We start from the raw sequence: 144,179 nt of genomic DNA, 5'->3' as shown, positions 1-144,179 counted from the left end.
GGATAAATTGTTGAGTTACCTTCCAGAGGAAAAATGGACTGATCTGAAAGAGTTATTGATATCATATGGGCAAGTTTATGGAGATAAGTTGGGAAGCACTAAAATGGCTATACATGATGTAGATGTGGGAAATGCTGTTCCAATTAAACATCCAAATAGACTTAACCATTTAAAATTGGCACAGGTTAAAAAAAGAGATTGAAAGTATGCTTAAAAATGGCATAATTGAAGTGGGTTGCAGCCAAATGGAGCTCACCCATTGTGATGGTACCTAAACCAGATGGTACCCAACGGTTGTGTGTGGACTATAGAAAGGTTAATGCAGTTACACGAACAGACTTTTATCCTATCCTACGTTTGGAGGATTGCATTGAGAAAGTGGGACAATCAGCTTTTATTTCCAAACTAGATTTACTTAAAGGTTACTGGCAGGTACCTTTATCCGAAAGGGCAAAGGAGATTTCAGCTTTTGTGACTCCAGATGGTATATACCAATTCAAAGTTATGCCATTTGGCATGAAAAACGGCCAGTCACATTTCAACGGGTAACTAACAAAGTTGTTTCAGGATACCCAATTGTGCGGCATACATTGACGATCTGGTAATTTTCAGCTAGACATGGAAAGAACATTTGAAGCATCTGATGGAGTTATTCGATTGACTTCAGGAGGCGGGTTTGGTGGTAAACCTAGCCAAAAGTGCATTTGGAAAAGCCCAATTCACTTTCCTTGGCCATACAATCAGACAGGGTCGAATGGTCCCACGGGATGTGAAAACAAAAGTTATTGGGGAGTTTCCGATACCCTCAACACGATTGGAAATAGTGTGATATCTTGGCATGAGTGGATTCTACCGGAATTTTGTGCCAAATTTTAGCAGTGTGGTTTCTCCACTGATGGACTTGCTAAAGAGGCATAGCAAACTTAAATGGACAGTGGAGTGTCAACAGGCATTTGACTGCCTGAAGGCTGTGTTGACCATTGCTCCTGTGTTAGCCATCCCAAATTATAGCAAACCATTCAAAGTGGCTGTTGATGCGAGTGATGTGGATGTAGGTGCTGTGCTTCTACAAGACGATGATGAAGGACTAGAGCAGCCTATTGGTTATTTTTCAAAGAAATTTAATTCTCACCAGAAAAAGTATTCAACAATTGAGAAGGAGACTTTGAGTCTGGTGCTAGCTTTGCAACATTTTCACATTTATGTGACAAGCAATCCGTCTGACACAATTATATATACTGATCATAATCCATTGACGTTTTTGAAGTAATTCTGGAATAACAATGCAAGTTTGTTTCGCTGGAGTTTATTGTTACAGCCATTGCATTTAAAAATAATACATGTGACAGGACGAGAAAACGTGATAGCCAATGCTTTGTCATGAACGTGATGAACAGAAGCAGGGTTGGTGGAGCAAGAAGAACTATAATGGACTATTTTATTATAAATGTTAGCATGTTTTGTTTTGTTAAAAAAAATGTATATCCACTGTCAATATTTCTTAAAGGAAAGTGAAAAAGGTGAAAAATGAAACCATCTTGAAGTTGATGGTTTTTCTTTTCTTGGGGGAAGGTGTCATGTGAGAGAACCTTTAAGAACTGAGTGTTTAGTAAATAGCTGTAGTGAATGTACCTGTAAGAAATGGCTGTTTATTAATAGCTGCAGTGATGTCAGAGAATGGGTGGACCTAGGCTGTCTGGCTGCTTTACTTTTGCTTTGGGCTGTCTGCTACAGGTTGTATTTAGTTTCATTTTGAGAGCTGGACAGCTGCAGTCACAGCAAGAAGGTGTATTAGTCCTTCTCTCTGCATATAAAGACTGTCTCCAGTTCCTTTGGTGATTTAAAAATAATACCTGTTTCTATAGAGAAGTTAAACCTGATGTATTTCTGTAAAATGATTTTGTTTTGTCTTATGGATGTTGCAAGGAAAGATTAAGAGTTACTTATAGAGTACTGTATTCCTTGGGGGATTTATTGGTGTTGATAGTTATTAAGATGTTTACTGTGGGTTTCTAAAGTGTTAACTGGTTTCATAAATAAACTTTGTTTTAATTTCAAAGTACTGTAGATCTCTGTTGCATTCAAACATTCAAAGTAGTCCCGTGTGCTCCCAATAATCACAATCTATTAAAGGTTGTGGGTCAGGGGAACTCCATGATACACTTTGGGGTTCTCTAAACCCTGGTCCATAACTAGGGTAAGCAGTAAACTAGATGTTGAGGGGTGGTGGAGATTTAGGGCCATTGGACATGGATATCCTGAATTGGTGCAAAGTTTCTGAACTTTCATTGAGTAAAAGTGCAAAGCAGCAGCCAGGTTTCTGGCATTTGGTCTGGCGGGAAGCTTGAGGAAAATGTGTGTCACACGAACATAGAACATAGAACAGTACAGCACAGAACAGGCCCTTCGGCCCTCAATGTTGTTCCGAGCCATGATCACCCTACTCAAACCCACGTATCCACCCTATACCCGTAACCCAACAACCCCCCCATTAACCTTACTTTAGGACACTACGGGCAATTTAGCATGGCCAATCCACCTAACCCGCACATCTTTGGACTGTGGGAGGAAACCGGAGCACCCGGAGGAAACCCACGCACACAGGGGGAGGACGTGCAGACTCCACACAGACAGTGACCCAGCCGGGAATCGAACCTGGGACCCTGGAGCTGTGAAGCATTTATGCTAACCACCATGCTACCCTGCTGCCCTTGGTTACCCTGCTGCCCTAACGAGTGGGATATTAGGAAATTAGGTCCAGAAATGAGATCCCATTGTCGCAGACAATTTGGGGGTTAAACAGACTGAGGGAAAAAACCCTGCTAGCACAGAGTCAGAAGGATATGCCCACACCTGGTTGAGTTACATTGTCCCAGTCAGATGTAAACTTGTTGGTGGGAACACATAAGATGCCCCTGATTCATTGTTCTTCGGGTCATTCCTATCTGACCAGCTATTAGCCCATTACCCTGTCAATGGGAGGTTAGTTGCATATCAATAGTATGACTCTGTTCTTTTGTATAAACGGGAGTGGGCAATCAAACAGCCAATATAACGCTGATGGATTAAAACCTGGAAACCCCAGCAGGGAATCTTTGTTTGAGGGGCACGATGGAGCTTGGAAAGAGAGAAAAATAATACTGTTTTGAACAGTCACGGGGAGAAGGACGAGAAGCTTATGAAAGTTGCCATCGAGGCAGGCTTTGAAAAAACTGTTCAGAATGAATGTCCCTACCAGAAGAAAAACTACTTCATAAATGATAGCCTTTGTCTGACTGTGTAAGTGACACGAGAGCTACATGTTCTGTGACGGTGTTTAATGGGAACTAGTGTGTTAAAGTTCAGAAACTGTATGTAATCTGTTATTGTTACAGTTGAATTTTAAAAGTATAAATATTGTTTTATTTTCTTCAAATAAAGTTTGTTTCTGAAATAATCAAGCCCAATTTCTTACATTATCATTCCTGGAAGGAATTGATCTTACCACACCTTCTAAAATCTTTAAAAAGTTATGGTCCTGGTCCGGTCTCTTAGCCACTGTTAAGAGCTGAGCACACATTCATAACAAATGAGGTTGCCGACCTACCATTGGGGTGCAAGTCTGCAAAGCCTACAGTGCGTTGAGGAAGAGGAGCTGGCCAACGGCCGTTGAGGGGAGCAGGGGGGTGACTCTCAACCTATAGGCCAGGCCAGGTCTTAGGAGGGTGATGGGCAACCACTAACTAAAAAGAACAGAGGCCACCAGGCCAGATAGCCAGCTGCTTCAGCCTTGGCAGCCAGCTGCATGTGCAGTCATCAAGGGCCGAGGCATCAAGGGTCAGGCTGCCAGAGCGAGAGCCGAGAGGCAAGCAGAGCAGCAGTCGGGAGGTGCGAGGAAGGCCAGGCAAGTGCCGGTGCCGTATCTTGGGGAATTGGAAGCAGCGGCCAGCGGGAGTGGGATGACTCAAGGAGACCCACAGGCCAGCCAGGCAGCAGGGATTTGAGTGAGAGGGCTGGGCAGCAACCAGACAGGGCAGCGAGGGCGAGAGAGAGCAGAGAAAGCAAAGAGTGGGGATTAATGGGTGTTTCTCTGGTTGGCAATCAGTAGCTAGTGGTGACCCTCAGGGATCCGTGTTGGGCCCACAATTGTTCACAATTTACATAGTTGGAGTTGGGGACCAAGGGCAATGTGTCCACGTTTGCAGATGACACTAAGATGAGTGGTAAAGCGAAAAGTGCAGAGGATACTGGAAGTCTGCAGAGGGATTTGGATAGGTTAAGTGAATAGGCTAGGGTCTGGCAGATGGAATACAATGTTGACAAATGTGAGGTTATCCATTTTGGTAGGAATAACAGCAAACGGGATTATTATTTAAACGATAAAATATTAAAGTATGACGCTGTGCAGAGAGACCTGGGTGTGCTAGTGCATGAGTCACAGAAAGTTGGTTTACAGGTACAACAGGGGATTAAGAAGGCAAATGGAATTTTGTCCTTCATTGCTAGAGGGATGGAATTTAAGACTAGGGAGGTTATGTTGCAATTGTATAAAGTGTTAGTGAGGCCACACCTGGAGTATTGTGTTCAGTTTTGGTCTCCTTAATTGAGAAAGGACGTACTGGCACTGGAGGGTATGCAGAGGAGATTCACTAGGTTAATCCCAGAGCTGAAGGGGTTGGATTATAAGGAGAGGTTGAGTAGACTGGGACTGTACTCGGAATTTAGAAGGATGAGGGAGGATCTTATAGAAACATTTAAAATTATGAAGGGAATAGATAGGATAGATGCGGGCAGGTTGTTTCCACTGGCGGGTGACAGCAGAACTAGGGGACATAGTCTCAAAATAAGGGGAAGTAGATTTAGGACTGAGTTTAGGAGGAACTTCTTCACCCAAAGGGTTGTGAATATATTGAATTCCTTGCCCAGTGAAGCAGTTGAGGCTCCTTCATTAAATGTTTTTAAGGTAAAGTTAGATAATTTTTTGAAGAATAAAGGGATTAAGGATTTTGGTGTTCGGGCCGGAAAGTGGAGCTGAGTCCACAAAAGATCAGCCATGATCTCATTGCATGGTGGAGCAGGCTCGTGGGGCCAGATGGCCTACTCCTGCTCCTAGTTCTTATAGAACATAGAACATAGAATGATACAGCGCAGTACAGGCCCTTCGGCCCACGATGTTGCACCGACATGGGAAGTCAAAAACTAAAGGCCATCTAACCTACACTATGCCATTATCATCCATATGCTTATCCAATAAACTTTTAAATGCCCTCAATGTTGGTGAGTTCACTACTGTTGCAGGTAGGGCATTCCACGGCCTCACCACTCTTTGCGTAAAAAACCTACCTCTGACGTCTGTCCTATATCTATTACCCCTCAATTTAAGGCTATGTCGCCTCATGCTAGCCACCTCCATCCGCGGGAGAAGGCTCTCACTGTCCACCCTATCTAACCGTCTGATCATTTTGTATGCGTCTATTAAGTCACCTCTTAACCTTCTTCTCTCTAACGAGAACAACCTCAAGTCCATCAGCCTTTCCTCATAAGAATTTCCCTCCATACCAGGCAACATCCTGGTACATCTCCTCTGCACCCGTTCCAAAGCTTCCACGTCCTTCCTATAATGAGGCGACCAGAACTGTACGCAATACTCCAAATGCGGCCGTACCAGAGTTTTGTACAGCTGCAACATGACCTCATGGCTCCGGAACTCAATCCCTCTACCAATAAAGGCCAACACACCATAGGCCTTCTTCACAACCCTATCAACCTGGGTGGCAACTTTCAGGGATCTATGTACATGGACACCGAGATCCCTCTGCTCATCCACACTGCCAAGAATTTTACCATTAGCCAAATATTCCGCATTCCTGTTTTTCTTTCCAAAGTGAATCACCTCACACTTCTCTACATTAAACTCCATTTGCCACCTGTCAGCCCAGCTCTGCAGCTTATCTATGTTCCTCTGTAACCTGCAACATCCTTCCACACTGTCTACAACCCCACCGACTTTAGTGTCGTCTGCAAATTTACTCACCCATCCTTCTGCGCCCTCCTCTAGGTCATTTATAAAAATGACAAACAGCAACGGCCCCAGAACAGATCCTTGTGGTACGCCACTCGTAACTGAACTCCATTCTGAACATTTGCCATCAACCACCACCCTCTGTCGTCTTTCAACTAGCCAATTTCTGATCCACATCTCTAAATCACCCTCAATCCCCAGCCTCTGTATTTTCTGCAATAGCCGACCGTGGGGAACCTTATCAAATGCTTTACTGAAATCCATATACACCACATCAACTGCTCTACCCTCGTCTACCTGTTCAGTCACCTTCTCAAAGAACTCGATAAGGTTTGTGAGGCATGACCTACCCTTCACAAAACCATGCTGACTATCCCTAATCATATTATTCCTATCTAGATGATTATAAATCGTATTTCTTATAATCCTCTCCAAGACTTTCCCCACAACAGACGTGAGGCTCACCGGCCTATAGTTACCGGGGTTATCTCTACTCCCCTTCTTGAACAAAGGGACCACATTTGCTACCCTCCAGTCCTCTGGCACTATTCCTGTAGGCAATGATGACATAAAAATCAAAGCCAAAGGCTCAGCAATCTCTTCCCTGTCTTCCCAGAGAATCCTAGGATAAATCCCATTAGGCCCCGGGGACTTATCTATTTTCACCTTGTCCAGAATTGCCAACACTTCTTCCCTACGCACCTCAATGCCATCTATTCTAATAGCCTGGGTCTCAGCATTCTCCTCCACAACATTATCTTTTTCCTGAGTGAATACTGACGAAAAGTATTCATTTAGTATCTTGCTTATCTCCTCAGCCTCCACACACAACTTCCCACCACTGTCCTTAACTGGCCCTACTCTTACCCTAGTCATTCTTTTATTCCTGACATACCTATAGAAAGCTTTTGGGTTTTCCTTGATCCTACCTGCCAAAGACTTCTCATGTCCCCTCCTTGTTCGTCTTAGCTCTCTCTTTAGATCCTTCCTCGCTTCCTTGTAACTATCAAGCGCCCCAACTGAAACTTCACGCCTCATCTTCACATAGGGCTCCTTCTTCCTCTTAACAAGAGATTCCACTTCTTTGGTAAACCACGGTTCCCTCGCTCTACCCCTTCCTCCCTGCCTGACTGGTACGTACTTATCAAGAACACGCAATAGCTGTTCCTTGAACAAGCTCCACATATCCAGTGTGCCCAACCCTTGCAGCCTACTTCTCCAACCTACAACCTATTATGTTCTTATGTTCTAAGCAGCAAGCCAGGAGCACACGCAGTCATCGGGGGTCAAGGCCCAGCCACCCAAGCGTGGGATGAGAGATGAGCAGAACAGCAGTCGGAAAGTGCAAAGATAGCCAGGCAGGCGCCGCTGTGGTGTTTCGGAGAATCGTGGAGTAGCGGCCAGCAGGAGCGGATGACTTGACCAGAGCCAGAGACCAGCCAGGCAGGGCTGGGAATGACAGGGCTCGACAGCAACCAACATCATCTTTCTTCTTGTTGTTTTTGCATGTTGAATTTTGCATGTCCTTTCTGATGTCAGTCATTTCTCTCTCTGACTGATTGCGGTATCTTTTACAATACCCGACTTGCCTTGACCATCCATCGGCATCACAGCTTTCCCATAAATGATTACCAGCAGCCAGCTTCAGTAGGATTTTAGCAGTGAACCCCTGCTCATCCTCACACCAATTATTTTCACAATTTTCGGAGACTACCCCTCCGACCAACTCATAAGAACATAAGAACATAAGAACTAGGAGCAGGAGTAGGCCATCTGGCCCCTCGAGCCTGCTCCGCCATTCAATTAGATCATGGCTGATCTTTTGTGGACTCAGCTCCACTTTCCGGCCCGAACACCATAACCCTTAATCCCTTTATTCTTCAAAAAACTATCTATCTTTACCTTAAAAACATGTAATGAAGGAGCCTCAACTGCTTCACTGGGCAAGGAATTCCATAGATTCACAACCCTTTGGGTGAAGAAGTTCCTCCTAAACTCAGTCCTAAATCTACTTCCCCTTATTTTGAGGCTATGTCTCCTAGTTCTGCTGTCACCCGCCAGTGGAAACAACCTGCCCGCATCTATCCTATCTATTCCCTTCATAATTTTAAATGTTTCTATAAGATCCCCCCTCATCCTTCTAAATTCCAACGAGTACAGTCCCAGTCTACTCAACCTCTCCTCATAATCCAACCCCTTCAGCTCTGGGATTAACCTAGTGAATCTCCTCTGCACACCCTCCAGCGCCAGTACGTCCTTTCTCAAGTAAGGAGACCAAAACTGAACACAATACTCCAGGTGTGGCCTCACTAACACCTTATACAATTGCAACATAACCTCCCTAGTCTTAAACTCCATCCCTCTAGCAATGAAGGACAAAATTCCATTTGCCTTCTTAATCACCTGTTGCACTTGTAAACCAACCTTCTGTGACTCATGCACTAGCACACCCAAGTCTCTCTGAACAGCGGCATGCTTTAATATTTTATCGTTTAAATAATAATCCCGTTTGCTGTTATTCCTACCAAAATGGATAACCTCACATTTGTCAACATTGCATTCCATCTGCCAGACCCTAGCCCATTCACTTAACCTATCCAAATCCCTCTGCAGACTTCCAGTATCCTCTGCACTTTTCGCTTTACCGCTCATCTTAGTGTCATCTGCAAACTTGGACACATTGCCCTTGGTCCCCAACTCCAAATCATCTATGTAAATTGTGAACAATTGTGGGCCCAACACAGATCCCTGAGGGACACCACTAGCTACTGATTGCCAACCAGAGAAACACCCATTTATCCCAACTCTTTGCTTTCTATTAATTAACCAATCCTCTATCCATGCTACTACTTTACCCTTCATGCCATGCATCTTTATCTTATGCAGCAACCTTTTGTGTGGCACCTTGTCAAAGGCTTTCTGGAAATCCAGATATACCACATCCATCGGCTCCCCGTTATCTACTGCACTGGTAATGTCCTCAAAAAATTCCACTAAATTAGTTAGGCATGACCTGCCCTTTACGAACCCATGCTGCGTCTGCCCAATGGGACAATTTCTATCCAGATGCCTCGCAATTTCTTCCTTGATGATAGATTCCAGCATCCTCCCTACTACCGAAGTTAAGCTCACTAGCCTATAATTTCCTGCTTTCTGCTTACCTCCTTTTTTAAACAATGGCGTCACGTTTGCTAATTTCCAATCCACCGGGACCACCCCAGAGTCTAGTGAATTTCGGTAAATTATCACTAGTGCATCTGCAATTTCCCTAGCCATCTCTTTTAGCACTCTGGGATGCATTCCATCAGGGCCAGGAGACTTGTCTACCTTTAGCCCCATTAGCTTGCCCATCACTCCCTCCTTAGTGATAACAATCCTCTCAAGGTCCTCACCTGTCATAGCCTCATTTCTATCAGTCGCTGGCATTTGTGTCTTCCACTGTGAAGATCGACCCAAAAAACCTGTTCAGTTCCTCAGCCATTTCCTCATTTCCCATTATTAAAACTCCCTTCTCATCCTCTAAAGGACGAATATTTACCTTAGCCACTCCTTTTTGTCTTATATATTTGTAAAAACTTTTACTGTCTGTTTTTATATTCTGAGCAAGTTTACTCTCATACTCTATCTTCCTCTTCTTTATAGCTTTTTTAGTAGCTTTCTGTTGCCCCCTAAAGATTTCCCAGTCCTCCAATCTCCCAGCAATCTTTGCCACTTTATATGCTTTTTCCTTCAATTTGATACTCTCCCTTATTTCCTTAGCTATCCACGTTCGATTTTCCCTCTTTCTTCCGTCCTTCCTTTTTGTTGGTATAAACCTTTGCTGAGCACTGTGAAAAATCGCTTGGAAGGTTCTCCACTGTTCCTCAACTGTTCCTCCATAAAGTCTTAGCTCCCAGTCTACCTTAGCTAGTTCTTCTCTCATCCCCTTGTAATCTCCTTTGTTTAAACACAAAACACTAGTATTTGATTTTACTTTCTCACCCTCCATCTGTATTTTAAATTCCACCATATTGTGATTGCTCCTTCCGAGAGGATCCCTAACTATGAGATCATGAATCAATCCTGTCTCATTACACAGGGCAAGATCTAGGACCGCTTGTTCCCTCGTAGGTTCCATTACACACTGTTCTAGGAAACTATCGCGGATACATTCTATAAACTCCTCCTCAAGGTTGCCTTGACCGACCTGGTTAAACCAATCGACATGTAGATTAAAATCCCCCATGGTAACTGCTGTACCATTTCTACATGCATCAGTTATTTCTTTGTTTATTGCCTGCCCCACCATATCGTTACTATTTGGTGGCCGATAGACTACTCCTATCAGTGACTTTTTCGCCTTACTATTCCTGATTTCCACCCAAATGGATTCAACCTTATCCTCCATAGCACCGATGTCATCCCTTACTATTGCCCGGATGTCATCCTTAAATAACAGCAACACCACCTCCCTTACCATCCACTCTGTCCTTCCGAATAGTTTGATACCCTCGGATATTTAACTCCCAGTCGTGACCATCCTTTAACCATGTTTCAGTATTGGCCACTAAATCATAGTCATTTACGATGATTTGTGCCATCAACTCATTTACTTTATTCCGAATACTACGAGCATTCAGGTAAAGTACACTTATGTTGGTTTTTTTACCTCTGTTTTGAATCTTAACATCTCCAGTTTTATTCCTTTTGTTATTACTGGGCCTATTCACTGAGCTCCCCTCAGTCACTGTACCTTGTACTGTCGCCCTTTTAGATTTTTGACTATGTCTTCTCTGCCTTGCACTTTTCCCCTTACTTCCTTTTGCTTCTGTCCCTGTTTTACTACCTTCCAACTTCCTGCATCGGTTCCCATCCCCCTGCCACATTAGTTTAAACCCTCCCCAACAGCTCTAGAAAACACCCCCCCTAGGACATCAGTTCCAGTCCTGCCCAGGTGCAGACCGTCCGGTTTGTACTGGTCCCACCTCCCCCAGAACCGGTCCCAATGCCCCAGGAATTTGAATCCCTCCCTCTTGCACCATCTCTCGAGCCACGCATTCATCCTATCTATCCTGACATTCCTACTCTGACTAGCTCGTGGCACTGGTAGCAATCCTGAGATTACTACCTTTGAGGTCCTACTTTTTAGTTTAACTCCTAACTCCCTGAATTCCGCTTGTAGGACCTCATCCCGTTTTTTACCTATATCGTTGGTGCCTATGTGCACCACGACAGCTGGCTGTTCACCCACCCCCCCCAGAATGTCCTGCAGCCGCTCCGAGACATCCTTGACCCTTGCACCAGGGAGGCAACATACCATTCTGGAGTCTCGATTGCATCCACAGAACCGCCTGTCTATTCCCCTTACGATCGAGTCCCCTATCACTATAGCCCTGCCATTTTTCTTCCTGCCCTGCTGTGCAGCAGAGCCAGCCCCGGTGCCATGAACCTGGCTGCTGCTGCCTTCCCCTGGTGAGCCATCTCCCTCAACAGTATCCAAAGCGGTATATCTGTTTTGCAGGGAGATGACCGCAGGGGACACCTGCACTGCCTTCCTACTCTTGCTCTTTCTTTTGGTCACCCATTTTCTATCTCCCTCAGTAACCTTCATCTGCGGTGTGACCAACTCACTAAACGTGCTATCCACGACCTCCTCAGCATCGCGGATGCTCCAAAGTGAGTCCATCCGCAGCTCCAGAGCCGTCAAGCGGTCTAACAAGAGCTGCAACTGAACACACTTCTTGCACGTGAAGGAGCCAGGGACAGTGGACGTGTCCCTGAGCTCCCACATCGCACACGAGGAGCATAAGACCATAAGACCATAAGACATAGGAGTGGAAGTAAGGCCATTCGGCCCATCGAGTCCACTCCGCCATTCAATCATGGCTGATGGGCATTTCAACTCCACCTACCAGCATTCTCCCCGTAGCCCTTAATTCCTCGCGACATCAAGAATTTATCTATCTCTGCCTTGAAGCCATTTAGCGTCCCGGCCTCCACTGCACTCCGCGGCAATGAATTCCACAGGCCCACCACTCTCTGGCTGAAGAAATGTCTCCGCATTTCTGTTCTGAATTTACCCCCTCTAATTCTAAGGCTGTGCCATGGGTCCTCGTCTCCTCGCCTAACGGAAACAGTTTCTTTGCGTCCACCCTTTCTAAGCCATGTATTACCTTGTAAGTTTCTATTAGATCTCCCCTTAACCTTCTAAACTCCAATGAATACAATCCCAGGATCCTCAGCCGTTCATCATATGTTAGACCCGCCATTCCAGGGATCATCCGTGTGAATCTCCACTGGACACGCTCCAGTGCCAGTATGTCCTTCCTGTGATGTGGGGCCCAAAACTGGACACAGTACTCCAAATGGGGCCTAACCAGAGCCTTATAAAGGCTCAGTAGCACATCACTGCTTTTATATTCCAACCCTCTTGAGATAAATGACAACATTGCATTCGCTTTCTTAATCACAGATTCAACCTGCATGTTTACCTTTAGGGAATCCTCGACTAGCACTCCCAGATCCCTTTGTACTTTGGCATTCTGAATTTTCTCACCGTTTAGAAAGTAGTCTATGCTTGGATTCTTTTTTCCAAAGTGCAAGACCTCACATTTTCTCACGTTGAATTGCATCAGCCATTTCCTGCACCACTCTCCCAAACTGTCTAGATCCTTCTGCAGCCTCCCCACTTCCTCAGCACTACCTGCCTGACCACCTAACTTCGTATCATCGGCAAACTTCGCTAGAATGCCCCCAGTCCCTTCATCCAGATCATTAATATATATGGTGAACAGCTGCGGCCCCAAAACTGAACCCTGTGGGACACCGCTGGTCACCGGCTGCCATTCCGAAAAAGAACCTTTTATCCCAACTCTCTGCCTTCTGTCAGACAGCCAATCCTCAACCCATGCCAGTAGCTCACCTCGAACACCATGGGCCCTCACCTTACTCAGCAGCCTCCTGTGTGGCACCTTATCAAAGGCCTTTTGGAAATCCAGATAGACCACGTCCACTGGGTTTCCCTGGTCTAACCTACTTGTCACCTCCTCAAAGAATTCTAACCGGTTCGTCAGGCACGACCTCCCCTTACTAAATCCATGTTGACTTGTTCTAATCCGACCCTGCTCTTCCAAGAATTTAGAAATCTCATCCTTAACGATCGATTCTAGAATTTTACCAACAACCGAGGTTAGGCTAATTGGCCTATAATTTTCCATCTTTTGTCTTGATCCTTTCTTGAACAGGGGGGTTACAACAGCGATCTTCCAATCGTCCGGGACTTTCCCTGACTCCAGTGATTTTTGAAAGATCTCAACCAACGCTTCCGCTATTTCTTCAGCCACCTCTCTCAGAACTCTAGGGTGTAGCCCATCGGGGCCAGGAGATTTATCAATTTTAAGACCTTTTAGCTTTTTTAGCACCATCTCTTTTGTAATGGCAACCATACTCAACTCAGCCCCCTGACCCTCTATAATTTTTGGGATATTACTCATGTCTTCCACTGTGAAGACAGACGCAAAGTACTTATTAAGTTCTCCAGCCATTTCCTCGTCTCCCATCACTAGCCTTCCGGAATCAGTTTGAATTGGCCCAATGTCTACTTTGGCCTGTCGTTTGTTTCTTATGTATTGAAAGAAACTTTTACTATCATTTCTTATATTACTGGCTAGCCTGCCTTCATATTTGATCCTCTCCTTCCTTATTTGTCTCTTTGTTAACCTCTGTTTGTTTTTGTAGCCTTCCCAATCTTCTGATTTCCCAGTGCTTTTGGCCACTTTATAGGATCTCTCTTTTTCTTTGATACATTTCCTGACCTCCTTTGTCAGCCATGGCTGTCTAATCCCTCCCCGGATAATCTTTCTTTTCTTGGGGATGAACCTCTGTACAGTGTCCTCAATTATGCATACAAACTCCTGCCATTTTTGCTCTGCTGTCTTCCCCACTAGGGTCTGCTTCCAGTCGATTTTCGCCAGTTCCTCTCTCATGCCCTCGTAATTACCTTTATTTAACTGTAACACCATTACATCCGATTTTGCCTTCTCTCTTTCAAACTGCAGACTGAACTCAACCATATTATGATCGCTGCTTCCTAAGTGTTCCCTTACTTTAAGATCTTTTATAAAGTCTGGTTCATTACATAGCACTAGGTCCAGAATAGCCTGCTCCCTTGTGGGCTCCATACAAGCTGTTCCAAAAAGCCATCTTGTAAACATTCCATGAATTCCTTTTCTTTGGATCCACTGGCTACGTTATTTACCCAATCCACCTGCATATTGAAGTCCCCCATGATCACCGTGACCTTGCCTTTCTGACATGCCTTTTCTATTTCCCGGTACATGTTGCGCCCCTGGTCCTGACCACTGTTAGGAGGTCTGTACATAACTCCCATTATAGTTTTTTTGCCTTTGTGGTTCCTCAATTCTACCCACACAGACTCCACATCATCCGACCCTATGTCGTTTAGTGCCATAGTTTTAATTTTGTTCTTAACTAACAAGGCAACCCCACCCCCTCGGCCCACCTTCCTGTCTTTTCGATAGGTTGTATATCCTTGGATGTTTAACTGCCAGTCCTGAACCCCCTGCAGCCATGTCTCTGTGATGCCTACCACATCATAATCATTCACGATGATCTGTGCCATTAGTTCGTCTACTTTGTTACAAATGCTACGAGCATTCAGGTAAAGTGCCTTAATGCTAACTTTCTTATCATTACAGATATTGGAAGTCCTAAGATGTCCAAAGTTATCCTTCCTTTTTGTTGAATTCCTAGTCTGCCTCAAGCTTAAATCCACCTGCCTGCATGTTATCCTCCTGCGTATCTTGGCATTTAACTCCATGCTCCCTGTCGCTTTCACTTTCCCTTCCCCCCAACTCAGAAGTTTAAAGTCCTACTGACCACCCTATTTATCCTCTTCGCTAGAACACTGGTTCCAGATCGGTTCAGGTGGAGACCGTCCCAACGGTACAGATCCCCCCGGTTCCAAAACTGATGCCAATGTCCCATGAAGTGGAATCCCTCTTTCCCACACCAATCCCTTAGCCACGTGTTTACTTCCCTAATTTTCTTGTCCCTATGCCAATTGGCACGGGTCTGGGATCTCCTGCCATGTCTTAAACCCTTGGTAAACTTAAACAACTTAAACAACTAGAATTTCAAAATAAAAATAAATAAATTAGACAATGAAAAGAAAAAGAGAGACTACTTACCAGTCACTTACCAGGGTTAAAAAGCACCTCCTCACACTCTGCACCGAATTACCTCACTGCACCAAATTACCAAGTTTCATTAGCTCATTAGCTTTTTACCAACTCATTAGCTTTTTAAAATTTGTGACTGCTTTTGAGCAGCTTTGATAATCGGCTGCTTTTGGTGAAGAAGGCTTCACTCGACAGAAGATTCTGAAGACTAATTTATGAATCGTTGAAATCAAGAGAGATCATCCCCATATGAAGAGAAACTATGGATCTGGAAGTCAAAAACGCAGGAGGTTGAAGGCGAGGCAAGAGGACGATGCTCGGCAAAAAGACAGTCTGGCAACTTACTTTAAAAGTTTTGAAGTATTGAGGAGTGCCCAAACTGCACATTCATCCTCAACAACAACATCCAGCAAACGTTTTAGTGACTTGTCTGATGACTTTGACCTGCCGATTTCTGGAGACAGGACATCTCCTGAGAAACTTAAACAAGCAGTGGACTCTGAAATGGGAATGAAACTTCAAGTTAATTGTTCTTCTGCTGCTGAAGTGAAGGAAGAAACCTGCTCTGAAGACATTGCCTATGGACAGAATCTGCTCCACTGGGTGTGATTGCCCATTTTGTAATAAATAGACCAAAGAGCATAGGTAACATGGAAAATTTGAGAAAAGAGTTTGAGGTTCAAAGCTGAAAGCAGTTTAGAAGACTTCATGAGTTCCATTTTCTGAGGGTGAAGAGAAATATCATGCTGGAAAGGAGAAATTGATTGATTTTTTCCAGAAATCTCTAAGGCAGTCCACTGTTTTTGTTTGTGGATTATTCCTTGACCCTGGTAAAGGGAAACAATAATTTGGCAATGGGTATTCGAACTGGAGAAATGTTGGAAGAATGATCACAAAACTTCCAAAAGTCATATTAAGGCATTCATTTAAAGATGTAAATTTTATGGAAGAATTGATATTGCGCTATTAGCTCAGCTTGAAAAGGAGTGTTCTTATCGGAGGTAAGTGCTGAGACCTGTTGTTGCCACAGTCAAACTGCTGTCTTCCTTGGGACCTCCTTTCAGAGGACATGATGAGTCATCAGTGTCAAACCGAAGAGGTAATCTTTTAACCTGCCTTGAATATCTCCGTGAAGGTGGTGAGCTTCTCAAAGTGCATTTGAAAAGATTTCACTATTGTGGGTCAGGGGAGACCAACTTTTTAACGCACACAACCTACAATGACCTCATCGGTATAATGGCAGAATGGCTCAGAAACCAATTCACTAATGAAGTAAAAGGTGCCAAACACTATTCCATAATAATTGATTCTATACCAGATGTAAATCATACACTTATGAGTGTTTAGAGACGGGCAGCACGGTGGCCTAGTGGTTAGCACAGCTGCCTCACGGCGCTGAGGTCCCAGGTTCGAATCCCGGCTCTGGGTCACTGTCCATGTGGAGTTTGCACATTCTCCCCGTATCTGCGTGGGTTTCGCCCCCACAACCCAAAAAATGTGCAGAGTAGGTGGATTGGCTATGTTAAATTGCCCCTTAATTGGAAAAAATAATTGGGTAATTTAAATTTTAAAAAATAAATAAATAAATGAGTGTTTAGAGACAACTTTTTTTGGAAATAATTTCAAATGTAGGTTTGGATATCAAAAATGATCATGGACAGAGCTTCGATAATGCCGCAAATATGATAGGAACATATTCAGGTATACAAGCATAGAAACATTGAAAATGGGAGCAGGCAGCCATTCAGCCCTTCGAGCCTGCTTCGCCATTCATTATGATCATGGCTGATCATCCAACTCAATAGCCTAATCCTGCTTGCCCCATATATCCTTCAATTCCCATCGCCCTAAGTGCTATATCTAACTGCTTCTTGAAAACATACAATGGGCGAGATTCTCCGCACTCCCGACGGTGCGGAGAATAGCGTGGCTCGTAAAATTTTACGGCCACGCTGTTCCGACGCCCTCCCGCTATTCTCACCCCCCCCCCCCCCCACGCCCGACTCCCGATACGAATCGCTGCCGCCGTTTTTTTACGGCCGGCAGCGATTCTCAGCTGATCGATGGGCCGAGTTCCCAGCACTTTACGGCTGTTTTTACGAACGGCAAACACACCTGGTCTGGCCGTTCGTAAAAACGGCCGTAAACTCTCGATTTTTAAAACCATGGCCCCGATTGGCACGGCAATACCACGGCCGTGCCAAGGGTGCCATGGGCCCGCGATCGATGGGCACCGATCGCGGGCAGCGGGCCCGATGCCCACGCACTCTTTGTCCTTCCGCCGCCCCGCAGTATCCATTCGCGGGGCGGCTGAGGGGCATCCCGGTCCGCGCATGCGCGGGTTTCGCACAAATGCGCGATGACGTCATCCGCGTATGCGCAGGTTGGAGTCTTCCAATCCGCGCATGCGCGGCTGACGTCATATGACGCGTCAGCCGGCGCTAACTCTGGCAAGCGGGCTTAACAAAATTCGTTAAGCCCGCGATGCCGGAGTTTACGGCGTCGGGATGCTAGCCCCGACCGGGGACCAGAATCGGTTCCCGGTCGGGAAGGGGGGGGCTGGCGTCAAACCCGCCCGGATTTGATGCCAGCCTTACGATTTCTCCCCATATGGGAGAATCTCACCCAAAGTTTTGGTCTTAATTACTTCTTGGAGTAATGAATTCCACAGGCTCACCACTCTCTGGGTGAAGAAATCTCTCCTCATCTTTGCCCTAAGTGGTCTACCCCATGTCCTCAGACTGTGAACCCTGGTTCTCGACACCCCACACCATCGGGAACATCCTTCCTGTATCTACCCATAAGACCATAAGACATAGGAGGAGAATTAGGCCACTTGGCCCATTGAGTCAGCTCCACCATTCAATCATGGCTGATATTTTTCTCATTCCCATTCTCCTGTCTTCTCCCCATAGCTCTTGATATCCTTATTAATCAAGAATCTATCTATCTCTGTCTTAAAGACACTCAGTAATTTGGCCTCCACAGCCTTCTGCGGCAAAGAGTTCCACAGATTCTTCTCTGGCTGAAGAAATTCCTCCTCATCTCTGTTTTAAAGGTTCGTCCCTTTAGTCTGAGATGGTATCCTCTGGTTCTAGTTTTTCCTACAAGTGGAAACATTCTCTCCACGTCCACTCTATCCAGGCCTCGCAGTATCCTGTAAGTTTCAATAAGATCCCCTCATCCTTCCAAACTCCAACGAGTATAGACCCAGAGTCCTCAACCGTTCCTCATATGACAAGCTCGTCATTCCAGGGGTCATTCTTGTGAACCTCCTCTGGACCCTTTCCAAGGCCAGCACATCCTTCCTTAGATATGGGGCCCAAAACTGCTCACAATACTCCAAATGGGGTCTGACCCGAGACTTAAACAGCCTCAGAAGTACATCCCTGGTCTTGTCCTCTCGACATGAATGCTAACGTCGTATTTGCCTTCCCAACTGCCGACTAAATCTGCACATTAACCTTAAAAGAATCATGAACAAGGACTCCCAAGTCCCTTTGTGCTTCTGATTTCTAAGCATTTCCTCATTTAGAAAATAGTCTCTGCCTCCATTCCTCCGTCAAAAATGCATAACATTACACTTTTCCACATTGTATTTCACCTGCCACATCTTTGCCCACTCTCCTAGCCCATCCAATTCTGCACCCTCCCTACTTCCTCAATACTATCTGTCCTCTGCAGATCTTTGTATCATCTGCAAATTTAGCAACAGTTCCTTCTTCCGAATCATTAATGCATGTTGTGAAAAGTTGCAGTCCCATCACCGACCCTGAGGCACACCACTAGTCACCGGCTGCCATCCTGAAAAAGACCCCTTTATCCCCACATTCTGCCTTCTGCTAGTCAGCTAATCCTCTATCCATGCCAGGATCTTACCCTTAACTTATTTAACAATCTCCTATGCGGCACCTTGTCAAAGGCCTTCTGGAAATCTAAATAAATCAGGTCCACTGGTTCTCCTTTGTCTAACTTCCTTGTTATTTCCTCAAAGAACTTTAAAACGAGTTGTCAAACATGACCTCTCTTTGACAAAGCAATGCTGACTCGGTCCTATTTTATCATGCACTTCCATATACTCCGCAATCTCTTTTTTAATAATGGATTTTTAAATCTTACCAATGACCGAAGTCAGGCTAACCGGCCTATAATTTCCTCTCTCCTGCCTCCCTCCCTTCTTAAGCAGTAGTATTACATTAACCACTTTCCAGTCCTCTGGGACCGTTCCTGCCTCCAGTGATTCCTGAAAGATCACCACCAATGCCTCCACAATCTCCTCAGCTATCTCTTTTAGAACCCTGGGGTGTAGTTCATCCAGTCCAGGTGATATCCACCTTCAGACCTTTCAGTTTCCCCAGAACCTTCTCCTTAGTGATGGCCACTGCACTCATCTCTGCCCCCTGATTCTCCTGGAGCTCTGGCATCCCACTGGTGTCTTCCACCATGAAGACTGATGCAACTATTCAGTTCCTCTGCCATTTCTTTGCTTCCTATTATTACTTCTCCAGCCACATTTTCCAGTGATCCAATGTCTAATTTTGCCTCTCTCTTACCTTTTATATATTGAGAAAAACTCTTTCCATCTTCTTTTATATTACCAGCTAGCTTACACTCATATTGCATCTTCTACCCACCTTATTGCTTTTGTAGTTGTTGTCTGCTCGCTTTTAAAGGCTTCCCAATCCTCTGGCTTCCCACTGATCCTTGCCACTTTGTATGCTTTTTCTTTTGCTTTTATGCTGTCCTTGACTTCCCCCGTGAACCATGGATGCCTCGTCCTCACCTTAGCATGTTTCCTCCTCTTTGGGATGAATTTCTATTGTACCTCTCGAATAACCCCATCTGATTTCAGCTTCTCCCTCTCAAACTGAAGGGTAAATTCTATCATATTAAGGTCAATGCTCCCGAAGGAGCAGTATTTTGTCCGCTGTCTGGTCCTGTTAGAATTTTATAGGTTTCTATGAAATCCCCCCTCATTCTTCAGAACTCCAGCGAATACAATCCTAACCGATTCAATCTCTCTTCATATGTCAGTCCTGCCATCCCAGGAATCAGTCTGGTAAACCTTTGCTACACTCCCTCGATAGCAAGAACATCCTTCCTCAGATAAGGAGACAAAAACTGCACACAATATTCGAGGTGTGGCCACACCAAGGCCCTGTATAATTGCAGCAAGACATCCCTGCTCCTGTACTCGAATCCTCTCGCAATGAAGGCCAGCATACCATTTGCCTTATTTACCGCCTGATGTATCTGCATACTTATCTTCAGTGACTGGTGTATGAGGACCCCCAGGTCTCATTGCACATTCCCCTCTCCTCTTTTATGGTCATTCAGATAATAGTCTGCCTTCTCATCTTTGCTACCAAAGTGGATAACCTCGCATTTCTTCAAATTATACTGCATCTGCCATTCATTTGCCCACTCACTTAACTTGTCCAAATCACAATGAAGTATCTTTGCATCCTCCTCACAGCTGATCCTCCCACCCAATTTGGTGTAATCTGCAAATTTGGGGATATTATATTTTGTTTCCTCATCCAAATCATTAATATATATTGTGAATAGCTGGGGCCCCAGCACCGATCCCTGCGGTACCCCATTAGTCACTGCCTGCCAATTTGAAATCTTGTTAATTCCTACTCTTTGTTTCCTCTCTGCCAAACAGTTTTCTATCTATCCCAATACACTATCCCTAATCCCAAGCGCTTTCATTTTACACGCTAATTTCTTATGTGGAACTTTTGAAAGTCCAAATATACCACATCCACTGGCGCCCCCTCGTCAACTCTACTAGTTACATCTTTAAAGAATTCCATAGATTTGTCAAGCATGATTTTGCTTTTGTAAATCTATGCTGATGATGTCTAATCCTGCCACTGCTTTTTCCAAATTCTATGTAGTACGGTAGCACAGTGGTTAGCACTGTTGCTTCATAGCGCCAGGGTCCCAGGTTCGATTGCAGCTTGGGTCGCTGTCTGTGTGGAGTCTGCACGTTCTCCCCTGTTTGCGTGGGTTTCCTCCCGGTGCTCCGGGTTCCTCCCACAGTCCAAAGACGTGCAGGTTAGATGGATTGGCCATGATAAATTGCCCTTAGTGGCCAATCTCTTCTGCACCCTCTCTATAGCCTCCACGCCCTTCTGGTAGTGTGGCGACCAGAATTGAACACTATACTCCAAGTGTGGCCTAACTAAGGTTCTATACAGCTGCAACATGACTTGCCAATTCTTATACTTTCAGTGACCTGTGGACCTGTACACGTAGATCTCTCTGACTGTCAATACTCTTGAGGGTTCTATATTCACTGTATATTTCCTACCTGCATTAGACCTTCCAAAATGCATTATCTCACATTTGTTCGGATTAAACTCCATCTGCCATCTCTCCGCCCAAGTCTCCAAATGATCTAAATCCTGCTGTATCCTCTGACAGTCCCCATCACTATCCGCAATTCCACCAACCTTTGTGTCGTCCGCAAACTTACTAATCGGACCAGTTGCATTTTCCTCCAAATCAGTTATATATACTACGAACAGCAAAGGTCCCAGCACTGATGCCCGCAGAACACAACTAGTCACAACCCTCCAATCAGAAAAGCACCCTTCCATTGCTATTCTCTGCCTTCTATGACCGAGCCAGTTCTGTATCCATCTTGCCAGCTCACCTCCGATCCCATGTGACTTCACCTTTTGTACCACTATTTTACTTTTGTGCCAGACAGAAATAAACATTTCTTGCGGTTCCGCCATGCGCTCTTTGAATGTTTGCCATTGCCTATCCACTATCAACCCTTTCAGTAATATTCCCCAAGTGATCAAAGCCAACTCATGCCTCATACCATCGGAGGATGGCTCTGTGCGTTATTCATCTCATTTTCCTGCAACTCCTTGAATTTAAGCTGCATTGCAGTAGCTGAATTGTGTGAGGCAGCTGTGTATTTTTTTGACTTTGTTCAAAATTTGAATGCCTTCTTTTCAGTTTCAATACATCGGTGGAATATGCTGGTACCCGTTGTTATATGTTCTACTTGTGACAATAATAAAGATTATAAAATCTTTGATCACAGATTCTAGAATTTTCCCCACTACTGACATTAGGCTCTCTGGCCTATAATTCCCTGTTTTCTCTCTACCTCCCTTTTTAAATAATGGAGTCACACTAGCTACCCTACAATCTGCAGGAACTTTTCCAGAGTCTATAGAATCCTGGAAGATGACCACCAATGCATCCATTATTTCTCGAGCCTCTTCTTAAGTACTCTGGAATGTAGATTATCAGGCCCTGGGAATTTATCCGCCTTCAATCCCATCAATTTCCCAACACCATTTCTCTACTAATATTGATCTCCTTCAGTTCCTCCCTCTCACTAAACCCTGCATTCCCCAACATTTCTGGTATCTGATTTGTGTCCTCATTTGTGAAAACAGAACCAAAGTATGTGTTTAGCCGCTCAACCATTTCTTTCTCCCCTATTACACATTCCCCTGTTTCTGACTGTAAGGGACCTACATTTGTCTTCACCAATCTTTTTCTTTTCACGTACCTATCGTCAGTTTTATAGTCAGTTTTTATATTCCCTGCAAGCTTACTCGAGTGCTCTATTTTCCCCTTCTTAATCAATCCCATGGTCCTTCTTTGCTGAATTCCAAACTGCTCCCAATCCTCAGATCTGTTCTTTCTTGGCCAACTGTTATGCTTCTTTCTTGGACTGAATTATATATCTAATTTCCCTTGTACGGCATTGATTGGCCACTATTTTACTTTTGTGCCAGACAGAAATAAACATTTGTTGCAGTTCCGCCATGCGCTCTTTGAGTGTTTGTCGTTGCCTATCCACAGTCATCCCTTTAAGTAACATTCCCCAAGCGATATAAGCCAACTCATGCCTCATATCATTGGAGGATGGCTCTGTGCATTATTCATCTAATTTTCCTGCCACTCCTTGAATTTAGGGACCCGGGTTCAATTCCAGCCTTGGGTCACTGTCTATGTGGAGTTTGCATTTTCTCCCTGTGTCTGCATGGGTTTCCTCCGGGTGCTCCGGTTTCCTGCCACAGACCACAGATGTGCAGGTTAGGTGGATTGGCCATGCTAAATTGCCCCTGTTTCCAAAGGGTTAGGTGGGGTTACTGGGTTACGGGGATATGGTGAGGGCATGGGCCTAGGTAGGGTGCTCTTTCAGAAGGTCAATGCAGACTTGATGGGCCGAGTGGCTTCCTCCTGCACTGTAATGATTCTATGATTCCATGAATGCTTCACAATTGTCAGCCTCAGTTAGAGGTTTTGTCATGGACGTTCAAAAGGACTATCACCTTAATGGAAGCAGAGACACTAACATTAACAAAGAATACAGCTCCTACTGATGATGAGAAGCATACAAGACACAGGAAGTTATTGTTGTTTAAACTAGAGACAATTAAATCACTTTAAAAGAGAACGAGAAGATCATCATTGCGACTGTCTATGTTATTGTGGCACAATAATGGTGTAATTGCAGAGTATCTCTGAAGAAGACGGTTGAATTATTTTGCATGCATTTTGACAAAAGTTTGGATGAGAATGCTAAGAGGTGCTGCAGTAAGAGATTAATTGAATTCTACTGGGAGAAAATAAACACAAATCTTTTGAAGATGAAATGAGACAATTTCATTCACTTAATTGACAATGATGAGCTCTGTGCTTTGAGATTGTCAGCTGATTTGTACAGACTTGTAGGTGATGGTTTTTAGGCAACCAAATGTGGAAACCATTCTAAAGATCTTTTTTACAACACCCATCACTAATGCTTCCGGTGAACATTCTTTCTCTGTGGTGAAAAGAGTGAAAAACTATCTGCGCAATATGACAGAAACATTTGACAAGTTCAGCAATATTAATGATTACAATGCATCGTTCAACATTTTACCTATGATAATATGATAAATGATTTTGTGAAGAAAAATGTAGAAGAAAGACCATCTAAGTTGCCATGGATTGCAAACAACTGGAGAAGCGAGAAAATCTACAAAATCTGTCTCTCTATCATGTTCTTCAGTCTAAATTCTATTCTTCAGGAGAGAGCATGTGCTTGTCTGATATAATGGCTGTTGGTCACATGAAGACAGTTATAACCAGTGAGTAATCGCCATTCCCCATTGCTCTTTGCTGGCCTTTGGAAAGTCTCTTACTCTCTGGACAATTAAAGAACGGAATCCCGCCAGACGGTTGCCAGCAAAGCCACTGACATTAAACTTGGACTGGACATTTCATTTCATTGGAGTATTTGCTCCAACACTGGGCGGTTTCTGGTCATTCTGTCCTTCCCTGGTCTGTGCTGTGCTGCAGTCTCTTCATTGGCTGATTTTTCCATCCCGGTGCTCATCAGTCAGTTCATGTTTCCTCACCTCAAGATACGGAGATCTCAATATTGACCATCTCTACCGTCATGATGACAACAGGTAGGTTTGGATTTCATTTAGTACAGGCGTGTTGTTGTCATAAGTTAAAGAGTACTACAGCAGTCTGTCAAGCAGTGATTTTGGGTTTCTGTGCCTTGCACGTGTGAGCTGTGGGTGGGCGGGACAGGAGGATATTGATGTCATTGGGGTGAGCTGCCACATCACTGGGGCAGGTGTGACGTGGGGCCCCCACAATGTAGGAGAGCATGGGCCCCCCAAATATGTAGGCCCACCTCTGCTTGATTGGCACCATATCTACCATTCTAAGTATTCCTTCCCACACTTCACCACTGACAAACAGTGGCAGCAGTGTACAGTTCTCAAGATGCACTGCAGCAAGTTGCCGAGGCTCCTTCGACAGCAACTTCCAAACCCACGACCACTTAGAAGGACAAGGACAGCAGATACATGGGAATGCCAACACTTGGAGGTTCCCCTCCAAGTCACTCACCATCCTGATTTGTAAATATATCTCTGTTTCTTTACAGTCGCTGGGTCAAAATACTGGAACTCCCTCCCTAACAACACTGTGGGTGTACCTACACCACGTGGACTGCAGTGGCTCAAGAGAGTGGCTCACCATCATCTCCTTAAGGGCAATTAGGGATGTGCAATAAATGCTGGTCCGAGCCAGCGACGCCCGCATCCTGTGATAACATAAAAACCTCATTCACCACCTTAAACATTCAATCCCTCCATTATACATGCACCATGGCAGCAGGGTACACTGTCTGCAAGATCCATTGCAGCAACTTACCGAGGGTCTCTCAACCGTACCATACAAACCCGCAAGCTCTACCAGAAGGACAATCACAGCAGATGTCTGGGAACACCACCATCGGCAAGTTCCTCTCCAAGTCACACACCATCCAAGTTTCGAACTATATCACCGTTCCTTCATTGTCCCTGCTCAAAATCCTAGAACTTCCTTCACAACAGCAGAATGGGATTTTCCATGCCGCCTATGATATCTTTTTCGATAAAGACACTATTATAACTTAGGAACCATATCACTTCATCTCCAGCGAGATCTCACAAACATCCATGAGATAAAAGAGCAGATAGTCGGTTTAACTGGCAATGATTGAGGGACAGGTTTTAGCCAGTAAAAAAATTGGCATTGTCCCAGATGATCATAGGCTGCTTTCCCCTTTTGAGGGGGAGAGCTGACTGGTGGTGGTTTAACCTGAGGATCACCACACCTCAGGGGAGGAGCAAAGTTGAGAGGCCGAGCCTTCATAAATAACCTCAGTCGGAATCTAACCGGTGCTGCATCACAAACCAGCTATCTAGTCAACTGAGCTAAACTGGCCCCAGAAAGCTGGAGAGAACCTCCCTGCTTTGATTGATTACAAATATTGTTCAACGATGCTCCTGTAAAGCACTGTGTTAAAGGCAGTATCTAAATGCAAGTTATTGTTGTTGATAATGTTGAGTAATTCATGTTTGAATGGAACAGAAATAATCCACTGTCTCCTGTTCACACGTGAAACGTAAAACCCCTCTTGCCTAAAATAAAGCTTTGCTCTTTGTTTACAGTCTACATGTCTTGCCATTCTAGAAATACTGCCCTATGGCTTTCTAATTTTAAAAACGTGCTAAGAATGCACAGACTCTGAAAAGGCAAATGAATTTAAGTGGGAGACTGGCACTAATGCAGCTTTTGTCTCTTTCTCACAGCTGGCACACTTGCTGTGTACTTCCAGCATTTCAAAATAATGCAGATTTTCGACGTTCGCAGCTTCCTTTCCTATTAAATCATCTCCTCCGGTTATTAACCAAACAGGGATTAATTATATATGTTTTCACATTAAAACGAGAAAGCCTCTCCCAAACCCCCCAATCACCATCAAGCTATCCAATCTCTCCTCCCCACCCACCCACCCACCCACCCACCCAGCTGTCTCACTGATGGTCTTTGTGCCTTGGTGATTATTGCTGGCCACCCCCCACCCCACCCCCCCCCCCCCCCCCGCTATATTAAAAAAGACACTGCTTGAATCTAAATGAATATTTAATGAAGGGTGAAGCATTGACATCCAACAAAGACTGCAATGGGCTTGCAGAAATCAGAGCGAAACATGGTTCGTCTCCAAATGGAAGAATGAAGGGGACTGGGTGATGCAATGGGACACAGGTGCTGGAAAAAAAAGTGGCTTAAATATTCTGCAGCATTGATGAGAGGCGAGTGCTCTCCCTATTTGTCTCTCCCAATTGATTAGAAACGATGTTCCTCTGCTCTCTCTTCTCCCTCGCTCTGCAGTGCCTGGTACACACCCTGATTTTCTCATGAATCCTGCTGACATCATCTAGCATGACACAGCTAAGTACAGTAGAGTGCACTGTCAGAAGGGATGCTGGTGCAGCGCACTCTCAGTTTGCAAGCACGCATACAAACACACACGCAGTAAGCACCCAGCACACACGTTCGCTCTCTCCGCCCCCCCCCCCCCCCCAAAAAAAAACCAGCCACTCACCCCCACCCCCCCAATTCGGCAGCATTGGTGAGGATCAGGTGTAGGGAGGGATACCAAACAACACACGCTGGCTGCTTTGCCTAAATGAATCCACAGCATTGATTCCGAGATCCAGCTCGAGAATGCCCGGGGATGCAGCAAAAGATGCAGCGAGTCTACACCAGGAGTTCCAACCTAAGCAAAGAAGCCCAGGTGAGTCGCGGGGCGAGGATTTAATCTGCATTCATTTATATTTTACCTTTTGCAAAGGATTTACCGTTTTAACAGTCTTAATGATGCATCCCCCCCCCCCCATCTTGATGTCGAATATTGTTTTGAAGTGGGGGTGTTTGTGTGTGTGACGGACGTTTCAGACCGGGGAGGGGCAAATCAGGAGAATGTCACGGTTCTCCGAAATCTGCTTTCCGTTCTGAAGGCACCATTAGCAGATATGTTGCTGCAGGACGCAGGGCCTCGCCATCTCCCAAACCCCTTTAAAAAAAAATAACAATTAAAATGAAATCTTTGCTTGCGTTGACCCAGCGCTGTTGGGCGCTGATTACATAATATCACTTGAGCATCCTCAAGGATGCCGCCTTGGAAGCACAAATGCGTTTTCCATTGGAGGTTGAGGCCGAATTACGGTCCTCGGACCTGAAGTAAAAGGAAATGTCGTCTGTGCCACAGCTGACAGGATTGGGAAATAAACGGTACAAGAGTGAGGTGGGAGACAATTTATTTCCAAGCTGTTAACTGAACACATCTAATTGCCTTTTGAGTGACTGAACCGCTTCCCAACCGAGAGAGATTTTTTTTGGGCAGAAATCTTTCAGTGCGTCCTCTTTGCTGTGCCTCACTCTGGACCAGCAAGGTTGTGAGTTCCATGGAACATACAATGCAGAAGGAGGCCATTCGGCCCATCGAGTCTGCACCGACCCACTTAAGCCCACACTTCCACCTGATCTCTGTAACCCAATAATCCCTCCTAAATCACTAAGAGCAATTTATCACGGCCAATCCACCTAACCTGCACGTCTTTGGACTGTGGGAGGAAACTGGAGCACCCGGAGGAAACCCACGCAGCCACGGGGAGAATGTGCAGACTCAACGCACAGTCACCCAGCAGGGATTCGAACCTGGGTGCTGTGAAGCCACAGTGCTAGCCACTTGTGCTACCATGCTGCCCAGTTCCAACCCCCAGATTTGACTTGTTTGTACAGTACTGAGAGAGTGCTGCACTGTCGGAGGCGCCACCTTTTGGATGAAGCGGGAAACCCAGTCTCCATCTCGCCCCTCAGGCAAACAAACTCCTCTGTCGCAGGAGGGCAGGGAATTTTCTTTGGTGTCCTGACCAACATTTTTATCTGGTCCTTCACCACCAAATCGGATACTCTGGTCTTTTTTTTTAATAAACAATTTTATTGAGGTAGTTTTTGGCTTTATAAACAGTAACAGACATCATCAGAAAGAAAGCAAAAAAGGCAAAAATGTGCAAACATCCACGTACTTTCAATACTTCCATCGTAACATATTGCACAAGCCCGCTCCCCTCCCACCGGTACTACCCGCCATATTTTCCCTCCTACTCTACTCCCCCCCCCCCCCCCCCCCCCCTGCTGACGCTCACTCTCCTGCAAAGAAGTCAATAAATGGTTGCCACCTCCGGGTGAACCCCTGCACAGATCCCCTCAAGGCGAACTTAATTTTTTCCATCCCCAGGAAACTCGACATGTCCGCAAGCCACCACTCAGTCTTCGGGGGCTTTGAGTCCCTCCACGCCAATAATGTTCATCGCCGGGCTATCAGGGAAGCAAAGGCCAAAACATCGGCCTCTTTCTCCCCCTGGACGCCCGGGTCTTCCGAAACCCCAAAAATTGCCACCCCTGGACTCATCACCACCCTTGTTTTTAGCACCTGGGACATGACCCCCGCAAATCCCTCCCAGTACCCCCTCAGCTTAGGGCATGCCCAAAACATGTGAACATGGTTCGCTGGTCCTCCCGTGCACCTAGCGCATTTGTCCTCTATCCCGAAAAATTTGCTCATCCGAGCCACCGTCATATGGGCCCGGTGAACGACCTTAAATTGGATCAGCCCGAGCCTAGCACACGTCGCGGTTGAATTTACCCTACTCAGGGCCTCTGCCCACAGCTCATCCTCCATTTCCCCGCCTAGCTCCTCCTCCCATTTAAGTTTCAGTTCCTCTGTCTGGGACCCTTCCTCCCTCATGAGCACCTTATATATACCCGAGACTCTGCCCTCCCCTTCTTCCCTCCTAGAGACTATTCTGTCGAGGATCCCCATTGGCGGGAGGCGTGGGAAAGATGGGACCTGTCTACGAACAAAGTCCCGCAACTGTAGGTATCTAAAATCATTTCCCCTTACCAACCCAAATTTCTCCTCCAAGCTCCTCAAACTCGCGAAGCTCCCTTCCAGGACCATATCACCCACCCTTCCCGCCCCCGCTCGCCGCCATACCCGGAACCCCCCATCCATACTGCCGGGGGCAAACCGATGGTTGTCGCAGATTGGTGCCCAGACAGACGCCCCCATCTCCCCCACATGCCTCCTCCACTGGCCCCCTATCCGCAGGGTCGCCACCACTACCGGGCTGGTGGTGTACTTGGCCGGCGGCATCTGGACTTTTATTTTAATGCCGTTTATTGAATCCTGCTGTGCACTAATTGGCCGATATCTTTCCTACTTTGCAACAATGACCATGCATTTGACAAGGTCTTCGTTGGCTGTAAAACAACTTGGGATGTCATGAAAGGCGCTATGTGAATACACGTTGGGCGAGATTCTCTGGCCTGCCCGCAGCCTGATTCCTGGCAGCAGGAGGTGGCCCATCATTGCGTGGAAGCGGGATCTTGCCTTGTAGCTGTCAATGGGATTTCCCATTGAATCCACCCCATGCCATCGGGAAATCCGTGGCAGGGGTACACCACCGAATTGTCTTGAGCTATTGGGAAAGCAAAATGTGCTGAAAATTTAGCTTAAAAAAAACAATACCCAACTGAGTGAAATGTCAACTTGGCTCATTTGGGTGGAAACTTTGCCTTTGAGTCCAAGGGTGTGAGTTTGAAGTTCACAGTGGATATAATCTAATTCCAGCAGAATCAAGAGAGTGCTACACTGTCAGATGTGCCAGCTTTCAAATAAAACATTAAGGAACATCCCGTGACACTATTAGAACATTCAGCAGGCACTAACAGTACTGAAAAATCTCAAACAGTTTAATTGTCCTTTTTTATTAGAACAACAAACAACATTTTCCCAGTTGTTCTCCTAAAATGTATAGAAATTCATGGTCCAGAAAGAAGTCACACAGCCCATTGGGTTTGTGATAGCTTTAAAAAGAGGTATTTGGTCCAATCACACTTTCCAGCTCTTGTTCCATGGACTTGTAGGTTCTGACATTTCAAGTGCTTTTTAAATGTGATGAGTGTTTCTGCTCCTACCATCCCATCAGGCGGTGAGTTCCAGATCCCGACCAACCTCTGCGTGAAAAAAACTCTTAATTTCCTCTCACAGAACCATCTCTTTAAACTCCAATTTGTGTATTGTTTTTCCCCCACAATGTCTGTCTATATCTCCAGCTCACCTGCATGGCTACTTAAACCCTAGTTGGCACACAGCAAAAAAAAAAACAGGGTCCATCTAGTTTGCTTTTTGGGCAGTGCACAACACAACAATAATGGAGTTATTAATCATAGCAATCAATCTCTATCAACTAGTCTCCAACAGATCCAGACATGATGCGACGAAGGTTCCAGTAGCGGAGAATTTTGAGACCGAGGTTCAAAGTTATCTGATCGTCCCTTGGCACCTGCTATGTCTTCGAGGATTCACTATTTATCTGCTTCCCCCTGTTCCTGGAGGGAGACCGTTCCATAGATTCACCACTAGCTCACTGATATATTAGCCTGATATTTAAAAGGAAGATAGAACATAGAACATAGAACAGTACAGCACAGAACAGGCCCTTCGGCCCTCAATGCTGTGCCGAGCCATGATCACCCCACTCAAACCCACGTATCCACCCTATACCCGTAACCCAACAACCCCCCCCCCCCCCTTAACCTTACTTTTATTAGGACACTACGGGCAATTTAGCATGGCCAATCCACCTAACCCGCACATCTTTGGACTGTGGGAGGAAACCGGAGCACCCGGAGGAAACCCACGCACACAGGGGGAGGACGTGCAGACTCCACACAGACAGTGACCCAGCCGGGAATCGAACCTGGGACCCTGGAGCTGTGAAGCATTTATGCTAACCACCATGCTACCCTGCTGCCCCTAAGATGTTTGGGGAGGTGGGCTTGAAGGATGAGGGGTGGTTGTGGGGGGGGGGGGGGGGGGGGGGGAAAGAGCTGAAAACTACCAGCAAATGTAACAAGGTTGGGATGTGGAAGTCCTGTCAAATATAATAATGTGATCCCTTAACAGTTTATATCTCCTTTGCAACCCTTGGCTGACTGGAACGTCTGGCAGGCAGCCAGGAGGGAATATTGATGGCTGGAGCCATGGACTGTCCTTGGCAATAGGGAGGTCAGAGGAGTCTAGCTATCGGAAGGACAGAAAGGCCATGATTCTTTGTTACTCGTTCATGGGATTTGAGCATTGCTGGCAAGGCCAGCATTTGTTCCCCATCCCTAATCCCCCTTGTGAGAAGTGGTGGAAAGACCCTTTCTTGAAGCATTGTAGTCTACATGGTATGGGGACACCATAGTGCTATTAGGGAGGGAGTTCCAGCAACACTGATGAAAGAGTGATATAGTTCCATTCAGGATAGTGTGTAGCTTGGAGGGAAATCTGCAGGTGGTATTACCATGCATCTGCTGTCCTTCTAGAAGGCAAAGTTGTGCGTTTGGAAGGTGCTGTTGGAAAAAGTAATGGCAGGTTGCTGCAGTGCATCTTGCATATGGTACTCACTGCTGCCACTGTGCATCAGTAGTGGAGGGAGTGAATGTTGGGCAACATTCAGGGTTGAGCTGGTAAATGGCAAGTAATTTGACCACACATTTGACCATCTACAACAAGAGAAGTCTAACCATCGTCCCTTGATAATTCAACAGCACTACCCCTGCTGAATCCCCACCATCAACATCCTGGGGGCTTACCATTGTGCCAGCCACAAATACTGTGACTCCAAGAGCAGGTCAGAGTCTGGGAATTCTGCAGTGAGTAACTCACTCTGACTCCCTGAAGCCTGTGCACTGTCTACAAGGCACAAGTCAGGAGTGTGAAGGAATACTCTTCACTTGCCTGGACGTGTGCAGCTTCAACAACACTCAAGTTTGACATAATCCAGGACAAAGCAGCCCAATTGATTGGTGCTCCATCCAAACTTCAACATTCACTCCCTCCACCATCAATGCACAGGGGCAGCAGAGTACATCATATGCAAAATCAACTGCAGCAACTTGTCATGTCTCTATCAACTGCACCTTCCAAACCAACAACCTTTGCCATCTAGAAGGACAAAGGTAGTCGATGCATGGGAATACAACGACACATTGGTCACATACTACATATGGTCATGATTGCTTTCAGTATCTTGAGGACTTGTGAATTGTACTGTGCAATCATCAGTGAACAACCTTATATTTAGGATGGTGGGAAGGTTACAACATTGAACAATTTAAGCTTGTTATGGACAAAGAAATAGACAAGTTTCAAAAAAATGTTTTGGTTTGGGAGAGTGCAGATTTGAGTAAAATAAGGCCGGATCCAGCCAAGGTAGACTGGGAACAGCTACTTGTGGGGAAATCTACAGAAGAGCAGTGGGAGGTGTTCAAAAAGGAAATGGGGAAGGTACAGGCCTAACATGTTCCCTCAAGGGTGATAGGAAGGAGTAACAAGCCCAGAGAAGCATAGGTCACCGGAGGTATTCGGGATATGATGAGAAGGGAAAGAGGCTTTGAGCAGGTACAAGGGGAGCAAATCAGCGGAGGCAGTTGTGAAGTACAGAAAGTGCAGGATGGAGCTTAAGAAAGCAAGTGGGAGAGAAAAGATATGAAAAAGTCTGGCTGGTAAAGCAGGGAAACTCAAGATATTCTATAAGCATATCGATGGGAAGAGGATAACCAGGGAAAGAGTAGGGCCCACCAGGGACCAAGGGGGAAATCTGTGGTTGGAGCGAGAGGACATTGGTAGGGTGTTGAACGAATACTTCATATCTGTCTTCACCTGAGAGAATGAGGTGGTAGATAAGGAACTATGGAGAGTGATTGTGAGGTTCTTGAGAAAATTGACATAGGAAGTGACAAGATATTGGAGATGTTGGCAAACTTAAAAGTGGACAAATCTCCTGGTCCGGATGAATTGTGTCCCATGCTGCTGTGGAAGGTGAGGCAGGAGTTCTCAGGGGCTCTGACCTAAATTTTTAATTTCTCTCTGACCACGGGGGAGGTGCCAGAGGACTGGCGAACAGCTAATGTGGTTCCACTATCTAAGAAGGGTTGTAAAGATAAGCAAGGGAACTACAGACCAGTGAGTCTCATGCCAATGGTAGGGAAGCTGCTGGAGAAAATTCTGAAGGAGAATCCATCTCCACTTGGAGAGGCAAAGTTTGATCAGGGATAGTCAGCATGGCTTTGTCAGAGGGAGGTCACGTCTAACAAATGTAATTGAATTTTTTGAGGAGGTGACCAGGTGTGTAGATGAGGGTAGTGCAGGTGATGTCGTTTATGTGGATTTCAGCAAAACCTTTGACAAGGTCCCACATGGGAGATTTATATAGAAGGTAAATGCACGTGGGATACAGGGTAATTTCATAAGGTGGATTCAAAATGGGCTTAATTGTAGGCGACAGAGGGTGATGACGGAAAGCACTTTAGTGACTGGAAGCCAGCGTCCAGCAGCGTACCACAGGGTTCCGTGCTGTGCCCCCTATTGTTTGTCATTTATATGAATGACTATATGGGGGGTAGTATCAGTAAGTTTGAGATGACACAAAGATTGGCCGGGTGGTTAACAGTGAGGTTGAGTGTATTGGGTTACAGGAAGATATAGACGGGATGGTCAAATGGGCAGATGAGTGGCAGATGAAATTTAACCCTAAAAGTGTGAGGAGTATTTCAGGAGTGATTTGACCAGGAAGTATTCAGTGAACAGTAGGACACTAGGAAGGTCTGAGGAACAAAGGGACCTTGGTGCGTTTGTACATAGCTACATGAAGGTTGAAGGGCAGGTTAATTGGCTTGTGACAAAGTTATATGGCTTTATCAATAGAGGCATGGATTACCAAAGCAAGGAGGTCATGTCGGAGTTGTTAAGAACTTTGGGGAGGTCACAGCTGGAGTAATGTGTGCTGTTTTGATCGCCACATTATAGGAAGGATTGCACTGGAGGGGGTGCAGAGGAGATTCACCACAATGTTGCCTCGGGTGGAACATTTATGAAGAGAGGTTGGATAGGCTTGGGTTGTTTTCGTTGGAGCAGAGAAGACTGAGGGGTAACCTTACTGAGGTGTACAAGATTGAGGGGCATGGGTAGGGAGAAGCTGCTCCCCTTAGTTTAAGGGTCAATCATGAGGATACAAGTTCAAGGTAAGGGACAGGAAGTTTAGGGGGAATGTAAGGAAAAGCTTTATTACGCAGAGGGGAGTGACTGTCTGGAATGTATTGCCTGGGAGGGTGGTAGAGTCAGGTTGCCTCACACCCTTTTTATAAAGTACTTGGCACAACAGAACATTCAAGGTTATGGGTCAAGAAATGATAAATTCGATTACGTAGGTGTGTCGGTGCAGACTTGATGGGTGGAAGGGCCTCTTATGCATTGTGATTCTGTGAAGCAGCTGAAGATGTTGGGCTGAGGACACTATCTCTTGCAGCAATGTCCTGGTGCTGAATGGATTGCCCTCCAACAACCACAACCAACTTCTGTTGTGCTAGGTATGACACCAACCAGTGAAGCACTTTCCACTTGACTCCCATTTACTTCAATTTAACTTGTCAGCTGCTCCCTTGATGTCAAGGGAAGTCACTCTCGGCTCACCTCCTATTTAAGGGAGTATATACTTGCATTGGTGGCGGTACAGCAAAGGTTCATTTAGTTTCTGGGATAGGAATGTTGGCTTATGATGAGGAACTGAGTAAATTAGGCCTTTATTCTCTTGAGTTTAGTAGAATGAGAGGTGATCTCATTGAAACATGCAAGATTCTGAAGGGACTTGACAGGGTAGATTGTTTGTATTGACTGGGGAGTCTGGGACACAGGGACACTGTCTTAGAATAAGAGGTTGATCATTTAAGATTGAGATGAGGAGGAATGACTTCACTCAAAGAGTTGTGATTCTTTGGAATTCTCTACCTCAGAGGTTGTGGATGCTCCATTGTTGAATATATTTAAAACTGGGTGAGATAGATTTTTCCGTTCCGGGGGAATCGAGGGATATGAGGAGTGGGCAGAGTAAAAGGATTGTCTGTGAAGAGAGGAATCCTGGCCAAATAAATGGGTGCTGAGGCAGAGACTATGGAAGATGAACTCGGCCTCCTGATGAGCTTGAGATTCATTTTGAGGTGGCGTGACATGGGATGAAGCTAAGATCTTTAGGGAGATATTGTTCAAGGTTAGACAGGGGGGAGTTAGTGTGAATACCCTTGAAGGGTAAAGTTTCAAAGAAGACATGGGGGTCAGAGGGAATCTGGGAAGGGGAAGAAGGATCCAGAGGTGTGTTCGTATCCATGAAACTTGCATTCCTTCACTCCCTGAAAGGAAGATAAAAATCTATTTGTTAAAACACCGGATGAGATGTAGGATAGAATGAAACTGTGGAACAGGACATCATTAAGATAGTGAGTTAGTGCTGCTGGAGAGAGCAGTTGACAATGTGCATGCAACAGCAGGATCGAGATCGTTTGGAGACTTGGACAGAGAGATGGCAGATGGCGTTTAAGCTGGACAAATGTGAGGTAATGCATTTTGGAAGGTCTAATACAGGTAGGGAATATACAGTGAATGGTAGAACCCTCAAGAGTATTGACCATCAGAGAGATCTAGGTATACAGGTCCACAGGGCACTGAAAGGGACAACACGGGTGGAGAAGGTAGTCAAGAAGGCATATGGCATGCTTGCCTTCATTGGCCGGGCCTACCAGAAGGATGTAGAGGCTTTAGAGAGGGTACAAAAGAGATTTACCAGGATGTTGCCTGGTATGGAGGGCATTAGCTACGAGGGGAGGTTGAATAAACTCAGTTTGTTCTCACTGGAACGACGGAGGTTGAGGGGCGCCCTGGTAGAGGTCTACAAAATTATGAGGGGCATGGACAGAGTGGATAGTCAGAGGCTTTTCCCCAGGGTAGAAGGGTCAATTACTAGGGGGCATAGGTTTAAGGTGTGAGGGACAAGGTTTAGAGGAGATGTGTGAGGGAAGTTTTTTTTTACACGAGGGTGGCGGGTGCCTGGAACTCACTACCGGAGGAGGTGGTGGAAGCATGGACGATAGTTACATTTAAGGGGCATCTTGACAAATACATGAATAGGATGGGAATAGAGGGATGCGGATCCCGGAAGCGTAGAAGATTTTAGTTCAGACGGGCAGCATGGTCGGCGCAGGCTTGGAGGGCTGAGGGCTGTTCCTGTGCTGTACTGTTCTTTGTTTGTTCTAATGGTGCACGGTACTGAGTGTGCATCCCAAAATGCAGTAAGCACAGTGCACAATGGTTCAAGGAGTTCTGAATGTCTCTGAAATATCTGTAATCATGGGTGGATCTGAAACACAGAGTTGGAGACAATTGCAGTGTAAAGAAATGAGAAGATTAATAATTTCAGGAGATATTCTGGCTACATGGACAGGAGAGAGCAGAACTACATGATGTAGGAAATGAACCATGAAGAGAGGCAGCTTGAGGAACATGCAAATAGTGGCTGGCAGAATAAGACCTTCTAGTCAATCTAGCATTTCCCACACAAAGGCAATACCTGGTGAATCACAATATATACACTCCCTGCCCTGTTCTAAAAGCAAGATTTTTCCTTGGTGAAGCAAAAAGTGCAGGTTGGGGTATTGAATGAAGAAAGTCAAGGAAAGAGAGAGCCACAATGCTCATTGTCATTGTTGACCCTGGCCAGGGGAGTTGGAGGGAATGAGGGGCTGAAAGCAGACTCCATTCAATCAGATAATTATGGAAGAGGTAGTCTGGATGGTCATTAGTATATACAGGACCTCAGTGAGGAAATGTGGAAGACAAAGAATGTCCACTTCGGTAAGATACAGGAGTCCAAGGGTGCTGCACTAATTGTCAGTACTGCAATAACGGTCACTGCCTTCCAATAGACGAGGACTATGGTGGACTCGTGGTTATGGCGCTGTACTATAGAAATTGTGAACTCGAATCCTACCATGGCAGTATGAAAATAAAATTCAATAAACCTGGTAATCTGTGGCCTGGCAGAAATCTGCCAGATTGTTCTTCAGAACATAATCTTCTCACCACCACTGGACTACTCAAAGATCACATGCTTGGCACGTGCTCTTAGCTCTTTGTTGACCCATGGCAATGTCAACCTTGGTGTAGAGTCAATTTGACCATAACAGCCAGCTCCACCACTTCTGCTCTATCAGGCTTCAAGTTATGGTGAACTCGCAGTTCCTACAGTCAAACAGGAGTGGACCGAAACAATCTTATTTGCCTCCACCAGTTCAGTAATTTACTGTTGACACTGCCATCTATGTATCTGTAGGCTCCTCTGTTCTTCAACTCTGAGCTGTCTCCAAACACCCAATGCAAACAGCAACTGGTCCAAATTTTTCCTTCAAATTATTTGTTTCCCTTGTGATCTCAATTGGCTCCCTGTGCCACAGTGTTATTTAAAGTATACAGGAGTGAACAGGAGAGTGGGATAAAAACATTGACAACTGTCTTGCTAAGCTGAATGCTCCATTTATCTGCAGGAATATTCAACAATCAGTAATTTCCAGCATCAGTCACTGGATAGGAAGTAGGAGAAGGAATCCTGGCTGATCTTTTTCTCTGTCATCCACTTGCTGTGAGCTGCTGAGATCACGTGACACACTCCAGCTACTGCTTTGCTTGATATCTGCTGACTCAGAAAATGGCTAATAGATCAGGAATCAAACCCAGGGTCTTGCAGTGACCAATATTTGAATCATATAATTTACAGTGCAAAAGGAGACCATTCGGCCCAACAAATATGCATCGGCCATTGAAAAGAGCACCCTACCCAAGCCCATACCTCTACCCAAGTCCATACCTTCACCCTATCCCTAAGCCTCCACCCTATCCCCGTAACCCCACCTAACCATTTTTGAATACTAAGGGCAATTTAGCATAGCCAATCCACCTAACCTGCATATCTTTGGACTTTGGGAGGAAACTGGAGCACCTGGAGGAAACCCACACAGATTCGGGGAGAACGTGCAGACTCCACACAGACAGTGACCCAAGCTGGGAATTGAACCTGGGACCCTGGATCTGTGAAGCAACTGTGCTAACCACAGTGCTACTGTGCTGCCAAATAGCAGTCATAACATAGTGTATTTGCTGATCCCATGGTCAGGGTAAACTTTTGATTATCTAATCTTATCTCCTCTATTTCGTGACCCATAGCGGTTAGTTTTTATTAACTAGGCCGGTCCAGGATTCTAGCTGCTTCAGAAGATGCATTGTGTATATCTGAAAAATGTGTGGATGCTTTAGAAATTGTCATTCCTCCATTAACCTTTATGTTACTATGATTTAGCAGCACTAAAACCCTTAGGTGAGGTTTTGATTCAGTTAGTCTGATTTTTTTTTATTGAGAAGCACACTTGTAAATTGTGGGACATCAAAAGAATGTTTCATTTTGGAATTTTTATCTGTTTGGCCTGGAAGGGATTTTAGTTTTTTGCCTTTGTTTTGTTGAGATAGATCAGGTTCAGCCAACAAAAATATTCATTCCCAAAAGATACACAATGCATTAGACTGAGTAGGATGATCAGATAGGACCTCAGAACAATGATCAAACTACTTATTTAGGATGGCTTCGAGGCAATGTCCTGCGTGCTTGTTGTTAATTGACAGCAGAAATAATTAAAGACACAGTCAGCACTATTTGCTTTGCAATTTATTTATCACTAGACTGATGAGTTAGCTATGAAATCGTCATTTAAAATAATGTCTTTCTATAATCCAAGGAAGAATACATTTAGTGATGTGGAGAAGGGAAGGGCAATAAATTTAATGTTAAATCGACGGCAATTCTCTACCAAGAAATACATTGGAGGCTAAAATGCTGAACTCACAGTTGAACGCAGTGATAGGAGAAAGAAGGCTCTTGCTGGATGAATGAGCTCAGATGGGCCGGATGGTCTTCTGTCTCGACGTCATGAAGGGAAGTATTTCCAGGAAATGAAGAATGCAGACTAGGCCTCATAGGTCACAGGCCTGTTGACCTATGGTGGAAATGACTTCAACTGAATGCCTTCACTAGGCCTGCTTCATCAGGCCTCACTCTGAGGAAGAGGATGTGAATATAATGTGGGCAGCACAGTAGTACAAGTGGATAGCACTGTGGCTTCACAGCGTCAAGGTCCCAAGTTCGATTCCCCGTTGGGTCACTGTCTGTGCGGAGTCTGCACGTTCTCCCCGTGTTTCCTTCGGGTGCTCCGGTTTCTTCCCACAATCCAAAGACGTGCGGGTTAGGTGGATGGCCATGATAAATTGCCCTTAGTGACCAAAAATGTCAGGAGGGGTTGTTGGGTTATGGGGATAAGGTGTAAGTGAAGGTTTAAGTGGGTCGGTGCAGACTCGATGGGCTGAATGACCTCCTTCTGCACTGAAATGTTCTATGTTCTCAAATCAGTGAAATATACGCTGAAAGGGTTTTTGTTGGTCAGTTCTCTTTTCCATCTCTCATCTGCTTAAGCCATTGACCCCTTGCACGGCCACAGTGTTACTGCATTACTTTCCCCCAGTACCTCAACCATGTAATCATCATTATCTGTGGTGATATCATGGTTGTGTTGTAATTCAACTGACCACTAGGATTGTCATTAGTATATAAGTGGACGTTAGAGTCAAATGACCTCAGACTGACTGGATAGCTGGAAGTGAGAGGTTGCTTAAGCATGATCATACTACTAGTCATCTGTTTTGTATACAGTTAATCCACAGTAAGTAAATCGTTTATAGCTTTAGCTACAAATGTTCTTGTAATATAAATCAGGCCATCTGACAAGGGCATTACATGTGATCTTCACAGACTGGAACAATCAACTGGGCAAAGGTAGCATTAAAGACTAACTCATAATGTTTTTTGGGGATAATTTCTTAGCACGTTCTGGAGCAAACCAGGGAGCAGGCTATACTCTATTATGCAATGGGATAGAATTAATTACCTCGAGGATTAATTAATTACCTCATAAGTGAAGACACTCCTAGGTAGTAGTGATCATAATATGATTACATTCCCTATTCAATTTGAGAAAGAGTTGGTCTAAGACTAGTGTGTTAAACTTAAATAAGGGCAATTATGAGAACATGAAAGCAGAGCTAGTGAAAGTGATTTGGCAATTTCGGTAAAGGGATATCTCAACAGAGATACAGTGGTAGATATTTAAGGGGATATTTCCGAACACACAGAATAGATCCATTCCAATTAAAAAGAAAAATGCCAAAGGGAGGATCCAATATCTGGTTAAATGAAGTCAAAGATGGTATCAAATTTACAGAAACAAACATATAATTTCGCAAAGGTGAGTAGCAGATCAGAGGATTGGACACAGTATAAAAAACAACAAAGAATAAGGAGGGAAAAATTAGAGCATGAGAGAAAGGTATATAGTAAGAGTTCTTGTAGATATTTAAAGAAGAGTGATTATTGGTTCTGTAGAAAGTGAGTCCGGGGAGTTAATGCAAAATAAGAAGCTGGCAGATGAATTAAACAGGTATTTTGCATCAGTCTTCACCTATAAAGGATCCAAGTGAAATCCCAGAAATAGCTGTACATTAAGAACTGGAAGGGAGAAGCCTGACCTCAAATCTGCATCCTGCCTATCTCCCCCCAATAACCTTGCTTACCAAGAATCTAGCCACTATACCTTAAAAAGGCTCTGTTTCCAACACCTTTACAGGAAGAGATTTCCAAGATTCCCGGCCCTCTGAGAGACCCTAGTTCTCAAGTCTCCTACAAGAAGAAACAACCTCTCCACATCCACCTTATCAAGACCCCTTGAGATTTTGTCCATTTCAATTGAGTTGCCTTTTACTCTTCTAAACCCCAGCGGATGAAGGGACCAATTAATATGTTTGCTAAATCTGCTGACAACACAAAGATAGGTACAAAAGTGAGCTGTAAGAAGGCTACAAAAGGGTATAGATAGGTTAAGTGAGTGGGCAAAAGATTTGGCAATTGAACTATAATGTGGGAAATTGTCCATTTTGGCAGGATGAATAAAATTTTAGAATATTCTCTAAATTATGAGAAATTGCAGAGTCTGTGATGCCAAAAGATCTGGATGTCCTAGTGCATGAATCACAAAAGTGTGGTATGCAGGTACAGCAAGTAATTAGGAAGGCAAATAAAATTTTATCATTTATTGCAAGAGGAATTGAATACAACAGCAGGGCGATTATGCTTCTTTTGTACAGAGCACGAGTATTGTGTACAGTATTGGTCTCCTTAGTTAAGGAAGGAAGAAATGCATGGGAAGCAGTTCAGAGAAGGTTTACTAGACTAAAAGCTGGGATGGTCAGGTTATGTATTACAATCCCAGACCGGACCCCACCAGTGGCTAGGACACTAGACAGAAATTCCACTATTTTGGTTTATTTGTATCTGTGCGGAAAAAATGAATCACTTCAGAAGTGATTGCATGAAGAAATTGACAATTTTTAAAACAAAACGTTGTTATGAATACAATATTAAACTTTTTAACTTATATTTGGACAGAGCAGCTTACAATTACACGTTAAATACTACTCAATATCCCATGAAACAACAAGAAAAGAAACATGCAGCTCAATCTACCTTACTGGGTGAGAATTGTGGACTCTGTGTCAGACAGATCAGAATTCAACTCCTCTGGCGGTGCAGTTGTTCGCACTTTTCCCTCACTGCGCCAAGGACCTGGATTCAATACAGACCCCAGGTCATTATCCGCTCCCGTGTCTGCGTTTCTCACCCCCACAACCCAAAGATGTACAGGGTAGGTAGATTGGCCATGCTAAATTGCTCCTTAATTGAGAAAAATAATAAAATAATTCAACTCCTCTGTTCAGTATTTCTCCACAAACTGCTCCTCCAAAGTGTTTCAAAATGTCTCTCCGCATTCCTTAGCTCCACCCAGCAATGACCTAATCTCCCCAAACTGAAACACACATTATCTCTGCAGAATGCAAAGCACATTAACACCCCAGGGACTCTCCCAGACAAACCACAGCCCATTAGCCTAGACTGAAAAAAGACATTCCTTTGTCAGTTTCACCTCTGGCCGCTAAAATCCCTAAAAAACAGAATTAATTTTTAAAAAATGACCATTACAGTCAACCAAACTCTAATCCAGGCTTTTAATCCTTAAATTTCCCAACATTTAAGACTTTAGTCTTCCAGTCTTCACATATGTTATGAGGAAAGGTTGGACAGGCAAGACTTGATTGAGACATGCAAGATCCTGCGGGGTGTGTCAGGGTGGATGTGGAGAGGATGTTTCCTCTTGTAACTAGGGGCCACTGTTTAAAAGTAAAGGGGCGTCCATTTAAAAATGGGGTGAGGAAATATATTTTTCTCTCAAGGCTGAGACATTCTTCAAAAGGTGGCTGAGGCAGAGTCTTTGAATATCTTTAAGGCTGAAGTTGATAGATCCCTGATTAACAAGAAGATGGAAACTTATCAAGGATAGGCAGAAATGTGAGGTTGAGGTTGCAATCAGATCAGCCATGATTTTATTGAGTTGTGAAGCAGGCTCGAGGTTCCATATGGCCTACTCATCCTAATTTGGATGTTCGTATGTGCAAACACACAGTGCGAGCTGGAAGACTATTTAACATTGATTGAGGATCACTGCTAAGTTGCGCCAGCATTTATACACATACAAGCTGGAACCCTCTGGAACCCTCCCCACAATCTGCTCCCGGAGAACGTCTTGAGAGGTACATTGCTCCTAATGTCTCCCTTCTGTGCCATGTCTACATGTCCCAGGTGAAATTAGTTTGGGATGGTCACAATGTGATTGTAGTGAATGTGAGTCACACTATATATAGTTGCCAATATCACTCCATGTGTATATATATATTCGTTATCTACCCATTGTAAGTGCAGTTGCATTATCCGACCACCAGGGAGAGTCGCTCTGGGAGTACGTGAGAGTTTGTCCTGGGCTCCTCCCTTGGCTCCGCCCAGGACTCCTCCCCCTGGGACCGATGTATAAAGATCAGTGCCTTAGAGCCAGCCTGCCAGTTCACCTGAAGTTCAACGACGAATAGGCTGGCTCTATTGTAAGTGCATTAAAGCCTCTGTTCAGATCCAACTACACGTGTTGGCTGAATTCATGGTTCCATCAATTTAATACACTTAAGAAGCTGCCGAAGTAAAGCATGGAATCCGCTCTAAAACCAGGACATCTAGAACTCGATCCGCAGAATGCAGAGGCGAAAGAAACCTTCTGCCACTGGCTGAAATGTTTTAAGGCCTACCTGGCCGAAATCAGCACCGCTGAAACTACGGAGGAACAAAAGCTCAGCCTACTGCACGCGAGGGTAAGCCACAGAATTTCTACACAACTAAATCCAGCCGGTTCCTACACCGCTGCGCTGGCGATTATGGCCAAAATGTATATTAGGCCCATGAACGAGGTCTTTGCCCGCCATGTGCTCACGACTCGCCGACAACGGTCTACTGAAACTTTAGCTGAATTTGCACGCGAGTTGACCAATCTCTCAAATGAGTGCAATTACCAGGCCGTAACCGCGGCCAAACATAGGGAGTTTGCTGTGCGGGACGTTTTTGTAGCGGGCCTTCGATCTAGCTATGTACGCCGGAGACTATTAGAAAATGGGGCCCAGGGCTTAGAGACTACCGTAGTGGCTGCTATCACAATGGAAGTTTCCTTCCGCAGCCTCAACTTGTTTCCCGCGGACCCCGGTAACCCCGCATGGGCTCCCGACCTGAGGACCCCCAAGCCTGTGCCGCAAAGCCCTCCAGCTATCGCGCTGCCACAGCCGGTTGCCCTACTGTCCCAGTCAAATACTCAAACTATTCAGCTGCTCCAGCTAATTACTCAGCTTCCCCAGCCAGCTACTGAGCTCGCCAAACCAGTTATTCAACTGCTCCAGCCTGCCACTATTCAGCTCCCCAAACCAGTTATTCAACTGCTCCAGCCTGCCACTATTCAGCTCCCCAAACCAGTTATTCAACTGCTCCAGCCTGCCACTTCTGTGGACAAAGCCAGCACCCGCGGCAGCACAGCTCAGCCCGATCCGTGACCTGCAGCAGCTGCGGGAAGAAAGGCCACTATGCTAAAGTGTGCCTCGGCAGAAGGACCCCAGCCCTCAACACCAACAGTCCAAAAACATCGCCTCCAGCACCAGCAGGCCCGCGGGGCCCGAAACGCTGCGGCCTACGCTCAGGCTCCGCCCCCTCCCACCACATGGGGGCCGCCATCTTGGCAAACCTCCACCATGTGGCCGGTCACGTGTGATTCATGGGGGTCGCCATATTGGATGCCATCTTCATCACCACCCCCCACGTGCGATTCACGGGCCCTAGCTGCATCCCCAGACTCAAACAGCTCATCGGAGGAGTACGACCTCCCCGGGCAGTCACCACATGGCCCGCAACTCAGCGCAATGTTCCTGCATCAAGCTCGCCAGAATGCAGCGGCATCTACTCGACAGGACGCCCGATCGGAATAATTCGACTCCCCCGGGCACCCACCACACGGCCCGCAACTGAACGCGATCACCCTCGACCAATCTTGCCCCAAGCATCTGAGAAATTCGATGACGGAGGTCCAGATCAACGGGTACAACACGTCGTACCTCTTCGACTCCGGGAGCATAGAGAGCTTCATACACCCAGAGCTGGTAAGACGCTGTTCCCTCCCTATTTATCCCGTCAACCAAACTATCGCCCTCGCTTCGGGCTCCCATTCCATCCAAATCCAAGGCCGCACTACAGCAACGCTAACGATTCGAGGCGCTAGCTATTCCAAATTTAAACTGTATGTCTTGCCCGACCTCTGCGCGCCACTCCTCTTAGGCTTGGATTTTCAATGTAATCTCGAGAGTCTCACCCTCCGCTTCGGCGGGCCCTTGCCCCCACTCACTATCTGCAGCCTCGCCACACTGCGCATCGCCCCCCCCCTCCTCTCTTCGCCAACCTCACCCCGGATTGCAAACCGGTAGCCACCCGCAGCAGGTGGTACAGCCTGCAGGAGAGGGTATTTATCAGAATGGAGGTCCGAAGGCTGCTCAGTGAGGGGATCATAGAGGCCAGTAACAGTCCCTGGAGAGCTCAGGTGGTGGTTGTCAAGACCGGGGAAAAATTCCGCGTGGTCGTCGATTATAGCCAGACCATCAATCGCTTTAAGCTCCTAGACGCGTATCCCCTCCCCAGAATCGCAGACATGGTTAACCAGATCGCCCAATATCGGGTATTTTCCACGGTGGATCTGAAGTCTGCATACCACCAGCTCCCAATCCGCCCGGAGGACCGCCACTACACGGCGTTCGAGGCCGATGGCCGCCTCTTCCATTTCCTCCGGGTTCCCTTCGGCGTCACTAATGGGGTTTTGGTGTTCCAATGAGCAATGGACCGAATGGTAGACCAGTACGGGCTGCGGGCCACATTTCCGTATCTGGATAACGTTACCATCTGTGGCCATTACCAGCAGGAACACGACGCCAACCTCCACCGTTTTCTCCAGACGGCCCAAAAATTAAACCTTGCATATAACAAGGAGAAATGCGTGTTCCGCACAAACAGACTAGCAAACCTCGGCTACGTCGTGGAGAACGGAGTCCTGGGCCCAGACCCGGACCGCATGCGCCCCCTCTTAGAACTCCCCCTCCCCCCAAGGCCCTCAAACGGTGCTTGGGGCTCTTTTCGTACTACGCCCAGTGGGTCCCCCAATATGCGGACAAAGCCCACCCACTCTTCAAGGCCACACTATTTCCCCTGTCTGCTGAGGCGCGCCAGACCTTCAGCTGCATCAGAGACGTCATCGCCAAAGCAGCCATGCGGGCAGTGGATGAATCCACTCCCTTTCAGGTTGAGAGCGACGCCTCAGAGGTAGCGCTAGCAGCCAATTTAAACCAAGCAGGGCGGCCCATTGCATTTTTCTCCCGTACCCTATCCACTTCAGAACTCCGACACTCCTCAGTCGAGAAGGAAGCACAAGCCATCGTGGAGGCTATCCGACACTGGAGGCACTACCTCGCAGGTAGGAGGTTCACCCTCATTACCGACCAACGGTCGGTCACCTTCATGTTCGACAACTCGCAAAGGGGCAAAATTAAAAATGACAAAATTCTTCGGTGGAGGATTGAACTCTCCACCTACAATTACGATATCAAATATCGACCGGGGAAGCTCAACGAGCCCTCGGATGCCCTATCCTGCGGGACATGCGCCAGCGCGCAAATCAGCCGCCTAAAAGCCATCCACGATGACCTCTGCCACCCAGGGGTCACCCGGCTCGCCCACTACATCAGAGCCCGAAAACTGCCTTTCTCCAACGAGGAGGTAAAAGCGGTCACCAGGGACTGCCCGATCTGTGCGGAGTGCAAACCGCACTTCTATAGACCAGACAGGGCCCACCTGGTCAAGGCTTCTAGGCCCTTTGAACGCCTTGCGATCAATTTCAAAGGGCCACTCCCCTCCACTAACACAAACAATTACTTCCTTAACATTATTGATGAGTTCTCCCGATTCCCCTTTGTCATCCCATGCCCCGACATGACCTCCCACACAGTCATTAGGGCCCTGCATATTGTCTTCACCCTGTTCGGTTTCCCCAGCTATGTCTTCACCCTGTTCGGTTTCCCCAGCTACGTGCGCAGCGATCGGGGTGCGTCCTTTATGAGTGACTAGCTGCGTCAGTACCTGCTCGACAAGGGCATCGCCTCGAGCAGGACTACCAGTTACAACCCCAGGGGGAACGGACAGGTGGAGAGGGAGAACGCAACGGTCTGGAAGACCGTCCTACTGACCCTCGGGTCCAGGAAGCTCCAAGTTTCCCAACGGCAGGAAGTCCTCCCTGACGCGCTCCACGCAATTAGATCCCTCCTGTGTACAGCTACCAACCAAACCCCCCACGAGCGGCTCTTCATTTTTTCCAGGGGCACTATGACAGGGGTCTCACTTCCGGCGTGGCTGAGGATGCCAGGTACCGGTTCTCCTAAGGAAGCACGTCAGGGCGCACAAGACCGACCCCATTGTTGAAAAGGTGCGCCTGCTTCATTCCAACCCACAGTACGCATTTGTTGAGTTCCAGGACGGTCGCCAGGACACAGTTTCCCTCCGGGACCTGGCACCCGCTGGATCCAGCCCCCCATCTACCCCCAGCGAGGAACTCCTTTCCCTGTTCTCTATGCGGCCGCCCCCTTGCGCCCCCGATTCTGCGAGCTCACCCTACCAGTCCGGAGCGCCAGCACCAGCCCGCCCCCTGCGCCCCCAGTCTCCATTCGACCAGGAGGTGTATGAGGCTCGGACAAGACTCGCCCCGGAGCCGGCAACCGTACCCCAGACCTCGACGCCCGCCCAGCCACTGCAAGAGGTTGCAACCCCGGGGCTCCGCAATCAAAACGGACAATTCATCCATCGGACAGATTGACTCTTTGAGCCATCACCCCTGCCGGACTTGATTTTTTTAACAGGGGGTGAATGTGGTGAATGTGATTCACACTATATATAGTTGCCAATATCACTCCATGTATATATGTTCGTTATCTACCCATTGTAAGTGCAGTTGCACTATCCGACCACCGGGGGAGTCGCTCTGGGAGTACGCGAGAGTTTGTCCTGGGCTCCTCCCTTGGCTCCGCCCAGGACTCCTCCCCCTGGGACCGATGTATAAAGATCCGTGCCTTAGAGCCAGCCTGCCAGTTCACCTGAAGTTCAACGACGAATAGGCTGGCTCTATTGTAAGTGTATTAAAGCCTCTGTTCAGATCCAACTGCGCGTGTTCGCTGAATTGATGGTTCCATCAGTGATCTCTAATACTCACACTCTGATTTAGAAGTAACTGGCAGTGTGTCTCAGTGAATATGGTGAGAGACTTCTCACTGAAATAGAGGAAGACGCGTTTTCTGATTGTGTTTCTTGGAATGTTTTTCAGCATTAAAGTGCTGTATAAATGCAGTTTTGTTTCTTTTTTTGATTGGGGTCGAGGCAACTTGATTGGAGAATGTTTCTGGAACAAATCCAAATGGTGCTGCATCTGTTCTCGGAAGTTTTTGATGGGCAATGTATTTGGAGGATGAATCTGTATCTAACCTTTGCAGGACCGAACTTGCGGGTGTTTCATGTAGCAGTGTCGAGGGAACTCTGCCCCAAGCTGTGCTGATTTTGAAGCTGCCACTCAGTGCTTGTGAATGTGGAAATGCTTCATTTCCCCATTCCTTATCATCACTCTTTGCATCCCTCTCCTCTCTGCTTTTCGGGTATTTGGCCCAATCAGCCTATGTTGGTATTTACTGTCCACGCATGCAGATAGCTCTAATCAGCATTACCAAAACCAGTTATCTGGTCACAACCATGTTGCTGTTTGTGGGAGCTTGTTGTCTGCAATTGACTAGCATTTGCTACACTTCAGAAAGTACTTCTTTGGCTGTAAAGCACTTTTGGATGTTCCGAGGTCAAGAGTGCTATTATATAAATATAAGTGTTTTTTCTTTTCTGTATGTGTTAAAAGATTCTATGAAAATAAAATGTCTCCCAATGAGAGAAGTGGTCTTTTGCCTCAAATGTTTTCTGTGCCTTCAGTAATCGTGGACAGGAATAGCATGGAGGCCGAGCCAATAATTGGGTTAAAAGCTTTTCATGTCGGAGTGCAGCAGGGAAGGTTAATGCTCTTCACTTAATCAATAAAAGAGCTTCTATTTCGACTCTGAGGATTCTGTACATGCAAGGTTTTGGTTACATGCTGGAGAAAAGCAAAGCGATTTCCCCTCCGGTGTGTGTTTCAGTGTCATCTCCTATACATGTAGTATGCAATCGGTAAAAGGACCAATTCACTTCCATCCATTGTATGGCTTATGTACATCATAGAATCATAGAATTTACAGTGCAGAAGGAGGCCATTCGGCCCATCGAGTCTGCACCAGCCCTTACAAAGAGCACCCTACTGAAGCACACATCTCTATCCTATACCTGTAACCCAGTAACCCCCACTTTACCTTTTTTTGGACACGAAGGGCAATTTAGCATGGCAAATCCACTGGAGCACCTGGAGGAAACACACGCAGAAATGGGGAGAACGTGCAGACTCCGCACAGACAGTGACCCAGCGGGGAATCGAACCTGGCACCCTGGAGCTGTGAAGCAACTGTGGTAACCACTATGGTACAGTGCTGCCCTATGTTCAGAACGCATTAAGTAAAAGGGAATGATTCACTCCATTCTGGTGCCACGTGGCCTTTGTCTGTCTCAATTTCAACTCCTGCACATACACCATATGCAAGATGCGGAAGGCGCATACTACTGAAGCATGTAACTATGATTTCCAGTACATACACACCAGGTAAAAAAGAACTAGTTGGAAATCGAGACTGGAAATGTTATTTTAAAAAGATTTATTTTACATCTTGTTATTGTTGAACTGTATTCTGACTGAATGAATGTTACATCGACTGGAAGTGGCATTGGCCAGTAATACAGTCTGATGACTGCGTCAAAAACCTCTGCTGCACAGCATCACCAATTCCAATTCAATGGGACTTCCACTGGTCTTCCATCTGCTCCAGGCTTTCATCTGTTCCCATGGAAATGCAGGCAAATGACAACGTCTTCAAGCCATTATAGCTTGATCAGGGAGCTCTCGTTGTTATAGTGAATGTTCCAGAATGTTCTTTGGGCAAGAGCACAGAGAACTAATTAAATCCCTGAGAGGCGGCCAAATGCTTTTTAATGAGCTGGGGTCAAACACATGCTGTACATACACTTGAGCTCTTGATGTGCTTGCGGGCAGTTTTAAAACTGGTTCTTCAAATGGGTTGTCAGGCAGATTACTGCATCAGATCATCTCTCGTCTTTTTGTTTTACAATGGAAAAGAATTGCTGGTTTTATCGATTGCTGCTGTCTCCTCCATAGACCAAGAGCTGAAGCAGACAGATTGTACTTGCTGCAGGTTTGTATCATCATGGGTAATTAAACCTTCACTTTGCCCCTCGCTATAATTGTAATTCAGTTTGTCCCCATTTTCACCTGAGGATGGTGTGCCTCACTGAGACCCCAAGCCCCTCAACCTTTTGATGGTGGTAGTGTTTGCTGTGCGGTTCACCTTTAAATGGCATTCCTCGCTAGGCGTTTGGGACCCTTCACCTTTTGGATGGGTTTCTCAGAGCCTGTCTGGGTCTTTCATCCTTAGCTGGCACGAGAAACCTCATATATAGATTTCAAAAGGACAATATATTGGATTTATAGGGGGTTCAAAGGCATGCAAATCTGAATGAGATTGCATTGTGTGGGGGTGTGTGATTGGCAGATTCCAAAAAGAATTCCTTTGCCAATCAGAGTCCCAGCTATTTTGTTCCAGTTGCCTGCATCACTTCTGTGGATCTGTCCATGCCCAGCTGGTCCTGGAAGAGGAACATGTGGTGCGACTGATGCATGAAGTAATAATAATCTTTATTAGTGTCACAAGTAGGCTTATATTAACACTGCAATGAAGTTACTGTGGAAAATCTCCTAGTGAAACTTTTGTAACTGGAGGGACTCGAGCACATAGTGAAATACAGTAACAGGAAGTTTCCAGAAAATATGACTTGCTATGTTTGAAATATAGTAAAGGCTTGAATTCGAAAGAGGGTGCTGGAGCAGATGGGCTGGTGGGGATATGTACACCAATCATACATGTGATTTGGGCAATTTGGCCCAATATGGACAGCATGGTCGCACAAGTGGGTAGCACTGTGGCTTCACTGCGCCAGGGTCCCAGGTTCGATTTCCCTGCTGGGTCACTGTCTGAGTTTGCACGCTGTCCCCATGTCTGTGTAGGTTTCCTCCGGGTGCTCCGGTTTCCTACCACAGTCCAAAGACGTGCAGGTTAGGTTGATTGGCCATGCTAAATTGCCCTTGGTTGTTAGGAGGTGTTATTGGGTTACGGGGATAGGGTGGAAGTGAGGGCTTAATGTGGGTCGATGCAGACTCGATGGGCCGAATGGCCTCCTGCACTGTATGTTCGGTGTTCATACAGGATCCTAGAGTGCAAAGTAAAGGAGTTATGGTGAACCTTTTTATATTGCACTGCTTTGCCTCAACTGTAACATTGCATCCAGTTTTGGGCACCACACTAAAGGATCTGGTGAGTGGGTGCAGAAAAGTTTTATGAGATTGGTTCTGAGGCTGTGAATAGATTGGGGAAGCTGGGGCTGTTCTTCTCCGAGAAGAGAATGTTGAGAGGAACTTTAATAGAAGCTTCTGGATAGAGTAAGCAGGGAGACACTGTTCCCGATTTTAAGGTGACTGGCTGAATAATGAACGGCAAGATGCGGAATGTGCTCCCTTAGAATGTGGCGGAGGCAGATTCCATCATGGCTTTCAAAAGGGGATTGGATAACTAACTGAAGAGAACAGATTTACAGGATTACAGAAGGTGGTGGAGTGGGACTGGATGGGCTGTTCTTGCAGAGAACCGGCGCAGACATGCAAAGCCAAATGATCTCGTTCTATGGGTGGAATTTAATCCAGGTGACGGGGTTCCAATTTAAAAAAAAAAAAAAAAAAACTGGGTTAAAGGGATATGGGGAACAGGTAGGGGAAGGTGGACCAGGAAGAGATCCGCCATGATCTGAATGATGGAGCAGGCTCAAGGGGCTGAGTTGCCTACTTCTGCTCCTGTGTTCATGCCTGCCAAATGGAGACCCGGCAGGAGCCCAACGTTATGTTTCTTGCGAGAGACCCACTGTATTAAGTGTCTACCAGACGTTTAAGCGGACACAATCGGGTCTTTCCCGGAACCAAGCACAGCTGGGTGTGGGAATCTTGACCCCCTCAGAGAGGCCGACAACTCTGCATTGTAGGCAGTACCAGTAGGAGCAGTGATAACCACCAGAAATTCACCCACCAGAAACCCATGATCAGTGTGGGATCTGAGGCTAAAGTGAGTGAGGGTGGGTTGAGGATGATTGGGGGTGGGTGGGTGGGGGGAGTGACGTTGGAGTAGAGGGCATCTAGAACCCTCATTCAAAGGCACTTGGTGCTTGATCAGGAGCATACAAGTAAACCTGACAAGGCAGCAGGGTGAGGCATTAATAGACCACTTTCGGGCCTTGGTTACCATACAGACGGGAGGGCTGCCCATGAGCCTTCCCATACCAGGCTTAAGTGGGTGGTGATTGAAAGGTGGCTGGGTTCCCACCTCCAAAGATTATCGGGGATAGGCAAGAATGTGGAGTTGAAGTTATAATTAGACCAGCCATGATCTTATTGAATGGCAGAGCAGGCTTGAGTGGCTTGCTCCTGTTTCTAATTCGTATGTTTGTATTTCTGGTAGCGCAGCACTCTCTCCATAATGCACCGAATTGCCAGCCTGGATTATGCGCTTAAGTCTCTGGAGCCAGAGGCAAGATGGTGCCAACTGGGCCAAAGCTGGCACCATAATTGATTTCAATAGCGCTGCGTTTGAAAGGGGGAGGAAAATATCACCCGTTGTTCATGCCCTGGATAGTATATAGAGCCCACCGTGGGCAAAGTGTGTGCAGATCAAGATCAGAACGGGACTGTGATAATTACAGATCATCTCTGCAGTGACCATTGCAGACTGCCTCTGTTATCCAACACAAGACTCTTGTATCCCACTTCAACAGGCAACGCATGTTTGTGGAACCTGTGGAGCTGGATTCCAAAATAAGTTGGTGAGTGTATGAATGGAGGATTTTGGGTTCAAACTGGACTTGAAGCATGGAGGCTGTGAGCTCAAATGTCGTCATGTTCATATCAGAGTTGGACAAGAAGAAGCTTTTTCCACTTGTAGGTGAACCTAAACATTCCAACCAATAAAATCAAATGCATAGCTTGGGAAGAACCACTTTACATGAAAAGATGGGGAGAATGTGGGACTTGATGGATAGATGAGTGAAGTGGCATTTGGGGGTTATAGAGGTACGGTTGGATAGAGGTAATTAGAGTGGGCAACATTTTGAATGGAGTATAGATACAGACCGAGACCAGCTGGGCCAAATGACCTGTTCCTGTTATTAATTCATGAATGTTCTTTATTGAATGTTCACATTAGTGTCCAGTGTGGGATCTGACATGGAGGCTCAGCTGACCTTCCTTCTCTGCATTGTAAAGGACATTGTCGAAGATCACCCTCACAGCAGGATAATTGAACTGTTGCAGGTAAACACAAAGCTCTGTAAGGACTCTGCCAGCCAACACCCTGAGATAGACTCGCATGTGGACAGTCTCTGAAGGTACTTCATGTTCTTGCCTCGACTAGCTGACTTCCCCAATGACATGCAGGACAACCAGGACCCCCCCCCCCCCCCCCCCCTGGATTCCTCTGCCACTCTTCCATCCACCTGAACCCCAACTCCAGACGGGTCCTTTTCGGCCCTGAAGTTCCATGCAAGCTGCCATTTTCCTCCTTCCCTCCCTTGTGCCACGTAGTTCATCAAGGAAAACCGCTGATCTCTCACAACTGGACAAAACTGACTGGTGCACAATACCTTTTAAACAAACATGATTGGGTGCCACAAGATTCTTGATTGCCTCTGACTTTATCTTGAAAGTACGATGTAATTTTAAAAAGAAGTTGAATGCCAATGAGTATTCATGACATGCAATTGGATTACAAATGGAAACCCACCACAGGCCAGCATAATACTGGACATGCCATAAACATGCTGCTAACTTGACCTCTGCACCTCATTGTCCGACATTGAGAAATCAATATTTCACATCCTGCCTAGTTCAGTGACCCTGCAGGGCCTGTAAGTTCCGCTCCAAGGTTACTAGTGTTTTCCAGCGAAGGGGGGATTGCTACCCTACCCATCCTGGGTCTACACTTGACAGCCAATGTGAGCACCAAGTTACAGCCAATGTGAGCAAACCACTCTTGTGTTAAGGCAACCTCTGTGCTGAATAAAGACCCTTAATTATAACAAGGGTAGTGAGAGCAAAGGCAAAAGAGTTAGCTGGAAAAAAGTTTTTTTTAAAGAAAAAAGGCTTTATTATTTAGAAAAGGAACAAGCTGTCCCTGGTTTATCATTGTCCATTTGTCTTTTTCCCCAACAAATTGTTATTTTGTAGTTTAATAGTTTGAGACGTTTGCAGATTTCTAAATGGCTCTTTGTCAGTTGTTGAATGAATACATTGCTGCATTGTTTAAATTGGTGCTCAGATTATCGCAGGAGCCGACAGAAGGGGTAACACCATCTGCTTACACCCTGCAACCTGCCTATTATGGCTGTGCCATATGGAACCCCTCCCCAGTCCCACACATCCCATACAGCAGCCAACCCACTGCAGTGGCCCAAGATAAAACTAGATTGCGGAAATAAAATTGGCAGAGCTGCGTTATAATAGCATTCCCCAGCTCCCCATCCCCCAGCCCCTGTGATCAATTAACCATCTGTCCTTGTTGGAGGAGGGGGTAGGGTGGTGGGTGTGCATCAGTCATAAAATATGATGAGGGAAAAGGAGAAGGTGTATTTTGCACCCAAGTATATGGTGACCGACAGGAAATGCCAGCGATACTTCAATGGACTTCCCATAATGTAGTCAGTGTCTAGAACAGCAGAACCAGAGGACATGGGCCTGCACTCGAAGATGAGTAAATTCAAAACTAATCTGCAGAAAAGATTCTCCAGTGAGTGTATGGTCAAACTATGGAACAGTCTCTTTAGGGAGATAGTGGAACACGTTTGAATCAATCAAATGAAAATTTGATTTCGCTCAAGTAATGTTGTGGGAAACAAGAACTCTTAACTTTGGACCTGTATTTTTGAGAGTTCTCTACGACTGTCTGTGTCTGTTGTAGATTGATTGCTATGAGTAGCAACTTTATCATGTGACTACCCAACATGGTAGAAACTGAACCAAATGTCTTGGAACCATTTTCTTCAGCAATTCCTGTGTGTTGATAGTATCTGCAATTAGAATAATCTGTTTGATATATCATACTAACCCGGTGTAAATCATATTTTCATTGTGAAGCAAAGAATAAGGAATTACAGTACAGAAGGTGGATCTTGACCCACCTTGCCTGTGGCAGTGTGAGCTAATCAACTCCAATCCCATTATCTGGCCTTTTCTCCAGAGCTTGCATGTGTTCTTTCTTTTACAAATACTTATCCCATTCCCTTTCAAATGATGTTATAGTCTGTGCCCCAGTAATCCCTTGTGGCAAATCATCCCACTTTTCTAACAACCCTGCGGGATACAAATTCATTCGAACTACCCCTTCATTCTCTCCAGGGACAGAAAATGTTGAAGCCACACTTTCTCTACTGGCTCTTTTGAGCTTTTAAAGAACTCGGTTGTTTACTTAATACTGGAACAGTGCAGCAATGTGGTAAAGGAAATCAGAATGGGGCATGAAAGAACAGAGTTTAACATAAATTGTGTGTGAGGGAATAGAAATTATAGAATCAAATTAAGAATGCTCTGTCTAAATGCAAGAAGCACCTACAATAGATTGTCTGATGGCACAAATGGAGGTAAGTGGTGAGCATTAGTACAGTCCTGACAAGCATGTACCGGATGTGGTGGGTCACCTGAGACTATAAGCCCCCAGAAGAGAGACCCCTATCTGGAAGCCAGAGAGCAGTCCAGACACAGGCAGTGAAAAGAAATTGCTTCTTTAAAACTCACCTGGGCAATACACCTGCTGGCTCGGGCAGTGTAAGCAGCACGTGTCAATTCCTGGAAAAAGAAAACTAATCACTGTTTAAACCCGCTCAGATCTTTGAAGGGTGGGGACAGTCAAAACTCTTGAGGAGTATAAAAAAAGTAGGAAGGTACTTGAGCGGGAAATTAGGAGGCGTCATGAAAAGTCCTTGGCAAGTAGGACTAAGGTGATTCCCAAAGCTTTTTATTCGTAAGTAAAAAGCAAGAAGGTGCACAGGGAAAGGATTGGACCGTGTAAGGGTAGTGGGGGGGGGGGGAATCTGTGTTGAGCCAGAGGAAATGGGCGAGGTACTAAATGAATACTTTGCATCAGTGTGCACCAAAGAAAAGGACTTTGTGGAAGATGATTCTGGGTAGGGTGTGTGGATAGTCTGGGTCATGTTAATATCAAAAAGGAGGAGGTATTGGGAGTTTTAAAAATACATTTTAAGGTAGATAAGTCTCCTGGGCCGGATGGGATTTACTCCAGAGTACCGAGGGAAACATTGGCTACATGTGAGATCCCAGAGGACTGGAGAATAGCTACCACTGTTTAAGAAAGGTAGCAGGGATAATCCAGTAACTATAGGCGGGTAAGCCTCACGTCAGTCATAGGTAAATTATTGGAGCGAATTCTCAGTGGCAGGATTTATACACATTTGGAAACAAATTGACTCATAATGTTAGACAGCATGGTTTTGTGAAGGGTTGGTTGGACCTCACTAACATGATCGAGTTTTTTGAGGCGGTGACAAAGATGATTGATGAGGGGAGGGCGGTGGATGCTTTTTACATGAAGTTCAGTAAAGCTTTTTGACAATGTGCCTCATGGCAGACTGGTACAAAAGGTGAAGTCACGGGATCAGAAGTGAGGTGGCAAGATGCATACAGAACTGGCTCGGTCACAGAAGGCAGAGGGTAGCAGTAGAAAGGTGTTTTTCTGAATGGAAGGTTGTGACTAGTGGTGTTCAACAGGGATCAGTGCTGAGGCTTCTGTTGTTTGTAGTATACATAAATGATTTGGAGGAAAATGTAGCTGGTCTGATTAGTAAGATCGCGGATGACACCAAGGTTGCCAGAGTAGCAGATAGTGTTGAGGACTGTCGGAGGATTCAGCAGGACATAGATAGCCCAAGGCCTCCAAACCTCCTAACTCCCCCAAATCCCTTCTCCTACCCCCCTCCTACTCAACCCAGTCCAAGCTCCCCCAAAAAGCAGAAAAAGTCACCCCCACGGAGGCCTTGCCCTCCAAACAAAAGGAACTTTTCAAGGGGGGAAAAGTTTCCCAAGAACAAAGAAACATTCACACAAACTCCTGCATAGTTCATTGTCCTCCTTCTCCTGCAGGTCCATTGGCCCTCAAATCCCATGCCAAATAATATTCTCAATTCTGGAAAGTCATCTGGAGGGAGACCGGACACAGCACCCCAAACTTCACCCCCTTCCGAGGGCAGCCTTGACGAGATTAAACCTCACCCTTCTCTTCACCAGTTCTGCGCCCAGGTCTTGAGACACCCACAACTTGGTCCCGTCCCAGGTGCACTTCCTCGTCCACCGAAGAATCTTCTCTTTATCCAGAAAGTGTTGCAACCGCATCACCATCGCATGCTAGTGGCCTCCGCATCAGCACCCTGTGCACTCGGCCAACCTCCAGTGGCCGGTCAAAGACCACCTCCCCCATCAACTGCTCCAACATTTTGGCTACATACATGCCGCCCTCAACACTTTTGATGCCTATGGGAATCCCCATGATCCTGAAATTCTGCCTTCTGGAGTGGTTCTCCAGATCCTCCACCTTCTCCTTCAGCCTCTTCTGGGTCTCCTGCATCACCCCCACCTCGGCCACCACGGGGCTCCTCGTGATCCCCCACCCCCACCTCCACTTTCTGATCACCCGGCCCTGGGACTCCAGCCTCTGCTCCACTCGATGCCTGCTTTAATCGGCGGCGGCACCTTGGCCAGATCTTCCAGGGACTCCTTCCTCTGCTGGCTGAACTTCAGAAACTCCACAACTGCTCCATTAACCACTGGGCGGGCAGGACAGCCCCGTTGCCCTCCATCATCTTAACCTGTGGCGCACCATGAAGTCTCACTTGTTCCAGCAGCTCTTTTCTTCTTGTCCCGCTCCTAGTTCGTGGATCCATCCACCAGCACACCAGAGGGGTTACACCTTCTCCAGATACTTCACCATCTCCTTCAAAGAACAATACAGCACACGGACAGGCCCTTCGGCCCTCCAAGCCTGGCCTGGTCATATCACCCTTGGCCAAAACCCTCAGCACTGCCTATATCTATCCAATCCACGTATTTGTCAAAATGCCTTTTAAACGCCGTTAACGTATCTGCTTCCATAATCTCCCCTGGCAACGCATTCAAGGCATTCACCACCCAGTGTAAAAAACCTGTCCCGCACATCTCCTCCAAACTTGCCCCATGGACCTTAACCCTATGCACCCGAATGACTGACCTGGGAAAAAGAGTGCCTGGCCATCCACCCTATTCGCGCCCCTCATAATCCTGTAGACCTCTATCAGGTCATGCCTCAACCTCTGTCGTTCTAATGAAAACAGTCCGAGTCTAATCAGCCTCCCCACAGAGCCAGCACGCTCCAGACTAGGCAACATCCTAGTAAACTTCCTCTGCACCCTCTCCAAAGCCTCCACATCGTTCTGGCAGTGTGGCAACCAGAACGGCGTGCCATATTCCAAGTATTGCCGTACCGACATTCTATACAACTGTAGCATGACCTGCCAGTTTTTATACTTGATGCCCTGTCTAATGAAGGCAAACATTCCATATGCTTTCTTGACTACTTTGTCCACTTGTGTTACCACTTTCAAAGATCTGTGGAACTGTAAGCCCAGATCTCTAACTTTCTATAATCCTAAGAATTTTGACATTTACTGTATAATGCCCCGATGTTAGATCTACCTATATGCATTACTTCATATTTGTCCGGATTAAAGTCCATTGCCGTTTCTTTTCCCAAGTCTCAAACCTATCTCATTTAAAAGGGGACCAGACAAGGTTGAGGAAAGGATGGGTGTAGCAGGTTTTCCACTCTGGACTGGATATGAAGACGAGGTGGTGCTGGTGAATAGGTGGGTGGTGTTCGAGGTGGGGAATATTGTGGCAGACCCGTGGGGGATGGGTTCATGATGGCGAGTGGGAAGCTGGAGGGGATGGCGGTACTCCTGGTAAATGTTTATGCCTCAAATTGGGATGTTGTAGATTTCATGAGGCGAGTGCTGGGCAAGATTGCTGACTTTGATTTGCACCGGTTGCCATGGAGATGGAAATTTAATATGGTCACCGAGCCAAGTTTGGACCGGTTGAACCCGAGGTCGGGGAGGGTGTCGGCAGTGGCGAAGGAGCTGAAGGGGTTTATGGAGTGTGTTTTTTTGGAGTGGGGGCGGTGGCGTGCCGTGGAGTGGAGATTTGGGAGGCCAAGGGTGAAGGCATTTTCATATTTTTCCTATGTGCACTGGGTGTACTCCCGGATTGATTTTTGTTTTTGTGCTGGAAAAGGCATTGCTGGTGGGTGTGGTCAACTCGGAGTATTCGGCGAGTGTGCTTCACAACTCTGCGCTGCACTGGGTGGATTTGTGGGTGGGCTGGGAAGGGGGGGTGCCTGTGCCCACAGTGGAGGTTGGATGTGGCGTTGTTGGTGGATAAGGAAGTGTGTGAGCAGGTTGTGGAGCTCAATGACACCGAAGGTCACGGCTGCCACGCTATGGGAGGCACTCAAGGCGTTGGTTCCTGGGGAGTTTATTTCAATTTGGGAGTAGACGGAATGGGCAGAGATGGCAAGGCTGGTGGAGGAGAGTCTGAAGGTCGACAGGAGGTATTCAGAGACGCTGGAGGCAGGGTTCTTGAAGGAGTGGCAAGGGCTCCAGGTGATGTGGATTAGTATCCACCGGGAAGGCACTGGGGCAGTTCTTGAGGGGCAGTATATGAAGAGTGTGAGAAGGTGAGCAGAATGCTGGTCCACCAGCTGAGAAAGCAAGAGGCAGTGAGGGAGATTGGCAGAGTAAAGGACGAGATGGGAAGAGTGGTGTCAGACCCGGTGGGGGTGAATGGGGCATTTGAGGCTTTTTAACAGGGAATTGAGTCGGAGCCCTCCATCTGTGGGGAAGGGAATGCGGTGATTCTCGCCTGGGCTGGAGCTTCCCAGGATCGACGAGGAGTTGGTGTAGGGATTGTGGGGCCCCTATCAGGTTGAGGAACATGATGGAGAGTATGGGGGCAATGCAGGCAGGGAAAGTTGGGCCCGGATGGTTTCCCGGTGGAGTTCTAGAATAGATTTGGGGAGGACCTGGGGCCACTGCTGGTGAGGGTATCCAATGAGGCGAGGGAGAGGGAGAAACTTTACCCTACACTGTCGCAGGCATCCATCTCCTTGATATTGGACAAGGATCCAGAGCAGTGTGGGTCGTTATGGCCAATATCGCTCTTGAATGTAGACAGCAAGTGGCTGGCGAGGGTGCTGGTTTCGCTGCGTCCTGGGGGTGATGGGCAAAGACAAAACTGGGTTTGTTAAAGGGAGACAGCTGTCAGCAAATGTGAGGAGGCTGCTCAATGTAATTGTGATGCCCCCGGAGGGGCAGGAGGTGGAGGTAGCAGTGGAGATGGACATGGAGAAGGCATTCGACTGGGTGAAGTGGGAATATCTGTGGGAGGTGCTGGGGTGGTTTGGGTGGGGGTTTGTGGACTGGGTCTGGTTGCTGTACAAGGCACCGGTTGCAAGTGTGTGGATGAACTGTGCGAGTTTGGGATATTTTGGGTTGCATCGGGGGATGAGGCAGGGGAGGGTGCCCGCTCTCCCCATTGCTCTATACCTTGGCAACAGAGCTGCTGGCAATGGAGCTTAGTGTCGACGGATTGGAATGGGACGGATTGGAATGGGACGGATTGGAATGGGACGGATTGGAATGGGACGGATTGGAATGGGACGGATTGGAATGGGACGGATTGGAATGGGACAATGTGGGGTAGGCGTCAAGCACAATGTTTCGTTGTATTGGCCGACTTGTTGTTATACATTTCGGATCCATTGGGGGCATTTTGAGGATCTTGGAGGACTTTGGCCAGTTCTCGAGGCACAAGTTGAATATGGGAAAGAGAGAGGTGTTCCCGATTGAGATCAGAGGGCAGGAGAGGAGATTAGGAGAGCTGCCCTTTAAGGTATTGGGGGTGAGATTTAGATGCCTGAGAATTCGGGTGTTGAGTGCAGCTGTACAATATGAATCATCTGGTGGAGCAGATGAAGGGGAACTTTGAGGTGGGATGTACTGCCGCTGTTGCTGGCGGGACAGGTGCAGCCAGTAAAGATGACTTGTGTTGCCAAGGTTCCTGTTTGTATTTCAGAACCTTCCGATCGTTGTCCCGAAGTCATTCTTTTAAAAAAAAGTTAAACTGCTAATCTCTGGGTTTGTGTGGGCGGGGAAGACGATGGTCAAGAGGGCTTTTTTGAGTGGGGGGGGGGGGGGGGGGGGGGGGGGGGGTTGCGGTTGGTGTTGCCGAATATAATGAACTACTCCTGGGTGGCGAACATCACCATGGTTAGGAAATGGGTAGTGGGGGAGGGATCGGCATGTGAGCAGATGGAGGCAGCTTCTTGTAGGGGAACGAGCTTAAGGGCATTGTTAACAGCACCTCTGCTGTTCTCGTTGGCCAGGTACACCACGAGCCCAGTGGTGGTGTCGGCGTTGAGGGTGTGGGGGACAGTTGAGGCAGCATTTGGGATTGGAGGGTGTCTTGGTCTGGGCACCGATCTGCAACAATCATAGGTTTACACTGGGATGGCTAGATGTGAGGTTTTGGGGGTGGCGGTAGACAGGGATTGAACGATTCGGCTCCCTGGTTATAGGGAGCAGTTTAAGTGGAATTGGAGGACCTGGAAGATGAGCTGGCCATGGGAAATGGTTTCAGGTACCTGCAGGTTCAGGATTTTGTGAGGAGAGAGGTGCCGTCTGTTCCTGGGATACCACCCCTTGGGGTTGCAAGAGAAGGTGCTGTCGAAGGAGGGTACAGGGAAAGGTGTCAGAGATCTACAAGGAGCTGATGGATTGGGAGAGGGCCCTGGTGGGGGACTTGGGGCATAAGTGGGAGGGGAGGTGGAGGCCAGGACGTGGGCTGAGGCTCTGCGGAGGGTCGATGTGTGCGAGGCTAAGCCCAGTTTATAGTAATGGGCACATGACAATAGCACGGATGAGTGGCTTTTTTCAGGGGGTAGAGGATAGGTGTAGGCAGTGCGCGGGAAGGCCTGTGAATCATGTCCACATGTTCTCGGCATGTCTGAAGCTAAAGGGGCTCTAACTGGGGTTTGCAGATGTAATATCCGAGGTGCTGGGGTTAATATAGCCCTGAGTTCAGAGGTGATGGGTTCAGACCCTATTCAGGGTCTCCGAAGACCCGTGAGTCCAGGGGGTGAGAGAAGCCGATGTTTTGGCCTTTGCCTCCCTGATAGCCCAGAGACAGATCTTGCCTGGATGGAGGGACTGGGAGCTGCCGGAAGCGGGGGTGAGCGACCTGGCGGAATTCTTGAAGCTGGAGAAGGTAGAGTTCATCCTGAGGAGGTCAGTTGATGGGTTCGCTCGGAGGTGGAAGCTGTTCATTGACTTCTTTAAGGAGGATTGAGGAATCAGCAAAAGAGGGGTCTGGGAAAATAGGCAAGGCAGGATGGGAGAAGTGGGCGAGTGTGGGGAGTGGCAGTGGGTGTTGGTTATTTATAATGTTGTATAATTCTGTTTCTGCTTCGGTTTGTTTTTATGAAAATGCCGGAATAAAATATTTTTCAAAAAAGTTAGTGGGATTTTCCATTGAAGCCGCTTCACGCCGCTGCACTGCACTACCGGTGGGAACAGACAATCCCAAACGCTGGAGGATTCCGGCACTGATACTTGATGGCTCACTCTTTTGGGGTTCTAAAAAGAGATAGCTACAAAGATAGTGAATGCATTAGCTATAATTTTCCAAAATTTCTTTGGTGTGAGAATGGTCCCATCAGATTGGAAGTTTAAAAATGTAACATTGTTTTAAAAAAAAAGGAAGGATAGAGAAACTGGGAACTGCTGGCCAGTTAACCTAACGTCAGTGGGCTTGGCTCTGGTGTGGTGGACTTCGCGGTGGGCCAAGGGGCTAACTCATTTAGGTAGATTTTCCCAAAGTCCTTCGGAGGGCCACAACCCTCCCCCCACAATGCAAATCCTGTCCAAACTATCCCGCCCATAAGGGAGGCCCCCGCTCATAAGGGAGAATTCCTAGAATGGGAAATACACGTCAACTGGGCATAGATCCCCTCAGATCTTTGATCTGCAAAGTCTTTCGTTCACACCGTGTGTTATTGATTTTATTAGACTATGATTGATAGTTTACACACACAACCAGCTGCATTTTAATCTTATTTCCCTTCAGATGAGCTAATTTCAATTAGCTAGCTGTGAAACTAACCCCAATGTTTCTCACTTCCTCTTTTTCTCTGCAGAAAGGACTTAACTGCCTTTGATGTGACCCAAAAGTTGTCAATCATAGCTAGATGTTTATATCGGCACAGTAGCACAGTTCTTAGCACTGTTACATCACAGTGCCAGGGACCCGGGTTCGATTCCCGGCTTGGGTCATTGTCTGTGTGGAGTCTGCACATTCTCCCTGTAGCTGCATGGGTTTCTTTGAGTTGCTTCGGTTTCCTCCCACAAGTCACGAAAGACGTGCTTGTTAGGTGAACTTTCCCTCTGTGTACCCGAAGAGGCTCCGTAGTGTGGCGATCAGGGGATTTTCACAGTAACTTCATTGCAGTGTTAATGTAAGCCTACCGGTGACACTAATAAAGATTATTATCTTGGTTCAAGTGCAAGGAAGGTGAGGACAATGCAACTGCTCCCTGCAGTTCCCTTTCTTCACCTTCGGCTAACTCCCAAGTGTCATTGCCTCCTCATCCTCCTGATCTCCTTTAACCCCATCACTCAGTCTGTAACATTTCCCTCGTCTCTTGTGTCCAACCAGATGTTGAGCCACACCTTCTGCTCTTCTGATTCTCAACCAGCCCAACTTCCGATCAGTAATTTTCCAAACCTGGCCCCAGATTATTAATGCTCCTTTTGTGTGAGAGTTGATCTACCCTTCGTTAATGTATCATTAGTCCGCACCTCGCACCTCAAGAGTTCCATCTTGACCTTTCCAGCCTATTGACAGAATTATAGACTTTCGCAGTACAGAAGGAGGCCGTTAAGCTCCATCATGTTAATGTTGGAGAAATTCAAACTTAATTCCAATGCTCTGCTCTCAACTTTTCCTTAAAAGATGTAATAGTCTCAACCGCTACCTCTTTATAATGCATTGGTAGTAAATGAATAGTCAAAGGTAGGGTCGGACAAATTAGGAACAACACCGGTTATTCTTCTGGAGGCAGAAGACATATCAAAGGTCCTAAATGTCGCAAAACGTTGGTCATCCCAAAAAGTTGGTTTACAGGTGCAACAGGTGATTAAGAAGGCAAATGGAATTTTGTCCTTCATTGCTAGAGGGATGGAGTTTAAGACGAGGGAGGTTATGCTGCAATTGTATAAGATATTAGTGAGGCCACACCTGGAGTATTGTGTTCAGTTTTGGTCTCCTTACTTGAGAAAGGACGTACTGGCACTGGAGGGTGTGCAGAGGTGATTCGCTAGGTTAATCCCAGAGCTGAAAGTGTTGGATTACGAGGAGAGGTTGAGTAGACTGGGACTGGACTCTTTGGAATTTAGGAGGATGAGGGGGGATCTTATAGAAACATTTAAAATTAAGAAGGGAATAGATAGGATAGATGCGGGCAGGTTGTTTCCACTGGTGGGTGCAAGCAGAACTAGGGGGCATAGCCTCAAAATAAGGGGAAGTAGATTTAGGACTGAGTTTAGGAGGAACTTCTTCACCCAGAGGGTTGTGAATCTATGGAATTCCTTGCCCAGTGAAGCAGTAGAGGCTCCTTAATGGAATAGTTTCTTGAAGAATAAAGGGATTAAGGGTTATGGTGTTCGGGCCGGAAAGTGGAGCTGAGTCCACAAAAAGATCAGCCATGATCTCATTGAATGGTGGAGCAGGCTCGAGGGGCAAGATGGCCTACTCCTGCTCCTAGTTCTTATGTACTTATGTGTTCCTTGCATCTGTTCCCATTAGAAACGACAATGTAGCAGTAAAGGAGTGGGCAGTAGCATTATAGGATAAATTAAATAAAGCTGAGGTACCTGAAGAATTAGCTATAAGTGGAAAAGCCACCTAGTCTGGATGGGATGCAGGTTACTGAGGGATGCAAGGGTGAGAATTGTGGAGAATGGACTTTCCAATTCTCCCAGGTTATGGGAGTGGTGCTCAAGGACTGGAAGATTACAAGGAAAAAGAGAAGGACAAACCCACCAACTAATGCAAGTCTGTCCAAAACCAGTGGTGAGGAAACTTCTGGAGATATCAAAATGGAAGTGGTATTTTGAAAACTGAGCTAACAAATGGAATTCAACATAGATCATGTTTGGAGAGGATGGATGACCATTTTTTTTAAATTAAGGAATCCTCACAATACCAATGGGAAGGAAATTGGACACGCACTTTTTAAGACTTGGACTTTAATAAAATCAAGGATATTTCAAATGAAGTAAATTTTGCTTTAGATAGTTGAGACAACAAAGGTCACAGAATTGGAACAGCATGAAGGAAGTCTTTCGGCCCATCGTGTCTGCACCGGCTCTACCAATGAACAGTTCACAAACATCCGTTACCCCACCTTCTCCCCATAACCTGCACATTCTTCCTTTTCAGATACCGTTCTAATTCCCTTTTGAAATTCTCCACTGAACCCATTCTTGGGCAGTGCATTCCAGATTTTAACTACTTACTGCGTGATGAATGTTGTCCTCATGTCACTTTTGTTTCTTGGTTTCTGTTTGCCCATTATTTCTCTTTACCGATCCTTTCATGAGTGGGAACAGTTTGTCCCCATCTGCTCTGTCCAGACCCCTCATGATTTTTGATTACCTCTTTCAAATCTCCTCTCAGCCTCCTTTTCGCAAAGGTAAACAGTCCCAAGTCCCAACTTCTCCAATCATCCCAAAGTCCAGCACTCCGAACTGGATGCAGTACTCCAGCTGAGGCCAAACTAGTGTCATATACAAGTTCACCATGACGTCCTTGCTCTTGCATTCTATGCCCCTATTAATAAAGCAAAAGATAATGGGCGCGATCTACCAGCAGCATTGCGCTCTCCCTGAGCGCAGTGCGGCTGGTGAATGCTGCGAGGCTGCCCAACAGTCTTCATGTCTTGCGGGATTCATCCAACTCCCATGTGACGTCGGAGTCCCAATCACGCACACAAGGGGCGGGACTAAATGGCGCATGCTGAAGCCAGTTTTAAACGGCTTAGGTGAACTTAGCCTGCATCCTCCTGCCTCCCTCGATTCTCCAGCCTCCGCTGTGAGGCCGTAGCCGGGTGCCGTTCAGTACTGGCCCATGAAAACATGGCGCAGGCAGAACGGCACCCGGGGCGTCTTCCGATCCGTCGGAGACACCTGGGTGTTCAGGGCAGGATGGCCCCCGGCCCACTCCTTGGCATGCGAGCGCCTTGGCATTGTGACCATGGCACAGAAGGTGCCCAGATGCCACTGCCTGGGTGTCCGTGGCAGTACCACAATGCACAGATGCCAGGTCAGAGGCCGGGGGGGGGGGTTCATGCCCATGAAAGGCGGGTTGAAGAGGGGGGGGGGGGGAGGGGGGTGTTGAAGAGGGGGGGGGGGGGGTTGTTAAGTGGGTAGAGGTGTGCAGGGCAGGTAGCTAAGTAGGGACTTCCGGAGGGTTTGGGGGGCTGGGTTAACGAGTGGGCCTCCTCAAAGGGTGGGGTTGCTGTAAGGGGGTTTGGGGGAACCTGAAGAGGGGTGTCCCCCAGGGACCCCATTGTGGGGTGTCCTCACTTGGGGAGGGGAGGGGAGGGGGGGAGAGGTGTGGGGGGTGACATTGCCCATGGTGGGGGGTGTAGGAGACCCACAAGCTCGCTTAGAGATTGGGGCACCCTTTCAAAATGACGGCCCGAGCTCGGAGTTCAGCACCCCAGTGCTTAAAAAAGAAAAAAAAATTCACAAGTGTGGCCTAAACAGGTGAGCACAACGCAGCCAGTGAATGCCGGGAAAGGGCCTCCAGCAAGCCTTCCAACAGCCTCCGTGCCTCGTGAAATTCTTGAGTCGTGTGAGACGTCAGAGTCGGAAACCCGTCCCAAATGGGCGTGACTAAATGGTGCTCGTGGAAGTAGGTTGTAAACCTACCTGAGTGGGATCCACCACCCTCCCTCGATTCTTCAGCCTCCCAGGGAGGGCAGCAGGGCGCCGATCAGTGTTGGTCCACACTAACGCGGACTAGGCAGAATGGCCCCCGGGGAGTCTCGGGGCTACCGGAGATCCCTGGATGGTCAGGCTAAGTGCAGGGTGGCTCCCTGGCCCTCCCCCTGGAACGTGAGCACCTTGACACTGCCCAGCTGGCACTGTGGCAAAGTCCCCTGGCATGGCCAAGGTGCCTGGATGGCAGTGCCAAGGCCCGGGGGCGAGGGGGACGTTGCCCATGAAATGAAGGTGGACGGGGAGTCTGAAGGGTGGGAGAGTGCAGGGCAGGTATGTAAGGGCCTCCGGGAGGCTGGGGAGGGATGGGGTGATGGGTAGTGTGATAGATAGTGGTCCTGGAAGGGAGAGGGTGCTGCAAGAGGCGTGAGGGGCCTGAAGTGGGGGACCCCAGGTTCCCCAGAGCGGGGTTATCCTCACTTGGGGTGTGTGGGGTAGTCTCTGTGTGTGGGGTGTGACATTGCCAATGGTTGGATGGGTGGGGGGGGGGGGGGGGGGGGGGGAAACGGGACACACAAGCTCACTTACAGATTGGGGCACTCTTTCAAAACGGCAGCTCAATAAAAAGTTTACGTGTCATTGAATAGGGGCGGGGAACTTGCCGGTCCCTGAAAAACCCGCCACAAATGAACTTAGACATTTTTTGGGAGAATCGGGCCCACCGTTTTCAAGTTTGATATCCTCTGCAAATTTTGAAATTGTTCTCTCTATAGCAAGGTCATAGAGCACAGAAACAGGCCCCACGGCCCACCATATCTAGGCCGACCATCAAATATCAATCTCTACTAATCCCATTTACTAGCACTTGGTCCATTACCTATTATGCCGTGGCGGTTCAAGTGCTCATCCAGATTATTCTTAAATGTTGTGAGAGTACCTGCCTCCATCACCCTCTGGCTGCGCATTCTGTATTTCCCGGCGTTCACCGGCTGCGTTGCGCTCACCTGTTTAGGCCACACTTTGAGTTTGTTTTAAGCACTGGGGTGCGGAACTCCGAGATCGGGCCGCCATTTTGAAAGGGTGCCCCAATCTCTAAGCGAGCTTGTGGGTCTCCTACACCCCCCCACCCATTGGCAATATCATCCCCCTCGGGGTGAAAAAATGTTTCCTCCAACCCCGTCTAAACCACTTACTCCTCACCTTAAACTTATGCCCTCTGGGCTTGGACACTTCTGCCATGGGGAAACGTTTATCACGATCTACCCTATCTATGCTTATAATTTTGTGTATCTCTACACAGCACGGTAGCACACGTGGCTAACACTGTGGCTTCACGGTCCCATGTTCGGTTCTCGGCTGGGTCAGTGTCTGTGCGGAGTCTGCACGTTCTCCCCGTGTCTGCATGGGTTTACTCCAGGTGCTCCGGTTTCCTCCCACAGTCCAAAGACGTGCAGGTTAGGTGGATTGACCATGCTAAATTGCCCTTTGTGTCCAGAAAAAAAGGTTAGGAGGGGTTATTGGGTTATGGGGATAGGGTGGCAGTGAGGGCTTAAGTGGGTCGGTGCAGACTCGATGTGCCGAATGGCCTCCTTCTGCACTGTATGTTCTATGTATCTATGTTCTATGTGTCTATCAGATTGCCCCTCTGCTGCAGGGGAATGAAACCCAGCCTATCCAGTCTCTCCTCATAGCTGAAACTTCCCATCCCAGGCAACATCCTGGTGAATCGAAAGACGTGCTTCTTGGGTGAATTGGACATTCTAAATTCTCCCTCTGTGTACCTGAACAGGCGCTGGAGTGTGGCGGCTAGGGGATTTTCACAGTAACCTCATTACTGTGTTCATGTTAGCCTACTTGTGACACTAATAAAAGATTATTATTATTATTCTGATGGCTTAACTGCACACAGTATTCCATATGTGGCCTAACCAATGTTTTATAAAGTTGCACCATGTCCTCCTGCTCCTATATTCTATGCAGTGGCGAATAATGGCAAGCATTCTGTATTCCACCTTCGCCACCCGATCTACCTGTGCTGCCACCTTCAGGGATCCGTGGACTTGTACACTAAGTTCTTTGTTTCTGAATATTTCCTTGGGACCTACTATTCACTATGTATATCCTACCCTTATTAGACTTCCCAAATTGCATCTCCTCACACCATCAGGGTTAAATTCCATTTGCCATTGCTCTGCCCAATTTACCAGCTGATCAATATCAGCCTGTAGCCTACGACTATCCTCCTCCTATCAACAACATCGCCATTTTTTGTGTCATCTGCAAACTTACTAATTGTACCTTCTACATTCACATCCAAGTTGTTAATGTATATAAAAAAACAGCAAGGCTCCCAGCACCGATCCCTCTGGTACACTACTGGTCACAGGCTTCCAATCACAAAAGCAAACTTCCACCATCAGCCTCTACCTCCTATTAACAAGCCGATTTTGAATCCAACTTGCATTGGATCCCATGGTCTCTCAATGTTTTGGAGCAGACTTCCCTGTGGTACCTTGTCAAAGGCTTCACTGAATTCCATGTAAACCGCATCAATTGCACTCCCCTCGTCAATATATTTAGTTAGCTTTTCAAAAAACTCAATTATATTAGTTAGACAGGATCTCCCACCTTGCTGACTATCCCCGATCAATCCTCGTCTTTCCATGTGTTGATTAATCCTGTCCCTCAGAATTATTTCCAATAATATCCCTACCACTGACGTTAGACTAACTGGCTACCTGGCTTATCCCGGCTGCTCTTCTTGAATAGAGGTACCAAATTAGCTATCCTCCAGTCATCTGGCACTTCACCTATGGCCAGCGAAGATTTAAATATTCCGTCAGGGCTTCAGCACTCTCCTCCCTTGCCTCCCATAGCAGCCTGGGATACATCTCATCAAGCCCTGGGGATTTATGCCTGCTAAAACATCTAATACATCATCCTTATCTTGAACTTCACTACCCCAACTGAAATCTCCAGCTACCATGATACCAGGAAGAGTAAGGGACTCCTGGGGGACTCCACTCTAAACCGTCCTCCAGCCCTAAAAACATCCATCAACCACTATTTAGGAGGACTGAGATTAGGAGGGACTTCCTCACCCAAAGGGTTGTGAATCTATGGAATTCCCTGCCCAGTGAAGCAGTTGAAGTTCCTTCATTAAATGTTTTCAAGATAAAGATAGTTTTTTGAAGAATAAAGGGTCATGGTGTTCGGCGGGAAAGTGAGCTGAATCCACAAAAGATCAGCCATGATCTAGTTGAATGGTGGAGCAGGCTCGAAGGGCCAGATGGCCTACTCCTGCTTCTCGTTCTTATGTTTCCTGTCACTCGGCTAATGTTGCATCCATGTTGCTACTGTCCCTTTTATTCCATGAGCTATATTGCGCTGAGTGTAGGAATTTCAGGTTTATTGTATGTAGGAATTTCTGATAGGTGCAGTAAGGGTTAAAAACCTGGATTAGTGTGTGTATGACTGCTGCAGTAGTGTTTTTAAACTTAAACGGCTACCATGTTTTTGGGAGATGGATACAATTGAAACATCGTAAAAGCTTGGGCTAATGGATTTTTGTTTGGATTAAGAAGGTTACTTATGGAGTTGTTAATTGGATACATTGTGTTTCAGCTTGGTAAGATTAATGGGAGGAGCTAGAGTACCCAGCATTTTGAAGAAAAGCAGTTTAGTTGAGTTTTAGATTGGGATGTGAGCAGAGGTCGAGCATCTGCTCTCACTGCAGTCCAGTTAGAAATTTGACTGGGGACAGACCAGAAGCAGATTTGCTTATGAACAGGGTACAGTTTCAACAGTGAGTTGAAGCAGACAGGAGTTTGCAGTTGGTTCTGGAAGTCAAACTATGAAGACAGTTCTGAAGATGTCGTCTAGCGATCCTGCATTGTTCTGACAGGATTCAGGTATATCCCTTAAAAACAATCTCAAAGAGCATCTCTGTACAGCAAGTATGCCTGGGTCTGTTTAACTGTATATAAAAGTCGATTGAGATCCGAGATAGTTTTGTTGTTTGAGTAGAAGTAAAGATAGCAGTTAAGAGTTATTGTGTCACTGTATTGATTAGCTTTAAATTGTAAGGTATTTTCTCATGTGATGTTCAAGATATTTTAATACTGTGTTGTTTTCATATACCATATCCCTTCTTTGCGTGAAATCACTCCTGGAGCGAGGTATGCTTTACTGGGTCTTACAAAATTAAAATCAAATATTGGGGTGTCTGTCCAGTAATTCTTTGACTGGTACGATAGTTTATTAACAAAATGAACACGTTGAAATATAACTAACAAACTATAATGCAAAGGTAACAAATAAATGAATTCTCCTGGAATTACTTCTAATGCCACTGTCCTCTAGTATGACTTACTACCAACTGTCCGATCTCTGGAGTCGCATGGTGGATCCCTGCCGCCACCTGCTGGTCGGATGTCGTATATCTCACTATTATTGTTGAGGTCTGCTGGGTACTCTAGCTCCTCCCATTAATCTTACCAAGCTGAAACACAATGTATATTACTACTATGCATATCACCCCACAAGCCACTGTTGAGGTCTGGTCTAGGATCGTATTACTTGCTCACAAGCCTGCTGTGAGGCACAATATCAATGTATTTTGGAAGTCCATGTACACAACATCGACATTGCCCTGATGAATATTCTCTGTTGCCTTTTCAAAAAACTCTTTAACATGTTAGTTAAATATTATTTTTCCTTAATTAATCCTTGCTAATTTTCCTGAATTAACCCACATTTTTAAAAATATAACTATTAATTTTGTCCCGAATTATTATTTCTAAGAGTTTCCCCACCATTGAATAATAATAATCTTTATTGTCACAAGTAGGCTTACATTAACAAAGCAATGAAGTTACTGTGAAAATCCCCATGTCGCCACATTCCAGGGCCTCTTTGGGTATACAGAGGGAGAATTCAGAATGTCCAAATTAGCAAACAGAAGGGGCTGAATTCTCTGTTTTTGGGACTAGAAAAACTGCGTGAAAGGGCCACATATTCGTAGCCCTGCAGAGGGCTAGCAGTGAACCATCGGGAAGCTTGCAGCTTTTGCTGCAGATACGGGCCCCTGCACTTCCGGTTCAGAGGCCGCGCATGCGCACGGCGGCGGCCTCCAGCGGCCGTGCCGTGCTCCATGGCGGACTCAGACCGCGGAGCTGGACCTCCAAATTGCATCCCCGATCGGCCGCATGCCCGACCCGGACCGCCCGGCCAAAATTAGCACGGTGCCGTATAAGGGTCGGGGAATCGCCCGGGGCCGGCATAAATCCTGCCCCCCCTCCCCCCGTGGCCGGAATTCTCCGCCACCCGGGAATCGGCGGGAGCGGGAATCGCGCCGTGCCCTCCGCGGCGATTCTCCGGCCTACGATGGGCTGAAGTCCCGCTGCTGTCGGGCCTCTCCCGTCGACGTGGTTTAAACCAACTCTGTGCCGGCGGGATTGGCGGCGCGAGCGGGCCCTCGGGGTCTTGGGGGGGGCGCGGGGCGATCGGACCCCGGGGGCTGCGATCGGGGCCCACCGATCGGCGGGCGGGCCAGTGCCGTGGGTGCACTTTTTTTCCACCATGGCGGAGGCGGAAGAGATCCCCTCCACCGGCGCATGCGCTGGTGGTGACGTCAGCGGCTGCTGACGCTCCGGCGCATGCGCGGACTCACGCCGACCGGCAAAGGCCTTTCGGCCAGCCCCGACGCCGGCCGGCGTGGCGCCAAAGGCCGTTGGCGCCAGTTTTGGCGCCAGTCGGTGGAGCGGGAGCCCCTCCGGTGCGGGCCTAGCCCCTTTCTCTGCACCTTTTGGGGAGGCCCAACGCCGGAGTGGTTGGTGCCACTCCGCTACGCCGGGACCCCTCCGCCCCGCCGGGTAGGGGAGAATTCCGCCCAAGGTTCCCCCTGCCCTCTGATTGGCCTGTCCCCGACCATGGTGGCCGCGGACTGAGTCTGCAGCCGCCACGTTAGTATTCCGTGCCTTGGGGACTTGGCACCATGTGGAGGAGGAGGATACCTGCTCCTGGTGGCCGTCAAGGACACCACAGCCCTGAATGTTTACATCTCTGGATCATTCCAGGGCTCAAATGGGGACTTGAGTGGCATCTCACAAACTACAACCTACATGTGCATCTGTGAAATAACGGATGCCCTGTTTGCCCGGACAGCTGATTTATATAAACTTTGACCTGGATAAGGACCAAAAAGTTGTCCGGGCAACAGGATTTTCTGCCATCTTTGGGATGCTCAGGTCCAGGGGCTAATGGCTGGCACTCATGTCGTCTTGCATGCAACGGAGGTCAGGGAGTGCCCTTCATCCCTGAACGTTCAGCTTGTGTGCGGCCACCACCTGCAAATCACGCACGCGTGTGCACGCTTCCCAGGGAGTGTGCATGGCAGCTGGCTCTTGGGGGAATTAGGACCTGGCTAATGACACAAGTAGGGAGGCTGGTGACCAATGTGGTGACCGGATACAACATGCCCATGCAGCGAACCCGGGCTGTCATTGAGCGGTGCATCGGACTGCTCAAAATGTGGTTCAGATGCCTTGGCCACTCTGGTAGTGCCCCACTATGTGCTGGAGGGGGAGGAAAGTGTGGCCACCTCAGAGGAGGACGACGAGGATGCTCCGGACCAGGAAGGACTGGAGGACCTGAAGGACCAGCCGGAGAATGGAGGACCGGTGGCAGCGGCGAGAGTCCAGCATGCCCAGAAGGCCAGGGAGCCCCTCATCCTCTCACGCTTCTCTTAGGATGTGGCTTCATCAGTCATTTCACTCCCTCCCACTGTCCCACCACACCCGTTCCTGTGTGTGCCTCTTTCCCATTCCCCCTCTCCCACAATCACCCTGTTGGGTCTGTGTTACTTCACTCCAGGGTGATGGGCCTGTGTGGGCACTGTCAGCGGGCCACTGTCAAATCTTGGGGGGTGGGATGTTGATAGCCCACTGTGAGCTGAGCTCTGGTGCTTCTCATTCTATGCCATGGTTTGACTCCTGCCTGTCTGCTCAGTGCGCACTCACACATATGACCTGCGTGTGGTATGCCTTGGGTGGGGGAGGGAGGGATGTGTTAAATCCAGGACCACCATGCCTGGGGGGCTGGGGTAGGGGCTTTGGAGGTCGGCAGGCTTCATGTCTTGGGTGCAACGTGTTATAATGATACACGATTGTGACCCCAACTACCCCTAGAATCTCCCCCCCCCCCCCCCCTGTGATCCTTGACCTGCTTAGTCTTCCGTGCTCTGCCACTACAGCTAGTTGTGTCCTTTGGATGCACATCAGAGGTGTAGGCAGCCTACTACTTACCATGTCCCATGGTGTTTGATGCCCCTGGCTGGTGTCCTCTGGGTGTTCTGGGGCTGGAGGGCCCCAGCCCACTTGCCGGCAGCACATGCCTCGACATGCCAGCCTGTTCTGGAGGCTGACTCTGAGATGAGCTATTGTCAGGGAAGAGGGGAACTCTGGGGAGCTGGTGGGTACCGTTGATACCCCATAGGGAGACTCTGGGTTGGCATCCAGTGCCCCCTTCAGGTCGGTGCCCTTGGGTCCTGAGCGTCACCTCGGGATGGAGGGGCAGCTGCTTAGGCTCCAGATGCCCCGGCGTCATCTGGCTTTGCCAGTCCTGACGGCTCCCAAATGTCTGCACCATGGTGTCGACGCCCTCAGCGATGCTCCTCAGTGACTGTGACACTCTCTGGAGTGCCCTGGCAAGATCCATCTGAGGCCGGGACACGTCCCCCAGCAACCAGGAAATGCTGTTCAATGCCTTGGCAATGCCCACTTGAAACTGGAACATGCTCCGCAGCCCCTTGGATATACTTCCATCACTGACTGAGCCACACCTTGGATACCTCCACTCATGCTGCTCATGCCGTGCACCAGGCTCTCCACTGCGATTGCTACCCTAGCAGTATTGGTGTCGGTGCCACGTTTCGCCAGTTCCATCTCCTGTCTCCAAAGCCTTTAGGACTCCTCCAATTGGCTATGGATTTGCTGGAGTGTTGTTGACGTCCCATTCTGAACCTCACGGCAGGACTCTATCGACCTCAGTAGACCCAATACCTAGTCCAGTGGCTCAGCATCTGACTGGGACCCAGCTGGAACCTGAGATCCAGCAGACCTCCGACTGCTGCCTCCCTGGATGTTCCTGCTTCCACCTGATGTGCATCAACAACTGTGTTGATCTCACCTGAATGTGCCCCAGAAGCCTGTCCACTACTTTTGCCCACTGAGGTGTGTGTCTTCGCTGGTGGAGGGTGGCTTTGACAGCTGTGGTGCATTCATGGTGGTCTCCTCAAAGCACCCCCCCCCCCCCCCCCCCAACCCGGAGGTGTTCTGGGGGTGGGATCACCAAGGATGGGCTTGCACCATCGAATGGAGATCCTGTAGGGGGATGGGCATGCGGTCAGGTGGGAGGGAAGGATCATTCCATCTGGCGTTAACCACACCCGGGTGAGGGTCTTCTAGCTGGGGGTCGATGGATCCTCACCTCTGATCTGTACGCTAACCTCTACGTCGGTGACCGATCTGTCCTCGGCTGCCCCCGCGTCCTCCAGAACATGGTCATCGTCGGGTGAGGACTCTGATGTCTGACCTGCGCCACCTGTCTGGGCCTTCTCCCATCTGTGGGGACACGATGGGCACCGTGAGCCGCATGCTTGATGCATCGCAGGTGGGGGTGGGAGGCGTGGGCACCATTGCTGGACATGAGTGGGCAAGGGCATGGCATGGTATGGTGCTGGGCAGTAGCGCTGCCGGCCATGTGGTTGTCGGGTTGGGGAGGGGGGGTGCAAGGAGAGGTGGGGATGGTGACGGAGCCAGTGCCAACTCGCACGTGATGTTTGAGCTGGCAAAACTGATTATCAGGTTTTAGTTGGCTGTTTTATTTTATGGTTCATTTTTGTATTCAATAAAGAATCATAGAATCCCTGCAGTGCAGAAGGAGACAATTCAGCCCATCAACTCTGTACCAACCCTCTGAAGGAGCACCCCACCGATCTTTTTTTGGACATGAAGGGGCAATTTAGCATGGCCAATTCACCTAACTTGCACAGCTTTGGACTGTGGGAGGAAAGCAGAGCACACGAGGAAACCCACGCAGATATGGGGAGAATGTGCAAATTCCACCCGAGGCTGGAATTGAACCCGGATCCCAGGCGCTGTGAGGCAACAGTGCTAACCACTGCTACCTTTTCGTCCAATAAAAATATTTTAAGAAGAGATTTAGGGAGGTAAATGTGTGGCTTAAAAATTGGTGTGGTAGAAATGGGTTTGAATTCATGGCACATTTGCACCAGTACTGAGGAAGAAGTGACCTGCTTAATCTGAATCATGCTGGGACCAGAATCCTGGTGAATCACATAACTAGGGCTGTAGTTTGAGCTTTAAACTGAATTGATGGAAGGGGGGGGGGGGGGGGGGGGCAAGGATTCAATTGCAGGGAAAATGAGAAAACCCAAATTTAAAGGAGGAAATAAAAGTGCAGGTTAGTGATGTCGCGGAGGATTATCAGAAAATAAAAGGTGAGGGGTAGAACGTCTTTTGTAACTTGGAATTATAAAAGAGTAGGGAAATTTGACAACAGAAAAAATGTAAAAGCTTTGTTTCTAAATGCAAGAAGCATTCGGAACAAAATTAGAGCAAATAAAGACCAAAAAGGGTATGGTTTAGTGGCAATTACTGAGACATGGTTACAAAGAGACTGGGTCGAGGAACTGAATATCCAAGGGCACTCAGTATTTTAGAAAGATAGACTGAAAGGAAAAGGAGGTGGTGTAGCTTTGCTGGTAAAGAAAGGCATCAGTTCTAGGTAATGGGAAATGACATGAGCACTGGAGATCAAAATGTGGAATCAGTCTAGGTAAAAATGAGAAATGACAAAGGGAAGAAATCCCTTTGGGAATAATCGATAGGTTCCCCAACAGTGGGTCACAGTATAAACCAGGAAATACTGGGGGCTTGTATGAAAGGAATGGCAATAATTCTGGGTGATTTTAATGCACATAGACTGGATTCATCAAATTGGCAAGGTTAGCCACGAGGGAGAGTTTATTGAATGTATTAGAGACATGATTTTGAAAACTCACCATTATTCTTAGAATTCCCCCTATACCAAAAAGGGCCGACATTCTAAATGGTGAACAGGGATTCTCACTCCCTGACTCCGATGCAGGCTTCAGTGGGTGCTATTCAGGTCAAACTATATTTTCAAGTTATCCCCCGGTATCACCCATACCTTCACCAAAGATTTTATCTACTTACCACTTAGTAGCATCGATGTCCTGGGTCCTGCATTGCTAAGTAAGTAAAGTAGACTTTAGGAATAACCACTGTTTCAAGTTATTTTATTATTGTATTTTTTCTTTTAAAAGCTGAAATCACTTTCTTTACAGAAAGGTAAAAATATCTTGCTTCTGATCCTTCTGGTTGGTTGAAGGGACCTTCAGGCCCACCTTGACAATCAATCTTCTTTAAAGTCTGGTCTTCTTGAGATGTATTCGCTGGTTAGCTCCATTGCTGTGTCTTGTCGATCCCATGTACTGAGCTATAAGAGCTGGCTCTGCTAGCTATCTCTCAGCTGACTCTGACTCCTGTTTAAATTCTAGTCTTCCTTAGATGTATAGCTGTTTAAGCTTGGCTGCGTGTCTTGTCTTTCCCAAGACCGAGCTGTGAAAGCTGAATCTGCTTCTCGTGTTCCTTCTCTCTCTGAGTTGTGGTTCTGCTCTGCTTCTGCTCTCTGGGTTTATATTCTCTTTCTTACAGTTTATCAGTTTTTATGGCCTTATTGTCAATGAACTTATTTCACTTTGATTGTAAAAAGTATATTTGATCTAAACATTCTAATACAACTAAGTATTTATTTTGAGCATAACCTCACCTCTCAGATCTGATTAGATTGTCCTTTGTGATGTTCAAAAAATGCTTTGTTTTAAATAGAGGTGTTACTTTTAATTCTTGTCATTTCAATAGTTTAATTTTCCAATTGTCCCCAGCTCATAACTTTGCCTTTGATTTTGACTTTAAATTATGTTTCTCGTAGACAGGTTGTCTCCAACTTTCTTTAATTTACTTGGTGTTAGTAGAATTTCACACTTAGAATTGACACCAAATTCAACTGCACCTAATCCTTTCCTTTTCCAGATGCTTCCTACTTTCAATGAAGGTGTGAGCCATTGTTTTTAGCTTAATACAAGAATCCTGTGTGTTTGCTAAGCCTGCTTGAGAGAAAGAATCTGCATTTTATAATCCTGCTCTTTGCAGCTGCCATTAGCCTTTCATGGGATCTTCCCCTGTATCCTCTTATTTCTCTCAGACCAGGTATTGCCAGACTTCCATGTTTCAAATGACACATTTTTCTGTATTTTCAACAACAGACTGTTTCTTGAAACAATATGTCATGGAACCAGCCACGGAGCAGGTTACTCTGGATTTGGTATTGTGTAATGAAGAGGGATTAATAATTACCTCATAGTTAAGGATCCTCCAGGAAATAGTGACCATAGTATGATGGAATTCAAAACTTAGTTTGGGGGCAAAAAAGTGGAGTACCACACTAGCATTCTGGAATTAAACAAAGACAGTTACATAGGTATGAGGACCGATTGGGCCCCAGTAGAGTGGGCAGGAAGGCTAAAAGGTAGGACAGCTGATGAGCAGTGGCAGTTGATAAAGGAGATACTCAATTCCGCACAACTAAATATATATCCTGGAGAGAAAGAAAGACGGTAAGAGGGGTAAAAAAACCAGCCATGGCGAAGCAAGGAGGTTAAAGACAAAAACTAAAATATGTCTTTTTGCAAAGGCCAGTCAGTGGCAGGCACTTTCAAACATAACAAAGGGTTACCAAAAAAGTAATAAAAAGAGCTAAGGTAAATTACGGAAAAAAGCTAGTGCAAAGTATCAAAAAGGATAGCAAAAGCTTCTATAAGTACATCAAATCCTGCTGGTCCCTTGGAAGATGAAACCAGAGAGTTAATAGTGGGGAACACAGAAATGGAAGATGCTGAATCAATATTCTGCCTCCATTTTCATGATGGGGGACACTAGTACCATCTCTAAAGGAACAAATAATTCAGAAGTCATAGGGTGATACTTGGAACAATGATCAGCAATAGTTAAACAGTACTCAATATACTATTAGGATTGAAGGCAGACTAGTCCCCAGGGTCGGATGGCCTACATCCTAGGGTGTTAAAAAAGTGGCAGTGGAGATGGTGGATCCGATGGTATAATATTCCATAATTCCCTGAACATGGGAAAGGTTCCAGTGGATTGGAAAAATCCTAATGTAATGCCCTTATTCAAAAAGCGAGGGAGGCAGAATGTAGGAAATTACAGACCAGTTAGTTTAACACCTTTTGTGGAATTGTTAGAATGCATTGTTAAGGAAGTAATATCAGGACATTTGGAAAGTCAAATCGACATCCATCAGAGTCAGCATGGTTTTGTGAAGAGTAAATCATGGTTGACTAGTGTGCTTGAGTTATTCGAAGATGTAGCAAGTCAAGTGGGTAATGGGGATCCTGTAGATGTAGTATATTTTGACTTTCAGAAGGCATTTGATAAGATGTCACAGAAGGTTAATACACAAGGTTAGATCACAGGAAGATGGGAGTAATTTATTAACTTAGATAGAAGACTGGTTGAAGGACCGAAGACAGTCTGGATAAATCGGTCTTTTCCTGGATGGCAAGGTGTAACTGGTGGGGTGCCACAGGGTTCGGTCCTTGGATCCCAACTATTAAGAACTGTAGCAACGACTTGGATCTAGGGATAGAAGGTTCTGTAGCCAAATTTGCAGATAACACTAAAATAGGTGGACAGTAAGTTGCGATGAGGAACTAAGAACTTACAAATTGATGTATATCGGTTAGGTGAGGTGGGCCAAAATATGGCAGATAGAGTTTAATATGGATAAGTGTGAGGTTGTCCATTTTGGTTGGAAAAATGTTAAGGAAACTAGTTGACACAATGGTGGCACAATGGTTAGCACTGTTGCTCCACAGTGCCAGGGTCCCAGGTTCAATTCCCAGCTTGGGTCACTGTCTGTGCAGAGCCTGCACGTTCTCCCCATGTGTGCGTGGGTTTCCTCCGGGTGCTCCAGTTTCCTCCCACAAGTCCTGAAACATGTGCTGTTAGATAATTTGGACATTCTGAATTCTCCCTCTGTGTACCCGAACAGGCGTGGCGACCGGGGCTTTTCACAATAGCTTTATTGCAGTGTTAATGTAAGCCTACTTGTGACATCAAAAATAATGATTACTGTTAGGTGCGATCTACAGGCTGCGTTTTGAAAAATGAAAATGAAAATCGCTTATTGTCACGAGTAGGCTTCAATGAAGTTACTGTGAAAAGCCCCTAGTCGCCACATTCCGGCGCCTGTCCGGGGAGGCTGGTATGGGAATCGAACCGTGCTGCTGGCCTGCTTGGTCTGCTTTATAAGCCAGCGATTTAGCCTTGTGAGCTAAACCAGCCCCTTTTGCTAGAGAGAGAGAGAGAGAGAGAGAGAGCAACACAGCCAGTAGATCCCGGGAGAGGCATCATGCGGGCTTCCCAGCAGCTTTTGCGCCTCATGGGGATATGCCAAAGTCCCCCGAAGCGCCGGAATCAGAATCCGGCCCAAAGGGGCATGACCAACCGGCGCACACCTAAGTAGGTTTCAAAACTTACTTGGGATCTACACATAAATGTGGAGCAGGCCGAATGGTACCCTGGGGTCTCCCGGTTCCTCAGAGGTCCGTGGGTGGCCAGGGATAGTGTAGAATGGCTCCTTGGCCCTTCCTCTGGAACATTTGCACCTTGGCACTGCCACCCAGGGAAATGAAGAGGGGGAGCCCCAGGGATCCATAGCGGGGGTCCTCACTTGGGAGTGGGGGCAGGGGGGTGGGGGGCCAGTGTCCACATGTTTGGGGGTGACATTGGCCTTGGGTGGGGTGTGGGGGCCCCACAAGCTTACTTAGAGATCTGGGCACCCTTTCAAAATGGTGGCCCGATCAGAGTTCAGCTCCCCAGTGCTGAAAGAAATTCTAAGGGTGGGCGGGAAGATGGTGGTGTAGTGGTATTGTCACTGGACTAGTAAACCAGAAACTCAGGGTAATCTGGGGACCCGGGTTCAAATCCTGCCACTGCAGATGGTGACATTTGAATTAAATCTTCCAACCTCCTCCGATTCTCTGCGATGCCAGCGGGAAAAAACGCCATGTCTGGAACAACTTGGCATGCAGAAGTTGGAATTTATGAACAATGCCTGGGGCTGCTCCAGATTTTGGGATAAAAGCCGCTAGCGACCGCAGCACAGCAGTGTGTGGGGGTCCATCTACAGCTGGATCTTCCAGATTCGGTGTCATTGAGGAGGTCCATCTGTTCCTGGAGACCCATCTTTTTCAACAGGTCTGTGGGACAGTGATGTTGGGCACCTTTTCAAAATAGCACCCAGACATGATGGCAGGATGCGTACCGTCAAACCGACCCCGCCACGGAATTCGGTACTAAACCCCGAGTGCATGATTAATGAGATTATCATGTGGGGCTGTGGGGATTCCTGCCGGCCTCCACAATGGGAAACACTCCCTTTTGTGTCCCCACTGGGACTTGTGTTCTACCTTTTGAGACAGAGAGAATTTCAAATTTATTTTCAAATGTATTCATTTCATAGGATCTGGTACTGGAATATTCAAAGTCATACGGACTCAAAAGTAGGGTGATCATTGCCCGGCACAACATCGAGGGCCGAAGGGCCTGTTCTGTGCTGTACTGTTCTATGTTCTATGTTCTAACCAGCAGTTACCAGGCTTGATAGGCTGAATAGTCTCCTACTGTGCTGTGCATTCAATGATTTTTCAATCCACCGATTCTTTGGGAATGCATTCTAAGCTCCAGCAAACCTCCTTGGAAAGACATTTCCTCTTGCCCCCCCTGTCTTTTTTATTTCGGGACCATTTTTAAATTGATGGCCTCTTGTCACAGACTCCAGGACCAAAGGAAATTATCTTTTCCTATTCAACCTATTATAGGATATGAAGAAAATTCAAAAACCTCACGGATCAGAGAAGCTTGTTTCTCTTGCCATGAGCTGATGGGACAAACTGGCAGAGAATAGTTGATGTGGGCTAATTGACACATTTAAAGGAGTTGGGTTGATATTTGTGGGCATAGTAGTTATGTCACTGAATCAGTAATCTAAAAAAGGTCTGACAAAATAATTACAATGAATATGCGTTCAAATCACTTCTGAGAATTTGAATTCTGTTTTCAAAAGTATTGGAATAAAAAGCTGATTTCAGTAAAATTATTTCTCCGACCACCTGGTTATTTTGTCCAATCATAAATGTATTTCCTTTGTTCTCCTTGGAGCAGAGAAAATTAAGGCAGATATAATAGAAATGTTCAAAATTATGAAGGGTTTTTATAGACTAGATACAAAGAAACTGTTTCCAGTGGCAGGAGGGGTCTGTTGCCAATATGGGGACTTGCTTTCTTCTAAACAGAGCAAGACTTTCCAGCTATTTTTGCTGGTGGAATCTTCCAATCCCGCCGAAGGTGACCCCCCCCCCCCCTCCCCCAACAATGGAACAGGCAAGTCCGTAAAACGCCATAGACCTCAGCAGGACCGGAAGATCCAGCCGCTGGCCAATAGCGAGCTGTGGGGGGGGGAGTTGTGGCCTGGAATATGGATACTGGAAGCAGATTCAGTAATAACTTTCACAAGTGAATTGGATAAATGTTTGGGGGGGGGGCGGGGGGCAAAGAAGATGAACAGAGCGAGAGTGGCTGAATGCTTGATAAACCAAAGGTCTCTGATGTAAGATGGTTGAGATAAGAACTGGGGGGGGGGGGGGGGGGTGCCAAGAGAATTTTTAAAAACACTTTATGATCTGGACTGGACTGAACTGCATGAAAGGGTGTTGGAAGCAATGGCAACTTTTAAAAGGAAATTGGATCTCTACCTAGGAAACAAAAAATTGGATGGCTAACGTGAAACTAATTTTGTAGCTGTTTCAAAGAGCTGACACGGGCAGGATGGGCCACATGTCCTCCTCCTGTACGATTCAACACCATTCAACCTATTTTGAAGGAAAATTATCTGATCCTCCATGACATTGCTCACTGGTTATCTATGCTTTACTACTAAAGAGCTTTCCCCTTTAAGACCATTGTTGAACTGTTCCCTGGTGTGAACTGGTATAATTATTCACATCCTACAGAAATTTAGAGGTTAATTCTGCATTGGCTACTAACCTCCTAACCAGACCTGGAAAAATTCATCAACTTCGCTTCCAGTTTCCACCCCTCCATCACTTTCACCTGATCCAGCTCAGACACTTCCCTTCCCTCCCTTGATCTGTCTGTCTCCATTTCCAACAATAGACTATCCACTAATATCCACTACAAGCCCACTGACTCCCACAGCGAACTGGATTACAGCTCTTCACACCTTATACCCTGTAAGGACTCCATCACTTTCTCTCGACTCCTTCGCCTCCCTCGCATTTGTTCCGATGATGCTACTTTCCAAGATAGTGCTTCGAAACTGTTCCGTCTTCCTCAACCATGATTTCCCACCTACAGTTTTTGACAGGGCCCTCAACAGTGTGCGGTCCATCTCCCGCGCCACTACCTTCGCCCCCTCCAGGCCCTCCCAGAACAAGGATAGAGTCCCCCTCATTCTCACATTTCATCCCACCAGCCTCCGTATGCAAAGCATAATCCTCCGCCATTTTTGCTAACTCCAGCGTGATGCCACCCCAAACACATCATCCCTTCAGTCCTTCTGTCAGCATTCCGCAGAGCCCGTTCCCTCCGAGACAATTTAGTCCACTCCTCCACCATACCCAGTACCTCTCCCATCACCCATGGCACCTTCCCATGCAATCGCAGAAGGTGTAACACCTGCCCCTTTATCTCTTCCCTGCTTAACCTCCCTGGCCCAAAACACTCATTCCAGCGTTTCACTTGCATCTCTTCCAATTTGGTCTACTGCATTCGCTGCTCCCAATGTGGTTTCCTCGATATTGGAGAGACCAAATGCAGACTGGGTGATCACTTTGCTGAGCATTTTCGGTCTGTGCGCATTCAGGACTCTGACCTTCCTGTTGCTTGCCATTTTAACAAAAGACCCTGCCCCCATGCCCACATGTCTGTTCTTGGCCTGCTGCAATGTTCCAGTGAAGCTCAATGCAAACTGGAGGAACAACATCTCATCTTCCGGTTAAGCACGCTACAGCCTTCCGGCCTGAACATCGAATTCAACAACTTCAGATGATCAGCTCTACCTCCCCTCTACCCATTTGTTTTCATTTCATTTTAACTGTCTTTACCATTTCTTTCTTTCTTAATATATATTTAATTCCCCCCCTCCATGTTATCCACCTTTCCTTCACCTTTCTCCTCTTTGCTTCCCCCTTCCCCTCCCCCCACATCTACAGTTCATCCTCTGATGTTAGTTTCCCTGCTGTTTGATCTTTCACATCTTTTGTCCTCTCTGGGGACTGCCATTAGCACTCTTTCCCCTTGATTTCTATGGCCATTAGCACCCAGTTTCCCTGGGTTTCTGTGGCTATGACTCATCTTTCATTCTCACTCCACAGTATAAATATTTCCCACTCTCTCTGTCTGTTAGCTTTGACAAAGAGTCATCGGACTCAAAACGTTAGCTCTCTTCTCTCCCTACCAATGCTGCCAGATCTGCTGAGATTTTCCAGCATTTTCTCTTTTGCTCCTTGGGAGGAAGGCAGCTTATCAGAAAGTCAGCTGAAACAGCACAATTCTTTCCCTTATTCTAAAATGAATTAGACTGTTGTCTGAAACAGGAAGATTGTGCAGGGAGGAGATGAAGGAGTGGTGAATTGTTCATTCAGTGAGCCGCTGGGCTGATTGGCTTTCTTTGTTGCTGTAGCAATTCTCTAGGTCATGGCCGGTTGCTCCATATAAAATGTAAGAGACGAGTCTCAAAACGAACATTAAGAATGCACTCAAAATAAAAGCAAAATGCTGTGAATTTTGGAATTCCGAAAATCCAGCATTTTCTCTTTATTTAATTCAGAGTGCACTGCCTAAAGTCGTGGTGGAAGCCGATTACATCACAGCTTTCAAAAGGGAGCTGGATATAAACCAGAGAAGGAAAATAACGCAGGGCTATGAGGAAAGAGAAAGGGAATGAGATTTATTGGATTTCTCATTCAAAGAGCTGGCACAGGAAATTTGGGTTGACTGGACTCCTGTGAAATAAACAAAAATCTAATGAAAATGCTAATTCTCGACTCTTTTGCTCACTACCTTTTTTCCCCTATTTCCATTTTACTCTGTTTTGGATCTTCTATTTGTAATCCATCTGCTCATTCATTTTGTTTCCTCTTGTTAATTCTGCAGACATTTCCCCTGATGTTTCCTGTGGCTCTTCTGACAGCATGCTCACCCCTAAAGACCAAACTTCACCCCAGGCCTCCCCAACGGCTGACACATCATACCTGATGCAACTTCATGGTGGCTCGGCCTGGTTTACGGGAATCGAGCAGAGCGAGCTCCCAACTGGCGGTCCAGCATCGGATCGCGGCAGAGATGTGTCTGGAACCCTTGGCGAGAAGGATCCAGCTGATGAGGGAACCCGACCTCAGCCTGAAGGAGCCAGTTGCGACACAGACGCAGGTAGCTCCTACCCTGAGTCACCTTCAGCAGCTTGTTGCACCAAGGAAAGCCTTGCAGAAAGCGAAAGCCAAGTAGCCCAACACAAATTGGATGTGGTTCGAGAAAAGGCAGACGTGTTTGCACTCGGCCCTGCTGACAGCACTGCAGACGTTGACTCAGGGATATCCAAAATGGAAGTTCTAGCAAAAAACAGACATTTACCGGATGGTCCACCAGCCACTGTTGTAGATGCAATACAAGATAGTTCGGAGGCCAGTGCAGGCCTTTCGCTGGAGGAGTCGGAGGTGAGCAGTTTTTCCACGACAGACACAATATCCAGGGAGGAGCCCGATGGGGACATGCAACTGACAGATACCAAAGTAGACAAAAAGGCAGAAATGACCGATTTGGAGAGGCAGGGAGATCAGGACCTGGCCGATTTGGAAACCGACACATCAGTTCAGTTGACCTTCATTGAGAAGGACACTCCCTGTGTTGAAATGGACCTCGATTCACTTAAAGCAGGCAATGTAAAACCAATCCATCCTGCAGAAACGCTTTGCTCTGCTGGCCTTCCTCCCAATGTCATGAGCAGCAATATTAAGACTTCACTAACATTAGAACTACAGACCATTTCAGCCACGGAGGCCATGCAACCTGTACTTATTGATCCCCTCCATTCACCGACTGACAAATCAAGGACTGAAAATGCAAAGACTGAACCTTCACAAACTCAGGATCAAGTTACAACCATTGGACACACTGATATTCCTCTGTATTATTCAGAACCCACCAAAGAATTGCTCGAGTATCCCACTGCTGTGGACCACATGTGTGGTCCCGATCCAGATCTTTTCTTCACGGCACCATCGAGTCCAGTAAAGACAGCATGCAATGCCCAAAAATATTTTTCTTATTCGAAAATCAGCTTACACGAAGAGCCCATTGAAACTCTGGAGAGCGAGGGCAGTGAGGGCATCTATTCTCCACCGACCTCTCCCTCAGGATCTTACAGAACTGCAGAAGGTGGTAGCTGGACATCAGGCACACCGAATACGTCCCCATCCTGCTCCCCAAACTTGCTGGCAGAGGTTGAAACAATGGAAGTGTCTGCCTGTTACGTAGAATCATTATCTGCATTTGCAGAGGAACTCAATGAAGATCAGTCTGAGCAAGTGCTGCCTCTTGCTGATGCTCCTTATGGCATAATTGATGAAGAAACTTGGACTTCCATTGAAGAATCAACTGAAGGGTGCCTTACAGAAACACAGGATAACCTTGCTCCTTTAGCATTTGATAATGAAAAGCTTGAAACTAGTGAAGAGGATGATGATGAAGTTGGACAGGAGTATACAAACCTTAAAGTTCAGGATATTTCCAGTGTGGGATCAAGATTAGTTGAGGGAAATGATATGAATCAACAATCATACCCGACAGACTGTGACATTAATCAAGAATTACGGAGCCCACAAACAACGTGGCAAAATGCTACAACAGAGGATAAGTACTGTACAATCACTTTGGATAGAAAACACGAAGACGTATTCAGCACCCATCCAATATCTATTCCTCAGGAGGATGAAAATTCCAAGTCAAAACATAGTAGCGAGTCCAGATGCTCTAATCAAAGTGAATCAAGTTATGAAAGTGCTGAAGCAGGCCCAAAAGAGAGAGTTTTAACATTCTGTAATGAAAATGATCCAATAGGATTAGGTATGCCGATTCTAAGCACAGAGATTAGTGAAAGTACTGGGCAGCATGCTGCTGAACCTTTTCAAGATCCGATTGAAGAAGAAAGCACAACGCCAATGGAATCACATGACAATATTACTTGTTACGAAACAAAAGATAGCCTGACTTCTGAATTTGAATATCTATTAAAGGGAGACGTAAGTACTAATCATGGGTCAAATATAATGGGTGATAGCACAATTTACACAATAGGTAACTATTTGCTTACTGCTGAGACAGTCAAAGACCAACATGCCTATAGCAAACATTGTGATGAATACACTAATTATGCTCCTCTTGCTTCTTCTGAGGAGCTTGTTGAAGATTATGCTGATGCTTTCAATGAAGAAAGGGGCATGGAAATAAAGACAGAGATGGGACCTGATGTGAAATTTGAAAGTTCAAACTCTTCTCAACCCCGTCTACAATTGGATGAATCATGCAAGGAGATTTCCCATGCTCTTGTTAGTTTTGACTATGATCGTTCTTTTGGAGTTGAAGATGAACTTGAAAGATCTGTGCCACTAGCTTCTGAAATTTACATTCCAATTAGTCAACCATCCAGTGGGATGTACAGTTCCATACAGGTTGGCTGTTCATCTGATGTATCCGACATGGCAAGTTCTGAAATGGGGACTTCCGCGTTGCTGCAATCTCCCGACAAAATTGCTGACACGGGCTTTGGTAACGAGAGAATGGTGCCTGCAGCACTGCTCTCATTTAGAGGCAGCATTATTTTTGAGGCAGAATCTATTGAAGTTACTTCATTGTCTACGGTGCCCCCAACGGCAACAGAACAGGAAAATGTTGAAGATGATGGTGGTGATGCTAATGATGGCAAGCATGTTGATGATAACTGTGATGTCGCAGATGACGATGAAGACAGTTCTGTGTCGTTCCTTTATTCACTCTCTGAGACTTCTATCACTGCAGGAATTGATGAATCCTTTGCATTTCAAGACACCACTTCAGAATCTTCTGCTTCTGCATCTCTTGAGGGAGAGGATGAAAGAATTGCTACAGAACACTATGTTCTGTTCTCTGGAGTTACTGAAGTACAGATTGAAGGACCAAAGGATGAATCCATAGACTCTGGGAGCGACAGTGAGATGGAAATGTCTTCATCAGTCTCCTCATCAGACTCTGGAGCATGTGAAGCCTATTGTGCTACAACTATGACATGTAGCATTACATCCTTACAGGCCGGGAAATCCAACTTTGTTGATGATGGAGAAGAGCCACCTAGTGCTGAAATGGAAACACAAAAGAATTTGGGGAAGGAACCTGCGTGCACAGCCATTGACAGTAAAGGTAAAACACAATTGCCTGTGGAAGTCCCACAGCAGCAAGCTTCAGCATGCATTACAGCTCCTCAGGAAGCCACTGTACAAACTGATACATTGCCAGATGATGAATGCATTCCACAGCCCTCCCCCAGTGCCCCAGATGAGCATCAGCAAACATCATTGGTTGGGTCTACAAAAGACAGCCCAGGAAGTATTTCGGAGATTGACGAGAATGAGCCATGTTCAGCTGATTCGGACAGTGAAGATCTGTCATCGGGATTGTCAGCCTTTGAAGAAATTACTTGTGAACTGGCACCATGTGAAATGCATTCTCCAGAGCTGGAATCTCTTCCCACCTTTGGTCAGGTACAGTCAGATATCTGCGATGAAACAATGACAACAAAGGAACTCCCACCAACAGAATCCAATTCCAGTCTCACTTTCCAACTAGAAAATGCTCATCCTACTAAAGATGTCAATAGAAATGAACTTGACTTTGAATTGGCTTCTAATTTACCGGAAGGTATGAATAAATTTGATGATTACTGCTACCAAATTGCTGGTGCCTGGTCGAAAGATGGTGAGCGCAAAGGACCCAATTCCGAAATGCCATTGAATTTGCCTGTTGATCTGGGCAGTGATCCTGATGTGCCAAATATCAGTTCGAGTGAATCAAATTCTGAAAGCAACAACTCGGTCTTGCTCACACAACAATCATGTGATGCTGGTCAGTATGCCAGTGGGAAAGCTACAGATTCCACCAACGTCAGTGACAATGTCGGTGAAGATTTGGTGTTAGCCTGTGAGAAAACCGACAATCAGTGTACTTGTGTTGACCTAACACTTGAAGACACTGAAAAATCTCCCTGCATCAGTCCTTTCCAATCCGATTCAGCCACTGTAAACACTACTGGGTCATTCTCTGTCTTTGGATCACAAATTGTAGATATTCATGGTGACGATCTCAGATCACTGTCTCCTTGTTCCATATTAGCTCCCTCTGAGGACAATATTGTAGAAGAGCATTGTGACTCTTTTTACACACAAGAGTTCCCGGAGATGTTACCTAGTAGACCAGCTGTGGGATATAAAACTGTTATTGCTTTGGGTTTCAGGGACATGCCATTGCCTGATCATGGAACCAGCATTGAGAGCTTGGATGAAAACATTGAGGCAAATGAGGATGAATCTCTCTCTCTTTCTGGTACAGACCAATCCAAAACAAGTACTGAACTCAATAACCTTTCAGATTTAACAAGTCCTGAACAGGTAGTTGGGGCACCAAAAAGAAACCCTGAAGAAATTAATTTGGCGAAACAACATAATGAACCCCTCAACATTGAACAGGAGATAATGAACATAGTTCTGGTGAACACTTCAATGAAGGAGGTGTCGCCATGTGAAGAGCTGCAAGTTTTTACAGGTAACCCAATACCTGTATCATTGAGTTCATCCTCGGAAACAGAAGATTATGACATGAGCAGTGAATCTGATTTGTCTGAACACATGCCCTCTGTTAAAGATCCTGAATTAACAAATGCCTTTGAAATTTCTAATCCTACCTGTGAAACCGGTCGGTCTCTACTACAAATGAGTGCTCAACAGGACGTGGCCTCATTGGATGATACTGTAAGGGACAGGTCTTTGGGTTCATCTCCGCAGCTGATCAGCAGGACTGAATCGAGTTATTCTGAACCATTGCTGGATAAACCAAGTCAAGAATTTGAAAGCCAACAGATTGAAGGTGAAACAAGAGATAGGGTTGACCCCATTGCCATCCAAGAGCATATCAAAGTTGGACCAGAAGTTGGCGCTGTTCAAACTAACTTATCAGGTTCCCAGTTAAGTTCAAACTCTTTATCAAGAAATGATAAACTGCAGTGCACCATCTCCTTATCACAAGAATGCTTTGATCCTATGAAGTTTCTGGATGCTCGGACTGGAAATGCTGTTAGCCAACTTAAGGTCCTGGACTCCATTTCAGAAGCTAGAACTTCCTCTTTAACACATTCGGAAGCTCAACTGGAAGAGGATGATGATCAGAATGAACCTTCAGGTACACTAACTGAAGATGCTGATTGGAAAGTGGAATCTCCCGATACGCTGCAAGACAATGATGCTGGTAAGTTAAAGGATTTAGATACAACACAGAAAGGGAATAATGGACAAGGAGAGCCCTTAGATGGCTTACCAGACAATGAGAGCAACCAATTGGGTCTTTTAAAATTATCACCAAGGAATATTGATAAATTCTTAAATCAGAATCCAGAAGAGGGGAGTAATCAGTTGAAGCTCTCTTGCGGTAAATCAGAAGATTATTCTGTTTGTTCAAGGGTGGTAGACACAATATTCAGAGATGACTGTAGGAAATTGGAGGCGTCAAATGCATTACTGGAAGATCATTCTTTTAAATCAGAGATCCCAGATACGGTGGTTGAAGATTTTGGTGGACAGTTGGAACTTGCAAACATCCACCCAGATGATGTTAGTAAATTGGGAAATGATAATAGTCGAGTAAATATTTCTCCCACATTACCAGAAAATGATGCTTGTAAATCTACTGTCCTAGACTTTGCAGCTGCATATGTGGGCGACCAAATGGAAGTCTCCAATGTTCTGGCAGAAGATCGTTCCTTTAAATCAAACACCATAAATACAATGGCAGAAGGTGCTTCAGAAGGTGGTGATGTCGATCAGTCAGCCATTTTGGGCATCACCACAGAGTGTACAGTTCCTACATTAGTGGCCATGGACAATCTACAAGGGGATTATGATGATCAATTGAAACTCTCTAACAGCCAACCAGGAGATAACACTGACCAATTAGAGATTGCTAAAACAATGTTAGAAGATGGCAGTCGGGTAGACATTTCTGATACTTTACAAGATGGACATGTTCGTAAGTCAGAAGCCACTGACATGAAAATAGGGCATGTCAGTGAACAAGCAGAGCTCTTGAGCATCGACAAATTAGAAGTTCTCGACACAATGCATGATGGTACAGTTGAAGTTATTTTACCCGAAGATAATGATTACAAAGCAGTGGTTGTAGACATGGCTGTAGGTTCTGATAGACAAGTGGAACACTGCCATATCCTGCCTGGAGATAAAACTGATGAGATTGAAGATGTGGATGCTCTGCCAATGGAGGATGTTAGTCATGGTAATGTCTGTAGCATCCTGCTAGAGGATGACACCAGCAAATTGGAAGATATGGATACTCTGCCAATAGTGGAGGATAGTCAATTGAAGATCTATGACATTCCATCAAGAGATATTGCTTGTAAGTCAGAGGTTAATGACACCGTGATCTGTCAAGACAAACTGTTAGATGAATCACAGATCAGTGATGCTGCTGAATGCTCAGACATCCTTCTAAAAAAGCCTACTTGGACATCAGAGATTTCAGGAGATGATGGTTCCCAGCTGGAGAAGTTTGGGAGTCTGTTGCAACATGACTCTAGTGAATTTTCAGATGTATTACCCAGAGCTGAGGCTTGTAAATCCGAGGTCATTGGCACACCAGGAGATGGCAAGGATCAAACAGACATTTCTGATGTTCTGTTCAGTGAAACGCCTTATGATTTAGAGATCATAGACATTACATCAGAAGAAGATTGTGATGACCTTATTGATGATGACTATGAAGACGACAAGTTCACAGATGTGTCACAAAGTAGTGATACAGGTATATTAAATATGTCCATGCCACAGAATTTTACTGGTGAAGTAGAGTTTACCAACAGCTTATCGGAAGGTAACGCTTGTAAACTTGAGACAGTTGATTCAATGTTAAGGGATAGTGCATCCGACAATGCTGCAAATGATTCACAAGTTACCGATAGTATGAAATTAAATATCATTGATTCGACACTAGGAAACAATATGAACACTATAGTGAACTTGGATAAGAGTCAAGGAGATAATGATGGTCAAATAAGTTCTTTTAGCCTTCCACCAGGAGGTGATGCTCTGACATTAGTAGGTGCAGAGATAACGTCAACGAATGATGGTGGAAAAATGGAACTCCCTGATACCCAGATGAGAGATGATGTTTCCCAATTGAAGATCGTAAATCAAGCATCAGGAGTGGAAGGTAATATTTCAAATATTCCACAAGTCAGTAATGCTGATGGACTAAATCTTGACTCTGTAGCAAGTATTGACTCCTGCCATAGTGAGCTCTCTGAAATGTCCCCAGGGCAGAGCATTGGACCAGAGGAGGATTTAAGCCTTGAACAAAGAAAAAACAATAATCAAACTGAGCTCCCAAACCCAGCTCTAAAGGCGAGTGATCACAAAGAGGAAATTTGTGGAACTGCATCAAAATCTCTTTATTGTAAACCGGAGATCTCCGATCCTGCAAGAGGATTGAACTCTTCTACTTTGGTATTGTCACAGTCTGCACAACGATTAACCAGTGAGTGTCTTACGGCTTCTAGAAGCTCTTCTGATATTGCAGAATTCTTCGAACAAGAAACTACTGCTGATCACATAATGACCACTGGTGACACTCAACAAAATAAGACTTTTGTGACACCAGATGGGTCAGACTTTGAAAAGGGGAATGCAGGCAATAGAAGGACCTATGTTTTAGTTGAGAAGCCAAATTCAGAAGTAGAGGAGGTTTCTGAAATGATGCCACTCTCTAAAGTTTCAGAATTTGCTCCAGAAGCTGAATTTGAAATTTCCAATGATGAGCTCGATAACTCCACATCAGGTGGTTTCAGGTCAGAAGGTGTTGAGATCTGTGGCCACCCAGTATGCTCCTCAGAGCTGGTTTGGATAGCTTCATCCAGCCCTTCTGTATGTCAAATAGCACAACATAACATTCAGGACAGCAAGGCTGATGAGGTTACTTTAAAATGCATGGTTGTACAGGGGGAGATGTCAATGAAGGCGCCTGCAGAATTAGCAGGAAAGGTAGGCAAAGGTCCACCTAGTCATAGGTTGGATTCATGTCAACTCCATGAGTCTGAAGGATTGAATTGGCCATGTTCCCATATCATTCCTGGTTTAGAAATAGACTCTTACCGCAGTCCAGATATAAACCAAACTGTATCTGACACTTTTGTGGTTACACCGAATAGTGAACAACTATATTCGAACAAAAAAGATAACAGTGCATCATTGGAGACCTCATCACAAGATCAAAAACCTCTTTGCCTAGTGGGTAGTGATGGAGAAGAAAATGTTGACATTTATCAGCATGCTTCCCTAGATGTGAGTGGTAACAACACTCAGGATAAAAGATTGGGTAATTTACATCATTCAGAACATCTTTCCACCATTGGTCATTCACTGGCCGAGACACCAGCATTCGACACATTACTTGATATGTCTCGCAGTCCTCAAGACCGACCTCCTGCATGTCCTTGTGCCACATTGAGTAATGTTCCTTCTGCATTTCCAGTGACAGAATTTGGTTTTGCTCCTGCACCCATCTGTTCCATTTTAGACCATTCCTCCCCAGATAAAGGACCCGCCACAACCTCTGCTGCATTGGCTAACAACTGTTTTTCTGCTGTGTCAACCTCCTTATCATGTAAACTGACTTCAGAACATCAGGATCAAGAAACGTGCTCAATGCATGCTGCTATGGCTGCCAGTTCACGAGGTGGAAATAAAAGTCATGAAGAGTTTAAGCTGTCCGAAGCCATGGACATGGACAAGAAATCAACAGGTAAAGAGTTTCTATTCTGTAAAAACGTAAATGAAATTAATTATGTGGATTTTAATGGATCAACCATCGAACACTGCAATGAGGGATTGTTCCCTTCTCATTCCCCCACTTCATAGTTCTTTTGTCTTCATGCATTGGTTTAATTCCCTCGTCATTTGGATAAGAAGGTCATAGGGTTCATGTGCTACTTCAGGATGTGAGTTCATAACCTGGGTCGACACTTCGATGCAGGACGGAAGGCGTTTGCACTGTTGGAGGTGTCATCCTTCAGTTGAGACACTGAACCAAATTGCATCTGCCCCCTCTGGTGGATGAAAATGGTCCGACGGTGTAAATTGAAAAAGAGCAGGGATACTTTCCTGCACCTTGGTCAATATTCATCACTCAACCAAAACTTAGATGATCTATCTCACTTGACTCATTGGAATTTTCCTTGTGCAAATTGGCAAATTGGCTGCCCTGTTTCCTTACATACCCTTTATTTTGGTAATTTGTCATTGATGGGCGACACAGCAAGGGCACAGATACAGGAACAGGAATCCAAAATTCAGCCCCTCAGGCCCGTTACGTCATTTGCTCAGAACGTGACTGGCCTGTATCTTAACAACATTTACATTCCAAAACTTATTTCACTTTAGACGTATTTCATTGTAGATGTAAAGAGCTGAGGGATGTTCTGCAGTTGTGAAAAGAGCTATTTATTGCTGAATTGTTCTGTCGTGAAAAGAGCATTAACAAAATGACTGCTCCTGCCCACTCTCCAGTTCGTGTTTATAAAATGCTGCAATAAGGGTAAGTGAGGTACCTTGGTAAGGGCATAGATATAAAGTGGGCAGTTAAATCCCTCTCAGCCAGCTATCTCAACACCATTTACCCACTTTAGCTCTTAATTACCCAACAAAAATCTCAGCCTTGAAAACAGCCTTCTGAGGAGAAAGTTCCCAATTTCTCTGTGCTTTGTCTAGATTTTTGCTCTGGCTTTCATTGTATCTATGCTCACTCTGGATTCCCCCATTGGAGGACATAGCTTCTCAGTATTTTATTTAAAAATGTTCTTGGGATGTGGGCTTTGCTGGCCAGGCCAGCATTTATTGCCCATTCTTAATTGCCCTTGGGAAGGTGGTGGTGAGCCTCCTTCTTGAACTACTGTACTTCACGTGGTGTAAGTAGACCCACAGTGATGTCAGGGAGGGTGTTCCAGGATTTTGATCCTGTGACCGTGAAGGAACGGTGACAATATAGTTCCATTCCAGGACGTTGTGTGACTTGCAGGGGTACTTGGAAGAGTGGAGTTCCCCCTGTATCTGCTCCCCTTGTCCTCCTAGTTGGTGAAAGCCGTGGGTTTGGTGTGTTGTTGCAGAGTATCCTGCAACTGGTACATACAGCTGCCACTCTGCACCATTGGTGGAAGGAGTGAATGTTTAACATAGTGGTGGTGCCACTTAGGACTGAACATCTGGGTTTTGCTAGCTTTCACTCATCCAGACAAGTGGGGACTATTCCATCAGGGTTCTGGCTGAACTGGCTTGGGACAATTCACACCTCTTTAACCTGGAGTTACCTCTCTCTCTGCATCTTTGATGATTTGATTGCCTGCAGGTGCTCGCATTCCGGGGCATCTCTGACTGTGTCTATATAAACATTTCTGGAACAAGCCTTTCCATTCACCTGAAGAAGGAGCCGTGCTCCGAAAGCTCGTGTTTGAAACAAACCTGTTGGACTTTAACCTGGTGCTGTAAGACTTCTTACTGTGCTCACCCCAGTCCAACGCCGGCATCTCCACATCAGGGTTCTGATGTGCTTTGTGGATGTGAAGAGGCCTAGCGGAGTCAGTAATGAGTTATTTGCTCTTAGCCTCTGACCTGCACTTGTAGCCACAGGCTAGTCCAGTTAAGTTTCTGGTCAGTGGTAGCCCTGAAGCTATTGATGTTGGGGATTCAACTCTGGTAATACCATTGGATGTCAAGGGGATATGTTGAAAATGGTCTCTTCTTGGCAAATGTATGGTGAATCATAGAATACGTATAGAGCTGAAGGAGGCCTTTCGGCCCATCAAGTCTGCACTGACCCTCCAAACGAGCACCCTAGCCAGGCCCACCCCGCTGCCCGAACCGTTGGACTCTAATCGGAAATTTAACATAGCCAAGCCACCTAACCTGCACATCTTTGGACAGTGGGAAGAAACTGGAGGATCCAGAGGGAACCCCTGCAGATACTGGAGAATGTGCAAACTCCACACAGTTACCCGAGGCCAGAATTGAACCTGGGCCTCTGGTGCTGTGAGGTGGTAATCAGTGGTAACCACTATGCCACCCATTGCAGCATAATGTGGATAGATTTGAGGTTATCCATTTTTGGAGCAAAAACAGGAAGGCAGATTATTATCTGAATGGCTATAAATTGAGGGGGGAACGTGCAACAAACTAGTGCACCAGTCACTGAAGGTAAGCATGCAAGTGAAGTAGGCAGGAAAGAAGGCAAATGGTAATATGGTTCACTCCATGTGATAATCAAGAAACGGCTGAAGGCAATGGATACTGCAAAGGCTATGGGCCCTGACAATATTCTGGCAACTGAAGACTTGTGCTCCAGAACTTGCCGCACCCTTAGCCAGGCTGTTCCACAACAGTTATAACACTGGCATCTAACCAGTAATGTGGCAAATTGTCCAGGTGTGTCCTGTACACAAGAAACAGGATCATTTCAACTTAGCCAATTGCTGTCCTATCTGTCTAATCTCCCATCAGCAAAGTGATCCATTAACAGTATTATCAAGTGGCACTTACCCAGCAATAACCTGCTCACGGATGCTCAGTTTGGGTTCTGCCAGGGTCACTCGACTCCTGACCTTATTATAGCCTTGGTTCAAACATGGACAAAAGAGCTGAATGCCAGAGATGAAGTGAGAGTGACTGCCCTTGACATCAAGGCAGCATTGAGTATGGCATCAAGGGTCCTAGCTAAACTGGAGACAATGGGAATCAGGAGCAAAGTTCTGCTGGTTGGAGTCATACCTGGCAAAAAGGAAGACAGTTGTGGTAGTTGGAGGTCAATCATCTCAGTTCCAGGACATCACTGGGTAGTGTCTTAGGCCCAACTATCTTCAGCTGCTTCATCAATAACGTCCTTTCAATCATAAGGTCAGAAGTGGGGATGTTTGCAGATGCAATTATGGCATCATTCGCAACTCCTCCGATAATGAAGCAGTCCATGTTCAAATGTAGCAAGACCTGGGCAATATCCAGGCTTGGGGTGACAATTGCCAAGTTACATTTGCGCCACACAAGTGCCAGGCAATGATCATCTCCTACAAGAGAGGATCTAACCACCTCTCCTTGACATTTAATGGCATTACCATCGCTGAATCCCCCACAATCAACATCCTGGGGGTTACCATTGATCAGAAACTGAACTGGACTAGCCATATTAATACTGTGGCTGCCAGGCAGGTCAAAGGCAAGGAACTCGCCTCCTGACTCCCCAAAGCCTGTCCACCATCTACAAGGCACAAGTCAGGAGTGTAATTAAATACTCTCCATTTGCCTGGATGAGTGCAACCCTCAACCCCAAGAAGCTCGACAATATCCAGTACAAAGCAGCCCGCTAGATTGCTACCCCTTCCACAAACATTCAAACTCTCCACCACCGACAAACAGTGACGGCAGTATTTACCACTTAGGAATTGCACTGCAGTAACTCGCCAATGTTCCTTGGACAGCACCTTCCAAACCCATGATCACTACCATCTCGAAGGACAAGAGCAGCAGATACCTGGGAACCCCACCACCTGGAGCTTTCTCTCCAAGTCACTCACCACCCTGACTTAGAAACAATTCGCCGTTCCTTCAGTTTTGCTGGGGCAAAACTCCCTAACAGCACAGTGGATGCACCTACACCTTGGGGACGGCAGCAATTTAAGAAGGCAACTCACCACCACCTTCTCAAGGGCAACTAGGGATGGGCAATAAATGCTGGCCAAACCAACGATGCCCACATCCCGTAAATTAATTTTTAAAAAAAATGTTGGCCTTCACAACGTGAGGGTTTGAAAACTGGGGCAGGGATGGCTTGCTAAATTATACAGGGCCTTGGTGAGGCCACATCTGGAATATTGTGTGCAGCTTGATCTCCTTATCTGAGGAAGGGGTATCTGCGTGTGTTTCCTCCGGATGTTCCAGTTTCCTCCCACATTCCAATCGTGTGCAGATTCGGAAGATTGGCGGTGCTTAATTGCTCCTTAGTGCCCAAATGTTAGGTGGAGTTGTGGGGGTGTGGCGAGGTATTGAGCTTGGGTATGGTGCTCTTTCAGAGGGTTGGTGCAGACTCGATGGGCCGAATGGCCTCCTTATGCAGTTGTGGGGGTTTTGTGGATGGACGTTCTTGTTGATAGAGGGAGTGCAGAGAAGGTTTACCATAAAACCCGCCATCACGGCTTACATAAACAACTTCCCAACCACAATTCCTCACCAACCTTCTCCCACCTTACCCAACTCCCCATGCCTCCCCCTTTTTAAACACCCACTACTGCTGACAGCTCAAGTTTTTGCAAAGAAGTCGATAAACGGCCGCCACCTCCGGGGAAACCCTCGCATCGATCCCCTTGGGGCGAACTTGGATCTTCTCAAGCCTGAGAAACCCGGCCATGTCACTTACCAACACCCCTGACTTCGGTAGCTCTGAGTCCCTCCATGCTAACAAGATCTATCTCTGGGCTACCAGGGAGGCAAAGGCCAAGGCATCGGCCTCTCTCGCCCCCTGGACTCCCAGGTCTTCTGACACACCAAACATCGCCACCTCTGGACTTGGAACCACCCTTACCATCAGAACCTCTGACATGACATCAGCAAACACCTGCCAGAATCCCCTAAGCTTCGGACATGCCTAAAACGTATGGACATGATTCGCAGACCCACCTGTACACTGCCCACACCTATCCTCCACCCCGTCAAACAACCTGCTCATCCAGGCCATCGTCATATGTGCCCTGTGGACCACCTTAAATTGTATAAGGCACATGACGAGGACGCATTGACTCTCCTCAGGGTGTCATAACCCAGCCTCCAACTGCCCCACCCTCCTCCTCCTCCCCCACCCTCCTCCTCCTCCTCCTCCTCCTCCTCCCCCACCCTCCTCCTCCTCCTCCTCCTCCCCCACCCTCCTCCTCCTCCTCCTCCCCCACCCGACTCCTCCTCCTCCTCCCCCACCCGACTCCTCCTCCTCCTCCCCCACCCGACTCCTCCTCCTCCTCCCCCACCCGACTCCTCCTCCTCCTCCTCCCCCACCCGACTCCTCCTCCTCCTCCTCCCCCCCCGACTCCTCCTCCTCCTCCTCCCCCACCCGACTCCTCCTCCTCCTCCTCCTCCTCCCCCACCCGACTCCTCCTCCTCCTCCCCCACCCGACACCTTCTCCTCCTCCCCCACCCGACTCCTCCTCCTCCCCCACCCGACTCCTCCTCCTCCCCCACCCGACGACTCCTCCTCCTCCCCCACCCGACGACTCCTCCTCCTCCCCCACCCGACGACTCCTCCTCCTCCCCCACCCGACTCCTCCTCCTCCTCCCCCACCCGACTCCTCCTCCTCCTCCCCCACCCGACTCCTCCTCCTCCTCCCCCCCCCGACTCCTCCTCCTCCTCCCCCCGACTCCTCCTCCTCCTCCCCCCCACCCGACTCCTCCTCCTCCTCCCCCCCACCCGACTCCTCCTCCTCCTCCCCCACCCGACTCCTCCTCCTCCTCCCCCACCCGACTCCTCCTCCTCCTCCCCCACCCGACTCCTCCTCCTCCCCCACCCGACTCCTCCTCCTCCTCCCCCACCCGACTCCTCCTCCTCCTCCCCCACCCGACTCCTCCTCCTCCTCCCCCACCCGACTCCTCCTCCTCCTCCCCCACCCGACTCCTCCTCCTCCTCTCCCCCACCCGACTCCTCCTCCTCCTCTCCCCCACCCGACTCCTCCTCCTCCTCTCCCCCACCCGACTCCTCCTCCTCCTCTCCCCCACCCGACTCCTCCTCCTCCTCTCCCCCACCCGACTCCTCCTCCTCCTCTCCCCCACCCGACTCCTCCTCCTCCTCTCCCCCACCCGACTCCTCCTCCTCCTCTCCCCCACCCGCCTCCTCCTCCTCCTCTCCCCCACCCGACTCCTCCTCCTCCTCTCCCCCACCCGACTCCTCCTCCTCTCCCCCACCCGACTCCTCCTCCTCTCCCCCACCCGACGACGACTCCTCCTCCCCCACCCGACGACGACTCCTCCTCCCCCACCCGACGACGACTCCTCCTCCTCCCCACCCCGACGACGACTCCTCCTCCTCCTCCCCCACCCGACGACGACTCCTCCTCCTCCTCCCCCACCCGACGACGACTCCTCTCCTCCCCCCACCCGACGACGACTCCTCCCCCCACCCGACGACGACTCCTCCCCACCCGACGACGACTCCTCCCCCACCCGACGACGACTCCTCCCCCACCCGACGACGACGCCTCCTCCCCCACCCGACGACGACGCCTCCTCCCCCACCCGACGACGACGCCTCCTCCCCCACCCGACGACGACGCCTCCTCCCCCACCCGACGACGACGCCTCCTCCCCCACCCGACGACGACTCCTCCTCCCCCACCCGACGACGACGCCTCCTCCCCCACCCGACGACGACGCCTCCTCCCCCACCCGACGACGACTCCTCCCCCACCCGACGACGACGACTCCTCCCCCACCCGACGACGACGACTCCTCCCCCACCCGACGACGACGACTCCTCCCCCACCCGACGACGACGACTCCTCCCCCACCCGACGACGACGACGACTCCTCCCCCACCCGACTCTGACTCCTTGCCAGACTGCATCACCTCCAGCCCTTCTACCAGCCCAATGGGGGCACCCAGCCCCTCCACCAGTTCCTCTTCCACCCTTGGGAACTCCAACCTCTCCAAAACCCGCCTTATCCCCTCCACCCTGGCTGGGGGTTCCGACTCATACAGCCTACTGAAGATATCCCTAAATACCCCGTTCACCTCACCGGGTCCAAAACCGCGTTCCCCCACCTCTGTCCTCTCTGCCCTTCACTTTCCAGATCTCCCTTGCTGCCTCCTGTTTCCTCAATTGGTGCGCCAGCATCCTGCTCGCCTTCTCATCATATTCATAAACCGCCCCTCTCGCCTTTCTCAGCTGCCCAACAGCCTTCCCCGTGGATAAAAATCCAAACACCATCTGCAGCTTCTGCTGCTCCTCAAACAGCCCCACCTCCGGGGCTTCCGAGTACCTCCTGTCCACCTGCAGAATCTCCTCCACTAGCCTTTCCATCTCCACCAACATCCAGAAAATGATACACAGAGCACATCTTTAGAACCTGAATGAGCAGGTTTTTCGCGGAGGTGGAGGAAAAATGTGAACGGTGCCAGGGAGGCCTGGCACCCACATGGTAATAATAATAATCTTTATTCTTGTTACATTAACACTGCAATGAAGTTACTGCGAAAGGCCCCTGGTCGCCACACTCTGGCGCCTGTTTGGGTATACCTGAGGGAGAATTCAGAATGTCCAATGGTGGTGCTTTGGCCTATAGCCTGTGCCATTTCACATTGGTTTTTTAATGTTAAAAAGAAATGAGTCCAAACTTGAATAAAAATATTCTGTCTAACAAAATCTTCAAAAGACCTATTTTTGTAGCCCTGCAGATCTCCGCACAGTTGGAGCAGTGCCGTAGAATTGAACGTCCGCACTCTGCCCGAGCTGAAGCCAGATCCTTGGATATTGAGACCGACCGTCGGATACACCATGCCTTTAGTCCGTCAGATTCAAGCTCTTCGAGCGAGAATGAGCTGCCGTTCCCCATCCCACTTCGAGACGCCAGGAGCAGGATCACACCCCAAGAGGATTCCAGTAAAATAGAATCCAATGAATCCCAGATCTCAGTGAGGCAAAGGATACATGAGACCACCTCTGTAAACAAAGGTAATTAGTGTTCCTTCCTTTAGGGTAGGAGATCTTTGTCCTGCCTTATCTCTCACCAATATTTCAAACACCATCTTCTTAATATAACAAGAAATGGGTAAGAAGTCTTGAGCTTGTCAACAATGCCCACATCCCAAGTGTATATTTTAAAAAATTGATCTGTGATATGAATAAGAGGTTTCTCCTGAAATACAGGCGATGAGTACAACAGCCTATACTTTCTGATTGGGGAAAATCTCTGCCAGGGCTTGCCTCAGGATGGATCCTATCCTAACCCTGGCCATGTTAGAAAGTTGAGCCAAACCAGGGGGAAGAGTTTACTTGGACAGGCCTCTGAGCCTACTGGGAGAAAAACAGGTTGCTGTGCATGCCTATTAAGTTTATTTTTCTTTTGATGTCCCGTAGGCTCTTCTCTTTTTTTCTATTTTTCCCCCCTCCACCCCATGACCTTCAAACTCTGAATGCCAGACCTGACAGAAGTGGATATGTATTTCCCATCTAATTATCATATACAATGGACAGGCATAGTTGGGTTTGACTGAAACCGCTGTTGGAAATGGGTAGGGGACAGGAGAGGATGTGGGCCGTTTTCTAGCCGAGACCTATTGAAAAATTGGTGATGGTGAGGTGTTGAAAGCCTATTTCGGTGCTAGCTGGGACCTGTCCAAACTGATGAGGGGTGGGTTCTCCTGCTTCTGCTGTGAACTACTACATCATTTTCCAACCTCCTTTTCTTTCAGAAGGAATGTGTTGTCATTTTTCGAAACTGCACAGATCCTTCCCTCAACACAATGGGCACGATTTTCCGGTGAACCAGCCAAAGGCCAATGACTGTGGTTGGACCAGAAGGTCCCACTGGGCGGGCGGGGCCAGAACATTCTGGCTGATGTTTGAATCACTCCAGTGCCTTTCTGTCCTGCCACAGTACTGAGACAGCCCCTACCAAAATCACACGTTACATCTGATGTGACAAAGATAAGCTATCCCCTTTGCAACCTTCCCGACCTATTTACAGCCTTTGACACACCATTCTCCTCCAACTCCTTTGCATCATAGCCCAACTGGGTGGGACTGAATGTTCCTGGTTCCAATCTTGCCTGCTGAATTGTGTGCAGAAAACCAGCTGCAGTGATTTATGTTCCCACTACCTCTGGTGTCTCCCAAGGAGCTGTCCTTTGCTCCCTCTTACCCACATCTTACCCCTCAAATGGTTTGGGTTTTCAAATCTACACTGTCGACACCCAACCTTACCACACCCATCACCACTTCACCTCTCCCAATTTTCCACTATCCCAGACTGTTATCTGACATCCATCATTAGATGAGTAAAGATTTCCTCCAATTAAATATTGGGAAGAGCAAAGCTATTGTCTTCAATCTCCATCGCAAATCCTCTTTCCCCCACCCTCATCCCGAGTCACTAACTGCATCCTTCTTCCTAGTATCTCGAAGGCTGATTCAGACTATTCACAATCTTGGTTGCTTATTGCTGTGCTTCTCGAGCTCTTTTGGTTAAATGACCTTTTCAAAAGGATTATTAATCATCAACCCTGATCTAAATTATAATGAAATGAAATGAAAATCGCTTATTGTCACGAGTAGGCTTCAATGAAGTTACTGTGAAAAGCCCCTAGTCGCCACATTCCGGCGCCTGTCCGGGGAGGCTGGTACGGGAATCGAACCGTGCTGCTGGCCTGCTTGGTCTGCTTTAAAAACCAGCGATTTAGCTCAGTGAGCTAAACCAGCCCCTGGTTTATTAGATAATAGATAACTATTAGATAATAGTATCTAATATTCATAATAATAAGGTTGCTGCATGTATAGAGTGCTTTAATAATGCTTTTCAGAAAACAGTAGCAATTTGAGGACAATTGTGTTGCTCACAGTGAATAGGCCAGAGAAAAGCTACATGTGACTGTATGAACATTCTAATGCGTAGCAACTGAACTGCCTTTTAATGTGACAGAGTGCCTCTTAATGGAATGACCTGCTCAGTCTGTTCACAGGTAATATCCAGTACAAACAACTAGTGGCCATATCTGTGTTAGCAGCAGTCACTCGATATTTAGATGTTCAACAGGCTTAAAATAGGTTTAAAAATTTTTTAATCCGATAAACAGATGAGTTTCCTCCAATTGTGTTATTGAACATGACGTACGAATGTATCAACAAGGATCAGGTGTAGGCCATTCTGCCCCTTGAGCCTGCTCCGCCAGATGACGGCTGATTTGATAGTAACCTAAAATCTGCATCAAACCTTCCCCTGATTACCTATCACCTCATTTTTTAAAACCAAGAATTTATCCACTTTTGCCTTAAAAATATTCAAAGACTCTGCTTCTACCAAGAGTTCCAAAAGATTCATGACCTTCTGGGTGAAAAGCATTTGTCTAAATGAGCGACCCCTTTAACTTTAAACGGAGGAAACATCCTCCCCACATCCACGCTGTCAAGGTCCTTCAGGATCTTATGTTTCAATCATATCACCTCTTGTTCTTCGAAGCTTCAGTGGATACAAGCCTTGCCAGATGAATCTTTCCTCCTAAGAAAAACCACCCATTCCTGGTATTAGTCTGCTAAACCATTTTTGACCATGACATCCTCTGGAATATTTTACAGCCTTGCACACGCCCGACCTCTTGCGTTTTCTCAATGCTATTTAATTGTGCGGGGAATTTGTTATTGCACCATAGAGGAAGATGTAATTAAGTCAAACTGACTGTTATTCCACGGTTACAAGAATCAAACAACAGGGGATTGATATGAACAGAAACTGCTGGAAGTCCTCAGTGGGCCAGGCAACAGGAGTCCAATCTAAATACACCCGAGCCTCACATCGCACCTCCTTATAAAGTAAATGTGAAACTCACTGATGAATATCTGAGCCACTGGTCATCATGAAGAAGGCCGAGCAGTCAGAAGCTTTGGGGGTGGACTACCCATGCGAGACAAATACAAACTACTTTTAATTTGTATGAAGTGAGTTGCTTTCCTTTTTTGTCTCCCTATTTATGCCATCCTTCTGTTTATCTCTTTTACCCACCTCTGCCTGGCGAGATTAATTAAAGACTCTACAAATCCTTAAAGGTTTTGTGGATCCCTGTTGATGAAATACCGCCATATTTGACCCCAAGATGAACCTCCAACTTGAGGCACATTTAGCGTTCACAGAGGCCCACACTCGCCTTCATTTCTGTCCCCCTTCCCTCAAGCTCTCCCATTCTCACAATCGCACTCCCCTCGCTTGCCTGAGTTCTTCAAGGCAGCCTTCTGCCTCGCTCGCCATCTCCTCGTGGCTAAGGCTTGATTCGGAGCATCGCTGTTGCTGGCCTGTCTGAGGTGAGTCGCAAACCTGCTCACGTCGCCTGCTCGGCCGCATTACCTCACCTCGTGATGGCTTGATTTTAGTGCCTCACTGTTGCTGATCTGCCCTGGTCTAGTCGCAAACCCTGTGGCTAGGCGTGGTGTGTTTCATTGCAAGTTCGCCTTTGCCTCCAACCACACCTGCGCCTAATTCGACCTCTAACATCAATTGACTTTGCTTCACCTGCTGGTGAAATCCCCATTCATGCCTTTGTTATCTCTGTAAGAAGTCTTACAACACCAGGTTAAAGTCCAACAGGTTTGTTTCAAAGTTGGACTTTAACCTGGTGTTGTAAGACTTCTTACTGTGCTCACCCCAGTCCAACGCCGGCATCTCCACATCTTTGTTATCTCTAGACTTAAAATTCCAATACACTCCTGGTTGGAACCCATGTGTCACTCTCTCAGTAAACCTGAGGCAATTTGAAATCCTACCTGTGTCCACCCTGTTCACTCATCAGCCATGTGCTTGTGAACCCATTTTGGGTGCCATTATTTAATGTCTCACTTTTAAAATGCTCCTTGTTTTAAACTTCCTCCTTTATCTCTGTAATCTCCAACAGTCCTCGTACCCTCTCAAATGTCTGCATTTCTCTAATTCTGGCCCCTTGATCATCCCTATTTTAATCGCCCCACCATGTTGGTTATGTCTTCAGATGCCTACACCCTGTGCACTATAATTCCTTCCCTATATCTCTCCACTTCATTATCTCTCTTTGCTTCCTAAAAACATACACCATATCCCTCCAGACCGAGATTGTGGAATATTTTATACATTAGGAGCTATGAAGCAGGCAAATAGAGATTCGGTATAGTTCTATTTGAATGGCATAATTAACTCAAGAGGTTGAATGGCCGATTGCTGTTCCTGTTTTCCTTTCTCCCTCCAGAATTTCAGGATCTGGTTATAATAATAATACAATAATCTTTATTAGTGTCACATGTAGGTTTACATTAACGCTGCAATGAAGTTACTGTGAAAATCTCCTAGTCTCCACAGTCCGGCGCCTGTTCGGGTACACTGAGGGAGAATTCAGAATGTTCAATTCACCTAACAAGCACATCTTTCAGGACTTGTGGGAGGAAACTGGAGTACCCGGAAGAAACCCACGAAGAAACTGGGAGGACGTGCAGACTCTGTTGTTATGGGCCAGGGTTTAGAGAACTCCAAAGTATATCATGGAGATAACCTGACCCACGACTTTTACTAGATTGTGGTATGGGGAGCACACGGCCCACTCCACAGGGGTGGTGCAGCAGAAATATAAAAGTATTTTTTTTTAAAGCAAAACAATGTTTATTCTATGAACTCAGTTAACCTTTTTACAACATACAGTGAACATCTTAACAACCATCAATTCAAATACAACCTCCAAAGAATACAACACTAAGTAATCCTTACTTTCCTTTTAACATCCATAAGACAAAAACCCTTTTTTCAGAAGCACATCAGGTTTAAATTCTCTACTGAGAGAGTTATCACTCTGAATTCACCAAATGATCGAGAGATAGTCTTTAGATGACAGAGAGATCAAAATTACACCTTCTTTGGCTGGCTGCAGCTCCAACAGTAAAACAAAACTAAAAAACACAGACACACCCAAGCTTTTCCTCAAAGCGAAACTAAAAAGCAGAGCCAGAGCTCAGCTCCACCCACACTCTGACATCACTGCAGCCACTTGAGCAGCCAAACATTTCTTAAAGTGACATTCCCATGACACCGTACAGACAGTGACCCAAGCCGGGAATTGAACCTGGGTCCCTGGCGCTGTGAGCAACCGTGCTAACCACTGGCTACCATGTCACATCATGTTAGATGCATCATGTGTGGATATTGAAGTTTAAAAAAATAAATTTAGAGTACCCAATTGTTTTTATTTTTTTTCCCAATTAAGGGGCAATTTAGCATGGCAAATCCACCTACCTTGCACATCTTTGGGTTGTGGGTATGAAACCCAAGCAGACACGTGGAGAATGCGCAAACTACACTCGGACAGTGACTCGGGGCCGGAATTCGAATCCGGGTCCTCAGCACTGCAGTCCCAGTGCTAACCACTGCGCCACACGCCTACCCCTGGATATTGAAGGCGAGTGGTAAGAGGCAACCAATTAACATCGTGGAAAAGTCAGAGGAAAGCGAAAGAGCTGAGAGATGGGATTCGAGTAAATACAGAGCTTTATGATATCACTGTAGGAGAGGTGCTTAACAAAATGGGCACTCTGTCTTCCTCTGGCCCTTAACAACAAAGATTGAATGAGGCACTAAGTGCTCAAATATATCCTTTTCTGGAGTAATTTGGTAGATTGTACTTCCCATTTCATGTTTTTTCTTAAGTGTATTTTTGACGTGCCTGTGTCTCTCTAATGCTGCTGCTTTGTATTATCAGGTTCTTGCAATGAATCAGACAGCGATGATTCAGTACCTGAACTTGAGGAGCCTGAGATCCCAGTTCCAATAGCTGGACAGGAGCAGGTTTGTGAAAGCCTTTTCTGAATGGTCATAGATATCTACAGTTGTTATTTGAAGGTCCTAAAACATAAAATGATTGGGTTGTTGATTCATAGTCTGGGTAATTCCACTCATGAAAAACCTTTGGCCCTCAGCCATGATGCCATTCTGGGCGTAACCATTTTATGTACAAACCTCCTTGGTGGAAACCTAAATGTCTGCTCCTATCTTTGGGATGTGGAGTAGAATCCAATTCTATTCCATCCCCTCACTATATGGTTATAAAGGGGTGGATTTTCCACTTCCCAATGCCAGCAGCCAGAATTTTGAACGGGCGGAGAATATTGGTAATGCAGAAATCGCAATTTGCTCCGGTGCCAATTCTGACGCCATGCTCCGTTCCCCTGCTGGCGATGTTAGTGACATTCGTGCCCTGCGACACTGGGCTCATGCAAGACCCTCATTTGCATGGATTTAAATGTCATTAGTGGGTTGGACACAGTATGCCCCACCCCTCTCAGGTGAGAGTCACACTAGTGCGAATTGGTGCAAGTATTTACAAGCGGGGGTCTGGGTGATGTGACTGTTGGAGGGGGAGAGAGAGAAGGTAAGAAAACTTTCAAACCTTGTCTGGTTTGCTGGGATATGGCTGTCCGGACCTCTGGGCGTAGCGGGAAAAAACTTGGTGCTAAGTCCGTGCACTCGGGGTGTCCCTCTCTGGATCGGGGTGACATGGCTCAGACCGCCATTGCTGCACCATGTGATTTCAGTGCAATTTACAGACCCCTGGCTGTTTGTACCTGACTGCTCACTGTGAACTGTAAATGCTCAGAGAGCTTCTGGTCATGTGGGAACCCACCAAACCCACCCCCCCTGGAAATACCCATACCCCAGCAAGTAGTATCAAGGGGATGGGTGTCCTAACTCAGTCACTGGCCCACCAGGTGTTGGCACTCCTCATAGAACTTCTTGAGTGCAGCCCCACTGCAGAGGAAGCAGGGGATTAGCAGAGCTCTCTGCCCCCCTCAGAGTAGATGCCTCCAATCTATCCTGCCCCGGGCCAGGAAACCTGACCATCTCCCTGTCAGAACCTGTGTATCACACCCAAGCCCCGCAAGACACTGCAGCTAAGCTCTGAGCAAACCATACCTCCCTCCCTTACCCCCAGCTATAGGACCAGCCCGCACATAGCCTCTTGGCATGGAGGTGACTGGTAGCACATGGTGACTGGCCCCACCACATCTGTGACTCACCTGGCACTGTGGAGAGTATGCAGGAGGACACCTGCACTGGGTGGCCGCCAAGGTGATGGTCGTCCTGAACGTTTAGCCCCTGGCTCATCCCTGGGCTTGAGCGGCACCTGTGTGGTATCTCTCAAATGTCCACACACCTGTGTATCCGAGATGTCCTATATGCCTGGTATCGGGCTACATCATCGTCAATCTGGACCAGGCCCACCAGAATGCCTAGCCTAAGGACGTCATTCATTTTCTTCCAGCATTGTGTGCCGATCCTCGTGGTGATGCTAGCAGCACTGACTGACTGCCTCTGCCACCTCCTCCCAGGCACTGTTCAGGAGGGCGGGCTTGAGTCTGTGGCCCACCCTGTCCCTCCTCTTCTCAATGGCATCAAACAGTGGGTGCATTTCAGACTCCCAAAATTGGGGCAGGACAGGTCGTCTCTGAGCCATTTATTTGGTTGGAGTGCTTATAAGCAGCCCTAGCTTGTCAGGTCCCAGTGAATCTGTGCCAGAGAGGGTGGAAACTGCTTCCAATTCAGGTGGGCAGAGTGCTGAACTTCGGATCAAATAGCACCCCGTGAATTGCAAGCCATTCATTTCTGGAAGATCCAGGCCAAAGTTTCTGATTTATGTCAGCCTTTATGAGTAATTCCCTTTGGAAATTGGCTTAAAAGTGCATAATGTCTAGAACTTGCCTTGTATTCACTTTAAAATGACAATCTTACTTGAGAAACATTATTATTATTAAAGTGCATGGAGAACATTTACGGTTATTTTGAATTTTCTGTCCTGTGAAAATGTTTCATTGGAACTAATTTTCTGAAGTTATTTGGAAGTCACTGTTAAACATCAATTAAGGGCTTATTATGGAGTTTTTAATGTCAGTTACTGCTATTTTCCACTGAGTGTACACGTTTCATTTGGTTTATGTTGCACCAAACCTGACATGAAGTTTTGTATTTCTGGGGTAAGTCAACAGAGAGAATGTTGTAAGGTGTTGGGTGTCATTCGTTAGGTCTTATTCAGGTATTCATAGCTTTAATATTTATTAGTTACTAGAAACTATATACATGGTACAGTAAAGGTCCAAGCTGGGATCTGTCTCCATGCTTGCTTCTACACACGGCTCAGTCCAACACAACTGACTTCTAGGTGTGGGCCATGTGTTTCTCCTGCAGCACTATGTGAACGGTACTGTCTCAGTTAGACTTTAACCCTTTACACGCTAGACTATACCTATCCCCAAATACTTATCTCAAGATTTTACAAGTTATCCCAATTTACCACTTACTTGTATTATTGCCACTACTCTATCTCACCCGTCTAGTCTCTTAGTTCATAGGTTCAGGCATTTTGGAGGCCCTTCCATTTCTTGTTCTCACTATTGTTGGAAGAGTGGTAGCTTCCGTTGCTGCAGGAGGCTTTCCTGGCATCTGAGTGACTTTCCATCCTTTGGCATTGAATCGCTCTTTGTTGATTTCCCAGTTGTAGTGCTAGATGGTGGTTGGTTTATCTCCTTTTATGGGGCCTTGTCTCTGTAGATTTTGTTTTCTTCCTCTTTTTCCTTTGCGTGGCTCGTTGTAACGCGTGCTGGGATGGAAAATTGTTCTTCTGTTCTGAGTGTGACTTAAAAAAAGTATTTTTATTCGTTAGGTTTTCACCATATGAAAGAAAAACGACCCCAACAGTATAAATAAAACCCCCCCCCAAAGTCAACAGTAACCAACTCCCGAAAGTGCATGATAACAAACCCCAATAATTGTGGAACCCCTTCTTCACCCCCACCCCCTCAGCTCAAACTTCACCTTCTCCAGGGTCAAAATCTCCAGCAGATCCCCCCACCATGCCAAGGCACAGGGTGGAGAAGTTGACCCACCCTAACAAGACCCACCTACAAGCGATCAGCGATGCAAAGGCTAACCTATCCGCTCCCACCTGCAACTCGGGCCGGTCCGACACCCCGAATATGGCTTCTAGGGGACCGGGCTCTACATCCACATGCAAGACCCACAAGATTGTACTGATCCCGTCCTCCAAAACCTTTCCAGCTTCGAGCACGACCAAAACACTTGAACATGGTATGCGGGACCCCTCCCACATCACTCACAGACCTCCTCCACCCCCTTGAATAGCCGGCTCATCCTTGATTTTCTGTGGTGCGCCCTGTACACTACCTTCAGCTGTATCAGCCCCAACCTCGTGCACGAGGTCGAAGCATTCACGCTCCGCAGCACCTCACACCACAATCCCTCATTTAAAGTAACCCAAATCCTCCTCCCACTTTGCCTTAATCCATCCATAGATGCCCTATCCTCTTCCAGAATCCTCCCATATATCGCCGAAACAACCCCCCTGTCTAGTCCTCCTGCCAACAGCACTGCCTCCAGCAACGAGAGGCCGGTGCTGTCGGGACGGTCAGGCAAACCTTTCTTGCAAAGTCCCAAACCTGCATGTGCCTAAACCCTTCCCCCTGTGCCAACCCATACTTCTCTCCCAACTCCCTTAGGCTTGCGAATCGCGCCAAAGAACAAAGAAAGGTACAGCACAGGAACACGCCCTTCGGCCCTCCAGGCCTGTGCCAATCATGCTGCCCTAACTAAAAACAAAAACCTTTGTCCCTATCTCTCTATTTCCACCCTATTCATGTATCCTTCCAGCTGCCTCTTAAATGTTGCTGATGTGCCTGCTTCCACCACATCCTCTGGCAGCACATTCCAGGCACCCACCACTCGCTGCATGAAAAACGTATCCCGCACATCTCCCTTAAACTCTCCCACTCTCACCTTGAACCTGTGTCCCCTTGTAATTGACACTTCTGCCCTTGGAAAAAGCTTCTGACTATCTACCCTGTTTGTGCCTCTCATAATTGTGTAGATGTCTATCAGTTCTCCCCTCAGCCTCCGCCTTTCCAGTGAAAATAATCCTAGTTTAATCAACCTCTCCTCATAACACCCTCAAGACTAGGCAACATCCTGATGAACCTTCTTTGCACTCTCTCCAAAGCTTCCACGTCCCTCTGATAATGTGGTGATCAGAACTGCACGCAATACTCCAAATCCGACCTAACCAAGGTTTATACAGCTGCAACATGCCTTCATTTCCTTGACCCCCCTCTTATCCCATTTCCGAAACCTCAAATCCATCCTCCTTGGCTCGAATCCATGATTCTTCCGAATCGGCATCTCCCCAGACCCCAGCTCAAAATGTTCCCTAAACTGCCTCCAAATCCGCCCCCACCCCACCCCCAGCAAATGAATGAGGATCAACTTGTTCCCATCCCTCTGAAGAAGGACTTCAATAAAAAGATCGGCAGGCACTGAAATAAAGATGGGAATTGCGGCAAAACATTAATTTTAATTGCCTGCTGCCAATGACAGAGGGAGGTTGTCCCACCTTGATAGGTCAGCCTTCACCCACCCCACCAAACTAGTGAAATTACATTTTCAGAGCCCTCCCCAATCTTGGGACACCTGCATCCCAAGTCCGAAAGTGGTTTGCCGCCAACCGGAATGGCAGACCCCCTACTCCCGGCGGGGAGACCATAAAATACTCGCTCTTGCCTAAATTCAATTTATACCCTGAGAACGCCCCGAATCTCTGGAGCAGTTCCACTATACTCCCCCAACGATGTGCTCAGTTCCGAGATGTACAATAGCAGATCATTGGCGTATAATACATGCTATATTCCAGGCCCCGTCCACTATCCCCTTCCACAGCCCCAAGCTTCTTAGAGCAATGGCCAAGGGTTCTATAACCAATGCAAACAACATGTGGGGGGGACATAGGGCACCCCGGCCCGTGCCCCGGTGCAGTACAAAGTACCCTGAGTTCCAGTTGTTACTGCGAACACTCTCCATCAGCTCCTTATACAACAGCCGCACCCACGTCACGAATCTCGGCCCAATTCCAAATCTCTCCAATACCGCCATCAAGTACCCACACTCTACCCGATCAAACACCTTCTCTGCGCCCAGTGCCGCCACCACCTCCGTCTCCTTTTCCTCTGCCGGAGACTGGATCGCACTCAACAACCTCCTCACATTCATGAATACCTCCCTTTCTTTCTCCAATCCCATCTGATCCTCCCCAATCACCTTTGGGAGACATCCCTCCAACCTGGACGCCAGCATCTTTGTCAATATCTTGGCATCTACATTCAGTAAAGATATTGGCCTGTATGACTCGCACTCCACTGGACCTTTATCCTTCATTAGCAGTAGTGAATAGAGGCCAGCCCCATCGTCTGCAGCAAGGCACCCTTGCTTATTGCATCCTCAAACATTCCCACCATCAGCGGCATCAACTTATCTTTAAATTTTTATAGAATTCAACTGGGAACCCATCAGACCCCGCCACCTTCCCTACCTGCATCCTCCCAATCGCCTCCTTCACCTCCTCACTGGTCCCTCTTAGCCTGTCTCAATCCTCCTCACCCAGCCTCAGATACTCCAACCCGTCCAAGAACTCCCTTATCCCCCACTCCTCCCCCGGTGGCTCGGACCTATATAGACCTTTTATTGATCTGCTCCGGAGCCACCACCAGCTTCCCCGTCCTATCCTGGACCCGAATTATCTTCCTTCGCCGCTGCCTCTCTCTGGAGTTGGGCAGCCAGCGTACTCCCCATTGTCCTTCTCAACTGGTGTACCGCATTCCCTGTGGATATCTGGTCGAACCACACCTGCAGCTCCTCCTTCTTAGCCAAGGGACCTGGATCTGGGTCCCCCGCATCCACCTTCAGAATCTCCTCTATCAATTTCTGGCACTCCTCTCTCTCCTCCTTGCCCACCTTAGCCTTGAACGAGATCACCCCGCCCCCCTCACCACTGCCTTCAGGGCCTCCCAAACCACCGATTTCCGCGGCAGCTGCCTATATTAAAAATGGCCTCTTGTTGGTCACAGAGTCCTCCCAGGTCAGCACATAAGGAGCTGGCAGGAATGAGAGAGCACCACTTGACTTATTAGCTTTGGTAGGAGCATGCAGTCTCCCACATGCTGCCCCCTTGCTGCTTCCTGCTCAATGCCTCGCTCACTTCTCCCATCCTGCTTGCCTCTCCAAGTTCCACCCCTCTTGTCTATTATGCCCCCCATTCACCACCCATCTCTTCTTCCCCACTCACTGTCTCCCACTTGTCACCCACCTTTAAGTCAGTGTCCTCTGCTTACTGATCCTGTGGCCACTGGAATCAGTTTCTAATTATTTACTTTGTCAAAACCTTTCATAATTTTTTAATGTCTCCTTTCAAATCTCCTCTACGGTAAGGAAACAATCCTATTTTCTTCACATAATCTTATACCTGGTACTATTCTAACGAATGACATCCTTCCAAAGATGGGGCCAGAATTGGCCACAACGTTCCAGCTGGGCCTTACCAGTGATTTATAACTCTTGAACATTATTTCCTTGCTTTTGTACACTATACCTATGAAACCAAGGGATTTTTATGACTTGCTAACAGCCTTCTCAACTTGTCTTAATACCTTCAAAGACTGCATATATGAACGCCCAGACTGCTCTGTTTCTGCAAGTTTCTTACCAAGTTCCTCACTGCTTCGTCTTCAGCCTGTGCATTGAGCGACTTCTCAACCTTGGTGATTTCAACTTCTATCTCAACTCACCTTGCCCTCTCTCCAGCCTCCTATTCTCTATTCACATAAACTCTCCATCTCGGTGTTGTCCCTGTATTCCCATCATCTCAATCGCAGACAAGACCAAATGAAACGAGCATAAATCCCAGCATGCCTAGTTACCCAGGGATAAGGGGGTCTTGTGGCAGTACATAACGTTCCTGCCTCTCAGCCTTGATCTCTGGGTTCCAGTCCCACTCCAAGAATTTATGGCCAAGGAAGATGTGTTAATGATGTGGCTAAACAAGTTGAGTAGCAATCTGCAAATCCTTCTACCATACGACAGTGCCAGGTGGTAAAAGCGGGAGAGTTTCCTGGTTAATCATATAAGATGCGGAAAAAATTAGAGTATCTACCATGACTACCCATAGCTCCTGGACTAGAGCGAGCATGTAAAAGTGTGTGTTGCCACAGCAGCTTGGAGTCCTCGAGGTGCCAGATGGCTGTTGTAAATCAGGTTGGTGCTGACAGCACAGGGGTCAATTCCTGTTGTGTCTGGGATGGGTTTGAGACACCTCTCCTTGCCCTACCTGTGGTGGAGATCACGGTGCTGAGGGTCAGACCTCCCTTGGGGCAGAAGATAAATAAACACCCACGGCTGAACATGGGGCATCGTGTTCACTCCAGTGGTTGTTCCACTTAACGGGGCAAATTTACTTGTACCCATGGTAACAGATTGAAGAGGATTTAGCACAGAAAAATTAAAATGATTACAGGTTTGAGAGAAAGAAGAGAAAAGAAGATAATTTTTACACCCAGCAGATGAGTGCTTCAACAATTCCTCTCTCCCAGCGGGTAAATGCTTCAGCAATCAGAATTCTCAAATATCTTATCAAATACTAGTGTAATCATGGAAGCTGGCCAGCTGCCATTGATAGCAGGCTCTACTTCAGACATTCGGTTGGCCTTTCGCTAGTCGATCAATTTCTCCTTTCCCGACTGAAGCACTTACCTCTCATGACTCAGCAAAGAGTTCCCACATGTTCAATCTTTTATACCCTCTTCAGGAGATAGGGTTGCTTTACAATACTGAGGGGCCAAAAGATCCTGCATAGCTTTTTATAAAGCACAATTGCCCAATTATATTTCTGTGCCTTTCGTTGAAACCATGATTCGAATCCTCCCAGAAAACTGACCATCTCTCCTTTGTTTTCTCCAGTCATTTTCTCTTGTGTGAAGCTCTCTGCTGTCAGTCTGGCAGAAAAAGATGCTTCAATTTTTGATGATGTGTGCTGTCTTTCCAAGACCTAATGCTCAAACATTCTGAACACTTGCCTGCATTTGTGTTGTTTTTCTTGATGACATTTGTTTTAATCGCAGGGTACGTTTATTTTACAAAGATTGAAATTTGCACAACAAAATTTGTTTTCCGTCCATTTTTTTTTTTTTTGCAGGGTATGATGGATAGCATGCCTAAGCTTTTTTGCCACTAATTTGTTCAAAAATAATTTCTTGTCCTGCAAATAATGATCTTGCCAAAAGATGTTGGACTTACTGGTTATAATTCCTGATTGTTTTTTTTCTTTGTCACCTTTCTTCAACAGCTGTGTCCTTAACCCTCCACTGCATCTATGTTGTCAGGCTGCTGTCCAATTCTAATTTCTCAAATTCAATATTGGGATGACTAAACTAATTGCAGCTGATCTTTCCATTTGCACCTGAACCATTTTCCTGCCTGCTCTCTCAGACTGAACCAGACTGTTTGCAACCTTGTTGGACATCCAACCCTATATCCATTCCGTCACCTATATAGTATCACTGTCTCTGATTCTCCCTTAGTTTATCTGCTGCTGAAATCTCCATCCATGCTTTGGTCACCTCTAGAGTTCTCGATTTCGGTTCTCTTTTGGTCTGTCTCCATTTCCACCTCCCAGACATTCTCAGCTCACCCAATTGTTCTACTCTTATCCTAATCTGCATCATGTTCTACTTGCCCATCGCATGTGTGCACGCTGACCTGTATTGTCTCCCAGTCCAGTAGTGCCTCAATGTACAAAAATAAAATTCTCATCCTTGTTTTCAAAGCCCGCCATAGCCTCAGCTCTCCCTAACACTGTGATCTCCTCTAGTCCTGCAGCCCTGCCAAAAATGCTGAATTTCTTCAACTCTGATTCTTTGGCACCTTTCACTCGCATTGCTCCACTTGTACTTTCAGTCTTCTGGAGCTCTGGAATTCCCTCTCCACATTTCTCTCTTCCTTTAAGGCCACGGTGAGAACCTACCTCTGTGGCCAAGCTATTGGTAATCGGTTCTCATGCCTCCTTCTCAGTCTGTCAGTTTTTCACTCAAAGCACCATGGGACATTTTGCCACATTTACCACATTAAAGATAACCTATAAATACAAAATGTTGTCATTGTATCCGTGCTCTGAATATTTATTGTCCAGGATAGGAGTTGTACTCTGTATCCAACTCCGTACTGTACCTAACCATGGAGTATTTGATAGGACAGTGTAGAGGAAGTTTTACTCCGTATCTCACCCATACTGTATCTGAACTAGGTATCTGAACTGGGTGGGAGGGTGAATTGTGACAAGGATGCAGGGATCCTACAGCAAGATCTGGACAGGTTGGGCGAGTGGGAAAATCAATGGCAGATGCAGTATAATTTGGATAATGTGAATTTATTCACTTTGGAAGCAAAAACAGGAAGGCAGATTACTACCTGAATGGTTGTAAATTGGGAGAGGGGAGTGTGCAGCGGGACCTGGGTGTCCTTGTGCACCATTCGCTGAAGGTAAGCATGCAGGTGCAGCAGGCGGTTAAGAAGGCTATGGTACGTTGGCCTTCATTGCAAGAGGTTTCGAGTATAGAAGCAGGGATGTGTTGCTGCAATTGTACAGTGCCTTGGTGAGGCCACACCTCGAGTATTGTGTGCAGTTTTGGTCTCCTTTTCTGAGGAAGGATGTTCTTGCCCTCGAGGGAGTGCAGCAAAGGTTTACCAGACTGATTCCAGGGATGGTGGGACTGTCATATGAGGAGAGATTGACTAGGTTGGGATTGTTCTTGCTGGAGTTCAGAAGAATGAGGGGGGATCTCGTAGAGACTTATAAAATTCTAACAGGACTAGACAGGTGGGTCTGCCCGGGTCTGAGGTGGGGTCTACCTCCTAATAAACACCACCTGGTGGCTAGATGTAGCAACATTGGTGAGTTTCTGCTCCCTGGCCCTAGAATACCTGACGCTAAAATGCCGCTCCTACTACCTTCCGCGGGAGTTCAGCTCCGTTATCCTGACAGCAGTTTACATCCCACCCCATGCGAACGTGAAAATCGCACAGGATGAATTATTCACCACCACAAATAGCCTTGAAACGAAACATGCCGAGGCCTTGTTCATTGGAGCTGGGAACTTCAATCAGGCCAAGCTCAAGAGCGTACTACCAAGTTACCACCAACACGTCACCTGTTCCACCAGAGGCCCAAACATCCTGGACCACTGCTACATAAATATCAAACATGCCTACCGCTCTATCGCCAGCCCGCACTTTGGCAAGTCTGACCACAAGGCTGTGCTTCTGCTCCCGGCTTATAAGCAAAAACTGAAGTGGGAGAATCCGTCAAAGAAAGTCGTGCATTGTTGGCCTGATGAATCGGATGATCTCCTACGGGACTGCTTGGAGTCGGTGGACTGGACAGTATTTAAAAACTCTGACCAGCCTGAACAAGTACGCCACTACAGGAACTGACTTCATTAGTAAGTGTGTAGAAGACTCTGTGCCAAAGAAGCAAATCCGCGTGTTTCCCAACCGGAAACCCTGGATGAACAGGGATATCCACTGCTTGCTGAAGTCTAGGTCTGAGGCGTTCAAGTCAGGCGACCCTGACCTGTACAAGAAAGCCAGATATGATCTAAAGAAATCCATCAAAGATGCCAAAAGACAGTAACGAACCAAGCTCGAGTCCCAAGCTAGCCACACGGACCCCCGCCATCTATGGCAATGTCTGCAAGACATAACGAGCTACAAGATGAAGACATGTAAAATTTTCAGCTCCAACGCACACCGTCTGGATGAGCTCAACGCATTCTATGCTTTGAACAAGAGGTCAGCGAGAGCAAGCCCTCCACCCCAGAAGCCGCGGATGAATTTGTATCTGAGATAACCACTGCAGACGTCAGAGCAGCCTTCTCGAAGGTCAACCCACGGAAAGCCACTGGCCTGGATGGGGTACCCGGACGAGCACTCGGGTCTTGCGCGGATCAGCTGGCAGGGGTATTTGCAGACATCTTCAACCTCTCTTTACAACAATCTGAGGTCCCTATCTGCTTCAAGAAGATGACCATCATCCCTGTACTAAAGAAAAGTCAAGCAGCGCCTTAATGAGTATCGTCCAGTGGCTCTGACATCCATCATCATGAAGTGCTTCGAAAAGTTAGTCATGACACGAATCAACTCCAGCCTCCCGGATTGCCTTGATCCACTACAGTTCGTCTACCACTGCAACAGGTCCACAGCAGATGCCATCTCCATGGCCTTGGACTCAACCCTGGAACACCTAGATAACAAAGACACCTATGTCAGACTCCTATTTATGGACTACACCTTGGCCTTCAACACCATCATTCCTACAAAACTCATCTCCAAACTCCTTGGCCTTGGCTCCTCCCTCTACGGCTGGATCCTGAACATTTTAACCCACAGGCCACAATCAGTAGATAGGCAACAACACCTCCTCCACGATCATCCTCGACACCGGTGCTCCACAAGGCTGTGTCCTTACTATATAGTCCCTACTATATTCCTTATACACTTATTACTGTGTGGCCAAATTCCCCTCAAACTAGATTTTCAAATTTGCTGATGACGCCACCGTAGTGGGTCGGATTTCAAACAATAATGAGACAGAGTACAGGAATGAGATAGAGAATCTGGGGAACTGGTGCGACGACAGTAATCTCTCCCTCAATGTCAACAAAACAAAGGAGATTGTCATCGACTTCAGGAAGCGTAGTGGAGAACATGCCCTGTCTTCATTAATGGGAATGAAATAGAAAGGGTCGAGAGCTTCAAGTTTTTAGGTGTACAGATCACCATCAGCCTGTCCTGGTCCCCCCATGCCGACGCTATAGTTAAGAAAGCCCACCAACGACTCTACTTTCTCAGAAGATTAAGGAAATTTGGCATGTCAGCTATGACCCTCACCAACATCCACAGATGCACCATAGAAAGCATTCTTTCTGGTTGTATCGCAGCTTGGTATGGGGCCTGCTCTGCCCAAGACCGCAGGAAACTACAAAAGGTGGTGAATATAGCCGAGTCCATCATGCAAACCAGTCTCCCAACCATTGATTCTATCTATAATTCCCGCTGCCTCAGAAAGGCAGCCAGCATAATTAAGGACCCCACACACCCCGGACATACTTTCTTCCACCTTCTTCCGTCAGGAAAAAGATAACAAAGTTTGAGGTCACATACCAACTGACTCGAGAACAGCTTCTTCCCTACTGCCATCAGACATTTGAATGGACCTACCTCATATTAAGTTGATCTTTTCTCTACACCTTGCTATAACTGTAACATTATATTCTGCAGTCTCTCCTTCCTTCCCTATGTACGGTATGCATTGTCTGTATAGCATGCAAGAAACAATATTTTTCACTGTATACTAATACATGTGACAACAATAAATCAAATTGGATCAAAGGGTAGATGCAGATTACCAATGATGTGTGTGTGCAGAACCCCATGGGTCACAAGGATTCAGGGTAAACCATTTTGGATAAAGATAAGGAAGTAATTCTTCACACAAAGTGTTGAATTCAAGAGGCGGCTGGATATAGCACTTGAAGAAAATGGGATCAAAGGCTTTGGGGAGAAAGCAGGATTAGGCTATTGAGTGGGATGATCAGCCATGATCGTGATGAATGGCGGAGCAGGCTCGAAGGGCCAAAAAGGTCATCTCCTGCTCCTATCTTCTATGTATCTATATATCTATGAACAGAGTGTTTGGTGTAAAGTGCTGTGGAAGCTTTACTCTGTATCTAGCCATTGAAATACCTGTCCTAGGGATTTTGATGGAAGAGTTAGCTTTATTTCCTATCTAACCCCTGCTGTACCAGAACAGGGAGGACTTGATTTTCCATGCAACCCTCCATGTGTTTTGCAGTGGCGGAGGCAGCTCGCCATTGACTGGCGGTGGTATCTTCGGGTCCTGCCATTGCCATTTCCTGTTAAATGCTCCCCTTGCTGCAGGGGAGCATCGGCAGGACCGGAAGATCCCCTCGGCTTTAATGGCTGGTAAGTTCTGGCCTGAACGTTTGTTTGTTTCAGACACTTGGAAAGTAGATTGTTATCATTCTGATGCATCTTTTCTCATCAATAAGTTCACTCTGGTACCTTTGTATGTTAAATACAAATTTCTCTCTTTTGGAAAAAAAATTACTTAGTCACAGTTGGCCCAAGCGGTCGGGATTGGCGATGAGCCTGTCAGCAAAGCGAAGCAGAGCCGCAGTGAAAAGAAGGCACGAAAGGTGAGTCAAAACACACACAGCACGTGGACACACGCACACATATGCACTCATGACACATGAGCAGCGCATACACTGTCAAAGGTACAGATGTGATTATGCATAATCTGGGTGTAGCAATGTCGTTATTCTATTTGTACCACTGAACTAACAATCCAGAAAATGCCAACTCATGCTTCACCTTGGCAGATTGAGAATTTAAATTTAGTTCAAATTCATGGAAGTTAAAAAAACTGGCTTTGTTAAAAGCGACAATGAAGTTGCCAGGTTGTTGTCTAATTTCATCTGGTTCATCAATGTCCTTTAAGGAAGGAAAGCTGTGGCCTGGAAGGAAAGCTGTGGCCTGGTCTATGTACAACTCAGGTCCCTGACCAAGGTGGTTAATACTTACTGGCCCTTTGAAGTGGTCCAGAAAGGTTACCAAACCATTACTGGCAGTTGAACAAGGACACACCCCAAACTTTACACTTCTGCACACTGCATATTGAGATACAGACTTCAACTAAATCCTCAACCAGGTTCAATGCACTGGGTCATGATTTGTAGCTTCCCTGGAAATGAATGATTGGAGTCACAGAGCGATGCAGGGTGACACACACACTGATTCAATGGGAGAGCCAAGTTTTGGTTTCCATGTTCAGTGACTGCTGAACCCACCCACACTTTCTCACACCTAATATAAATCCTAGCTTCTGAGGTAAGCAGGGCATCAGACCAATGACAAACTCAGCTGCCAGTAATCATTCACATGGATTTTATAAATGTGTTTTAACCAATGTTCTCTCTCTCTCTTTCTTTCCCCTCGCACCTAACTCTGTCTTACTCTGATTCTCTCTCGCCCACATGTTTCATTCTTCCCCTTACTCTCCATCACTCGACATCTCTCTATTTTTCTCACATTCTCTTGTTCACTTCTTCTTTATATGTCTCTCCTTCTGCTTGTCCATTCTCTCTTTTGGTTTTTCCTTCTTTCTCTCATTCCTTCTCTCACCTTTACTGTCCTGCTATATCCCTTTTTCTCCATGCCCCTCATCTCTCTTGCTATATCTTTCCCTCCACCTCAATTGCTTTCATTCCATTTATTTATTCCTCTCCCCCTCTATCACACCTTCATCTAACTCAACCCAACACTCCTCCCCCTCCAACTTCCAATATCACGTACTATCTCCCCATCTTTCTCTGCTCTGCTTCTGTCTCTCCCTCACTCTGTCACCTCCTCTTCCTTCCCTCTCTTTTCCTGCCTTTATCTCCGTCTCTGTCTTCCCCCCCATCTTGTTTCAGGCTATGTCAAAGTTGGGGCTCCGTCAGGTACATGGTGTGACAAGGATAACAATCAGAAAGTCTAAAAACATCCTCTTTGTTATAACAAAGCCAGATGTTTTCAAGAGTCCAGTGTCTGACATCTACATCGTCTTTGGAGAAGCAAAGGTGAGCGTGAGTAACTATAACAACCAATAAAAATGTGGGCCTTATTGGACATTGCTGAATATTGGCTTGTTAAAGATTAAATAAAACATGAGGACTGGATTCATTGAACGAACTGTTCAAAATGTGGAGCTTGTTGCAGCAGTGTAGAGGGAACTTTACTCTCTATCTAACTCTTGCTACATCTGACCTGGCAGTGTTTAATGAGACAGTGATGCGAGCAGAGCATAAGTACAGGGCAGACCAGTCAGCTCCTCAAGTCTGTTCTGCCATTCAGTTAGATCATGGCTGATCTGTTTCTCAGCTCCATTGTCCACCTTGTTCTATATGCCTCCATGACGCAAAACTCTATTTACTTCAGCCTTGAAAATTTCAATTGACTCAATATCCAAAGGGGAAACACGTTCCAGATTGCCAATAACTTGTTTGTTTGAAAATCTTTTCCTGATCTTATGCTAATAAGGTTTTCCCACCTCCTCAAGTTCTGTATTTGCACACCAGAGGAAATAATTGCTCTGTATCTCTGAAAAGAAATTATACTGAAGCCTTTTTGTCTTGCACTCATCAGGGCAAAAGCAAGAATGGCAAATTTCAAATGATTACAACAATTTATGTTACAGAAGTTGTAATAATCTTTATTAGTGTCACAGATAGACTTACAGTAACAGTGCAATGAAGTTATTGTGAAAAGCCCCTAGTTGCCACACTCTGGCGCCTCTTCGGGTGCACCTGAGAGTGAATTCAGAATGTCCAATTCACCTTTCACCTAACAAGCATGTCTTTTGGTACTTGTGGGAGGAAACCGGAGCACCCAGAAGAAACCCACACAGACACGGGGAGAAAGTGCAGACCCCACACAGACAGTGACCCAAGCTGGGAATCGTACCTGGGACCCTGGTGCTGTGAAGCAACAGTGCTAACCACTGTGCTACCGTGAAAAGATGCTGCTTGGTTGGCAAGACCACTATGGACCAGCATAAATGAGCTACATTATGAGCTCAAATGATAAAATTGTTAGTGTATGTGTGCACTCAGGATTGTTCAGCAAGTGCTCTTAATGTAGCTCATTTGTGCTACTAGAAGTGCCATACATTCCCGACAAAGCTAAAGAAATATGCTCGAGCCTTGCACCTTTTTTGAATTACCTGGGAGCTTGGGGAGACTATAGTTTCCCAAGGTTTTCACCATGGCAACACCTGAGCCAACTAATCCATAATCTTCTATTATTAATTGTGATTGTTTGAAATTTGTGATTCTACTGCAAATTTAGAAGCTTCAGGAACTTGATTCTCTTTTCATCAATATTCTCCATTTCTGTTTGATCAAATTATTTTTTAATTGTTTAAATATTTACCCTCAACCTTCTGTGGACAAGGGAATACAAGCAAAGTTGATGCCGCCTGCCCCCATAATTTAACTTTTTTTACCCCGAGTTTAGTTCTGGTGAATCTGCACTGAATTCCCTCCAATCTTACCACCATGCCGGAAAGGGCTTTGGTGCAACTAGTAGTTTTAATAGATACTATAAATGCAAGTCTTTCTGTTTGCTCCTTTATTCCAGATTGAGGATCTGTCCCAGCAGGCTCACAAGGCAGCGGCTGAGAAGTTCAAAGTTCCCATTGAGCACGCCACACTGGTACCTGAAACAACTCCGACCCTCACGATTAAGGAGGAGAGTGAAGAAGAGGAGGTAAAGCATCATTTGAGGCATTTCAGGGGCAAATCCTTAGTAAATAGGGCATGGAGATTGGAGACGGCTTTCAGTGCTCCAGATCTTCTGTTTCCTTCAAAGTAATCTGATCTCCCCTACGTGCTTTCCTTACTGTGAATGCTAATACTAGAAAGGATGGAATAGCTTCAATGGTAGTTTTGAGACAGTGATACCATCCAGTTGGGATCTGGGACAAACAAGGTGACCATGTTGGAATCGGGCAGAAAACAGCTGGTTGATTCAAGTGGGTTTTATGTTTTACTTTCAAAAAAAAAATCTGAGGGAACACATATGCGAACAGAAAGGAAAGTAAGCAGAAAACTTAAAATGGCAACATTAATTAATGCAGTACCCTGTCAATGGGCACCGGGTATCAAAAATTGAAAGCGAGTGAAAGGTTATTCTTGAAAGGGGTACCATCAGCCAATCTCAAAATTAGCAAGAGTTCTAAAAACAGGTTTCCGGATAAGGGTGATTATAGGGGACAGAAGCTGTATTCCTGTGCCTGTGTCAAGAATACAGTAGTAAGAAGTCTTACAACACCAGGTTAAAGTCCAACAGGATTGTTTTGAAAATCACTAGCTTTCGGAGCGCAGCTCCTTCATCAGTGTTCCGAAAGCTAGTGATTCAAAACAAACCTGGTGGACTTTAACCTTGTGTTGTAAGACTTCTTACTGTGCTCACCCCAGTCCAACGCCAGCATCTCCACATTGTGTCAAGAATGAGTTTGATACAGCATCAAATACTTGCAAGTTTATTAAGGTTAAATGAACAAACACACTCACAGTCAACACAGGTTACAAGAGATGATTTGTGGCAAAAGAAGGCACATTATAGCCAGTTGACGGTAACCTTTTCTCCTCACTCTCTTTTCTCCTTTTGATCTCTCATAACAATGGCTTTGCTCCTTAGCTCAACTGAAAGACTATTACATTACCTCCTCCATGACCTTCATTCTAGGTTTATCTTCTACATTAGTAGCAAAATATACCAACGGCTTAAAAATCTCAAGCCATGACATAAACTATCTTTTTTATTTATGTTAAGAATTAACTTATAGATGTATCGATTTGATTAGAATTATCCAAGGTCATTTGTATGACGACATATGCAGCCTTATTGATTTATTGACATCCTACAAATAACGTATTGCCTATCAGCAACACTTGCAGTATCTTGGGTTCCATTTTATAAGTAAAATTATTATAAATAGATTTGTTTTGTCTAGAATGGATTCCTTTATAAACTCTTGACCTCTAATTCTAACTTGGTCACCATGGTAGCTGGTCAAATTCCAAAGGACATAACAATGAGGAAGTGTGGAGTAAGAAGGAAAGATTGGGGCAGGTGTAGGATGGGTGGAATTAGGAGGAGATATCCTTTTTGCCCAAAGGGCAACATACAAGTAGGAAGGTTCACCTCGGGCAGGACAGCAAAATGGATTAAATAAGTAGGGTCAAGGCAATTGGCTTTGTAGGATTCAAGAGGGCAAGTAGATGATTAATTTAAAAAGCAATGGTTGGGCCTAATGTTCACCATTCCTATAAATTATTGAATCTTCCTGTGATTCAGTTGCATAATGTCCATATGAATGAAAGAAAAACTTGTTTCTCTTAACCTAATTCATTTAATTTAGGCATCTGCGATGGGTGACTAGGTGACTAGAGGTTACCTTGTAGCAATGCCCACATCCAATCAATTAATTTTTTAAAAGCAAAGGCTGCTGTAACTTTTGTAGTGGTTAACAGTTTTCCACTGTTTCCTCAATATCCCTGCCTGGCATCCGGCTAAATCTGGTGGAGATTATGTCCCCCCCCAACTCCGACTTTCGAGGAGGCCCAATGCATCCTGTGCTCAGGCACATAACAGGCCAGTGGCCAGTGAACAAGTAAAGGCTGGTAGCTCTAGTGTTAAGCAACACCACCAGGGAGGCTGTAGCTGCTGCACGGAGGTCTCGGATCGAGGAGAGACGCAGGCACAGGTGAGTGATGGCAGAAGTGGGTTATGGGGGCAGAGGGTATGTTGGCAACTAATGCAGGTGTATGGCTCTCAGCAGGCCCAAGGGACATTTTTCTTCCCCCCTCCCACCCCATTCTCTGCATGGCATTAATTCCTAATTAAGCGCCTCCATTGACCTTGGGGAAAAATGGCCATCATGGACTTGCCACCATGGACTTGCATGGGGTAGGAATGTGGCAGGGTCCCCACCTGTCCCACTACACTTCCGCCGTCAAGCTCACCATGGGGGAGGGCACATGATGTCATCCATCAAATCCAGGGTTGGTTGGATTCCCAATACTGATGGAAAGAGAAGAGGGAGGGTCTCAACTTGGTTTGCAAGCCTTTATACATTCACTGAAAGGAAACAAATTGAGCTTGAGATAACCATTAGTCCTTAATGCACGGTAGCATATTAAGGAACAGTGTGCTTGTTAGGAAAAACATAAGGACACCAGAAAAAGGAACGGGCCCTTTCTACCTGTTCTGGCATTCAATATTACAGCTGATCATCTTCCTCAGCTCCACCTTCCCAGACTATCACCATAACTTTTATTTCCTTTAGCATCTACAATCTATTAGTCTTCTCTGTCTTGAGCATCCACAGCACGCCTGGAGACACTTTGAATGAAAACATTTATCTTCTTCTGTGTCCTTAATGGTTGACCTCTTGTCCTGAGATTGTGAGCCCTAGTTCCAGACTCATCAGTCAGGGGAAACATCTTCCCTCACCCCCCCCCCCCCCCTCCCCCCCCCAGCATCAACCACCCTCATGCCAGGAATCCATATTGCGCTCCCTACTTGAGTTGGGAATGTTCCACGGGTAAATGTTCTGTGTTTGCCATATTGCAGCTGGATGAAACAGGACTCGAAGCGAGAGACATCGAGCTGGTGATGGCCCAAGCAAACGTCTCGAGAGGAAAAGCTGTGCGGGCACTCAGGCACAACAAGAACGATATTGTCAACGCTATAATGGTGAGATACTTTTCCCATTTTTGTTTTGGATTCACCTCGTATTTATTCTTGTCTTCAGAAAAGAAATGACTTGGCAAACTCGTTTGTGTGGAGCTCGTTTGTGTGGAGAAGGTGAATTGGATGGTATAGTGGGTTTGGACTCTGGCCTGGTCCTTCATCTCTGGACCCTGGATTAAGCTTGGCTCAGCTTGATGAGTTTGAAAGTCTCCTTGCTGTGACTGTGATTAAAATCGGTTGTGATGAGTCTGGGGCCATCCTGAAAATAAAGGAAAATATTACTGATTCTGGAAATCTGAAATAAAAACAGAAAATGTTGGAAATTCTCAACAGCAGGAAAACAAAATGAAAGCTATTGGATTGTTAGAAATTCAACCGATTTATGTAATTCTCTCCAGGGAGGGGAACTTCTATGCATCCCAACCTGGTTGACACTTAATGCACTCAGTTGTACGATCAAATAGTTGTCCAGGTTTGGCAATAGATGAAGCTTTGCTGGTGTGTTCCCCACATCCTGAGAAAATCATTCCACACGTAGTTGGACTTTAACCATCGGCTGGAATGCCACCTACTGCTTTAAACCACTGGCATCATTAACATGTTGAATGCTGATTCCCATCTTGACCAGGTGGCGGAGTGGGCAAGAAGCATATGTGGAAAAGCAGGCTGCTAAGGGTTGCCCACTGGTTCTCAGCTAAGTATAGGAACAGGGAGTCCATGGGGTAGGGCTAATGATATGTGATTGGCTGGGGTAGGGAATGCAGGCATGAGTCCAGGGCAGGAGGAGGCCTAAATTTTCCTTGTGGGGCCCAGGGGAACCTTCCCGCTGGCGGCCCATGGAATGTAAGAACATTTACCTGAAACAACGTACTCCGCTTTCAATCCTCTTAGGCTAAGTGCTTAACAGGCAGGATAGCTCTAGTAGCTTCCTCATGTGGCCAGAGTTAAAAATCCATTTGCATATTTAATGAAGGATCCTGCTTGATGCCTTTGCCACTTGCAGCTTAATATTGAATCCAGAGGGATCCAACCCAGATATGAGTGGGTAAAACACTTCAAATCTATTTTCTTTTTAAACTGCCTATATGTTCCGTTGTTTCCAAGTGGTTGGGGTCAAAATGAAGTTACGTGGATTAGACAGTCAGCTATGGGCCATCAGAGAAGGTGAGTTAGACCTGAATCTTTATTACGAATACAACATTTACATATTTTTTTCTTATTTCCTCCAGGAATTAACAATGTAAGCTGCAAAAAGAAGATCTATTTCTATATATAATCACTGGATATTATCAACATTATAAACTATAACCAAACTGTAAATCATACAAGTTTGCATCTGTTATACCACTAATAAACTCAGACTATAGAAACCAAACCAGAACTTACTTGTATTTGTTTGAAAGAACAAGGGGAAGGTAAGGGTACAAATGGAGACTGTCGAGCTCCACGCGAGAGACTTGAACAGATGGTTCAGGCTGAGACTTCAGTGCAATACTGACCAAAGTGTTGTCTTTCAGATGAAATGTTAAACTGTCTTCCCCCTCCGGTGAATACAGAGATCCCATGGCACAATTAGAACAGGAGAATTCTACACGGTCCAATATTTATCGCTCTACCACCATCACTATTATCGCTTTACCACAATCACTAAAGTGGATGAACTGGTGATTATCTAATTGCTATTTGTAGGACCCAGTCTTGAGTAATTTGGATCCCATATTTCTAAGGTTATAACAGTGATTACACTTCAAAAATACTTCTTTGTAAAGCATTTTGAGATGTTCTGAGATTGTGAAAGGTATCCTATAAATGCAGGTTGGTTCTTTCTTTCCTTCACTGTCTTTCCAAAGTGAAATATGAGCTGGTGATGGCCTTCATGGTTCAATAATCTTGTAAAAATTGCTGCCACAGCTGCCCCCAGTGATTGAATGAGATCGTCCAGCCAGTTGGTAAGCCATGGGTACAGGTGGATCTCAGATTTGAACCTACTTTGTGTTTTGTTTGGACATGTTTGGGGTAAGCTCTGAGGCGTTACCATGACAGAATAGCCTTGCAGACATATCACTTGCCAGCGTACATCCATGTGCGAGGGCACTATGGCGAGGTGGAATTGTTTCCCTTTGCTAGTCAACTTCCCAAGAAGGCAGTGCTTCTCAATGGTAGTGCAAAGGACAATTTTCAGTTCAGCAGCACATTGGTAATGTTGCCATGCTGATTTTTTTCATACCTTCTCCTTGTGCTTTCCCCACCCTCCCCTGACCTGATGTTCACCTATTGACCTGTTGCACCATTTGAGAGGTGCAGTGTTGAATATTTCCCAGTGATAACTGGACATGCTTATGCCTTAACAGGGATTCTAATTTTGTTCTGTTCAAGTGATTTGACAATTAGCAGCAGAACTTTAAGATTAAAAACAGTTTTCACAACCACTGGACATCCCAAAATTGGTTTACAGCCAATAAAATACTTTTGCAGTGTGGTCACTGTTGTAATGCAGGAAACATAGTTGCCAATTTGCACACAGTAAACTCTCACACACAACAATGTGATAATGATATATTTGTTTTCTGTGATGTGATTGAATGATGAATATCGGTCAGGCTACCAGGCATAACTCCATGAGATCTTTTATATCAACTCAAGCAGGCAGATGGGGCCTTTGTTTAATGTCTCCTCCAAAAGATGGCAATGCAGCACTCCCTCTGTGCTGCACTGTATTGTTAACCTTTATTTTGATGCTATAAAGTGGATTGTGACTTGAAGCTTATGGCCCAGAGTCCAAGCTGCTACCAACTGAGCCACAGTTTACACACAATCAAAACTTTGATCAAGATTTCAAATTACATGCTTAGCTTTTACTTCAAGGGAGACAGAAACATTTTCAACAGTATAAGGATGCTCACAGTACCGACCGTTTTTGTTAATATTGAGAATTTGAAAGCAATGATTATTAAAAATAATTTGCTGCATAGAGGTCAAAGTACACAATTCCTCATTGTGCAACAAGATTTGTGGGTTTCTTTGATTTTTCAGAATAATTTGAAAACATTTTGGAAGATGCATTTTGATAGAATGTTCACATCAAACCTCATATTGTTTTGAGATGGGGCAGGGGAGTCTGGGGAAGATATGCAAGTGATTTTAGCAGCTGTCCGACCTTTTGATGCTCCAGAGAATTTGGGAACAATTGATTTCCCAACTTTATCTAGAATATTCTGTGACCCAACTTCAAATGTGATATAACTACAAGCAAAGCACTGAGAAAATAAATCTGATTTCGCGAACCATTAAATTTAAATTCTTAGTTACGTGTTTCAGAGGGCATGTCCTTCTCACCCTCCAAGGTAGATGTCTGAGCCAGTGGTTGTATATTGATGCAACCAGCCACCTTTACCTAGTAAACATTTCTTTATGCAGCTGCAATGTGGGAGAAAACCTTTTTATGTTTCCCCAGAAATGACAAAAAAAACCCACTTTGCTACACTTGTGGAAACCTCTTGCACCTTTTTTAAATTCTAGGGAAAATTAGGAACAGGAGTATAGTTTTAAACGATTCAGCCCCTCTATCGTGCTTTGCCACTCAATTAGATGAAGGTTTAATTGTACCTCAACTGTACTGGAATAAGTTCTCATGGCTGAATTGCCTCCTCTTGTCCCCTTATTCCTACCCAATAGGGAGAAATGTATTATGCATGGACATGCATTTATTGTATCAACCCATTCATTACAAGGTTTTGATTCATTACAATTTGCACTCCTTTTTTATTGTGGATAATGTGTACTTTTCTTGAAACAATGACACATTACTTTTTGCCTAGGTTTACCAGGCACAAACCAAAGCGATGATGGTGTCACCACAGACTTTTGCTGCTCAGCCCTCAATTTAATGATGCATCAGTAGCTTCGACCAATTTAGAGGCTGGTTCAAACTACCTGACCTCCTCCTGCACCCACTCCCATCACCCCTCCCCCAACACAAACATTGATGGTGCTGCACTGTCCCATCACAAACCCTCGTGGTGCTGTACTGTCTCTAATGTTAAGTTGGAGCTTGGGACTACAGATAGAGGTGACCTAATGTTTCACGATATCCATCCAGGACAAAGCAACCAACTTCATTCACACCACCTTCCAACATTCACTCCCTCCACCACCAATGAACAGGGGTAGAAATTTGGGCCGTCTCCAAGATGCACTGCAGCAACTCATCAAGGCTCCTGTGACAGCGCCTTCCAAACCTGTGAGCTCTGCCGCCTAGAAGAGCAAGGGTAGCAGATGCATAGTGTAGTGATCTGTACATCTGCACACACACACACCAGGGACTATAGCACAGATGTAACAGTCACAGCATCATTAGAGGGCAGCATCAGAGGTGGGTATAAAGGATCCGACCCAGGGGAGGACCCGCCTCTTTTAGAAGCACAGGGCTAGTGAGCAGCAGCACATAGAGACAGCTCAGCACAGGCAACTCACCTTAGCTTCTCTTGTTTTACCTTGCGACTGTATTATGTCTGGTTGAACTCTGGAGCCAGAACAAACCCACTGAATAAAGTATTTGTGTTAACTGGAGGTCTACAATTTATTCAGATTTAGAGAATAACATACATTGGAACACCACCACTTGCAGATTCCTCTGAATCTCACACCATCCTGACTTGGTAATATATCGCCATTCTTTGTGTCATTGGGTCTAAATCTTGGAACTCCCTAACAGCATTGTGTGTGTACCTACACCAGATGAACTGCAGCGGGTCAAGAAGGTGCTCACCTTCTTGGGATGGACAATAAATGCTGACCTAGCCAGCGATTTCCACATTCTGTGAAATAATTTTTAAAACCGTCAAAAAGAAAAAAGGAGGCATTTGTCAGGGCTCGAAGGCTAGGAACAGATGAAGCCTAGGTGGAATATAAGGAAAGTAGGAAGGAACTTAAGCAAGGAGTCAGGAGGGCTAGAAAGGGTCATGAAAAGTCATTGGCAAATAGGGTTAAGGAAAATCCCACAGTTTTGTACACGTACATAAAAAGCAAGAGGGTAGCCAGGGAAAGGGTTGGCCCACTGAAGGATAGGCAAGGGAATCTATGTGTGGAGCCAGAGGAAATGGGCGAGGTACTAAATGAATACTCTGCATCAATATTCACCAAAGACAAGGAATTGGTGGATGTTGAGTCTAGAGAAGGGTGTGTAGATAGCCTGGGTCACATTGAGATCCAAAAAGACGAGCTGTTGGGCGTCTTGAAAAATATTAAGGTAGATAAGTCCCCAGGGCCTGATGGGATCTACCCCAGAATACTGAAGGAGGCTAGAGAGGAAATTGCTGAGGCCTTGACAAAAATCTTTGGATCCTCACTGTCTTCAGGTGATGTCCCGGAGGACTGGAGAATAGCCAATGTTGTCTCTTTGTTTAAGAAGGGTAGCAAGGATAATCCAGGGAATGACAGGCCGGTGAGCCTTACGTCAGTGGTAGGGAAATTACTGGAGAGAATTCTTCGAGACAGGATCTACTCCCATTTGGAAGCAATTGGGTGTATTAGTGAGAGGCAGCATGGTTTTGTGAAGGGGAGGTCATGTCTCACTAACTTGATAAGAGTTTTTCGAAGAGGTCACAAAGATGATTGATGCAGGTAGGGCAGTGAATGTTGTCCATATGGACTTCAGTAAGGCCTTTGACAAGGTCCCTCATGGTAGACTGGTACAAAAGGTGAAGTCACATGGGATCAGGGGTGAGCTGGCAAGGTGGATACAGAACTGGCTAGGTCATCGAAGACAGAGTAGCAATGGAAGGGTGCTTTTCTACTTGGAGGGTTGTGACTAGTGGTGTTCCACAGGGATTGGTGTTGGGACCTTTGCTGTTCATAGTATATATAAATGATTTGGAGGAAAATGTAACTGGTCTGATTAGTAAATTTGCAGACGACACAAAGGTTGGTGGAATTGCGGATAGCGATGAGGACTGTCAGAGGATACAGCAGGATTTAGATTGTTTGGAGACTTGGGCGGAGAGATGGCAGATAGAGGTTAATCCGGACAAATGTGAGGTAATGCATTTTGGAAGGTCTAATGCAGGTAGGGAATATACAGTGAATGGTAGAACCCTCAAGAGTATTGACAGTCAGAGAGATCTAGGTGTACAGGTCCACAGGTCACTGAAAGGGGCAAGACAGGTGGAGAAGGTGGTCAAGAAGGCATACGGCATGCTTGCCTTCATTGGTCGGGGCATTGAGTATAAGAATTGGCAAGTCATGTTGCAGCTGTATAGAACCTTAGTTAGGCGACACTTGGAGTATAGTGTTCAATTCTAGTCGCCACAGTACCAGAAGTATGTGGAGGCGTTAGAAAAGGTGCAGAAGAGATTTACCAGGATGTTGCCTGGTATGGAGGGCATTAGCTATGAGGAGCAGTTGAATAAACTATGTTTGTTCTCACTGGAACAACAGAGGTTGAGGGGCGACCTGATAGAGGTCTACAAAGTTATGGGCAGAGTGGATAGTCAGAGGCTTTTCCCCAGAGTAGAGGGGTCAATTACTAGGGGGCATAGGTTTAAGGTGCGAGGGGCAAGGTTCAGAGTAGATGTACGAGGCAAGTTTTTTTACACAGAGGGTAGTGGGTGCCTGGAACTTGCTGACGGAGGAGGTGGTGGAAGCAGGGACGATAGTGACATTTAAGGGCCATCTTGACAAATACATGAATAGGATGGGAATAGAGGGATACGGACCCAGGAAGTGTAGAATATTGTAGTTTAGTCGGGCAGCATGGTCGGCACGGGCTTGGAGGGCCGAAGGGCCTGTTCCTGTGCTGTACTTTTATTTGTTCTTTGTTCTAAATGATAGTTACCGAGTAAACTTTTTTCCCCATAATAAAAGCAAATTACTGTGGATGCTGGAATCTGAAACCACAGAGAAAATGCTGGAAAATCTCAGCAGGTCTAGCAGCATCTTGGGGAGAGAAAAGAGCTAATGTTTTGAGTCCGATGACTCTTTGGCAAAGCTAAAAGACAGCGAAAGTGGGAAATATTTATACTGTGGAGTGAGAGAATGAAAGATGAGTCATAGCCACAGAAACCAAGGGTACAGCATGCTAATAGCCACAGAAACCAAGGGAAAGCATGCTAATGGCAGTCCCCAGCGAGAACAAAAGGTGTGAAAGGCCAAACAGCAGAAAACTAACATCCAAGGGTAAACTGTGACCAGATGTGGGGGGCAGACAGAAGCAAAGATGAGAAAAGGTAAGGAAAGGGGGATAAGATGCGGGGATAAATATATGTCATGAAAGATTAAAAAAAAGAAATAAATGGTAAAAGACAGTTAAAATGAAATGGGATGAAAACAAATGGGTCGAGGTGGGGTTGCGCTAATCATCTGAAGTTGTTGAATTCGATGTTGAGACCGGAAGGCTGTAGTGTGCCGAACCGGAAGATGAGATGTTCCTCCAGTTTGCGTTGAGCTTCACTGGAACATTACAGCAGGCCAAGGACAGACATGTGGGCATGGGGGCAGGGTCTTGTGTTGAAATGGCAAGCAATGGGAAGGTCAGGGTCCTAAATGCACACAGACCGAAGATGCTCAGCAAAGCAATCACCCAGTCTGCGTTTGGTCTCTCCAATATAGAGGAGACCACATTGGGAGCAGCGAATGCAGTAGACCAAATTGGAAGATATGCAAATGAAACATTGCTTAACCTGGAATGAGTGTTTTGGCCCTGAGATGTTGAGCATGGAAGAGGTAAAGGGGCAGGTGTTAAACCTTCTGCGATTGCATGGGAAGGTGCCATGGGTGATGGGAGAGGTGTTGGGTATGGTGGAGGAGTGGACTAGATTATCTCGGAGGGAATGGTCTTTGTGGAATGCTGACAAAGGGAGTGAAGGGAAGATGTGTTTGGGAAACTTTTTCCCTATCTGGATACAACTGTGGAATGTCAACGGTGTCATAATATACATCTATGTATATGGCGTGCAGACAGGCAGTGATTGACACACAGGATGACCAGTAAGCACACAGAACAGAGCAGCCAATCACCAGACAGGACACTACTACTATAAAGCCAGAGGGCACTAGGTTTCCCGCTCTCTCTGGACCCAGCCACTGAGACAGTCAGAGTTTGTGAGCTAGCCAGGGCAAACACCATGCGATAGCTAGTATGTCTGGTTAGGCTAGTACTAGGTCTCAAGTCAAGTCAGTATAGTGTCAACCCACAGTTGAATGAACATGTATATTAGTTAAGACGTTAAATAAAATTGTGTTGCATCTTATCCAGTGTTAGAGGTCTGTCTCTCACTACACTGCATCAAGTGCAGTCCACATCAACCCAGCCTGCCTAACACATCAGAAGGGACATTAAAAAAAAATTAGATCTGGCAAAGTTAAGTTTGCAAATTGAGAAGTTGTTGATGTACCGTCAATCTGTGACCCAAAGCAATTGTTTACACACTTCTCATATGCAGCAATAATAAATGTTGATGCACAAGTCAATCATCCATGCTCTGGCCTCTGGCGATATGAATTCACGTTATTCTAATATAGGAAGGTCCTAGCCTCACTGGCTACTCCATGATTGGATAGCTATGGAAATAGACTCGCAAGGGGTTAACAGGATTCCTTGCATATCAGATATTAGTGAACCGCTTGGGTTTTTACAATAATCCACCAATGTCCATAGTCATTTTACTTCCCCAGGGTAATCACTTTCACAATCTGTCACAGTGAGAATTAAACTCTCAACTATCTGGGCTGCCTGACAGGTACCATAAACACTGCATTTATGTTAACTGGTGAAGGACAAATAAAGTATAATATAAAGATATGCCACGCTTTACTTGACTTAGGCCTCCAGAACTCAATGGACATCCCTTCGTCAGGTTATGGTGGAATAGTGCCCCATTGTGCTCAAAACCCACCAGATTCACTGATGGACTGGAACCTGTCACCTCGACTGGGTCTGACCTACTCACTACCCTAGTGGTTGACTCTGCTCTCAAAGTCACAAGAGAACGGCAATAAATGACAGTGCCGCCCAAATCCCAAGAACAAGCTTTAAAAAGTAGTCGACCTCAAGGCCAAGATTATGCATAGGGACGAAAAGAAATTTGCATGAAAAAGTGTCTCCACATCCACATTTATCATGGGAGAGGACGTGCGGTCACTCGAGCAATCTGTTGGATTTCTATTGTTAGCAAGAGAGAAGAGATTATAATATAGAAACACTAGTTTTTTTTGATTTTCAAAGGACCTCCGAATGACTGCATTGCAGTAAAATGCAGGGACAAAATAAAAGCAGAAATCATCAACCAAATTACTTGCACTGCAATGCCGAAAATAGCCTCTGTGGGTTGAATTACCAGGGAACAGATGGTGAGGAGACTATTGATTTGTACCTGGAGCCTTATGTCATCAGAAACTGCTGACTGATTCCAAATGCGATTTAATTTACACTGAAGAGATAGCTTGCCTGAACCAAGATCCTGCCAGGCCCGATTACTCAGCATAATATAAGTGGCCTGCTCACACCCCCGGGCCCTTGTGTTCATTCACAACAAAGGAAAGATATAATGGGATCGGAAACATGCCCAACGTTTACCATGTTGTTCTCCTGCCAGTTATTACTGGATCAGCAGATGCTGTAGAATCCCTACAGCGCTGAAGGAGCCCATTGAGTCTGCACAGACCCTCTGAAAGAGCGCCCTATCCCTGTAATCCCACGTAACCTTCACATCTTTGGCCAATCCACTTAACCTGGACTGCAGGAGGAAACCGCAGCACTCGGAGGAAACACACACAGACACGGGGAGAACTTGCAAACAGTCACCCAAGGTCAGAATTGAACCCGGGTGTCTGATGCTGTGAGGCAGCAGTGCTAACTAGCCACTAGCTATCGTGCACCAGTAATGAAAGGAGTGAAAATGGCTGCTTTGTTCTGAATGTCAAGCTTCTTGAGTGTTGCTAGAGCTGCACTCATCCAGGTAAGTGGAGAGTGTTCCATCATGCTCCTGACTTGTGCCTGTAGATGATGGAAAGGAGTCAGGAGGTGAGTTACTCATTTCAGAATACTTATTTTTAATGTGCCCTTGTAGCCAAAGTATTTGTGCACCTATATGCCTCCCTTGACACCTCCCCACCCGACCTCCATACACCCAATCCCCTGTCCCCAGGTTACTGATGTTGTGGATTCAGCAAGGTTAATGCCTTCATTCTTGTTGGGGATGATCATTTGATAGTCAAATTACATCACCGCCTTCACAACCTGAACATGTAAGTTATTCTATTAAATTTATGGTTAACTCTTCAGAGGCCTGAATCACCTGCCACGATAACAAGGGAACAATACAGCTTAGATTTTCACTCGTGTATCTCAAATCAATGCTTCATGTGGAAACAGATGTCCGGATATTCAGTACTTATGGTTTTAGCATTCATGGTTTGGTGAATGATTCAGCAACATTTTCATGATGGCAGTGTCACTTTTTAAAATATTAATTTATGGCATGTGGGTGTCGCTGGGTAACCAGCATTTATTGTCCATACCAAGTTGCCCCTAAGAAGGTGGTGGTGATGTGTTTTCTTGAACCATTGCAGTCCCAGAGGTGTAGGTACACCCGCAGTGCTGTTAGGCGAGGGATTCCAGGATTTTGACCAAGCAACAGTGAAGGATCGGTGATATATTTCCAAGTCAGAAAGATGAGTGGCTTGGAGGGAAACCTCCAGGTGTTGGTGTTCCCAGGTATCTGTTGCTCTTGTCCTTCTAGATGGTAGTGGTCGTGGATTTGTCTAAGGAACCTTGGCGAGTTACTGCAGTGCATCTTGTAGATGGCACACACGGCTGCCACTGTTCATCTGTGGAGTGTTTTAAAGTTTGTGGAAGAGGTAGCAATCTAGCGGACTGCCTTGTCCAGAGGGTGTTGAGCTTCTTGAGTGTTCTTGGAGCTGTAATCATCTAGGCAAGTGGAGGGTATTCCATTATACTCCTGACTTATGCCTTGACAGGCTTTGAGGAGTCAGGGGGTGAATTATGCACCACAGGACTCCTAACCTTTGACCTACTCTGGTAGCCACAGTACTTACAAGACTAGTTCAGTTCAGTTTCTGGTCAATGGTAATTCGCAGGATGTTGATCATGGGGAATTCAGTGATGGTAATATAATTGAATGTCAAGGGATGATGGTTAGATCCTTTCTTGTTGGAGCTGGTCATTGCCTGGCACTTCATCATGGATGCCCAGTTTTGAGCTGCTAGATGTGTTTGAAGTCTATCCCCTTTAGCATGATGGTAGTGGCACACAACACGATGGAGTGTAGCCTCAATGTGAAGATGGGACTTATTCACAACAGCTGTGCGGTAGTCACTCCTGCCAAAACGGTTATGCCTGGTAAGGATGACAAGTATGTTTTACCCTCTTGTTGGTTCCCTCACTTCCTCTTGCAGTTCTTTATGCACCCAGAGTACATTTGGCACCTTTACCACCCTCCATGTATCCTCCAATTAGTATTTAACATAGAGTACTGATTCATCAGCAGAGGGAAGTCAGTGTGGGGTAATCAGCAGGAAGTTTCCTTGCTCATGTTTGACCTGATGCCATGAGACTTCATGGGGTCCAGAGGTGATGTTCACGACTCCAAGGACAACTCCCTCACGACTGTATACCAGTTCATTCCTTTTATTTGTTGAATACAATTGAGTGGCTAGGCCATTTAAGAATCTGCAATAGTGCTGTGGGTCTGGAGTCACATGTAGGCTTACCTAAACTGCATTAGTGAACTAGATGAGTTTTTACAGTAATTATTTCATAGTCATTAGATTTTTTAAATTCAGGATATAGATTTTAAACCCCACCATCTGCAGTGATGGGATTCGAACCCTGGCTTACCAGTCAAATGACTATACCACTGTGCCACCACCTCTCCTGAATTCAAGAGCTCCCAAAGGGACTGGTTAACACAAATTCTGAACACTGTCCAGCAGAATCACCCAAAGGCTAGGCTATGACAAATGCCAGACAATTCTCCAAATAGTAGACTTATGGAGGAAGTTGCCAGCTTATGCAGTGTATTGACTCCTGTCACATCTTCAAACAAGACTTTGACTAATTCTGGTCTTGTGTGGGAAACATTGAGAATAGTAGGTCACAGAAGTTTGGTCATTGCACTAGTTTTCATCTGTGCGCAGAGCAAAGAAATTAATCCTTTGTACCCAACTGAATTCTGGACAACTAGCAGAGCAGGTTTGAGGGCTTTGCAATTTGGTACTGAAGGAGTGTGGTGTCCCTTTTTTCCAGGTGAGGAGTTACACAAAACCTTAAGGCATTATTGGGGGACACCCAAGGGTTGTATTGATTGCAGGCTGATGTCAGAATCTACTCCCCAAGCACCTTCAGTTGTGGAGTGCAGTGGTTAGCACTGCTGCTTGGGACTCGATTCAGACTTTGGGTGAGCGAATGGAGTTTGCACAATCTCCTGCTGTCTGGGTTTCCTCAAGGGTGCTCCAGTTTTTGTAAAAGGTGGTGGTTTGGACATGCTAATTTTATAGAATCCAATCCACAGTGCTGAAGGAGGTCGCCCAGCCCCCCTGAAAGAGAACCCCACTCAAACCCATGCCTCCACCCCATCCCAACCCTTTGGGCACTTAAGGTAGCATGGCCAATCCACCTAACCTGCATATCTTCAGCCTGTGGGAGGAAACCCATGCAGATGGGGGAAGAACTTGCAGAGACAGTAACCAGAGCATCGAACTAGGACCCTGGTGCTGTGAAGCAACTGTGTAACCACAATGCTGCCCCCTAGTGGTCAAAAGGCAATGTGGTTAGTGGGATAGGGTGGGGAGTAAGCTTAGGTAGGGTGCTCTTCTTTCTGCACTGTAGTGATTCTCGTTCAAGAACTGGACAGTTTCAGGAGGCAGCCAGAGGGTTTTGTAATTGTGCTACCAAATGCAATCATGTGCAATGGACAACATGGATTGTAGAAGAACATTCATTTACTGCCACAACCAAGTACAGTGATGAGATAGTAGAAAAATCACAAGCATAAATCACATTCATTTGAATTTTATTGTTTACTCCAGGGACAGAATCATACAGATTGCACTTGGACAAACTCCGCTATAGACATGCCCACTCCAAATTTGACAATTTGCCCATCAGGGAAAGGGAGAAGGGGATGGGATTTGTCTTCAGTACAACACTAATTGCACTCAAATCAGATGAGCACTAACTATATTCACATTAGACCACAAACAGCAAGCAGGATTCAGTTTCTGGTGTGGAGAATTGCCAAAGCTTTAGGACATGTAGCTGGGAGGCCAAAATCAAATGGAATCTTATTTCTGAGATGTAGCTTGGAATGCATGTCCATGCTAGATGACGTGGAGTCTTATTTCGAAGATGTTCTTGGAAGCTAGTTATTCTGAAATGGAATGTTACTCACCCCCTATTAGTACCAAAATTATTCTGTATGGCCTTGGTGAGTTAATTCTCAGTGAACAAAGATAAGGCAAGACTTAGGGAGTCAGGTCACTATCACTAGACTGGCGTCTGATTTTGAGAGTTCTGAACTGGGTCTTTTAACTTACTTGAGAAAAATTAACCGTAGCCCAAATTAATATTCTCAAGGAGGGGTTTAAAAGTATATTGGAGGAATTACAGGTTGTCACAAACCAATCCCCTGGCATTTAAATGGATTAATTATATGTTGGAGGGGAAAAGACAAAACAAGGAAGCATATTTGGCTTTCTGCCAAAACACAGGATACGCCCCCCCATTTTCTGTCATAGGAATCCACCAGCATAACCAAGAATTTTAAGGCAATATTCTACTTAGACAGTGGCCTGGACATTTGCACATTCCAGAACATCCCCAATCAGAAGCACTTGCGATGAACTATGGAGGGACCTGACTCATCGTACTCCTGCTTGGTGATCCACATTTGTTGAAATGTGGAGAGAGAAGCCAAGATGGAGCCACCAATCCACACTGAGTACTTTCTTTCAGGTGGTGCAATAATCTTAATTTTCATTGTACTTGGAGCTAAGGCCGTGATTTCCTTTTGCATGCGATCAGCAATACCTGGGTACATCGTGGATCCACCAGATAAGACAGTATTGGCATACAGATCCTTCCTGATGTCAATGTCACATTTCATGATGCTGTTGAAGGTGGTCTCATGGATCCCAGTGGTTTCCATTCCCAGGAAGGAAGGTTGGAAGAGCGCCTCCGGACATCGGAAACGCTCATTGCCAATGGTGATGACTTGACCATCTGGTAGCTCATAACTTTTCTCCAGGGTTGAAGAGGTGGCAGCCATGACCATCTCAGTCTCAAAGTCAAGAGCCACATAACACAGCTTCTCTTTGACATCACGGACAATCTCCCTCTCAGCTGTGGTAGTGAAAGAGTACCCACGTTCAGTCAGAATCTTTATCAGGTAATCAGTCAGGTCCCTGCCAGCTAGATCTAACCTCAGAATCGCATGGGGCAAGGCATACCCCTCATAAATTGGCACAGTGTGAGTGACACCATCACCAGAGTCCATTACAATACCTGTAGTGCGGCCAGAGGCATACAAGGACAGTACAGCTTGAATGGAGACATACATGGCTGGTGTGTTAAATGTCTCAAACATGATCTGTGTCATCTTCTCCCGGTTGGCTTTGGGGTTGAGAGGTGCCTCTGTGAGGAGAACGGGATGCTCCTCTGGGGCAACTCGCAGCTCATTGTAGAAGGTGTGATGCCAGATTTTCTCCATGTCATCCCAGTTGGTCACAATCCCATGCTCAATTGGGTACTTCAGGGTCAAAATCCCCCTCTTGCTCTGAGCTTCATCACCAACATAACTGTCTTTCTGACCCATTCCCACCATCACGCCCTGGAATTAGGAAAAAAAGATCAATGAGCAAAGTCACAAGGTCATGTGAACCATGGCTCAATTAGATTGTTAGAACTACTTTAAGGTAGAGTCCCACCATACCAGGGAGCAAAGAAAACAAGGTTGACAATACAGTCATGCGGGTGTGCTGCACTGTTGAATGCATCTCTTGGAAGAGACACATCTGCCTGCTCATGTGAATGTAAAAGATTCCATGGTAACCTATTGCAAAGAGCAGAGGAAGTACTGGGGAACCCCTACAAAAAATAAAAAGATTCCCTCAAAACAACAATCTGGCAGTTGAACGATAAACATTTAATTGGCTGCAAGGGAGCTTTTGGTACTATGGTAGTCATGAAAAGGACGATATTAAATAAAAATATATTTTCTAAAAGATTTAATGGGCATGATGTTGAATGGGAAGCAGCAAGTCAACACATCAATAATGAAAAGAATGGCCAGGCAATATTTTGGGGATAAATATTCATCACAACCCAACAACGCCACAGCATTTGGACTGCAGTGATTCAAAGCAACAGCTCACCACCACATTAAAGGGGAATTAGAAATGAACAACAATGCTGGCTCAGTGACTCACTCTTGAAAGAATTTTAGAAAACCATGAACCCAGGAAAATGCTCCTATTCTTGTGTGAATGCACCCAAAATTGCCTTAAAAAAACCACACACCTTTGGGCAGCACACTATTGAAGTGGATTATGTGTTCAAATCTCTATAGTGCAGGAGGAGGCCATTCAGCCCATCAAGTCTGCACCAAACCTTTGAAAAAGCAGCCATACCTCCTCAGCCCAGACCCCAACCCTATCCCCATAAACCCTGCTAACCTTGTGGACACAAAGGCCAATCCACCTAACCTGCAAATCTTTTGAACTGTCGGAGGAAACCCGAGTAGACATGGGTAGTATGTACAAACTCTACCCAAAGGCTGGAATTGAACCCAGGCCCCTGGCACTAAGAGGCAGCAGTGCTTGCCACTGTGCTGCCCCAGTAGAGATTGAGCTCACTACACCACAAAAAGACTGCCTTCCCATTCCAAAGCTATGCTTGAATGTTCAAGATTTTCTCCTTGCAGAATTCCACAACAGGACTGGGATGCCATCCATTGTTTGACAGGGAAGGGATTTTAAAAAATGGTATGTAATTTCATTATAAGGGACATGCTCCAGGGAACAGTTTTGTGGCAGAGAGTGGACATCATTCAAAGGAAGCATATGGCATTAGTTAACATTTACCTCACAAACGACAATTTATTCTCAGAATATGGATGCTACTGGCAAAGCTCACATTAGTAGTTTATGACTAAATCACTGAAAGACAGTGGGCATTCTTAATACAGCTGAATTGCTTGCCAGGCAACTCAGGGGCAATAGTCAATGTGGGATTCCAGTCCGCCCCATTGTGGATTTAGAAAAAAAAAAGTGGTTTCAGG

The 144,179-nt window shown here is 46.4% G+C and overlaps 2 protein-coding genes across 4 annotated transcripts in view; one reads left to right on the top strand and one right to left on the bottom strand.

Moving 5' to 3' along the window:
- The first annotated feature begins 27,079 nt into the window (after positions 1–27,079).
- Positions 27,080–129,262, top strand: LOC119972356. Of its 2 annotated transcripts, XM_038808904.1 has the most exons (10): positions 27,080–27,286; positions 85,733–91,126; positions 91,574–94,687; positions 102,351–102,635; positions 108,386–108,471; positions 121,701–121,784; positions 123,063–123,209; positions 124,768–124,896; positions 127,768–127,890; positions 129,117–129,262. In XM_038808904.1, the coding sequence occupies exons 1-10, from the start codon at positions 27,217–27,219 to the stop codon at positions 129,129–129,131; spliced, it is 9,447 nt and encodes a 3,148-aa protein (XP_038664832.1). In that variant the 5' UTR covers positions 27,080–27,216; the 3' UTR covers positions 129,132–129,262. The 2 variants fall into 2 exon arrangements, with proteins under 2 accessions (XP_038664832.1, XP_038664831.1); XM_038808903.1 differs by having other exon boundaries at positions 85,733–94,687.
- Positions 129,263–140,898: 11,636 nt separating this feature from the next.
- LOC119972355 (actin, cytoplasmic type 5-like) overlaps positions 140,899–144,179 on the bottom strand; it is a 4,757-nt gene continuing 1,476 nt past the window's right edge. For both annotated transcript variants that reach the window (XM_038808902.1, XM_038808901.1), the window contains exon 3: positions 140,899–142,730. In XM_038808902.1, coding sequence (XP_038664830.1) covers positions 141,726–142,730 — 1,005 coding nt within the window. In that variant the 3' untranslated portion in view covers positions 140,899–141,725. The remainder of the gene's footprint in view (positions 142,731–144,179) is intronic.

This window comes from Scyliorhinus canicula, chromosome 10, assembly GCF_902713615.1.
Source record: "Scyliorhinus canicula chromosome 10, sScyCan1.1, whole genome shotgun sequence".
NCBI classification, from domain to species: Eukaryota; Metazoa; Chordata; class Chondrichthyes; order Carcharhiniformes; family Scyliorhinidae; genus Scyliorhinus; species Scyliorhinus canicula.
Note: the sequence above shows the minus strand (reverse complement) of the source record. Positions and strands in the feature narration are given on the sequence as shown.

Coding starts and splice junctions, on each gene's coding strand:
- LOC119972356 (XM_038808903.1), top strand. CDS start 27,217: ATGCCCGGGGATGCAGCAAAAGATGCAGCGAGTCTACACCAGGAGTTC. Junction 102,636..108,385: donor GACCACCTCTGTAAACAAAG/GTAATTAGTGTT, acceptor TTGTATTATCAG/GTTCTTGCAATGAATCAGAC. Junction 121,785..123,062: donor GTGAAAAGAAGGCACGAAAG/GTGAGTCAAAAC, acceptor ATCTTGTTTCAG/GCTATGTCAAAGTTGGGGCT.